The sequence below is a fragment of the Pipistrellus hanaki genome (genome assembly GCF_964339955.1).
Source record: "Pipistrellus hanaki genome assembly, chromosome: 8".
NCBI lineage: Eukaryota > Metazoa > Chordata > Mammalia > Chiroptera > Vespertilionidae > Pipistrellus > Pipistrellus hanaki.
Window position 1 is genome coordinate 86804189 of NC_140510.1, and position 144179 is coordinate 86948367.

A 144179-nucleotide genomic window follows, 5' to 3' on the forward strand; every position below is an offset into this window, starting at 1 on the left:
ATTTAGTCCTTCTTTTAGCGGTTCCTCTTTTCTTGTTTCTTAGGGTGTGTGTCTTTGTGTCTCTCCCCTCCCTCCCCCTCTCCCGCCCCCCCGCCCCCTGCCGTTTTTACTGTCTCTTTCTGGCCTTGGGCATCCTGCTTTGGGTTTGAGAGGTTGAATATCCTATATATCCTATCAGGCCAATGGTCTGTAAATCATTTGCCCAGTGGCTGGGTCTTCCTTGAGTCTCATGCCTTTATTGTCTCTGTTCTGAGTTGTATTGCCTTCTCCCATGGATCTGGTCCCTCAGCTGTCAGCTTCAGATGCTCAAGGTGGCAAGAGCATGTGCATAGTTCCTCTGGTGTGGCTCCCTGTGAAGACCCAGAGTCCTCTGACATGCAATTCGCTGTGTGGCCCCAGTACTCATGTCAGGGTGGCACCCTAAGTCCCTTTGGCAGCACACTTGAAGCGCAGTCCTGTGGCCCCTGGCTGGGCACACCAGATTGCTCTGGATCACCCTGACAGTGCTCTCCTATGGCCCACAGTGGGGATCCAGGGTGGATCAGGTGCAGGTTACTCTGGATTGCACAGTCTGAGTTCTCCTGTGGCCTAGAGTTGAGATGCACTGGGTTAACCTAGGTTGCCCTGGCAGCATGTCCCAAAGCTTGTGGTAGAACAGGCACCAGTTGGTTTCGGTTCAGACTGGCAGCCCAATTCTGGAGCCCAGTGCGGCGGGGGGGGGGGGGGGGGGGGGGGGACTACACACACACACACACACACACACACACACACACACACAACCCTAAGGATTCCCTGGCTTGCACTAAGTGTGGGGTCCTGGAGAGGATCCTGGGACACTGGGTCCCTGCAGGCAGGTGAGGAAGCCTGGTGTGGGAGGACACTCACTGCAGATGTCTGGGAGCTGCCAGGAGGTACTGACACTCACAGCCAGGGCACAGTGTAGTTCCATACAGGTTATGGTGGCAAGTGGTATTCTCTTGGTGTCCTCTGTTCTTCCTTATTGAAAATTGTCTCCCCAGCTATTTCTAATTTGTGAATTCCGGGTGGATGTTCTCCAGTTTAGTTGCATTTACAGCCTGGCCCCAGAAGGAGGTGCACAACACTTCTGCCTATTAGGCCACCATTTTGAAAATCCCTTCACCATAGTTTTTAATCCACTCATCTGCTGATGGGCACTTAGGCTGCTTCCAAATCTTAGCTATGGTAAATTATGCCACTATGAACATAGGGGTGCATATATCCTTCCTGACTGGTTTTTATGGTTTCTTGGGATATATTTCTAGAAGTGAGATTACTGGGTCAAATGGGAGTTCAATCTTTAACTTTTTGAGGAAATTTCATACTGTTCTCCACAGTGGCTGCACCAGTCTGCATTCCCACCAGCAGTGCACGAGGGTTCCTTTTTCTCCGCATCCTCGCCAACACTTGTCGTTTGCTGATTTGTTGATGATAGCCATTCTGCCAGGTGTGAGATGGTACCGCATTGTTGTTTTGATTTTCATCTCTTGGATGATTAGTCACTTTGAGCATGTTTTCATATGTCTCTTGGCCTTCTGTATGTCCTCTTTCAAAAGCATCTATTTAGGTTCTTTATCCATTTTTTTTGATTGGCTTGTTTATCTTCCTTTTGTTAAGTGGTATGAGTTCCCTATACATTTTGGAGTTTAAACCCTCATCTGATGTCACATTGGCAAACATGTTTTCTCATTTGCAGTGGGCTTTCTTGTTGTTTTGTTTATAGTTTCTTTTGCTGTGCAGAAGCTTTTTATTTCAACGTAGTCTCATTTGTTTATTTTCTCCTTAGATTCCATTGTCCTAGGAGCTGTGGCAGTAAGTGGACCCCCTGGCCTTTCCACCCTGGAGATACCATCTAGATCTCAGTGTATTTCAGTTCCAGGGCCAGAAACGCAGCAAAACCAGACCAGCGACCCCATGGCTGACCTCAGGACCAGCTACCGACCCTGGTGCCGACCAATCAATCAGTGGAGACCCCATTTCTTAAAGGACACACTTGGAAATTTGCTGAATATTCTATTGAGACCCTCCCCTGAGACCTCCCTTAAAATCTTTAGGCCAGAGGACCCAGCATTCTTTCCCTCCCTATAGCAGACCCTCACCTTCCCCCTCTTATCCCTCCTTCCCCCCAGGCAGGTCCCCTTTACTTTCCTCACTTCTAAGCTCCAAGGGCCCTTCTTTTGCTGCTATAATTTGTTGCCCATGCCCATTGGTTCTATGAATTACTTCTCCCACCCCTGTGGTTTCCTAAATAAATATTCTCTTACAGTTTGAGTCTTGGCTCTGAATTATTTTCCAGCCAGAATTCAAGTACGGAGGTCGCCGAACCCATGTCTGGTCTGACCCCTGGGGCCTAGTACCTGGCACAACTCTCACAGCTGCCAACGTAAGCACTTAAGACCAGAGCTTCCCGATGAAGACAGTAATGAAGTGAGTACAGCAGCACTCGGCAAATGCACACTCTATATTAACCATGCCTGTTATTTCCTGTGTTGACATCTGGGGCCTTGCTAGCTCTGGCGATACCGTCAATTCCCAGAGATGGTGAATGACTTGTATCTGAGCACAGTTTTCACATGCAAAGCCCACAGCCTCCACAGCCGCCGTCACTGGGCTCTGACACTCAGAGCCACTAACAACCCTCAGGCCAGGGACTGGGCAACCAGGGCAGCCCTTGTCCTCAGGTGCCCATGGGAGTCATACAAACTGGCAGATCCTACCCCGGTTTCCCTGCCTCCTCCGTTCCTTCCTACAGAAGCCGCCGTGAGGGCTCTTGCCCACCTGCTCCCTGTGCTCCTGGAGTGTGAGCTCCTCAGAGCTCGTCATGGCCTGGTCTGTGGGCCTCACCAGGCAAGAATGATAATAAAACCTAGATGCACACTTATACGTAGTGATTTCAGCATTTGTCCCCCATGCACTGAGAGAAAGAATGACCTAAATGACACTATCAACAAACTTGTCTTAACCGACAAGGATAAAATACTCTAGCGGCAACGAATACACATGCTCTTCGAGTGCAAACAGAAGTGTAAAGCAAACCTGAACATGTTTAAGAGAATGAAAATCATACAAGGCCTTTGGCCACAATGAAAAGAAATCAGTAATAGCGATAGAAAGGTACCTGGGAAATCCCCAATGTTTGTCTCACCAGAGAAGCAAACGTCTGCTGTGCACCTGGGAGGGAGGTTCTTGCGATATCATTAGACGATGAATTTCTGAGACCCCCGGGATGAGAATGAGATGTGGAAGGAGGATTTATTTGATGACTTTGCATTTCTGGGTTCCAAAGTCCTGTCCCCCTTGAACCAGTCCTGGGAGAGGTGCAGCCGGGGTTCCGGGAGAGCCAGAGGCAGGGCCTGTCCAGAGTGTTCGTGCCATAGAGCAGCTGAGCTAACTCAGCATCCAGTCCCGGTTCAGTCCACTAATCAACTATGGGTGCCCACGTGGTGTGGCCAGGTGGGCACAGGGCCATGACCCCTGCCCCCTGGACTTGGAGTCCCAGGAGCCCAGCACCTGGGGCCAGAGCAGAATGGGAACCCCTTTATTTGGAGGCTGGTATATTCAGGTTTTGTAGACTTGCCATGGCCACATCTATTCTGGCCAATTACCTGCTTCCAGGTGTGACTGAGGATAAGTACCTTCCCACATCACTCAGACTTTACTGGGCGTGTGTCTGCACTGCCTTTGTCCAGTCCCTCCCCCCATCTAACAGTGCTAATGCGGCTTCAGACAGCTGTACCAATGGCATGCCTGTATCTAGCCTTCCCTGCCCTCCTTTCCTTTACACAATAACCAGGTTATTATACTGGCATCATTTAGAAACTAGATCATACCCCACGAATTAACTCCTGGGCAAATAGTCACAAGGAAAATTGGGAAGCATTTTCACCGATCAATAAAAACAGAACGTCCACATTGTGTGATGCGAGTGAAGCAGTGATTCGGAGAACACTTCATTAAAGCACAGAGAAAAGTGTATCTATCAGGTGCCAGCAGAGCCCAACACTAAACACAGATGGTTACGGTGGAGAAATGTTATTTCATGATATAGGGGACCATCAGGAGAATGGGGCAGTAATGGTCCAGGAGGTGATTGCATGAAGGTTACAGATTATATGAGCCAAAAATCAAAGGGCATTGTGGGTGAGAGCTTCGGGATCATGCTGAGAGCAGGTGGGTCAGATGTGAAGCAACAGCAATGAGTCATTTCTTCAGGTCTTGAGAGCAACTCTGCGGTCAGGTGTGGTGTGGCTCTCGTGGTTGGATGTCCCCCCTGCACAGGAAGGCTAACTAGAGGTTGGGTTCCCGGTCAGGGCACGTGCCCAGGTTGCTGGTCGGGGCCTGCAGGAGGCAGCCAATTGATGTTACACTATGACATCCATGTTTTTCTCTCCTTCTTCCTTCTCTCTAAAAATCAATAATATATATATATATTTAAAAAGAATGAAACAGAAGAGAGGATTAAAGTCAAAATAATTTAAAGAGAGAGCTTTTAAAACATTGATCCCTATAACTCTGGAGGTGCGAGACCAAAAACTTCAGGGGACACTGACTGTCCTGAGAGCCAGGGCCGAGGTGCAGCCCAACTCCAGGCAGAAATCCCTCTCGGACGTTTGGGTCAGACTTTGTTCTATTCAGGCCTTTGACACACTGCAGGGGATAATCTGGGCACCGTTCTTGGTGACAGGAACTGAAGAACCAACTTGGAGAAGTTCTGTTGTAAAAACTCCTTTCTTTAGCAGGTGAGCACACCCCAAAGGTCTTACGCTTCCTGCCTATATTATTCATAAATATACAAAAGAGTAAAATAAAATTAAGTGAAGGAATTAAAATAGACATAATCAATACAAATGTGATATGGAAGAAAACAACACTAAACATGTATGAATAATTCAACTGAAATGAGATTTATTTTTTTTTTAAAATCTACAATATCCTATATAATAAAGAGGTCATTTGCAAATGGTCATCAACCTGTGATGCCTAAGGACCCATGAGCTGGAAGGCTGTGGAGAGCTCAGGGGACGGGGTGGAGAGCTATGAAAGGTGGTGGGCGGGGCGGCCAGCTGAGGCCATTGGCAGCGAGCTACTAGTATAATATAATATTCTAAGTAGAGTGAAGACAATGAATATATAGAAAATAGATTCCATAAAAATGTTAGGAGGCACTCTAACAACTTAATAAAATATTAAAATGCAGCAGTTAACATCAGAATTCTAAATAAAAATATTAGCAGAATCCATATACACATACCCTGTTTCCCCGAAAATAAGACAATGTCTTATATTAATTTTTGCTCCCAAAGATGCGCCAGGTCTTATTTTCAGGGGATGTCTTATTTTTCCATGAAGAAGAATACGGTACACATTTATTGTTAAATGAAAATAAAGGCAATTTATTATCTGTATACGGTACGGTAGTATGGTAGTTGTCAACACAAACCAGACAAACTGTGAATCCTACAGTATCAAGAATTTACTTATTTATTCAATGACAATCATGTCATCTTCTGGAACATCATCATAACAATCCAATTCCTGAATTTCCTGGTGAATTTCTTGTGACTCCATTTCTTTCAGAATCAGTGGACCAAATCTCTCATGTTTAGCAATAGCACTGTCTTTAAATGAGTACTTCTTGTCAAGGTAGCCTGCTCGCAGTGCATTTGCAGTGCTACTGTCAGTGATTTTCTCCCATGAATTCTTCACCCAAGTCACAACTTCTTGCAGTTTAGGTTTCACAAAATTTCTGAGACAGAGCCTGGGGGGAGGGGGCTTATTTTCGGAGGGGATGCCTTATATTTCACTCAGAAGGGAACCTGTAAGTAGGTCTTATTTTCGGAGGATGGCTTATTTTCGGGGAAACACGGTATAACCAAAATATTACTACAAAGATGTCATGAATAAAAAGAATGTGGTTGTTATTAAAAGTAAGATTTAAATGATTGAAAAACTCCCCATTTTCTACCAGGCTCTTCCAGGCTCACGTAGACCCCACAGCTCGTGTCCCCAAGGGCTGAGGCAGGCAGGTGCTCATCTGTAAGATGCTCTGCATTGGTAACCGGGCCCGGCCTGGCATTCGGCCGGTGGCAATGACGGCTGGGTGTGCAGGAGACCTGCGCCCTGTCTCCTAGCAGGCAGCCAGGCTGGGGGGGCGGGGGGCACACCGCAGGCGGGAAGGTGGGGGCGAGATCCGTGCTGCTCGACGCCCCACAACACGGAGGAGCTGTCACCCTGTCTCTAAGCAAGACTGTGAGCCTCAGCGGACGGCAGCAGCGAGCCTCAGCCTTGGTCTAATGCAGTGATGGGCCAACTCCATAGTCCACAAAGCCAAATATCAACAGTACAACGATTGACATTTCTTTGGGGAGCAACATTTTTTAAACTTAAACCTCTTCTAACACCACTTCTTCAACATAGACTCGCCCAGGCCGTCGTGTTTTGTGGAAGAGCCACACTCAAGGGACCAAAGAGCCACATGTGGCTCACGAGCTACAGTTTGCTGACCACTGGTCCAAGGTCCTTGGTGAGAGGAGGTAAATGGTTTGTGGTCAGCATCTCCATGGCCACCTGCCCTCCTGACAGGGGCTCAGCAGGCAGCCAGCAGGGGGGGAAGGAGAAGTAAGAATGGGACAGTGGGCACGGAGGGGGGCAATGGGAATGCAAACTCAACCTATTTGGTAGAATAATAATGAAAGGGCAAGAAAGAGCAACCTTGAGAGAGGTAACTGTGAGACTACACACATGGGGAGGCAGATCCATGCTACTAGGCAGGCGACTCGGTCTCCCCGAGGGCCCAGGACAGGGCAGGTGCATGTGGAGAAAGTCTGGGCAAGAGGGGGGTGGTCCCTATTAAGCAATGGCCATCCCGGGGGTACACAGAGCCCTTAGTGACCCAGTGCAGGGGTCACGAGAAACACAGCGAATCTGGAAGGGCGGTGAGAAGACTTCGAGACTATTCCAGAGATTTGAGAGAGGACACACATGACCACCAGCAAGGCTTGCAGAAGGAAACACTGTTTATTGATGCTCCTTCCTGCCCTCAGATCCCCAATGAAGGCTCTAGCTCCATACAGACCGTGTGGAGGTCATTCCTCCCCAGATGTTACAGAATGGAGAGTGACTTCTGAATGAACGCTATTCCTTATGCCATCCTAAAACCCTTACATCGGTATATTCCCTGCAACGGTGGAAAATAAATATAGTGAATTTGAGGATTTTAACATACAAAAATGTTCTAAGAACTTATTGTTTATGAGTTTGACAGTTCCTGGAAGAACACTGTGTACTTTGCATAGGTTAACTCCATCTCCAGACACAACATTGTCCTCACATGAATTTCCATGGTTTGTTGTCTGGAGAGCCAGTTGTTTGGGAAATTTAGAAAATTGAGTATAACAGCGTTAGCACAAACAGAAAAGTAGGTGGATCTGCTACAAAGAAGGTGTCGAAGTTGAAGAACTGATATAAATCCGAGATACTTTGCGAAACTCCGATGGTCAGAGATGTCTACGGATAGAAGACACTGTCTACGTCTGAAACCAACTGTCAATGTACGTTTCCTACACGGTAAAACCAACTAGAAACAAGAGTTTGTTTTACTTAAATATTTTAACAAAATTTTATTGCAAGATATATTTTTTCACCGCATGTACAGTTTCAAGGAACGTGGTGTACAAAACATAGTGCCAGCAGCTCTGTCTAAACATTGAGGTGCAAATCCACAAAGATTAAAAAAAAGAGAGAGAGCCTATTTTACAACATACATTACAGTCCTATAAATATGTTATGTACATTATACACACTCTTAAGACATCGACTTAGTATACAGCATATATTGTGTTGATTTTGAAACGGTTCAGTGCCTTCATACTAATGTTCTATATCGGAATCTAGGAATCCATGTGCATCCTTAGACTTACAGTAAGGGGGATCCTATCGGAAAAGCATGGTGTGGCTGGCTCCTCCCCACTCTCAAGGGGCAATCACCCCTTCATGGGTGAGCACCCGTGCACACAGCCACCATTTTCATTGCTCTCTCCCCCTCTGAGGGCGTGACTAGAAGAGGGGCTGCAGCGGGATGACTGCAGGGTGGGGGGCCAGCAGGGAGGGGAAGAGGGCGTGGGGCAGCGGGGAGAAGGCCAAGGGGCTGGGATGAAGGACCGAGGCTGGAATGATGGGCATCGGAGGAGGCGGGATTAATGTGGGCGGGCTCCCAGCACAGAGCCTGGCGCCCAGGGGTCCCCTGGAGAGGGGAGTCTGAGGTAAGGATGTCCCGGCGAGAGGGGGGGCCTGGGACAGGAACCGCTGGTGCGGCTGGAGCACTTTGAGGGCTCCCGTCTGGTGGTGCAGGACGGTGTGGTGGATGGTGGTGACAGAGGTAGAGTGTAGGGGCTGCTGCAGGGGCAGAGGCTGCAGGGGCAGGCCGGGCGGGGCCAGGGTGGCGGCGGGGAAGGCGAGCTTGACCTTGTGGGCCAGCAGGCCCGGCGGGAGGAGGTGCTGGTAGACCTCGCAGGGCAGAGCTTTGCATTTGTCTGGGGCGTCCACGGGGATCAGCAAGGCCTGCTCGGGCAGAGACAGCGGGGCCAGGATCGGCTCCGCGGTGACCACGGTGTGGCCGCTGGCCTGGGCCTCTTTGAAGGGCAGCGGGGGGTGAGCGGGGAGGATCCCTGCAGGGAGATGCAGCCACGCGGGGGAGGCCTCGGCCGTGGCTGCCTTCCCCGGGGGGAGGGCCTCGGCCGGCTCCTGGTGGCCCAGGAGTGCCGTGGGTGGGGGCTGCTGGAAGGTCTGGTCCCTAGGGGGCACCTTGGGAGGCACCTGCTTTTCCCTGATAAGCACAGTCTGGCTTCTGTCCTGGCCCCCCCGCCGGCTGCTGGCCATCGCTTCCTCTGCGTGGACACAGGGGGGCTCATTGGGAACCCCGGGCCCTGAGCTGGCCCCAGGCTCAGCTCCCCTGTCACTGCCAGAAGGCAGGGGGCTGCTGGGGCGGGGAGTCGGTGTGGGTGTGGGCTTTACTGGGTCCGATTGCTCTGAGTTCCTGTCCACGTTTGCCCCGTCTTGTGGGCTTAGTTCCTCTCTGCTGTCTGTGTTTATGGACCCGCCCGGGGGGCCCGTGGAGGCAGCTGCTCTCCCGGGGCGGCCTGTCCGCTCCCTGAGCTCCAGGGCTCCGCGTCGGGGGCGGAACCGGCCTCTTTTCCTCCTCCGTCTCCTCCTGGGCGGGAAGGGCCCGGGCGCTCGGGGTGGGGCCCCCGGTCCTCCCAGGAGAGCACACTGCGGGGTCAGACTGTCACCCGAGGAGGAGCGCGGTCTTCGTTTGCGATGACATCTCTCGGACTCGCTGACGAGAGAATGGTAGCCCCGCTTGACGGCCTGGCTCGGGGGCAGGCAGCCCGTGCCCTTCGGAAGAAAGATGTGCCCTTGACCCTGACCCTGACCACAGCGGGGTGCCGCGGCCTTGCAGCCGCAGGACGTGCTGGAGGGTGTCACACGACGGGTCCCAGAGGGCGCCACTGAAGGACCGGCCTGTCCACCTGAAACAGAGGAGCTCTCCGCACAGGGGTTGTGAGCACTGACGTTGTCACTGTGATAGTCTTCGGCGTTCCTCGCTTTACACGTTTCTGCTTCTCTGTTTTCACACAAGAGCAGACACGTGGGCTCCTGGTCAGGCGGTGGATGCGCCTCCAGCGGCGGCTCTCCAACCGAATCCCGCTGCTTGGAGACCGGTTCCGGGCTCTTCCTCCTTGTGCCAGCGCAGCCCTTCTCCATCTCCATCCTGCGGGGGGCTGCTGGCTCCTGGGCATTCTTCCCTCGGTGGTGGTGACAGACCTTCCTCCGTCTCTTCTTCCTCCGGCTCTTATGGGACCGGTGCTCCCGCGCATCTTTCAACCTGGTTCTGTGGCCTTCCTCGTGAGTGTTCCGTTTTATTTGCTTTTGGATAACATGGTACCGTTTTGCTTTTTTGCTCCTACAGGAACGATGTTTATGCCTCTGATCTACGTTCTCATTTTCTCCAGAATCACAACTACCAGAGAGAGACCCTGCAGCCGGAAGAGGGGGGACGGGGGCGGATTCGTGTCTGCTTCCCCCTCCGTCATCGTCCGTGGGGCTGCCCTGGACCCCCCACTCCTGCCTCCTGTAGGTGTCGCCCCCCTTCTGCTGGGAACAAAGGCCATGGAGGGGCGGCTTGCTTTTATGCAGGTGGTGGTTGACTTTCGTGGACTTGAAGTCGAAGCAGAGAGGGTTGCAGCTGTAGGACACGGGTGGCTGAGCTGCTGTGTAGACCAGCATTTCCGACGGCCACTGCAGCACGGCGGAGCCGGCCTTGTTGAGCACGGGGACGAACGGCTCGCAGGGCCTTCTGGGGAAAGCCAGGGTTCGACGTGCAGTCACAGCACCCTCTTCCGAGAGGGAAGGGGCTGGCCTCTCCGGGCCACGGGGTTCCGTCTCAGTGTCGATGGCGGGGGCATCCTCGTCCTCCGGCCGTTCCGCTGGGCTGGCCCCGCCGAGAGCTGCACCCCAACATCCCGGCACCTCGGAGCGGGCACTGCTCTCCGACGTGTCTTCCCTCCCAGCAGCCTCTTCCGGGGGAGACGGATCTGCCTCCGGAGGCACCGGGAGCTGAGGCTGGCCGGGGGAAGGTGGTGAAACTGGGTCTTCTCCTCCAGCGGCTCCTTCCGTGTCCTGCGCTGGAGCTGTGTCCCTGCAGGTGCACGGCCCCTCGGGCGGACACAGAGAGGGAGCCTTCTCCTGGGGGCTCCGGACCTCCTCTACGGGGGAAGGCGGCCGAGGGTGACCGGGCCCGGGGACGAACCGGCTCCTCCTGCCCAGCCCCCGGGCCAGGCCGGCGTCCCCGCTGCCCTCGGAGAAGGCCGCGGCCGAGCTCTCCAGACGCATGGACGCCTTCTTGGGGAACGCGAAGGAGAAGCCAGTCCTGGGCCCGTGGGCGCCCGGGGCCTGCTCCCCCTGCTGAGGGGTCCTGTCGTCAGGAGGTGCCCTTTCGGGGTCCGCGCCCTCAGGCGCAGGCTCCTCACCGGGCATCACAGGACACCTGGTGTCCTCCGGGCGGTGCACCGCGTCCACAGCCACCCCCTTCGAGACGCCATGGCCAGTGTCTCCCACGGTCACCGTCGTGGACTTGAACATGGGACCACTTCCCGGAGCTCTGCAAAGAGGAGCAGACGTGACGGCATGAGATGGGGCGCCTGCGGGAAGACCTCCAGCACATTCCCCTGGGAGACAACGTCTCTGTGACATTTCCCCGCGCCCGGGGTCTCCGGAGGGAGGGCCGCCCGGGGTCAGGTGGCAGCCGGGGTGCAGCTGCTGCAGGGTCACTGTGTGGGGACCGCGGGGGGCGGGCAGGAGGCGGCTGTACAGCTGTTTACCGCAAAGGCGGGGCGGCCCCCTCCTCTCAGCCAGTGCTCTGGACTAGGACTGTATACCCATGTCATCTCTTTTCTAAAATAAAATTACTTTTCACTCACAAATATTTAACATAATACTGTATGGAGATTAGGAAGGGAATTAAAGAAAAACCCTCCATCATATATTTTTATTGATTTTTAGAGAGGAAGGGAGAGGAGAGAGAGAAACATCCATGATGAGAGATAGTCATTGATCAGCTGCCTCCTGCACGCCCCCCACTGGGGATCGAACCTGCAGCCTGGAATGTGCCCTGACCAGGAATGGAACCGAGACCTCCTGGCTCCTAGGTCAACGCTCAACCACTGAGCCACACCGGCTGGGCAAAAAAATAAATAAATAAATAATAATAATAATAATAATAATAATAATAATAATAATAATAATAAAGCCTTTCTTTCCCTGGGCTGGGACGTCCCACAACATATGAGAAGTACCTGGTCATTGAGCCGCGAGGGAACCACGGAGACGTGAGTCTTACTCTGATACAGAATTACTATGTCTCCTTCACGTCTCTGTTTCCTCCCCTTTCTTTGTCATTCCATTAGAGAAGAGGCCCCCCTCCCGCACACTCACCGCGCGGCCTCCTTCCTCAGCTCGGCCAGCCTGTGCAGGCGCTGCAGGGCCTTCGCCTGCTTCCGCTCATCCTTCCTGCCTTTCGAGGCCACGTTCCGCGCAAACTCCCTTTGCTTCAGCTCTTTGAGCCTCTGTGGGAGCAGGGGAAGAGGAACAGTGTGGGTCTGTGGCAATGGTCAAGGTGCTGTTTAACCTCGTTTAAGGAAAACAGAACCTTTTAGACAACCCACTTCAAGCCTATTTCCTCACCCTTTTGGCTTGAGAAAATGCCAAAGCATATTATTACCTCATATGGAAAGACCTACCTAAGCCGCAGAGAGAGGAATTGAAAACTTGTGTTACAGAAAACCGGTGAAGAATCAAACAACGCTTAGAGAGATGAAGCTATGATTATTATTATTATTACCAGTGGGTCCAAAGGAAAATGTCTCTCAAATTCTGGGCCCCAACATGGAGGAACTTTCCCTATTTATATATTTTTACCTTCTTTGTCTCCCAAATATGGGGTGTTTCAGTCCCCTTTGCAGTTCTTAAAGAGCCCGTCTCTGCTGGGGCCTTGAGACCTCAACCAGAGGCCTGGCCTGGTGCCAGCACTGATAACTTTGCCCGGGGAAGGTTTAATGGCCTCTCTGAAGTGGGAGTAGTCTTATTTTCCTTATTATTTAAACAAGCAAGCAGTTATAGAAGTCAAATAGCAGGGCTAACATGTCAAACAGCGGTTTTTACAGAAACTGGATGTTTCACTTGCATTGCTGCTCCTTGACTGTTTCCTGCCAAGGTCTCTCTGCCTGACTCAGGCACACGGTGGGAATCCTGCCAACCCCTAATTTCCACACGAAATCAGCTCCTGCACCTCAGTTACACGTAACATAGGCATCTGGTAGTCTTCGTATGTCCTAAGAAGAGTAAATGCCTTACATTGGTCCACAAGACAAATGGCCTTTGCTAAGGGCATTAAAACAATCCCTCCTCTCCAATATTAGGTATATTTCCCAAATACTTCTAGACATGAGAATACAATGAGTAGTGTTTTGTGTAAACTCTTTTGACACTAGGTGTATTTCTCATTTGTATTAACGGGCTCATTTTGGGGGTTTAAGGCTAAAAAAGGGTGTGCCCACTGGAACAGAATCGATTAACAGCATGTGGCCATATTTAAGAGACACCAATGTGATCCATGTCCCAAATATTGCACTAGTCTTTCCCAGTCTCGTGTATTGTTACTAAAAACGATTAAGGTACCGTATCTCCTCATGAAGCTCACATCGTTATCCAACTGTGAGCCGTAGAGAAAGGCTCTAAGAGAATAAAACATATACTCATCACATTCGGAAGTGATGGAACAAAATTTTAATAAATGCCTTACACATATACACTGATATGTGCCAAGGCTTAGGACATTGCTTGGTGTATAAAATGACGGCTTAATAAGTATTTGTTGATTTATATGTGAATCCTTTTAGATCCTTTAAATTAGGAATTTTCCTCCCTCAAAAATTAAAGTAATACAAATGAAATAATATTAGACTCCTGGGAATCCTGAGTTGTGTTTGCTTAATTCCACCTGCATAGTATCATAGCTTAAGCTTCAAGTAAACTTTAAGATTTAATTGATGGGGTTTCTATAAGATGTGTATAATTATTTAAAAATTATTTTAAAATATTTCTGTTGATCTCAGTCTTCCTCTCTGTACACACAATTCCCTCACCTCAGCGACAGCCTTTCTGATAAAGTGAAGCAGCGTGCCTCGTATTTAGGGAATAACCAGCAACTGAGCTTTTAGGCCTGTTCAAACACGTTGGTTAGTTTTAGGCTAGCATTTACCCATCTTTGTATCCTTTCTTGTATTATTTTCTGCAGCAAAAAAATGAAGTCCTACATCATATTTTATACCTGGGAGAGTAATTTTGGAAAGTAAATAGTAGAAACTGAGTAAGTTCTTTAGAGAGTGCCAAACAGAAAGAAAACTTAAGTAAGACACAAATAAATATACAAGATAATGGCTGTGAGGCTTCGTGGAAATGTCAGTGCTATTTCTGAAGCTTCCGCAACCATTTACTGAGAATCCCTCAGAAGAAATCTGTAGTGATAAATGTCGAGTCAGAACGGCAGTCAGCAAGAATTAGAAAATTAGAACGTTGGAAGGAGTTAGGAGGAGGATGTGGTCTGGCTACTGTATCACAAATCACATTATAATGCACACTGGCATATCATCCAATAGATATGCATGTAGAGAAAGGAAAAACCTAAAGGATCAATATCCTCTGGTCATGATGCCATCTCAGAAGGCCCACTCCACTTTCCCGCTGACTTCTGTCTACTGATCATCTAGGCAGTGGTTCTCAGCCTTCCTCATGCGGCGACCCTTTAATGCAGCTCCTCATGGTGTGGTGATTCCCAATCATAAAACTGTTTTCGTTGCTACTTCATAACTGTAACTTTGCTTCAGTTAATGAATTGCAATGTAAATATCTGTGTTTTCCGATGGTCTTAGGCTCTACAGCAGCAGTTCTCAACCTGTGGGTCGCGTAAGACCATCAGAAAACACAGATATTTACATTACAATTCATTAATAGTAGCAAAGTTACAATTATGAAGTAGCAACGAAAACAATTTTACGGTTGGGGTCACCACACCATGAGGAGCTGTATTAAAGGTCGAGGCATGAGCAGGGTTGAGAACCACTGCGTTAGTGCACCAAATGCCAGAGGGCAGCAGAGATCATCCATCTCACACACGGTCTCAGGAAGTCCACGGTGTTGGATTGTTGGGAAAGACGATGAGCCTGCCTGTAGTTTACCTGGCAAAGGTCTAATCCATGTAAGAAGAGGGAGAGAGGGACAGGGAGAGGGGCACTGACTCATTTCGATAACTCATTAGTTTGTGCTTAAACTTTTAGGTAAAGTACATTGCTTTACAACTGCAAACCAGAATTTTACAAACATTCTCATGCCTATGTTTTGTACATCTATTTATACCCAAAGGGTAGGTGGTTCCTACAAACAGAGTTCCTACACACAAGTGCACTTTTTTGGGTTTTCCACAATGATGTTTATAACTTTACACCATTTAAAACTCTTCCCAGAAGTATGGGTATACTAGAGGTACGGTGCACAGATTTGTGCACTAGTGGGGTCCCTTGGCCTGGCCTGTGGGGATCGGGCTGAATCTGGCTCTCTGACATCCCTGAGGGGTTCCATATTGAGAGGGTGCAGGCCAGGCCAAGAGACCCCACTGGTGCACGACTGAGGCTGGGGAGGGACTGAGGAAGGGCTCCAGGGCATGTCTGGCCCATCACACCCAGTCCTGATCATCCAGACCCCAGCAGCAAGCTTACCTACCGGTCAGAGCAGAACTCTGAAGTCAGCCGTACTTGAGTTTTCCCCTTCCTGGCACCGACTATAATCTTAACTTACAGACCTACTTACGAGATGTGAAACCGGATGATTCACTTCTTAGTCTTAGACCACTTTCTCCCCCTTCGAAGTCTCTGATGAAACCTAAATTCCCACTAATTTCACATTTTTAGAACAGTGTTCCTATTGCCATCTTTTAGGGTGGATTTAGTCGGTGCTGAATAAAACATGCTGGGAGCAATCAGAATGGCCTGGTTAAGTGTTTTTCCTACTCCAAGTAAATTCATTATTCTTTTCAATGGTTCCAATACCTCCGTTTCTAGTTATATGCTTCTTAGTAAGTTAATATATTACCCACTATTACTGTTTTCACAGGCTTAAAATTTCCCTCCAATTCCCAAGAGTTGCTTCTATCAAGAACTATTTTCAATGGCTTTGAAAAAAAAAATCTAAGTATGCTTTCTATCTTGCAGAGAAGTAATATCCTCAAAGAATTACAACTCAATCACCAACTCTATTTCCCGAATCAATTTAGCCTTCTTGGAAGACAGCGTTCGGCGAGTGCTTTAGAATGTCAGCAAATGCATTCCTTCGGAGGAGGCTGAGGTGTGCGAGTGGATGGATCACACTGACTGTGTAATTTCCTCCCAGCCATTATTTAATCAATGCTATTATGCTGAGTGAACCAGCGGAGGGCTCTTTCTACGGTTCTTTCCTTATTACTGCCGCGGACGTGCAGCCTTCGGACTTCTCTGCTGGCAGCTCTAAAGGAATCTAATCTGTTAATGCATATCCAACCCGAACACCGTCTCTCCCCGAGGCCTCTCCTTCTTCAAATTCCATTAACGCCAGTTCCTCTTTGTGGACAGCAATCTCAGGCCGGTTCGGACAGGAACGTATCTGCAGTCAGTATCGTCTAGAACGGATTTCTCGGCCACTCAGCTCATGTTCCCGAGTGCTGAGTCAGAGCCCTCGTGCGTTGTGAGGGCCCCGGATGCTCCCGGGATCGAATGGGCACCGGAGGGCGGTGATGGACTTTCTCATGGGATGGAAGACGTCACACATTTGCTCACAGTACGATCTCTAGGAGTACAGGGGAAGCCGTGCAAGCTCCAGGATAAGAGCATGGACACTTGTATTTTTAAAAAATAGAAAACCACCTGAGTGGCCAGGAAATGAACAGTTAAGAATTATGATTCAGCTCTGACCAGTGTGGCTCAGTGGATAGAGCATCGGCCTGCGGACTGAAAGGTCCTGGGTTCGATTCTGGTCAAGGGCATGTACCTTGGTTGCAGGCACATCCCCAGTAGGGGGTGTGCAGGAGGCAGCTGATTGATGTTTCTCTCTCATCGATGTTTCTGTCTATCTCCCTTCCTCTCTGTAAAAAATCAATAAAATATATTTTAAAGAAAAAAGAATTATGATTCAGTGTCATAAGGAAATATTGGTGTGGCTGTGACCGATAATGCTAACAGTTGTAAAATATAAGAAATATTGTTGTATTATGATAGTAATTTAAAAAATAGCATCTAATAATTCTACATATCAGCTATATCACCATCTATGGCAATAAATGCCACAAATACATCCATCGATGTATCATCAAATATATCTGTATGTATAAAAAAAATGCTAGAATACACAAAATGTCAGTGATATTTTTCTCTGTCAAGTAAATTAGAACAATTATACTTTTATTTTCCACTAGATAGTATTTTTCCATTTTTCATTACTGGTATGTTTCTTTAAGGATTATTCTGGCATCAGAAGAGATGTACTCCCGTGGTGAATGCGTATGTCATCAGAAGGCAATGAGGAGCCACCTCATGACCCTCGCTATCTCCACCCCATTTCCTGGCCTCTAGTCTAACTGAAGACTTACACATCTGCTGTGGGCCACACCAGACTCTGAGGTTACAATTTTTTTTAAAAAACAAATGTATTTTTATTGATCTCAGAGAGGAAGGAGGAAGGGAGAAGAAGAGAGCGAGCGAATCATCCATGATGAAAGAGAGTCATTGATTGGCTGCCTCCTGCACACCCCACCCTGGGGATCGAGCCTGCAACTCAGGCCTGTGCCCTCATTCAAGGTCAACGCTCAACCACTGAGCCACGTCGGCCGAGCAATTCTGTCCAATCTTTTTATCTGAGAGCTGCACTTAGAACACGCGGAACTGAAAATCAAACACAAGTCGATTCTTCCTGGGCGAGCACACAGGCCCTCGCTGTGATGACACTTGCTGATGCAGAGTTCCTGAATCCGAGATCCAGGGAGGCCAACGCAAGTCACCTGTCCAAACCCTCGTTCGTGATGAAGACCCGGCCCCTGGGAAGGCGGAGCTGAGAGACATGGAGAGGAGAGTGGATGGCCGCTCCAGGGAGGCGTGGGCTGGGTGGTGACGGGGTTGAAGGGAGGGAGAAGTGCCGATGGCAGGTACTGAAGAGCTCAGGAATGTGAGGGGCAGCACGGGGTGCACAGTCTCTCCTATCGCTGTGACTGCGGACCGGCCAGCTGGGCACGGGGAACATCGAGGGGAACACTGTGTAAATACATACTTGTTATCCCAAAGCTGTGCACCTAAAACCAGCAGAAACAATACTGAAACACACACTCACACACACTCACACACACTGGAGCTGTGCACCTAAAACCAGCAGAAAACAATACACACACACACTCACACACACTCACACCGGAGCTGTGCACCTAAAACCAGCAGAAACAATACTGAAACACACACACACACACACACACACACACACACACTCACACACTCACACACACTCACACCGGAGCTGTGCACCTAAAACCAGCAGAAACAATACTGAAACACACACACACACACACACTCACACACACTCACACCGGAGCTGTGCACCTAAAACCAGCAGAAACAATACTGAAACACACACACACACACACACACACACACACACACACACTCACACACACACACACACACACTCACACACACTCACACCGGAGCTGTGCACCTAAAACCAGCAGAAATAATACTGACACACACACACACACACACACACTCACTCACTCACACACACACACACACACACACTGCTCCTGCCACAGCAGATGCTCATGATGGGGCAGCCCAGGCACTCAAATGCACTCACACACACACATATGAATGCACGCTTATACAGCTTCCAAACGGATGTGCTAAGTGTGCATTGTGAAGTGTTTCCAGCTTCCACAGTGTCGCCTCCTGTTAAATTAGTGAACGGCGCCTCTGCTCCCCACCACAGGTGATTTACATGGTGTGTCTCCCTCTAGGGCCCAAGGCCCCTGGGCGTTATCAAAAGTGACCAGCCTGTGTTGCTAAGTGGTGAGCATTGACCTATGAACCAGAAGGTCACAGTTCTATTCCGGTCAAGGAACCTGCCTGGGTTGTAGGCTCGATTCCTAGTGTGGGGTGTGCAGGAGTGAATTCTTTCTCATCATTGATGTTTCTCTCCCTCCCTTCCTCTCTAAAATCAATAAAAACATACAAATTTTATTTAATTTAAAGTGAGCCTCTGGGCTTCAGAATCGTAGCCTAGATCCTGCCTTATGCCGCAGCTCCTCTCTAGACAGTCTACAGTCCCCCAACCTCACTAAACACTGAACAGAAAGGTCCTGTGATCTTGGGGCACCACGGCTGACTGGAGCAGAGGGCAGCAACAGCTGGTAAGTATTCTCCAAACACGCACATCAAGGCACACATACTTCCAAGTGCCCAGTTTACACGGTGAAACATGCGTGTAATCATATGTCATAGGTTTTTGGGAGGAGGAGCAATTTTCTCAGATGTATCAGCTCATGGGGAATGGCATTCCATAATCATTTCGTAAAGCAAACGCCAGGGGATGCAGAATGAGATCAGCACTGTTTCCTTATGCATGTTAATGTTCAAACCAAGCAGTGACGTAGGCATGTGCATGCCTTTTTAAGGAAGACAAAGAGTGTTACTTCCACCAAAACTTTCCCCTCCGCTGGTGTGCCACGGAGCTGCCACCAGAGGAGAAAGGCCAGGCCACCCTTCACGTCTCAGCCAGCAATGCCCACGGAGGAAGCTAACCTGTCCCTGCCTGGCCAACGGTGGAGATGAGCGAATGGAAGGAACCACAGAAAACACATACAGCAGGTCCATAAGCACTGAGTGATCATTTCTCCCCTCTTCTCACTTATGCTCAACAACACTGAACTGACATTCAGGGGACACTGGTGAATGATGGCCATAAAGGAACAGATCCTTAGCAGGTGATCATTGAGCTGCTAGATGCTAGCTCACCAGGGCACTGGTCTGCATAGGGGCACTGATAAAGGCAAAGGGGACGGGAGAATGCAATCTGCATCAGTAATTTAACTGCTGACCTCCTCATGCCCTTGAACTCATGCTAGCAGAGCGTTGAAAAAAGTCCACTTTGGATTTACAATTGATAGGGAAATAAAGCAACATTAAAATAAACTTAATTACTGGTCTGATCGATGTTTCTCTGTCTCTGGATCTAAACCTCAGAAGGAAGGTAGGGGAGGGTGGGGGGATGGGGGAGAGATCACCCAAAGGACTTGTATGCATGCATATGAACCTAACCAATGGACACAGACAACAGGGGGGTGAGGGGAGGAGGGGGGGAAAAGGGGGTCATGGGGAATAAGGACACATATATAATATAACACCGTAATCAATGAAGAAATTTAAAAAATAAAAAATAAAAATAAATAAGTAAATAAAATAAATTGGGCACATGTTAAGCACCCTGGTTATTTTTAGCATCATCTCATTCTTTTTTCATGATTTATAGTAAATGCTTTATATAAAGAACTAGAAGTAAATTAACTTATATTTGATAAATATCATTAGCCGATTAAAATATTTAAACATTTATACATTTCAATATATTTAATAGATCCCTACCTGCTGAATATAAGTTTTGAAAATACTGCCAATCACTCAAAGGCAACTGAATGGTGTCTCTGTATTAACTGTCTGTTTCAGACTGCACATTTGGTGCTTTTTTAGAAGTCTTACTATGTCATTAAATTATCACCCCAGACTGTCTCTAAACATCCTATAACAAAGGAAAATAAATAGAAAATGTCCTTCCCTAACTGGTTTGGCTCAGTGGATAGAGTCAGCTTGCAGACTGGGGGTCCCGGGTTCGATTCTGGTCATGGGCATGTACCTTGGTTGTGGGCACATCCCCAGTGGGAGGTGTGCAGGAGACAGCTGGTCGATGTTTCTCTCTCATTGATGTTTCTGACTTTCTATCCCTCTCCCTTCCTCTCTGTAAAAAATCAATAAAACATATTAAATAAATAGATGATAGATAGATAGATAGATAGATAGATAGATAGATAGATAGATGATAGAAAACGTCCCGTCCACAGAGGCCACATGATTCAGACTGTCAGAGGAGAGCCCAGCAGAGGCCCCTCCGCCCTCACCTGCTTGTGTGCGTGGTCGTAGGAGTTGATGTGGTTGTCGAACTCCTGGTGCTTGTGGTACTGCTTGTCGCAGAGCTCGCAGTAGAAGTTGGCCTTCAGGTCCCCCAGCGCGTTGGCGATGGCGTTCTCCTTCTCCGCGTAACCCTGGAAAACAAGTTCCCAAAAGGATGGTCAGCTCTCCCTGAGCTAGCCGAGGAGAGAAAGAATCATAACCTCCAGGCAGCCGGAACAAGACAGCCAACTCCAACCGATGAGATGAGAAGGAATTGTGAGTTAAAAACAGTGAAAGGGCCCTGACCGGTTTGGCTCAGTGGATGGAGCACCGGGCCTGTGGACTAAAGGGTCCCAGGTTCGATTCCGGTTAAGGGCATGTACCTTGGTTTAGGGCACATCCCCCAGTAGAGGGTGTGTAGGAGGCAGCTGATCGATGTTTCTAACTCCATCCCTCTCCTTTCCTCTCTGTGGAAAATCAATATATATATATAAAGAAAAAGAAGTGAAAGGTTAACAGAAGCAGCCACGATAGTGATGGGAAGAACAGAAGAAACACCAAGAAGAAAAGTGAACCACAGAGAGAAATGGAAGCCCTGCTCAAACTAGCTGCCATATGAGAGCTTAGAAATAAGTGACAATTAGAGAGCTGAGCTGATTCAATAGTCAGGTAACAGAAAACATTTCACTGAATTCTGAACAAATCCAAAAATGTGTTTTTTATCAAGTCCATTTGGATTACATCAACATTCAAGATTCTTTATTTGTATTTGCTTATTTGATTCCCTAAATTTACCTATAGAGTAACATATCCATCACTGCTAGATTCATTCCACTAATCTGTTCAGGTCAATCCTAGGTTGAACATTCAAATATTCTCTAGTCTTCCGGAAGTCAGATCCTTTTCTGCCAGTTCTTTACCCAAACTGGAGAGGATCAAGCTGTCTTCGCAGAATGCGCTCATCACAATAAAGAGGGCTCTACCACCAAGCCCGGGATGATGGAAAATGCACCCAGTTATCATCTGCGTTCATTCACAAGCTCAAGACAGCACATGTCTGACTGTGGCTCTAGGGTTTCTTAAATCTACATGTGCTTGCTGCATCATGCCTCCTCAAACGCCAACATGAGTACATTTTACGTGTGGAAACCCGGTCCAAGTCTTTCACTGAAGTGCTGATTCGGAGACCTAAATGTCAATCCTTGCACAGATGGTACTGATCTTCTATTTACAGATCCTCTCCGACTCAACTCCTTTAAAAGCCCAAACACCACATCCCCGGGCCTGACAGGCTGCTCTGGACACGAGCTGGCACTGGAACGTGGAGGTTCAATGGCTCACTCCTCCTGGTGGCCATGGCAATTGTCCTTTTCACCGAATACAGAGACTGGGACAGTCACACGGTGTGAATGTTTAAATTATTGTACTTCTACAAGCCCGGCTGGCGGGGCTCAGTGGCTGAGGAAGTGTCGAGCTATGAACCAGGAGGTTAGGTTTGATTCCTGGTCAGGGCATATGCCCAGGTTGGGGGCTCGATCCCCAGTAGGGGGCGTGCAGAAGGCAGCCAATCGATGATTCTCTCTCATCACTGATGTTTCTATCTCTCTCTGCCTCCTCTTTTCTCCCTGAAATCAATAAAAATATATTAAAAATAGGTAAATTACTTCTACAAAATTTAAAGGAGGTATATTAACTGTAATTCAGCGGAATGGCAAATTCTTGCCTTACATTATTGTACTAAGTGTTTGGGTCCACATCCTATATCATAATTTAACATAATCTGTCTGTACATCTTTTGGTACCAGATAAATACATCTGCCATAATCTATAAATACACTGCCCACTTTCTCTCTTTAAAAACAATAATCATTGTTATATTTTATTAGTTTCATCAACTGAATAGTAAGAGGTGATAAAATATAAAATCAAATTGTTACATAATTATACCAATTTCAAGAATTAATTTACCATTTCTTGGCAGATTTGTGGTGACTATTTTTTGATGACTTCCCCAATATGTTAAAAATGTTAGCTTAAAAAAATATGAAAATAATTCATATACATGTATACTGCTTACTGAATTTTATAAAATCTTCGAAGTATTATTTTGTGGATTAGCCAATTTAAATGAAACAGAAATTAGCACCATGATTTCATGGCTCACATGTGCAAAGCAGAGATAAAATTCCCATCAACGTAAGTAATAACAGCAACACGTTTGGGTTCAAAGCTGAACTACTTCTCCAAACAATAGTCTCTCGAAGAGCAGCTTCTTTGCAAACCAGTTGATTCCCCCCATTAATTATACTTTAAGTCAAGCTATTTCCTCACTTTAAACATTTGGTTGTTGCTTTTCGGGGTGTAGTTTATTTTCCTTCCTAATGTTGACATCCCTCCAGAGAAGCAATCATTGTTCCTTCTATTTTGTACGAAAGCCTGTGATCTCTGAATAAAGCAAACCTCTGCTCTCAGGCAAAGCGCATCCTTCAGAAACGCTCGCCTCCCTGAGGTGTGTCAGCAGAGACGCCGGTTTCCCATCAGTGATGGGGATGGAAGGGTCCGGGAGGAAGGTCACTAAGGGCAGCGAGAGGCCACGCCACTAGCTCCCTCTCCGAGGGCCATCCTCCGTTTTTCAGAGTTCCCAGCTCACCTGCCCCGCTCTCCTGAGCCCCCAACTCCGATTTCTTAGGAGGGAGAGGAAGAGGGAGGAAGGGAAGAAGGGAGGAAGAAGCGGATCCCACAGGTCCTCTGGATCAGACTGTGGATCCCAAAAACGTGGCTGACGTATAAGGTGGTGCTGACAGAGAAAGAACCAACGCCGCCGGAAGGAACTGGACGTAAACCGAGGCCAACACTGGCAGAGCGCCCCATGGGAAAGAACTTTCTACGAGCAAAGGCGGGGATGAGCACGTCCCGTGTCAACCTCAACTCTCCGGTGGCCGACCTGCAACGAGTCCATCAGCAATCAGCTCCAAGGACACCAGGCAGTTCAAAGTCAAGCGAGGAACAGGGGCAATTAATCTCATCAACACAGCTGGCGCCTCCACGAAGCCCAAACAGAGAAGGCAGCACCTTGCTGGCATGAGAAATCAACCCGGGGCGGCAGCTTCCCCAGCCCCAGGTGCTTCGGATTAGCCGAGAAATACTTATATTCCATGTCACTGCGCTCGGGGGAGGGCGCACCTGAGCAGCTTTGCACATTGACTAGCAGATCCCTCCCTCAGCAGGACGGCCCTGTGGACAGGGTGACAGATGAGCCCCTCAGAAGGTACTTTACATGTATGAGAGGAGAAGGCGGGTTCCTGGCTAACTTCAGAGGAGTTCTACTACTTCCCAAAGCCATACATGCCCGACTTTATTTCCTGGCTACACAATGAAACTGTCTTGCTGAGAAGAAAATAAAGTGAAATAACAGTCCTTCAAACTTCTACCTCCGTGCCTTTTTAGAAAACACTTTCTCCGAGAGGCAAGCCTGGCTCTGGAGGTGTCCCAGGCAGGGGTTCCGGCACCGGCAACAATGGAAGTGCAGCCCCGCTTCCCTGCGGGAGCAGCTCTGTGCGGCGGGGGGGTGGGGGGGGGTGGGGGCCCTCTCTTCCCTCCCCCCCAGGCCAGCAGGCACTCCCGCTAACTCTGCTTTGTCTTCAGCTCCAGTGGGCCGCTGGGCTGTGCATCTGGCTGTGCTGAGCCCAGCAGGGAGGCCCATGGGGAAATAATCATAGGTTCCAAGTTCCCCAAAGGAAAGGGGTATTTTGCAAAGAGGAACTTTTAACTTGAAAAATGCAGGACCAGGACTGGGGCTGTGCAGACAGCCTGAAAGAGGAGGGAGCACTCACGTGCTGACGCCTCCAGTGAGCACTGCCCTCGGCCCTCTCAGCCCCAACACCACTGTCTTCCCTGAACATGGTCAGCCTCCTGGTGACGGGGCGGGGATACAAAGTTGGGGACCAGAATGTTTTGATCTGCAAAACATTCAAACCTGTCTTTTAATTTAAATGTATGACTGTTGGTCAGCCTGTATGTTTCAGGAAGTTGCCATTTATTTTTAAAAAATATTTTTTATTATAGCAGAGAGGAAGGAAGAGGGAGAGGGAGAAAGAGAGAAGCATCGATGATGAGAGAGAATCATTGATCTGCTGCCTCCTACTGAGGATCCAGCCCGCAACCCGGGCATGTGGCCTGAGGGGGAACCGAACTCTGACCTCCAGGTTCATAGGCCAACGCTCAGCCCCTGAGCCACACCGGCCGGCAGGAAGATGCATTGTCAGTAATGCTGACAGAAGGCAACACAGAGGCTGCAGAGAGGACACTGAGCTGAGGGCAGAGAGGATGGGAGGGGCTCCCCCAGTGCCTGCTGCACCCCGAGGTGGACCCGCTTCCGGCAGCGACCTGTGCCTTTGACACGTAATGATGGGGCGGCGCTCAGACACAGAGAGGGCACAGGTCCATGCTGACAGAAATGTACATTAACAAAAAGCATTTAAGCAACATGGCGTAACAACAACTTCTGTAAAGAATTGGACGTTTCTGTAAACGACTCTCTAATGGTAGTTTTCCTAGTGATCTTTGGTGCTAGACAGACTTAACGAGGGCTGCGTGCTTGGGAGCCACACAGCTGCGGTGGTTAAGCACAAGGCAAAGTCTGGCTGGGCCAGTGATTCCCCGGAAGGGAGATGCTAGATACCACAGCCACCTGCTGGCCAAGGGACCACATGGCGACAGGCCCTCCATAAAGCCCTGGGCTGAGGGGTGGCTGCAGGATGATAATGTGGATCAGGAGAGGGGTAACCAGCACAGCTGCCTAAGAGCTCGCACCCTCTGTTGGGTTCATAGGTCATGGGGTGAGAGAAAGGGCATGAAGGCTCTTCGGAGGATAATGAGTCCTTGAATGGCTTTGTGTCCTGGAAATTGCTTATTTTCCTCACGTGGTGCGATTGGGGGACGAGGTTTCTCTTTCGACAAGAGAAGCTTCTGTGAAAAGTTTGGAGAGGCCCGGCCGATGTGGCTCAGTGGTTGAGCAAAGACCTATGAACCAGGAGGTCACAGTTCCATTCCTGATCAGGGTACAAGCCCAGGTTGCCGATCAATGATTCCCTCTCCTCATTGATGTTTCTCTCTCTCTTTCTCCCTCTCCCTTTCTCTCTGAAATCAATAAAAATAGGTTTTCTAAAATAGTGGAAAGAAGGACAGACTTCTACAACAGGAAATCTGGGCTCCGGGTTTGTGCACAGCATGCTGGGTGAACCAAGTCTGATGGGAAGTTTCCCAGGTCCTATCCTTCCTCTTCTTCCTCTTCCCCTCCTCCTCCTTTTTCTCCTTCTTCCTCTTCTTCTTTCTCTTCTTCTTCCTCTTCCTCTTCTTCTTTTTTAAAAAAATATACTTTATTGATTTTAGAGAAGGAAGAGGGAGAAAGAGATAGAAACATCAATGATGACAGAGAATCATTGATTGGCTGCCTCCTGCATGCCCCCTATTGGGGACCGAGCCCACAACTCAGGCATGTGCCCTTGACCGGAATCGAACCGGGACATTTCAGTCCGCAGGCTGACGCTCTATTCCGAGCCATACCGGCAAGGTCCCAGGGCCTGTTCTTCCCACCCCCTCAGGGCTGTCCGCTGCCCTGGTGGCCCTGTTGTTTCGTGTTTAAGGAGCCAACCTCACACACAGGAGGTTCCTCCTCTCAGATCTGAGCCTATTAAGCCGCCTGGAGGCTGCTGAAGTCAGCTGTTTCCTTCGAGTTTGCATTCCAATCAGCTGCCCTGAGCAGAGTCTGAGGCAGGAGGTCTGGGCCGGGGCCCAAGACACTGAATTTCTCTCAAGTTCTCCAGGAACACGAATGCCACCAAAATGCTATTTTAGTGAGATATTTATATCCCTCCAACACCCAAAGTTTTAAATATTTTTATTTATTTATTTATTTATTTTATTGATTATAGTATCAAATAATTGTCCTTATCCCCCCATTCCCATCCCAAACCCCTCCCTACATATGCCTCCACCCCTCCCTGTTATCCATAGCCACTGGCTAGGCCCATATGCATGCACACAAGTCCTTTGGTTGATCTCTTCCCCTTACCCCCAAAAATGGCTTTGAAAGAAGATAAAAATGCCAATTTCCCCTTAGGTGAAAAATTCTGATAGCATAGCCCTGTGGTTGGCAAACTGGGGCTTGCAAGCCACATGAGGCTCTTTGGCCCCTTGAGTATGGCTCTTCCACAAAATACCTCCACTTGAGTGAGTCTATGTTGAAGAAGTGGCGTTAGAAGAAGTTTAAGTTTAAAAAATTGGCTCTCCAAAGAAATTTCAGTCGTTGTACTGTTGATATTTGGCTGTTGACTAATGAATTTGCCGACCACTGGCCTCGCCAATAATCAGCTCCACTCAGAGAAAGAGGAATTAAATTATCAGGTGATTTTTTTTATACAAAATTTTTTTTAAGTATAGCACAGTAAAAAGAAATGAAAAAAAAAAAATCAGTCTCAGCATCCACAGCCAGGAGTTCCTATCCAACATGGACCTTTCAACTGAATGAGGTCTGCGGGTAAGGGCACCCCTACGAGCAGGTGAGTAATGGGCCGGTGTCTTCCGCGGGAAACCTGGCTCGTCTCCGCTCAACGTTTAGCACAAAACCCTCGCTCGTCCCTCTCACCTGGGAGCAGCCTCCAAAAATGCCTGGAATACACGTTTTCGCTCGCAGTGTCCTCGGGAGACGAAGAAGCGCCCTCCGTGGCAGCGCTCTGGTCTGCAGGAGGACTATATTTCTGCCTCTGCCCCTACCGCACGCCCGCGCGTGGAGGCCACCGTAAAGGAGAATTTATATTTCGTCATTCAGGTGAGTTTCCAGGCGTATCGGGAACACTCACAGCCGTCTGAGTGCTATTCCCTCACCTGGAAAACGCTTTCCTGACTGAATGTCTGTACGGGGCTGACGTGTACATCACTGGCACGGGGAGGGGGCTGCTGGGTGTAAAGATGCCTCATTCCACCAATATCTGTATTCTGCTTTTACCTTTATGAATTGTTATGCCTTAAGGAGGGCAGAGGATCACAGCACTGCCTGCCTCTTCTGGAGAATGGGAGGGACGGCACCACAGCCACTAAACAGCCTCAGAGCAGGGACACAGCCTCATGATCAGCTATAATTTATATTCACATTTTGCAAAGGTTTCGGGCATTTGAAGGGTTTATATAGTACTCCTGCTGCTTCTAGAGCAAAAGACGTGAATGTATCAAAGCACTGAATAGTTTAAACTGTATGTATAAATAGAGTCAAAGAGAGGGAGAGGGGCGGGGGAGGGGGAGGGGGAGGAGGAGGAGGAGGGAGAGGGGGAAATGAAAATCAAACCCGGGACGTTCTGGTGCTCAACCACAGAGCCATGCAGGCCAGGGCACACACGGCTTCTTGCTCCACACACCTGTGCATTCACTGGTGTGTGCCCTCACCTGGGACGGAACCCACCACCTCAACGGTATGGGGCCAACGCTCCAGCCGACTGTGCTGCCAGCCAGGGCTAAAGCAAGTTCTTTACTAACAAAGTGACTTCACACTCCACCTGATCATGACCTAATGCTCCAAGTGTTAAGTGTTTAATCCCTCTTCATCATAAAAGTGTGCTTATCGCCAAATTAAGAATTTTTAGAGATATAATCTACTTAAATAACTTAAAAACACATACAACGTGTGCTTTAGCTCTAAAACATACCCCATGATTCCGTACCTATATTATCCTAAAACCGAATATATATTTCAAGATGATATCTTGCTTTAAATATATGGGCTTCACATTTATTTCTGAACATAATTTCTCTTCAAATTTTTATTTTTTAGAATCACTTCTGATAAAAAATGTATTTTTCAAAGAAACAACAGTTTTAGCTTTTCATAAGAAGGGAAAATATGTATTTAAATGATTATAAAGCATAGTAGAACATAAAAATATAATCTATATTATAAACATGGCAAAAAATAAAAGACTGTATATGTATATATCTTACATAGTTTTTCAATTTATTGACTCTATGATACCTAAGTAAGTTACTAGTAAAGGTAAAGAAACCTACACTGAACTATCGATAGCCTCATACAATCAGAGAACATTAATATTGATTTAAACTCTTCCCATGCAATTTAGGTATGTCACATTTTAATTGACAATTCTGCACGTTAAAGGAAATGCAGTTTTTATATAACTACCAATGTATACATATATGCATATAATTACAGAATTCCATTTTAAGTAAAAATATACAATGAAATGTGATTAAAAACAGAGTACACTAATAACTCCACATTCACCCTGCATTCTAAATCTGCCCTAAGACCGGATGCGTGTCTATTTTCTGCTGTTGCTCATTATGCAGTATTGATCCCGGCACAGATCTGCAAGGCGAGCAGAGCAGCCGGAGCGGAGCGACTGAATCGGTGCTTTTCCTGGCCACGCCGCTCCATTGCACTCAATCACGGACCACACGGCTCTGCGCCAGCGAGCGTGTCACCCCCGCGGCCCACAGGCCGCACACACCGACAATCCTCCTCATCCGTCCATTGTAGCCACAGATTAAAAAACCTGTGGGATTTTCCTATCACGTTGGCTGTTCTGCATTTTGTATTTAGCATTGCCAAGCCTCCCATCAAGCTGTGCAGGTAAGCAGGGGCTTTTTAAATTCCTGGTTGTAAAGACAAAGAACTCTCAACTCAGCACACATGTCTTCTTATACACACTGTTCACACTGAGAATTACTGCATTTTAAAAATATATGTCTTCGCGCCGAAACCAGTTTGGCTCAGTGGTAGAGTGTCGGCCTGTGAACTGAAAGGTCCCAGGTTCGATTCCGTTGAAGGGCATGTACCTTGGTTGTGGGCACATCCCCAATAGGAGGTGTGCAGGAGGCAGCTGATCCATGTTTCTCTCTCATCCATGTTTCTAACTCTCTCTCCCTCTCCCTTCCTCTCTGTAAAAAAATAAATAAATCAGGAACATATATTTTTTAAAAACAAACGTGCATAATGGCATAAAGAGCATTTGACAAAATACAACATTCTTATGAAAACTCTCAACAAATTAGGTCTAAAAGGAACGCACCTCAACGTAATCAAGGCCGGATATGACCGGTAAAGAGCGAGCATCAGCTCCACTGTGAGATGCTGAAAGCTTTGTTCTAGGACCAGGAGCCACACAAGGTCCCACTCCCAGCACCTTCTTCCCAGACGGTGCTGACGTCCTGCCCAGAGCGTGAGCTGGCGTCAGGCTGGGTGGTGAGGAAATGGCGATGTTGGTCCAGGGCCACCGTCCATGGCAAGGTGAGTAAGGTCAGGGGATGCCCAGTTCACCATGGTAACCGCAGTTAACAGTGCTGCCATGCACTCTGACATGGCTAGGAGAGACCATCTCCTATGTTCCCACCACACACACGTGACTCCAGGAGGCAATAGAGGGGCAGTCCTTAATGATCCTGCACATTAAATGGTCAGGTGTTACCCTTTCAAAGAACCAGGATCTAAACACACACAACTTTGACTTGTCAAGTAACACCTCACATGGCTGAAAATATGGTTAAAGCTAAAGTACTGACTCCTATCAACTTTTAAAGGAGATAGTTTCTTTTAATATCTTTAGAGTTAGACATTTTGGGGGGGGATCACAAAACGTTTTTTCTCCTCTTTTCATTTTTTTTTAATATGTTTTTCTTGATTTGAGAGAGAGAGAGAGGAGGGGAGAGGAAGAGAGAGATGAACACATCAATGATGAGAGAGAATCACTGATAGAACCCAACCCGGTCAGGATTCGAACCGTGACCTCCCGGTTCATAGGTCGACGCTCAACCACGGAGCCACGTTGGCTGGACTCCTCTTTTCTTAATTTACTACCTCACTGTTTTACTGATATTCATTCATTTTCAATCCAAGACACTATCTCTAACCTCAATCAGATCCTCACAGACGAAGTATTTATTCTTCAATTCTGCTTTCTTTGCACTTACACATGCATGTCTAAGCCTATCTCTGCAGCTTACATATGTCTCATATGTCTTTTACAACCTTTGTTTTTTAGTCAAGTTCAGACAGGTTTACATTAAATTTACATATTTATGATTAATAGCTTCCATGCGGTCTGACCATTGAAAGGTTCACAGAGAACTTAAAAAGAGGAGGCTTTCTTCACTTGATATTTCATAAAATATTAATCTATTTCTCTCCTTCACAATAACATCACGGGATCCAACGATGGGAATGATAAATGTGGTTTTAACAGATGAAAAGCCGTTCTTACCAGGGGCACGTGACACTATCCACACGCGGCGGCTGTTTGAATAGTGCTCAGTTACATGATCGGCACTTAGGCGCACTTAAAATAATGAGCATTCAGACTTGAAAAGCTCTTTTGATTTTTAAAATAAATTGCTATTAAATCATGCAGATTGGTACACAAAGCACTCTGTGACATCGTACTTGTTTGGGAATGGTTTTCCTGGTGAACTTAGACACATACACGGGCAAAGTGAAGACAAGGAAGCTGGGGCCACTTGCTGGTGTGTGGGGGTGCTGTGGTCTGAATGGTGATGCCCCCTCTCCCCCAAGCTCACAGCTGCAGCTCTGACCCCCAGTGTGCTGGTGGTGGGAGACACAGCCTTCAGGGGTGACTGGTGAGATCAGACTGTGACCATGGGCCCTCATGACGGGACTAATGTCTTTGTGAAAACAGGAGGTGACCCTAGACCCTGTCACCCTGAGGGCAGCGAGGTGGGGCCAGGAAGAGGGCCCCCACGTGACCCGGGCCCTGCTGGCCCTGCCTGTGGACTTGGCTGTGAAAAGTAAACTCTGTGGGTGAAGCCACACAGTCCGTGGCGTTGGTTACGGCAAAAACCCAACCATGCATGGGCTTCTATGAACAACAGCAATTTAAAAAATATGTATATATATTGTATTGACTTTTTACAGAGAGGAAGGGAGAGGGAGAGTTAGAAACATCGATGAGAGAGAAACATTGATCAGCCGCCTCCTCCACACCTGCCACTTGGGGATGTGCCCACAACCAAGGCACATGCCCTTGACCAGACTTGAACCTGAGACCCTTCAGTCAGCAGGCTGATGCTCTATCCACTGAGCCAAACCAGTTTCAGCAACAGCAATCTTTAAGGAGAACCAACGTCTACACAGGGGCGCCCTCACACGGGAGGAGGAGGAAAAGGAGGGGGAGGGCAGGCCGGGAGCCCACTCTCCAGGGACCCGGTGAGTAGACTTTGACTCACCATCCGGGTCTGGCTCACCTCCCACCGGCGGGGTGCCAGGCCCACCTCTCAGAACTTCCCATGTGGCTGTTGTGAACAGCAAACCGCCCTGATATGGATCACAATTAAGCAGCCACTTCTGTCCTGTGGAGCATGAAGAAACTGGAAGTGAATTTCAGCCATTTCAGAGGAAACGTGTACTGACAACCCTTCTCCCAGGAAGGCAGAACTTACACAAAAGGCATTCGCTTGCATAAATGGTAAACATGGGGCAGGAGAGACGGGCTCACTCTAGGGCTGTGTGAGTCCAAACTTAGCATCAAACACCTGCTTCCACGTTGGGGAGCAGAGTCCCTGCAGCCATTTCCGTGGCTGAGAGTAACCCTATGGCCTTAGAGGTTGAAAGGGGAGGAGCGTGTCAGAGGTCACAAGCAGGCCTTTAACGGATTACTCCCATCTGTGTTGGGATGTATGACAGAGTACAGAACACGCATTCCTAGAAATGCCAGATTCACCAATCTACCGTCTATCTATATATCTCTGTATCTATGTATCCACCCATACAATCACCTATTTTTCTATCTACCTATCTCTATCTATCTATCTATCTATCTATCATATCTATCTGTCATCTATAATATCTATCATATCTATCTATATCTATCATCTATCATATCTGTCTTGTATCATCTATCATATCTATCATCTATCATATCTATCTATACCTATCTATTTGTCACCCATCTATCTATCATATCTATTATCGATCATATTCATCTATCTATCATCTATCTACCTATACCTATCAACTATCTATCATATCTATCAATCATCTATATCTATCTATCTATCCACCTACTTAACATTTTATGCAGCAAAAATGTCTTGCTGCTAGAAGTAAGCTTGAGACGTAACATTCTAGAACTGCCACTTTAGGCATTCAGATTAAGATTGCTCCCAATGCTTAGAAAACAATGCAGCTTGTCTTACCAAAGTGCACGGAGCCAACGTGAGGCAGTAAGCAAGGTGATGTTTAACGCTCATTTGTATGTCTTTGGGAACCTTTGTAATCCTAAGTCTCTAATAGCCAAAATTAGAGACTTAGGATTTTATGATAAAAAACCTCAGTAGAAAGCAACACTTTAAAAGAGAACTGGAAAAATGATGCTCCAGTTCTGGCAACATTGCAAAACAGGCGAAACCTTATTCTACCCACAAAAGGCAATTGTTTTAAAATGACTCCTTTAAGAGAGGAAGAGAGAGGGAGAGAGAAACATCAATGATGAGAGAAAATCAGGGATCGGCTGCCTCCTGCACACCCCACACTGGGGATGGAGCTCACATCCCGGGCCTGTGCCCTCCTGGGAATCGAACATTGATCTCCTGGTTATAGGTCAATGCTCACCCTCCCAGCCATGTGGCCGGGCTGAGAATGAGGGATCCAGGCATCCAGCAGCGCCGAGGAGGAAGCTGCTGATTCGGAAACACAGGAGCCACCCTGCAGCCCGTGGGCAGCTCCGAGCGCACACAGAGGGGCCGTGGCAGTGCCGTCTGTGGAGAAACCACTGGACCAGAGCCAAGACGTGCTGCCACCACCAGGTGGTGGGAGTGGGTCCTTGTCCGAGGGAGAGAGACGCTAATGTTTAGGCTTGAGCTTACGGACTTACAGGAAAAGCTGGAGGAGGGTTCCCAGGCAGAGTTCAACCCCAAAGTCACAGGGAGAGAGAACAGAAGAGGAAAAACAGGAAGATGGGAAGGCAGAGAAACAGGTCATTGCATTGACGGGCTTTTAGACAACGTTTCATCTCCTTCCCTTTTGTCCTAAAGGGAGGGATATAAAGATAACAAAATGCGTACTTCATTTTATAATGGTTACTCTGTGCATTGTAAGACTTCTTCTTTTTCCAAAATATTCCCTAGAAACACATTATCTTTCATTTCCCTGATTGTTCTATTTTGAAAGGTACTTAAGATTGAGTAGAATAAAGAAGCGCCTATTTTGTATTAAAATAGAAGCCACCTTATATATTTAAAACACATTTGAACACAAATTCGAAGTGACACTTCGGGGAAAAGGCAGCCATATATATCCTAGCATGAGCTGGAGGGACCGGCGGGAAGCTTGCTGGGATGGGGACACGGTGATCAACGCAAACAATACGTTCATGCTCTCTGAGCGTCAGAGAACAGAAACAGAGAGGAGGAGGAGAGTCGGGGGGGGGGGGGATCTTTTATTGGAAACAATGTCTAAGGCCAGTTGTAGGCGGGCTCTGTGATGAGCTATTGTGGCCCCATTCATATGCTCACTTGAAAAACATAACAGTAAATTGAGCTACAGGCAGAAGTGAGAAATAGAATTTCTTTTCATTTTGCTAGCCAATAAAGATAATCATGAAGAGAAATAAAAGGAGTAGCATCAAGTAATAATTTTATATTTTTCTCACTTTTATTTGCCACTAGAGGCCCGGTGCATGGATTCGTGCACCAGTGGGGTCTCTCGACTTGGCCTGTGGGGATCAGGCTGAAACCGGCTCTCTGACATCCCCCCATGGGCCCTGATCGTGAGCGGGTGCAGACATAGCCTAGGGACTCCACCAGTGCATGATTGGGGCCGGGGAGGGACTGTGGGAGAGCCCTAGGGCACGTCTGGCCCGACCAGCCCAGTCCTGATTGGCTGGACCCCAGCAGCAAGCTAACCCAGTGATTCAAGAGCCACTGTTTGCCAACCACTGAGCTAACCTACTGGTTGGAGCATCTGCCCCTGATGATCAGTGCGCGTCATAGCAACTGATTGAATGGTTGAATACTTAGCATATTAGGCTTTTATTAGCTATCTATCTATAAAAGCCTAAGTGACTGAACAACCTTACGACCGAACGACCAGTTGACCGGTTGCAATGGCATGCACTGACCACCAGCAGGCAGACACTCAACACAGGAATTGCCCCCTGGTGGTCAGAGCACTCCCACAGCGGGAGCGCCACTCAGCTGACCAACCAGCATCAGATGCCGGGCTCACCACCAGCAGCACCGCTGTGGCAGCACAAGCCTCTCCCGCCTCAGTGGCAGTGCTTCCACGCGGCAGTGGTGGCAGGTGCAGCGGGGTCAGGGGGAGCAGGAGTGGTGTGCCTGCGCACGGGTTTGGGCTCCTCCCGGTCGCCTGCCGCTTCACACACTACTACATCCCTCGGGGGAAGTTGGGCTGCCAGGGATTGGGCTGAATCCGCCACTCCGATATCCCCCAATGGGTCCCGGATTGTGAGAGGGTGCAGGCCAGGCTGAGGGACCCCACCAGTGCATGAATGCATGCACCGGGCCTCTAGCATAGGATACTACCTGGTCTGGGTCTTTTGGTTGTGTGAGTGTGTGTGTGTGTGTGTGTACTGTGCAATGCATTTTGCTGGATAAACTCAGTATTTCCCAAGTACTCACATAAAATGTTAAGGAATCACTTTAAAATGGAAGCTTCGATTAGTCTGTTCATCAATATTTACTAGTATACGTTTCCTAATAAAAAATAACCTCAGAAACCTTTTAGCTATCTGTATGGTTGTTTATGTTTGGTTCTGGATCCTCAGAAGGATCATCTAAGCGATGGAATGATCCTATATAAAGGCCTCAGGATGTTACATCTATTACCTACAAAGATCCAATACCTCTGATGGGCCATTTTATCTCCAAAAGATGACTTGATATTTAAGTATAACAACAATGATTAACCAATGGATTATTTGATTTGGTTATCAATGTTGGTTTCAAGTAAAGCAAGCTTAACAAACTAATAAGCAAGTATAAACATTAAATCCTCTTTCAGTGATTATATATATATATATACACACACACACACACACACACATATATATGACATATAGAGGTATATATAAATATCCATGAAAGCATGGCTCACTGTTCTTTACGTTACAAAGGTGCTGGCATTTCATTTCTAGAGGAAGGTTCTGCTTTGCAGCTGTAGGTAAACAACGTGGTCTATTGATTTTTCTAAGTGAAGCCCAGTAGGGAATGCGATGGGCGTATAACTGCGTGAACCGGGCACGCTCACAAAGACCTGCAGCGAGACCCGTGGTGGGAACGGGTCTCGTCCGCATGGGGGGCGGTCCCGTTAGGAGCACTGGCCATTCTCCAGTGCCGGCTCCGACGCCAGCCTCACGTGCCCGCTGACCCTGCACCCTGTTCCACCAGCAGAGTCTGCCCATGCTCCTGAGCTGAGAGACCACGTCAGCTAACTCCCAAGCGTTTCAGAATTCTCTGCAAACATTTCCAGAAAGCAATGGTATTCACAAAACTATATGGTTACATATATGTTAAGACAATTCTGAAATGACTGAAAACCACTAACTTTCAACATGCAATTTAAGGTATTTTCTTAAGGCAAGACCATATTTAAAAATATATATATATATATTTGTGTTGATTTCAGAGAGGAAGGGAGAGGGAGAGAAATAGAAATTTCGATGATGAGAGAGAATCATTGGTTGGCTGCCTCCTACGGCCCCCACACTGGAGACTGAGCCCTCAACACGGGTATGTGCCCTTAACTGTAATCGAACCCTTCAGTCCGCCGGCTGACTCTATCCACTTAGCCACACCAGCCAGGGAAACATCATACCTTTTTTGCTAGTTTTATTTTTCCTAAATAAAAACTTTACCAATGTGTCCTCAGCTTTGAAACATCCTTGGGGCAGTCCGATGAAAAGTGACCATAATAAATTATGTGAATTCTACAACTCAGCAATTGGAAACAGCATAATTACACACACATCATTTTTTTTTGTAAACGATGGCATTGATTCAACTGTCATATTTGCCATTGACAAATGTCAAGAGGAAGATGTGGTATGAGGAACAGCAGCATCAGCCTGTGCTGTGAGTGTGCACAGAGCTGTTTATAGAAGTGACAGGTCTGAGGGCGCCGGGGCTGTGGCTCAGTGAGCTTCGCTGTGGGCCTCTTCGGGAGCGAGGAGCCGTGACTGCGGCCCACGTGGCTCCCACGGCCGGCCCACGTGGCTCCCACGGCCAGCCCACGTGGCTCCCACGGCCGGCCCACGTGGCCCGCGCTCACCAGGCGCCGCACGCGCTGTCCCAGCAGGTGTGTGTGCGGCTCAGGCGCTGGCCAGGCGCTGACGTCCAGTGTGAACCCAAAAGTCAGGACCTAATGTCCCCGAAGAGCATGTCTGATGGCTGGTTAATGTCTCAGGACAATGCAAGCTGTAGGTTCCTAACGGGAAAATGAGTCACAAAAGGCAAAACGCTAACCTGCCCTTTGGTGAGTTCGAGGAGTCTTTAGTTCGAATCACCCACCTCCACGGGCCCGTGGCCGTGGGGCATGAGCCCTCCACGCGCGCTCATGGAACCTCGATGAAGGAGGGGTAATGACCCTGTTAGGGGGATACACTCAGTGTCCAGACCTAACAGATGAAAAGAAAAATCACAGGGCTATTAGGTGTGCATTTACTCAAAAGTTGTTTTGATTTTTAACAAAAGTCGCCTGCATTTAATTGGGCTTTACACCTCGGGTTCAGCGACGTGAGCCCTTTAAAAATAATTGGGCGCCGATGATGTGTTTCCAGGGTACAGACTCAGAGCCGTGAACAAGGCCCTCTCTCCGAGGGGCAGGCGGGGGCTGGCGGGTGACACTATCCGGGCAGGAGACCCGGGAAGAGAAAGGGAAGTGACCGTTCGAAAGTGGCCGTGTTAGGACAGGGGATGATGGGTCCGAACACGTGGTCGGTTTGGCTGCGGAGATGGATGTGAGAGGGACTGGCAGGAGTGAGAGCGCGGGAAGTCACAGGCTGACGTTAAGAGAAGACGCATTTTCTGTGAGAGCAGCACACAGAACACATGAGCTACAGACCCAGGGGCGAACTCTGGGTTTTCGGATTTTCACTCATCAACAGTCCAGCCCTGGTTCGAATGCAGGCTTAAACAACAACCATAACCCATAACCCAAGAATGGAATACACTTGGAAGCATGTATTAGGAACTTGCCTTTTTTTTATACTCCACTTGAAAGTTGTTTAACTTGGTTATATGTTGTTTTATAATCTACCCGTTCTATATATTGTTAACTTCTACTTTGGTTATGAACAATAGCTTTATGTTTATAGATTAAATTGTTATTAGATATACTATTTTTGGATAGTTAACATACACAGCTATATTACTGAAGTAAAAAATGACCATAACCATAAAAAGAAACTCTATTATTAAAGTTTTAAAACTTTTAAAATTGCGAGTTCTTCATTTTACCACGTTTTCTGCTTCATAAAGACCTTCAGTTATGGGAAGTGACTTGCCAGCTATACACCGGCAAGCATTGTTGCTGTGATGACCAGGAGTGTTACTCCCATCGGCCTTTTTCTCCGGATTGAGACCCTGTACTCTGACTCTTGGTGCATCCTACATCCCACTTCTCATACTAACTGCATGCAGTGTTTCTTGTTCCAGCGCCCGGAGACTATTGCGGTAAGTGAAACATGCCAGCCAGAGAAAGACAAACACCATAAGCCCTCACTCACATGTGGGATTTAATGAACAAACTAAACTGATGAACGAAGCGGAACCGGAGGAAGGAGACATGACGCAGAGAGTAGGGGATGGGAGGACCGGATGGCAGAAGGTAATGGGATCAGCCAAGAACCGTGGTCGGCAAACTGTGGCTCGCGAGCCACATGCGGCTCTTTGGCCCCTTGAGTGTGGCTCTTCCACAAAATACCACAGCCTGGGTGAGTCTATTTGGAAGAAGTGGCGTTAGGAGAAGTTTAAGTTCAAAGAAATTTCAAATTGCACATTCTCTCCGTAACCGCCTTCTGCCGTGACTCCAAGAAACAGAACTCCCAAGTTTTTGCACATTTCTGGTGACGTGAGAGCTTGTTTTTGTTTTGCTTTGTTATTTTTTTTTTATTATTTCCTTCTTGTCTTCCAAGCCTCTGGCACAGTGATGAGCACATAAGGATTCAAAGCACTGGAGATGGATTCTTCATTTACATTTAAAAACATGTACCTGAAGCCCGGCCACATAGTTCAGGGGCTGAGTGTCCACCTACGAACCAGGAGGTCAGGGCACAGGCCCGGGTGGCAGGCTCCGTCCCCAGTGCGGGGCGTTCAGAGGGCGGCTGATCAATGATTCTCTCTCATCATTGATGTTTCTCTCTCTCCCCCTTCCTCTCTGACATCAATAAAAACGTGTTTAAAAAATAAAAATATGTACCTGAATCTACTTAGGAGCAAACTGGGCTCCCAGTGTTGCTGGGACACGTGCCCTGCTGCTATATCCGCTCTCTGCCCACCAAGCTAACCCACGCAGGCACCTCACCCCCACCCTTCACCACAGCCTCCCGCTGCTGGGCTAAGCGCTCTCTGGCTGAGCACAATTTGATTTACAAATGTTCCCTAGCATTCAAAGATAGAGACCACAGAATTGGGGGAAGCAGAAACTTTTTATCATAAAGCCTTTCGACATTTGTAAAATGCTAACGAGACAGACTGAAAAAAATATCCCAACTGAGCGTGCTCCATGCATCACGGCTTGGTGCCCCCTTCACGTTTGGAGAAACCACAGGCCAGCTTTGTCTCCTGACCTTCACACACCTTCAGTGAAGCATGCTGAAGCAGGGAGCTAATTTAACGTCTCCAGAACGTGTCTCCCACAAGGCCTCAGAACACAAAACATCCTTCACTTCTCTAACTGGTCTGATAGCTACTCTGTGTGTGTGTATATATGTATACATTATATATATATATATTGGAAGTCCAGTGAAGTGAATTCATGCATGGGTGGGGTCCTGCCAGCCTGGCCAGGGAGAGGGGACATGGGCGGTTGGCAAGCCTGCCTGCTGGTCAAACTCATGGTGGAGGGGACAATTTTCATATTAGCTTTTTATTATATAGTATATGCACTGAGTGGGCAGATTATTATGTGTTCAGAGATAATAATAATCTGACCACTCAGTGTGTATAATTTATATCTTATATGTTATATGTACTGTACTTTTTGTATAGATGCAGCACAAACAAGCATCAATATGAAAGCTTAGATGCTAAATAATAAATGCATGTTTGTAACTTTGTGAAATTCGTAGTTTATTTTACATAAATTCTATTTTGAAAGTTGCAAATATAAACACTTAGTTTGTGGTCCATAAAATGTAGATATATTCTATTTTAGTACTATATCATATAATATCACTGTTTAATGTCATAATGTAAGAGACACGTGAATGAGTATCAAGCCGTTTTTAATTTTCACAATCACTTTAAGCGAATGAGAGCATTACTTAAAGGTGTTCTTCATAAACCATTAGGTTAGGTTAAAATAATTAGTTGCAACTCTGTGGTCAAGTTTATGGACACAAAAGCAGACAGTCTGCTTGGAATCCCAGCATTTTATTTACAGGGAGCCTTAGAGAATCAGTTAATCTCCTTTAGCCCTTGTCTCCTAACCTGTAAAACTGAGGTATAGTACCTACTTTATAGGGTTATTGGAGAGATTAAGTAGTTAACTCATATAAAACACTTAAATAGTGACTTGTGAATAAGTACTACTAGTTAGCATTTTGTGATCAATTATATATAAACTAGAGGCCCAGTGCACAAAATTCATGCACAGGGATATTTCCCTCAGTGCAGCCTGCACCCTCTCCAAACCTGGACTGCTGGATCCTAACTGCTCGCCAGCCTGCCTTCCTGATTGCCCCTAACTGCTTCTGCCTGCCAGCCTGATCACCCCCTAACCAGCCTGATTGATGCCTAACTGCTCCCCTGCCAGCCTGTTTGCCCCTAACTGCCCTTCCCTGTAGGCCTGGTCACCTCTAACTGCCCTTCCCTGCAAGCCTGGTCCCTCCCAACTGCTCTACCCTTCAGGCCTGGGTCCCTCCCAACTGCCATCCCCTGCTGGCCATCTTGTGGCAGCCATCTTTGACCACATGGAGGCAGCAATCTTCTGTATTGGAGTGATGGTCAATCTGCATATTACTCTTTTATTAGATAGGATGCTATTAGTGATCAATCTGTTGTATCATCAGAATACTTTCACATTATCTTATTTGCTCTCCCAAATAGGTTATTTTTCAGTCCTATGTCAAACACTAAGGCAAATTAAACTGACATATTTAACTGAAGCTTAATATTTACATTCATGACATTTAATCGTCTGAAATATGTACCAATATGCAAAAATTGATTTCAAATTTCTGTGCAGTAGTGTTTAAAAGGACTCATTAAAATGCTTTCTTTTAAAATTCCCAATTATAACTTTTCCTGAATAATGCTACATAGTATTATATTTTAGGATTTGTAATATTTAAAATAAAGTCAATAAAGTAAAAGAAAACCAAAACAAAACTACACGGTAAAGAGGATCTTTAAAATGTTTTGAAGTTCTATAATTTCCTTCAAGAAAAGCATGTAAATCCCAAACAGGAGGAGACGGGTTGTTTATTCAGGCTGTGGAGAGATCAGCAAATTCATTCTGCTTACCTAAGCCTTTTTGTGTGTGTTTATATTTTGTTCTTTTTCCACTTTTACAAATACTGTCTGAAATGCATGGCGTGGCAAGAATAAAAGAGTAAGTAGGGCAACTTCTGGAGAACATTTTTCTTATAAAAATTCAATATAATTTCAGAATAGACTGATTTATTTTTGTTGTTGTTTCGTGTTCCACTCTTCAAATTATAACAAATGTCCTACTGCAGTGGTCGGCAAACTCCTCAATCAACAGAGCCAAATACCAACAGGACAACGATTGAAATTTCTTTTGAGAGCCAAATGTTTTAAACTTAAACTTCCTCTAAAGCCACTTCTTGAAAATAGACTCGCCCAGGCCATGGTATTTTGTGGAAGAGTCATAGTCAAGGGGCCAAAGAGCCGCATGTGGCTCTCAAGCCGCAATTTGCCGACCACGGCCCTAGGTCATCGAGGAGGAATTGGGGTGTTTACTGCTCAGCCTGAGAGTCGGCCCCCTCGGAAGCTGAGAGCTCTGACTACACTCTGGACCACTGGGTCTATTCTGATCAATAAATGTTATAACTCTATTGATCAGTTAGTTACCAAACAGGGTCAGAGGCAGTTAAACTCAATGTGAAAAAAACAAAACAAAACAAAACAAAACAACAAACCCACCACAAAATAAAGCTGAGGAAGTCGGTAGCTGTACTGCATGGTGCTATTTTACTGAAGTGCCGAGCAGCACACAGGACACCGCGTTCTCTCTGCTCGCCGATGGGCGTCAGCGCAGCGTGGCCCGGCTTTTGTTCAGCCTCCCTGGCACCCTTTCCCATGCCCACGGCGCCAAGGCGGCTGTCAGGCACTGCGGTGAGAATACAGAGCCGCGGAGCGGAGCACAAGGAAGCGAGGGTGTGACTTAGGATCTAAGCCGTGAAATGTGTTCAAAATTATGGTAATTGAAATGGCACAGGTGGCACAATGCAGACTCACAAAGAGAACAGCTTTTCTCTTTAGGCTTATTATCCCAGTGATTACCACGAGCCCACAAACATACCTGTGGTACAGCTATACACGCGATCAAAAAGAAAGGTTACTTCTCTTGAAAGGATATGCAAATTAGGACTTTGCATTTATGCCAACAGCGCTGTTTCTTTATATTATTTTTTAAAATATATTTTATTGATTTTCCACAGAGAGGAAAGGAGAGAAATAGAGAGTTAGAAACAACGATGAGAGAAAAACATCGACCAGCTGCTTCCTGCAAACCCCCCACCGGGGATGTGCCCAAAACAAGGTACATGCCCTTGACCGGAATCGAACCCGGGACCCTTCAGTCTGTAGACCGACGCTCTATCTACTGAGCCAAACCGGTTTTGGCTATTTTGTTTTGTTTTGTTTTGTTTAAAATAGCTTTTTATTTTTCAGCTACAGTCAGCATATGATATTAGATTAGTGTCAGGCTTTAGCCCAGCGATTCGACATCATATAACTCACTAACGGGTCTTCCCGTAACGTCTCAGACCCATCGGGCACCACGTGTCCTTGTCAGGATGTTACTGGTGATGTTCCCTGGGCTGTGCTCACATCCCGGGACTCTCTGTACTTCTTAACCCTCTCACCCTCCCACCGTCTCCCCCGACGCCTGCCCCTGGCAAAGGCAGTGTCCCCTGCACCGGAGTCTGTTCCTGTTCTGTGTGTTCGGTTCCTTTGTTTTCTGGGTTCTAACAGATGAGTATTTATTGTCCTGTTATCGCTCATAGCACTTAGTGATGTCACCTAACGCTGCGCATAATAAACATTCCTTTCTGCTGTTGTTAACCTCACCCGAGGATATTCCCCACTGATTTCTAGGGAGAGTGGAGAGAGGGGGAAAGACAGAGAGAAGCATCGATGCCAGAGAAACACATCCATTGAAGTAGAATGTAACCCATGAAGTACCGTATTTTCCGGCGTATAAGACGACCCCCCTAATTTTACAGTTAAAACATAGGGTTAGGCCTATATTTGCTGTATAAGACTACCCCCCACTTCCGAGGCAACACCAGTTCTTTTTCTAATATCGTAGACCGCCTCTCTGACTCTGGCCAGTCTGAGCAGGCTTTTTTTCGTTTCAAAAGTCGTCTCATAAGTCGGAAAATACGGTATTACAGAATTTTTACATTTACAAACAAAAACAGGAAGTCTCTGATAGGGAACCGCTTCCCTTGCGTAACCAACCAAGGAGCACGTGCCTCCCTGCAGGCCCTCCTGTCAGGGCACAGAGCTGGCCTGTGCGGGAAGCAAACGCTCTGGCCCCGAGCTACTCCGCATGCAGAGCCCTGCCCTCCGCAGCGGACGGTCCAGGAGACTGTGTGTGGAAGCAGGGAGCACGCTGTCAGCACAGGAAGCTGCAGGGCTGGCATTTGGCACCCCTCCCAGGGCCCTCGCTGGGGACCTCAGGGAGCCACTGGGTATGGCCAGCCACCCCGGCTCTCAGCACCGGCGTCCGCAGCTGCCGGGCCTGATCGGAAAGAAGTGACCGCACCCAGGCACCTCCTGGCCGCCTGCTGCGGGCCCCGATCACAGCACCGACACAGCGCAGGGCGAGAGGAGCCGGGAGAAACTGAGGCTAAGCGACGTTGGCTTCGATACAGAAGAAAAGCAAGTGGCACGTCCAGAGGAGAACTGCCTCCACCTCCCATTCCGCTCCCTCAAAGCCCAGGTAACTGAGTGAGGACACTGCACTGGCAGCGGCCCTGTGCTAGAGAAGCCGTGACCGAGGCTCCCTCCGCTCAGAGGTGAGCATCTGGGCAGCGGGACTAATGGACCGGGGACACCCAGGCGGACACCTGCCCTCCGGTAAGCAGGTGAGCAAGAAGATGGACGTTCCGGACGCTCGACGAAGGGGTCCGCTGTGCTATTTCCTTTTGGGCAGTTCGGGTAGAAGGAACACTCACACAACAGGCCATGCGGGAGTCACACAATAAGGCAGTTAATAGCGAATGTGCTCAGTGTCCGGGACTTTCAAATCAGCATGTAACCACCGCACAGAGGAAACGGTGATTCATTTTTGGTGAGAGAATAAATTCTCTCTGAGTGTACAATGGATTATACTGTGTAACAGCATATATAATCAAGAATGATACTCATCTCATTTAAGTGATACAAACACCTTCATTTTTTGTTCATGCATCTATATTTCATGTCAATTGTGTTAGCTAAAATAAAATATCAAGCTTTGACCTTTGCACAATAATAAGTTTACTGGATCAAAATACTTATTGTCTATACATCAATCAAATTGAATAATCATGTGTAGAACTTCAGACATATTTATTGGCAAATGTTAATTAGTGTAAACATTTAATATTTATCCAAATTAAAGATAAATAAATGGAATGCTTTCATAACACAAGTTAACTGAATTTTAATTAATAATTGTTTCATGTCCTCTCTCCAGGTCTCTTTATGTTATGTCTGCAAAACACACATAAAATTAAAACAAAGGCAGCTCTCCTGCCCAGTGATTGTTTTAAAGTGCTGCTTCCACTTCTTTTTAACTTCTACTACCCTGCTCTAGACATTGTGTTTGCTACATTTTTTCACACACAAAAAAATGACTTTCCAAGTACATTGGAGCCTGAGACTGAATCCATTTTTGAACTTCACATGTTATGTGAGAGTTCTTTGGGGTACCTGCCAAAGATGGGGTCCTAGGAATCACGGGTCCTTCAGACACACAGAGGTAAATGGAACCCATGGGGTAATTTGCAACCATGGATTCATTCCATGTTGAATGTCCTGTTTTTACAGACAACTTCATGGTTGACCTAAACTCATCCATCTGTATTCCCCTCGAGGCTGAGATCCTGTGTATAATAATAAAAGCGTAATATGCTAATTAGACCGGACACACAAATGACCTTTCGGACAAAGCCATGGTGGAGTGCTGAGGCAGCCGGAGCCATGAGGGCCGAGCCCCTTGCACGGATTTAGTGCACTGGGCCTCTAGTCATTCCATAAAATAATGCCCTACTGGAGGGACAAAGGGGTTCACAAGGAGATGAACACATTGGGGTTCTTTCCTAGTGTTTCTCAGCGAGCTAAGCAGGAGCTGAGTGCCTTCCAGCTGGACGCCGAGGGGACACCCACGCCGTCCTGCACGGACCATCGCCATCCCTTAGTGACCCCTGTCCCTGTCACTGTCACAGACCCACCCACAGCCCCAATGTTCACAGCCCCAATGTTGACAGCCTATCACAGATGCCGGCTCACACTCGGTATTAGAAACGTTCGCTGACTTTTATTCTGGTGACTTCATGCATCATGTACTTCCTGTCCACGAGAAGAGCGTATTTAAATACTTCCTAATTTCATCTCTTTAATAAAGGCAGCAACTACTCAGCATTTCTTTTTAGCATTCCATTCAAACGTGTTCCTTAGCCAGCACACATGTGGCAGGGGGAGGCTGACCACGGTGTACTATGCATTCTTCATGTCACAGCATGTTTATCCACAGCTGATGACCAACCCACATTATTTTTAAAATGTTCTCAGTTCACAGACTGTGTTTTCCATTTACTACCTTCATGCTTTCAGGCAGGTTATTTTCTGAGTTTCATTTGCAAATGCCGATAATAACAACACCAAACGAGATTGTGAATATAAAGCATCTAGTGTGAGCTATGACACATTGTAGATGACCATAAACTGATAACTCTTCTCATCATATTTGGCTATAAGTAAAAGTCTTCAGTGTAATTATATAGACAGCATGTGGTTTTCAAATATCCATTACGAAGTCATAAAGCATTGCATGAAGGTTTTTTTCCTCCTGATAATGATTAATGTTATGGTATATGAAATCATTTCTATTTATGTTTAAAATATTTCCTCAGGTATATTATTATAGTCCATCTATAAAGTAGTATCAAATAGTGATTAGAAATAATTTATCAACTATACACACTACAGAAGAAGAATATAAAACAGTATCTTATGCACAAGCACTTAGAATAAATTCAGCACCATGGATTAGTCCAAAAATTATGAGACATAATAAAAATTCAGATGAATACCTAAAGTAGGAGTCTATTTCATTCCTGAAGGGAAAGTCCAATGATTTTTAATGACTAATATGTCTAGCAATATATTAACACCTTTGACTTTAATGGCTTTGATTAAATTTTAGCACTGAGACAATTCTTTCATACTGCTTCTATTATTTACTTAATGAATGTTACATTCTCCTGGAAAAATACATCTTCTGTGTCATGCCGCACTCCTTTGGAAAGGTTAATGCACTATTTTATGATGCTTGAGATGTGCGAGGTGGCAGTCAAGATCTATTCAGACAAAGCAGAAATGCCAGGGCGTTTTTACCAAGACCCTGGCTGAAATGCTAACATATGTTCTAAAAAAGAAAAAAAAATAAAGTTCCTTTTAAGAAAATGCAAAGAAAATGTTATGTTTTTCTGTGCTATTTCAGTTACAGATAAGATTGGAAATTACCAAGGAAACAATTTTCTAGTTCCACGTAATTCCTCAATGTTAGTAATGCCACGGGATCTAAATTGTGAATTCCATTTTATGTCTGCCATTATGTTATATGAACACATTTTATACAAACGCCATTGTTCTTTTAATACATTTTCCCCAAGGCCCCACTATGAGTGGAATTATTCCCTATTCATATTTGTAGGATCTGTACGGGGTTTGTATTTAGCACGAGCTTATTGAATCACATACTGACCAATTTCAGCATCAGTATGCGTGTGTGTGTGTGTGTGTGTGTGTGTGTGTGGTGTATCTTACCTAATAAAAGAGAAACATGCAAATTAACCATCACTCTGCTATACCCACAGCCAATCAGAGTGAGTATGCAAACTAACCCAAAAGAGATGGAGGTTAATTTGCATATGCAGGCACAGTGCGGTGTGAAGCCTGCATGAGGGGAAGGGGGCATTGGAGTCGTGCTCCCACAAGAAGCTAGGAGTGAATCCCGGGTAAGGAAGGCCTATTCTTGCATGAATGTCATGCATCAGGCCTCTAGGATATACATATATGTGTATATGGACTTGAGCTGTTTCCCAGTAAGTTTTCTTTAACTCCATCTTCCTGTTTTTGTTTTTCCCTCTGGCCTCTGTGCAGCATGCACTGGGAATCCTCTGATGAGTCACCTGGTTTCTGTGATTATCTAACCCCCACATATCCTATGCCCTCCTCTTCTTTCTGGGGGAAGTACCATGATTTCGGACTCATACACACACTTTTAAGTTGCAGCCACTACGATTTGCTCTCCATGTAAAACTCAAATTAATGCACATGGCACGTTCCGTGTACATGTCCTGTAGACCTCACTTATACGTGTTAGAGCGTGTACATCTAAGTCTTTCTGGTTCCATCTTTTAAGAATTTATGCAGTTTTATTGACGTGTTTCTTTCACTACCAGCAGCTCAGGGAAATATCCTAACAGTCCTTCCTGGTCCACAGCTTAGTGCAAATTTACTGTCCACGCCATTGAGAGATTCTGAGAAAGAGGAAAAGTAGAGCTAAAACCAGAAGCATAAACATAAAATCCTGAGGGACATCATACAACGACCAAAGCTATGTTGATCCTCACATGATCAACATTACAAAGGATTCTGTGAGTTTCTAATACTGATCTAATACTGAGGACACAGAAGGAAGCTAGGCAGTCAGGGAGGGACCACAGGGACGAGACGGGGACTAGAACCGGGGAACCACCACTAAGTGGAGCAGGGCGGGGAAGAAGGGCGAGGAGGGAGCCCTGAGCTTGAAAATGGATGGATGTTGCTAAGACAGGCAGCTTGCAGATAACCAATCCCAAGGATGTTGCTAAGGTAGGATTCTTTGAAAGAACCAATCAGGAGCCAGCAAAGCACATATCTACCCCTAGACAAAGCAGCGCACTGTCTCCTCTCCTCTTGGCCACTGGGCTCCTGGCCTTCCTGGGCCGCCTCCCCTCCCTGCACCCACGTGTCTTCCGGCCACGGGACTCCACACGTGGACTAATGGACTGTAACGAGCTCAGATGCTGGGGACACCAGCTGCTACGTGGGGCGGGAGCTCTGGATGCTCCTGCCTTGGGACCCCCTGGGACCAGCCCCTCTCCTGGGGCCCAGGATGGGCCAAGGGGGGGCAGGGGTGTTAACACCTGAGACACAGCTGGCAACCTGATGACGCCCCCTGCCTGCTCTCCCCGCTGCAGGGAGTCCCCTCTCTCTCAGTAAACGTCAAGTCCACTAAGCGCTTTTGTCCACGAACTCATTTTTCAATTTTGTGCACAAGGAACTCAGCCCCGACCAGAAATATTGGCATCGATACTAAGCAATGGCTTATGTTCATTTTCAAAAGCGTGCCTATGGTAAGTCTTTGCTGAATATGAGAACTATCTATCTACCCTTCCATCCCTCCAACCTGTCACTAAAAATCGTTGGGGGGGAAAAAGCAAAGCAAGTAATTCTGTTTTGACCATTGGGATTTCTAGACCTTTACAAGCCAAGCCTGGGCTGGGTCACACTCCGCATTATTGCTCATCTTGCATTTTGCAATGCACTGCAGAGTGCCGCCCCTTACCCGGACGGGAGGCGGTGTCCATAGCGATCCAAGTGTCCATTTAACAGAGCAAAGCGAACGGAGGGCCAGTTATGGGAAGGTGTAAATAGCTTACTTATAGACGAATCCTCATTATAGCTTATCAGGAATTTCAGAATTTCACATGAAAATACTAAGCTTAATGTTGGGAGGTGTATTACTGGTGTGTCAATAAACTAATGAAACTCATCTCCCTACACAAAAGTTAGTATTAGTGTTTGTCAATATATTATGCCTAAATTAACTTTTAAAAAATATATATTATTGATTTTTTACAGAGAGGAAGGGAGAGGGATAGAGTTAGAAACATCGATGAGACAGAAACATCCATCAGCTGTCTCCTGCACACCTCCTACTGGGGATGTACCCACAACCATGGTACATGCCCTTGACCGGAATTGAACCTGGGGCCCTTCAGTCCACAGGTCAACGCTATATCCACAGAGCCAAACCGGTTTTGGCTAAATTAACTTTTATCATCTGTGTAGGATGAAGTTTTTTTTTCTTATTCCATAAAGTTAACTTTTATGATCTATGTAAAATAAAAAGCATTTTTAATCAAAGTATACCTGTTTTAACTTCTTTATAGAAAAGTTTCATTTTTAATCGTTTTTGGATAATATTGAGCTACAAAATAACTATTTGATCTGTAGGAGAGGAAATGTAATTTTTAAAAATATATTTTATTGATTTTTTACAGAGGGGAGGAGAGAGGGATAGAGAGTTAAAAACATCAATGAGAGAGAAACATCGACCAGCTGCCTCCTGCACACCCCCTACTAGGGATGTGCCTGCAACCAAGGTACATGCCCTTGACCGGAATTGAACCTGGGACCCTTCAGTCTGCAGGCCGATTCTCTATCCACTGAGCCAAACCGGTTATGGCGGAAATATAATTTTTCTTAACGCAGGCATAATAAAAGGCAGATTAACAGGAAACACACACACACAGAAATTTATCCACAGGTATACCTCCGGCACACTCCCATCACCTTAAATACTACCTCCAGGGGAGGGCAGAGATTCTGTGGGGGAATGAGAACCAGTTATGGGAGGTATCAGGAAAGTAATATGTGAACTGAAACTACATAAACAAAGTTATGGCTGTTATGCTGATTTACTTTAGTTTTAAAAATGTTTGTTAGGATTTTAGAGAGGAAAGGAAAGGAAGAGAGGGAAAGAAATATCCACCATTAGAGAGAATCATGGATCAGCTGCCTCCTGCACAACCCCTAGTGGGAATCCAGCCCACAACCAGGACCTGTGCCCTGACCAGGAATTGAACCAAGATCTCCTGGTTCATAGGCTGACACTAAGCCACTGGGTTAAGCCCAATTCTTCTCCACTGATGAGCGTTTCTAGACATTTACACTCTCTTCCTGTCCAGAAGAGGAGCCGCCCTCGCAAATAGAGGTTTTCTTCATAGTAAATGCAGATTTCTCCTGCAGAAGGGAAACACCCACTGGGTTTTCAGAGCTTCCCCTGCATTTGCCGTTTCTTAAAAAAATCTCCACCTCAAGATGATCCTTCCGGCAAGTAAATGCCTCCTCTCCATGCGAGAGCTTCCTCCAACGCCAGCCGCAGTGAAGGAACTACGTGGGCACGTTGCTCAGTGTCTGACAGGTGTCAGAAAAGGCACTTTTTCCAAATGCATTTTATGCAGACCTTTGCCACTTAGACGTATGATTTCCTCACACTCTGCTGTAGAGTGAGCTTCTGTTCACAAAGAAGAGGTTTTCTTTAATGTGCCGATGCTCCTCCCTTACCTCCTGGGCGTACGGTGATCTCTGCAGATTGAGCCACACATCCGACATAACACGGCTCCTACTTGCACATGATCCTTCTGTCAATACATCTCACGCAACGAGATTTTAATTCCGATGACTTTCCTCTGTGCTGCGTATGTGCGCTAACGTAAATATTTTATGTAACGGTGTTCAGGAACGCATCGTCTGTGGCTGTTTGTTTGCTGAAATCAGACATTAACATGCTCACATCCCACTCCCACCAGCCACCTTCCCACAGCAAACAAAACACTAACGTCTTATCCACGGCGGTTATGTTCTAGGAAAATATACATGTGACACTCAGACTCCAACAGCGAACAGACTTCTCCCATGAAAATGGCTTCTGCGGCAAATTCTCCGTGAACAGAGAAGGACAAGTAAGCTGTCACTCCACGCCGCCGTGTCACCTGGCAGGCTCATGGGCACGTGGTCACGTGGGAACCGCAGGAGGAGGAGGGGCCAATGGGACCCTTGGCAGCGCCCGGTGTGACCTACGCCCGAGGCCCCGGAGAGTCACCAGCATCCACGGAGCGTTAGGTGCCAACAAGCTGAGAAGGGGAAGAGCCACATCACTCCAAAAAGTTCCTTTTTAAAAAGTATCTGCCTTGACCGGTGTGGCTCAGTGGATAGAGCTTCGGCCTGCAGACTTAAGGGTCCCAGGTTCGATCCCGGTCAAGGGCATGTACCTTGGTTGCGGGCACATCCTCAGTGGGAGGTGTGCAGGAGGCGGCTGATGGATGCTTCTCTCTCATCGATGTTTCTAACTCTCTATCCTTCTCCCTTCCTGTGAAAAATCAGTAAGATATATATTTTTAAGAAGTCTGTCTGCACAGCTGTCCACTCAGATGTAAACAGGGGTCCCTGGAAGAGCCACAGCCCCTGTTTCTCATTCTCTATTTCCTGTCTCCATCGCTCTGCTCGCTCTGCTCAGGGGGTGGCTCTGCAGGGTGATCAGGCCACTGTCACATGGCTTCCAGGACACGTTCCTGGTTGACTTGGGACCAGGGAATCGGCACAGCTGTGGTCTCCTCTGGACCAGTTCCCCTCGGGCCTCTGATGCCTGGTTCAGCCATCACTTCCTCTCTGAGGAAGGCGGCGTTAGCATCGTAATCCGAACTCCTGCCTCCCAGACAGCACTCCGGAGAGCACAGCAGGGCCTGCTCTGTTCGTGCCAGCCGTTCCAGCGAAGGGGAGAGGCCCGGGTGCGTGGCAGGGCCACCCAGAACGGTGTTTGAAGACTGCATGCCAACGCCGATGCTGCTGCTTTGTCTGACCTCGGTGCCATGCAGATTGCTGATGACAAACACAACCCTGTGGTGAGCACTGAGGAGCGGACACAGCTGTTTGCTCAATGACCGCCCACTCCTCTTCCCAGCTGTGTCCAGAGGTCACCCACATGCCCATGGTCATGTGTTTCACGGAGAGTGAACCTCTGTCTAGGCCCAATGGCAGGCAACTGGGTTCCGCTCACCCTCCTGGCTCCTGACAGGGGTGAGAACTGAACACGAGCCCACTCCAATCTACCGGATCTGACCCCCAGCCCGCTGAATGGCTTCTACAAAGACATTCTCATCTTTTCTTAGGAAGTCATAAGAACATCTATCTTTCAATTTATCTGTGGGCATTATTGGGTCTGAATGTGACACACTGAACTTCTCCAAACATCTCACCACCAGCAGACGATGGTGCCAACCACGACAGACACACTGGGGTCATACGTGACAGACCTGAGCTGCTCAGTCAACAAACCTCAGGCTCTACCATAGCTTTGCAATTTCTGTCACGTCTAGTAATAAGCCCGGCCACTGTGGCTCAGTGGGTGAGCACCGACTTATGAACCAGGAGGTCTTGGATTGATTCCTGGTCAGGGCACATGCTCAGGTTGTGGGCTCGACCCCCCAGTGTGGGGCATGCAGGAGGCAGCCGGTCAATGTTCCTCTCTCATCATGGATGTTTCCATCTCTGCCTTTCTCCCTCTCCCTTCCTCTCTGAAATCAATAAAATTATTTTTAAAAGAAGGAAAAAGGCATAGATGGAAACTATTTTTTTTTAAGTATATTTAAAATTAAACATATGTCAGAGCTAAGGCACAAACCCACTGGAAGTCAATATGAAGCAATTCGAGTTGAGTTTTCCTCCTGGGAATATAAGTAACAGGAGTCTATTGTAGCAAACCCTGATTGTGTGAATAATTATTGTGAAACCAGGTTTCAGAGAAAACAGCATGTGAGTGCAACATAACCCATGGGTAAATTATGAGTGTGGGATTATAAACACGGTATAAGTAGGAATACCCCTGGACTAAGACAAAAGATGTGAAAGGTAGCTGTCATATTATTAACATTAGATTACCTTGGAAAAGCTATTATGGGCATTCACTTATTTATATCTAATATGTATGTATAAGTATAAATAATATATGGTTTCCAAAGACCCTCCAACTCATAAATTCTATGACCTTTTAAAAAAATAGTTGAGGATGCCTTATTCTAATAAATTATTTTAAACCTGGATTTTCCACTGGCAACAAAAGAAATATAATACTGTGAGGAAATAAGAAGCCTACATTTTAGTAAACACATCTGCCAGAGAAGCAGAAATAATATATGTGTTCTGATTCCACAGTGAATTATTATTGTACTTTCTCTATTAATCTTTTATGATCATGCTTTTTAAAAGACATGTTACATCACATCCGAAGACTTCTGCTCCCATTGGAACATTTTCATTTATGAATATTAACATGGACGTCAGAAAGGCACACATCTTTACAATCCCTTGGTGAGTAAACAGTTCACCCCTTTAGGTAACTATAAGGAGACAGGTATGTGTATACTTCATTATTTATCCCCAGCACACTCACTTGGGGTTTTTATGTCCACAATAGGACACAGTCTCAGGACGGGTACTCGCTGGCCGAGAGCCACAGCACATCCTATTATTGGGATGGCGTTGGCGTTGGTAAATCTTTAATGGGAGCCTAATTGGTTAAAAATAGATGGCTTGTTAAATGGGTCCTGCGCTGAATAATTAAACACACTTATGGGAAAATCAATAAAAAGGCAGATCTATGTCCCAGCATCCTCCGCTTTCTTAGAGACTGTAAAGCTCAGCCTCGACCGACAGCATCTGTGGTCTCACTCACAAACCCCGAGGCTGCCGCAGAGCGTGTGTGCGCGTGTGTGTGAGTGTGTGTGTGTGTGTGTGTGCATGCGTGCATGTGTGTGCAACCCAGGTGGCACCCAGCACCTGGCAGGAGCCACGCTGCTCCGTCTGATGCCCCGAGTTCTCTCCATGCGTCATGCCCGTGCTCACGAGGAGGCCACACCGACCGCAGGGCGGCTGGCAGTTAATCCACGTCTGTGAACTCACTCTCCTGGGACCAGGTGGGACCGGAATGCATTCGGCACGGGTGCGGGTCCTAAGGGGGCACCTCACCCAGCAGGGCGAGTTAGGGTCCCCTACAGATGCCGGCTGGGTCAGGGTGTAGGAGGTCTCGCTGCCATTAAGTGCTGGGCCCTGGATTCACACACACACACACACACACACATACACACACGTACACACACGTACACATATATACATACATGCACACTAACATATAAATACACACACCTTCCTCACATACACAAACACATATACACATACACACACACACCACTCATACACAGAGACATATACACATACACACCACACACACTCACATGTACACACACACACACACACCTCACACTCACATACACACACACACACACCAGTCAATGGGTATGAGACGACGTATTGAACAACTGCTACTTGTCAGCTTTGCCTCCTAAAATATATTTGTGTCCTGTTTTTCTAACAAAGACACCTTTAGTTGAACATAACACCTGTGGTAGGCATAGAGTTTGATGGCCTTTTCGAGGAAGTCACGTCTAATGCGCACCGTTACACACCACCTTTAACTTAGAACCGGACCTGTTCTCCATGAGGGGAGCGGCTCAGAGGCTGGAGGCATGTCCAGGGACAGCCTTCAGGGCAGGACTGACACGTGAGTGCCACCGCCAATTCCGAGTCCGTGTTTATGTCACCGGGAGAACACTCAGCGGAATGTCCTGTGAACACAGGCTCCTGGATGCCATGACGGGGGCGTCACACTGGAGTCCGGGTCAGGCGTGAGGATCTGGAGTGAGAGCTGCCCGGACCTCCCAGGATCTCACGGATGAAGCAGCGGCGGTCACAGCGGACAGGAAGGCCCTCCCGTGGGGGCCGTTCCCAGGTGTCCCGGGGATACCGGCTCAGGTGATGCCGGTAATCCTTAGCGACAGAACCAGCGGACGCCACGCGTGTGCTGGTACTGGGATAAAGGTCTGGATCTGGGTCATAAGAATGAGGACCGTGTTAACGGCATCAGCTGTACACTTTGGTCTACACGCCATTTCTCCTTTTTCCTTAGAACAGGTAGGTATGTAGTGCCCTTCAAGGTGAGATTTCTGAAAACAGGATAAAAAATACTGCTACGTGCATTTTACCGTTAACTTTTTAAAATGTTCCTTTTAGCACAGAAGGATCATTATTTAACTTTTCATGATGCGTTATCCATTAAAATGAGTTTTTTCCCAGAGAACAAAAACAGTTTTATACCCCTAGGCAAGGAAGCATTAAAAACAGTTTTGAAGCATTATGTATTTAAGAAAATTCAAAGCATGGCATTATGTCAAAAAATTGAAATACTGAAATAAATGAGAAAGCAAAGTAATCCTAGCTTCCAGCCTGAGTTTTGCTGGTGAGTTAGGAGAAGTCTGCTTGGCAGGAATTTATTCTCTTAAAAATCATGTTTTTTAAAACATATACCAGATATCAAAAAATGTTTTGAATTTACTGTGGGGGAGACTGAGAAATAGCAAGACAGACAGACAGACAGACACAGGACTATCACATCAGCACATAATCTTTACCTACAAGCCCTGCCCAGCATCTTGGACAGAGAATAAGCACATGATTCGTCCTATTACATTAAAACTAGAGGCACAGCGCACGGAATTCATGCACGGGTAGGGTCCTTAGGCCTGGCCTGGGTTCAGGGCTTTCTTCCCAGCTGCTGGTAGTCAGCCCCAACCCTGCCACCACCCCCAGTTCCCCATTCACCATTGGGTGATCGGAGTTGGCCGGCCGGGGGAAGGAACCCGATTGGGGCCTGCGGGCTAGGGGCAGCTCCTGCGTTGAGTGTCTGCCCCCTAGTGGTCAGTGCATATCATAGCGACCGGTCGATCTGCTGTCCGGTCGATTTGCATATTACCCTTTTATTATATAGGGTATTTTACACTTATTAGATTTATGCTTATTGGATATATATTTATGAAGGTGTCTTCACATTTGGTATATCTGTTATTGTGGTATATTTGGTATATTTGTTATTGTGGTAAAGTCTGCATGACATTAAAATATACCATGTTAACTGTTTTTACATGTATTGTTCCGGGGTATTAATTACATTCACAATGTTATAAAACCACCACTACTCTCTATTTTCAGAACTGTTTTATAACGGGTAATAGCAGAAACCCTTAACCGTTAAGTACATCCCAGTTCACTAAGTCCCCGACAATCTCTCCTATACTGAATTTTACAATTATACCTTACCCACAAAGTAGTGGGCTTCAGTCCTTGTAATAATTCCTTTAAAAAACAACTTTGAATCACAATATTTATTTTCCTTTCCTCAAAGATTACAACATATTGACAACTTTCAACATTCACTATTGCCATACCTGCTCTCCTGACCTGACTCTCCACAAGTCTTCAAAGGTATCAAATGCTGAATAAATTAGACACAGCAAGGTACTGACCCTCAACAACTTCCAGCAACTTATGCAGTAACCATTTACCTTGTCATGCAAATACACAACAGTCCCTAAAGAAAGAAATAACGGACTTCCCATGTACGTGGGCTGCGGACTTTACAGGCCATGAGCAAAGGTCCCAGTAAAACAGGACGTAGTCTCACTCATCCTGCCACAGAATAGGTTTAGTTTCACCATTCCCGTTTTCTCACAAGTGACCAATGGCACAGTTTGTAGCCATAACCTATTCCTTCACATAAACCCAGTTCCCTATCCATGGGATGTACCCACGCTTTCAGAAAATGCAGAATTCGCACAGAAATGCAGGCTCCTCATTCTCACACATCAGTGATTTTTCTACCTTTAAGGGCCTAACCGGCATCCTGTACAAGCTCACAAAGCACAGCCCGTCTGCAGAGGAAGCTGCTTCCTTATCAGAGAAAATCTTGAGCGCCATCTGCCCGGGTTCGGCTACCTCTGGCCAGACTCACGCTGTACGGAACAGCTAACCCCGCGAGGAAGAGGCGATCATGCTAAGACCTCCTGGCAGCCGACGAAAGGTTACCGAGGAAATCATCCCACATGCACCCAGCCGACAAGAACAGGATGTTATCTGGAGCACAGGACAGCTACGAGGTGAGATATCGGCGAAGGCAGAGATGACACACACAGTGTGAGCAACGACAACATGACAGAGGAAGTGAACTCGTCTTTGCCATATTAAAGAAAAACCATAGGATAATTTACCTAATAGAATTATTATTTATCGAGGCCCTGCTGGTGGGGCGCAGTGGGTTGAGCATCAACCTATGAACGAGGAGGTCATTGTTCGAGTCCCAATCAGGGCACATGCCCAGGTTGCAGTTTGATTCCCAGTGGGAGGGTGTGCAGGAGGCAGCCCATCCATGATTCTCTCTCATTGATGTTTCTCTCTCTCTCTCTCTCTCCCTCTCTCTCTCTCTCTCTCTCTCTCTCTCTCTCTCTCTCTTTCTCTCTTCCTCTTTCTAAAATCAGTAATAAAACAAAAAATAATAAGGGCCTGAAAATCTTAAAATTCGACAATGTAGTGTTTACTACATTTTTATCTTTAAACCATTGATCTGAGATGCAACAATATAAGGAAATTAAGGGAATAACCATAAACAATAATACAAATATATTAAGTCTTCACACTTATAACAAACATGTTTAAGATAGTGGCAGTTAAAACTAAACTTTTCTCATTAGCATTTACACATAACATCTCAGATCTGAATAAAACTACAACCCTGACATCAGCAGGTAAGATGTTTTGAGTTGTTTTAAGTAATATGTCAAAGTAAAACCATTGATTGTAGAGGAGAGTTCAAGCCATTCTACTACCGATTTTTCTGAGATGGTTCAATACAGTCCTTTTAAGCTATTTTCTTTGCAGCCCGTCCTTGGAGGTGGTGGCAGAGATTCCGTTTTACCCAATAAAGCCATTTATTTCCCTCCTGGTGGTGGGAAATAAAGTTTCCCTGTACTCGTTTTTCTTTGGCAATCTATTGTGCAGGTAGCAAAGCATAAAGCCGTACAGAAGCAATAATGAAGGAAGAGACACCCCCAGTAATCCTTAATGGATTGTCAGCTCATGAAGGCGACTCACAGGCTGCAGCTAATGAGTTCCATGCACAAAAGGAATCGATCCATCGGGGAGCGGAGTCTGGCCACACCGTCCGGGCCGAGAAAACCAGCTGCTTTCCCCAACAATATCCATTCCTTCAGGCCTCATCACAGCTGAATCCGGTTTCAGCAAAGAACTTTCACATTAAAAATATTTCATTTATTCCTCACAAGAATTCTCTGATGTGTGACTTAACTTATGTATCACCATACTAGTAGTAGCACTTATGAAAATGCTGAAATTTATGTGGATCTGCTAACTGGCTTCCCTTCCATTTAAAACCAAATGAAGAAGCGATCCAGCTCAAGTGAACTGTTGAGTTTAACCCCTGAGTGGCTTCTCTTCCTCTACTTCCTGCAGGAATGCCCACAGGTGCTCTGCCCGAGGCAACCCTCCAGGCAGGGAACCCTCCTCCACAGCTTCCTGCTCCCTGTGTGCCAGGACAGCGCCCGCACCTAAGACCATCAGACACAATCTCAGATGAGACAAGTCATTCTATCACATGATGTGGGGGGTGAGATAAATCATTCTATCACATGATGTGGAGGATAAGTCATTCTATCACATGATGTGGGGGGATGAGATAAGTCACTCTATCATATAATGTGGGGATGAGATAAATCATTCTATCACATGACTTGGGTCATGAGATAAATCATTCTATCACATGATGTGGGGGGACAAGCTTTCCCTAATATGAAATCTTACACTGGCTAATTGGGTCAAAGGAAGACTGGAGACCTAAAAAATAATTAATTAGTCACTGGCGTTCACAAATGCTGAATGTTCACTGAGTTAAAGAAATAATGTTAAAAAAAATAATAATAATGTTAACCTCAGTACTGTAGATCTCAATCTTGAGGTGACATTTCACTTCAACAACTGAAGATACTAATCTATAATAATAAAAGGGTGATATGCTAATTAGACCAATGTCTTCCCATGCCCTTCCTGATGAAGCTGGGGCTGAAGGAAGCCAGCTCGGGTCCCCGGTGCTTACAGGCGGATGGAGGAGGAAAGCCTGGACCTCAGGTGCCGGAGGGAAGCTGGTGCTGACAGTCGAGGGAAGGAAGGCCTACTCTTGCATGAATTTTCGTGCACTGGGCCTCTAGTTGGTGAATAATATAAAATAAATTAATGAGATACACTTAAAAGGCGCATTTCTTGGAAATATAGTATACAGCCCTGCTGGTGTGTCTCCGTGTTAGAGCATCAACCCATGAACTAGGAGGTCATGGTTCAATCCCCGTTCAGGGCACAGGCCCCGGTTGTGAGCTCGAACCCCAGTAGGGGGGAATGCAGGAGGCAGACAGTCAATGTTTCTCTCTCGTCGATGTTTCTGTCTCTCTATCCCTCTTCCTTCCTCTCTCTAAAATCAATGGAAAAAATTTAAAAAGAAAATATAACACACAGTGCTATAATTCAAATTATAGCCACACTCTTAGATTCCCTCCCTCAAACTTTGCATTTTAAGGTAAGCACATTTCACAAAAGATTTTACTTTGGGTTAGCTGCCTTCCTAGACCTTCAGTGTGATAAACTTTTGAAAGTTAAATGCATCATCCTTAGGATCAAAACCAAAACGTACACACAGCTGACAGTCTAAGTTCCATGCATCTCCCGGAACCACTTTCTGGATGGCCTGTTTCCTGCAATTTGACTTTACCGGCAAGGCCCTTTGAAAACAAGGCCTTTCTTCCAGACAAAATACCGGAGAAGCAAATTCTGATACAGACGTAAAGAGAATCAGTAATACACTCCCCCAGCACATCACATTGCAAGACCACTCTAAATGCAAAATCGATGTGTCGAGTTAATTTCCCTCCTTTGCCTCAGGCTAATTAGCACAAATTAAGTTTTATGCTAATCTGCGGGACACAACAGCATACAATTTGAAAATGTTGAATTTCAGCTGATCATGAAAACACATTCATACAACTGCTGCAATGCAACATTACATACACCACACGATCATTTTACCACAGTTTTTCATTGTTTTGCAACAAAACTAAAATTAGTAGTGAATGGTTATAATTTTTCATCTTAGGTATTAAAGAAGTGTTCGTTTTGACATTTGTACTTTTCATTGAATTTGATTGGTAAGAAAGAAGGGGACAGGTATTTGAATCTGGTGTGGTAGATGACAATATTGTAATTTTGGATTTAGCGCGCTCCTCGGTATTTCTGTGTATGCCTTGGAATGAATCTGTTGGCCTAATTTCTGTAAGAAACATGTTTTATATTAATTTAAAAGACTTCTGGAAAATATCAATTAGTGATATAAATATTAAGATTTGCAATAAATAAAATGTACACATACATTGATTATACTCCTCTATTCACTGAAATTGCTCTACACCTGTTTATTATCGGTAAAGGAAACAGGAAACTAAACATTCTGTGTCATGTACAAACCTCCTTTGGAAAGTGACTGTGGGAGGCAGAATTCTGGCCTCAGTCATCTCCAACTCAGGTGGTACGCCCAGGCTTACGTTTTAGGTTTTATGGCAAAACAGACTTTGCAGGTGTAACTACATATACTAACCAGTGGATCTTAGAACACCAAGACCATCCTGGACCGCCTGATGGGTAAGCACATGAGCCCCTATTGGTGCAACAGGAAGCAGGAAAGAAAGCGAGAGAGAGAGAGAGAGAGAGAGAGAGAGAGAGAGAGAGAGAGAGAGAGAGGGGGGGGGGGGGTGGCAGACAGGGAGTCACTAACCCCCAAAGGATAAGAAAGAACAGGATGTGCCTTTTTCTGAACGGAGACAGAGACTGCCCCATGGGGAAGCGCAGGTAGCGCAGGAGCAGCGGGCCCCTGGCTGAGGGTCACAAGGACGGGGCCTGAGTCCTGCAAGGCAAGGTGCAGGCGGAATGCAGCCAGCAGCCTGTGGGACCGAGGACAGGGCACCCACAGGTCCTGCAAGAGAGCCCAGCAGCGTGGGGCCTGGCGGTGCCCTGTGCAGTGAATGTAGCCACGCAGGCCGGCGTCCCACCCACGAGTGCCAGCTGACTGTTTTAAGCTGCTGAGTATAGGAACCTGTCACAGCACGGGAACACAGACATGTTACTCAGTATCTCCAGGTCAACTTTCCATCTGTATGTGCTTTCTTTTAGGTAGACGATGATAGATATAGATGATAGATAGATAGATAGATAGATAGATAGATAGATATAGATATAGATAGATGATATATAGATAGATAGATAAATAGATAGATGATAGGTATTTCAGAGAGAAAGAGAGATAGAAACATTAATTATGAGAGAAAGTCACTGATTGGCTGCCTCCTGCACACCACACTCTGGGGATGGAGCCCACACCTGGGCATGTGCTCATTCAAAGCAGTTTTGAACCACTGCAAACATATGCATGTCTATAGGCACTGACACATGTGGTGATATGTGTGGGGCATCTACAGGCACTGACACATGTGGTGACATGTCTTGAGCGTGTTGCTTTATAGTTATCTGGGTGCCTGCCTGTCTTCTGTGAGAGCACTGCTGAGAATACAGAAGTGAAATATGATGTCTCAAATATTTCTCCAGATTCTGTCTCTGCACATGCAGACACACATACAAACGTAAGGGGAAACAAAGCAAAGGTTACAGATTGGAGAATCTAAGTTATGTGAATGTTCACTGCATTACTTATGTAGTTCAAATTTCTTCCCCCAAAAAGTTTGGAAAATTAATAAAATGTCTATTAGATAGATTTTCTACAAATGGCTTTCTAAACTCTTTTCCGGAAATTTTCAAGTATTATAAGGTTAAAAAAGAAATTGAGCCCAGCTGGTACGACCCGGTAGTTGAATGTCGACCTAGGAACCAGGAGGTCACGGTTTAATTCCGTCAGGGCACATGTCCAGGTTGTGGGCTCCATCCCCAGTGGGGGGCGTGCAGGAGGCAGCCGCTCAATGATTCTCTTTCATCATTGAAGTTTGTCTCTCTCCTCTCCCTTTCTCTCTGAAATCAATAAAAATACATTTAAGGCAAAATGAAACAAAAACACTAAGACAAGTAAAAGGAAATTCTGCTTCTCTTAGTAAGTAATGAAGTTAGAAAGCCCATGAAAACAATTTAATATTATAGAACACAGAAGTGAGAAAAGTAACACCAAGAATGGAATTATATAACGGATCTCAGTATCAAGAAGAAACCACCATGGCTCATAACACTTGAATTTGTAGGTTGTCTGAGGCCCTTTGGCATTGGACAAGAGATATATGAGAGGGGGCAGGGTGTGTGCATGTGCATGTGTGAGTGTTGAGAAGACAGGCAGACGTTAACAGTTAAGAGAGATGGCACCTCAAATTCTGAGGGCACTCGGAGAGAACGGTGACTGATTTATTTTGTCAGTGCCCGGCATGTCTGCTGGGGTAAAAGACCTACTTACATTCATACAGAATACTTGATGTCTGGTCCTAGCCCCGTGGTTGACAAACTGCAGCTCAGGAGCCACATGCGGTGCTTTGGCCCCTTGAGTGTGGCTCTTCCACAAAATACATGGCCTGGGCGAGTCTGTGTTGAAGAAGTTTAAAAAATTTGGCTCTCAAAAGAAATTTCAATCATTGTCCTGTTGGTATTTGGCTCTGCTGACTAATGAGTTTGCCGACCACGGCGCTAAGCAATCAGCAGACACAGAAACCCTCCCATACAGAGCTCATCTCGATGATGAGGGAGGATATTCTCAGACTGCATGGGTTGCAGCCACAATCTAGGAAGTGTGACACACGTAGGACAAGCCCCACGCTGGAAGCTCTCATGGTGCTGACAGTCCCTTCATGTGGAAGAAACAGTTGGGAATCTCTTTCAGAAATGATCACATGCGGCCATCCCCATGTGCATGTGTATTTCCTACACCACAATGAAGCCACACGCTTTCTTTCTAAAGATGAACATGTGAGGCATCATGTACATGTAATGAAATGCACTCGTTCTAAGTGCATGTCTGAGTTTTAACAAGCGTGTGCCCTGCTTACTGATGAGCACGGACAGCACAGGAGGCGTCTCCATGATGCTGACGGCCCCTCATGGTCATTTCTCTTCCTGCTCAGACAAGGGTGGTCCTCCCAGGCTCTCTCCCACCGCACTAGCCTCAGGGCCGGGCACCATGGCATCGCTGGAGGTGGGGGCGAGCAGGCACCTGTCCCTGGCTCCCAGGGTCCAGCACCAAATTCACGCAGGAGCGGGAGGAGTAAGGTTCTAAGCTCTGGGCGAGCACCAGGTCAGAAAATGGGCAGGATTCCTGCTTTTAGGGTTCGGCTGCGAACTCGCTGTGTCCCCGAGAAATATGGCCACAGCTTTTTAACGATCCTATTAAATAGTTCAGAGGAAAGGGCCTATTATTGGTAAGCACAGCAATGCTGACATCCAGTAAATAAATCCGTTATCTTCCAAAAACAGAGGAATGGAGGGTGCCTGCAGAGTGTTATGAGATGTGACTGCTGGGTGGGCATGCACACAATGTAAGTCTGTTACCGTCCTGCTTTCAGAGTCACTGGCACAGTAGAAGCCTGACCAAGCTCATTTCAAGAGATGATACTGTATTATTCCTTTTCTTAAATATTCGGTAATAGAATGCTAACTAGTTACCAAAATAAACCATCTTTGTTCAGCCAGTATGGAAATATTTTGAATCTCAGTATTCAGACTTTATTAAAAATGTCCTCCTTGCCGAAACAGGTTTGACTCAGTGGATAGAGCGTGGGCCTGTGGACTGAAGAGTCCCAGGTTCGATTCCGGTCAAAGGCATGTACCTTGGTTGCGGGCACATCCCCAATGGGAGGTGTGCAGGAGGCAGATCGATGTTTCTCTCTCTCATCGATGTTTCTAGCTCTCTATCCCCCTCCCTTCCTCTCTGTAAAAAATCAATAAAATATATATTTTTTTAAAATGTCCTCCTGAGCCCCCACCCCCCAGGAGCACCTGTGGTCACTGCAAGCATTCCACATCTTTCCGTTCAGTCCCTCCTCAAACCCTTCTCCTGAAATGTCTTCCGAAGCTGAGAAAACAGTTTATGCAATAACTCCCATCTTTTCTTCTCCTCATTTACCACATAATTACCATGAGTTCCAGGAGAACCACCTACAGTAGATTAAAATCGGTCTCCTAAGTGAAGAATGCTCCTCATTCCAAATGTAGATTTTCGTGGTAAAAGCCATCCACAGCAATTAAAATGAAACAGGACACACCGAAATAACCTGCAGGTGAGGACACTGATATTAGTTCAGAAGCTATGGATAGGACAGGGCTACAGCCACACAAAACAGCTTCCAAACGCCTCACGTTCTGTTAAAATGCCATTGCATTCCGAAAGCAACAGCATACATTGGAAGGAAGGGACTCTGACCTGAGGGACAGTAACTTCTAGAAAAGTAATACCCTCGGAGATAAACCCCATTTTTTATGTCCCTGTTTCCTTCTGGCCCAATAGCCCAAATAATTTAAGGATTTAATTTGGAAAGAGGTGGGAAATACAGACTTTTATTATTAAAATGCCTTCATAACTGGAAGCATTAGATAAATTGAATACAGAAAAGGGTACTGAAAAAAATAGACAAAGGACAGGTGAAGCAGAAAAACTGCTTTGAACAGTGCGCACTGAGGTGGGCGCGGGCGCGCGCACACACATACACACACACACACACACACACACACACACACACACACACACGGGTTCGATTCCCGGTCAGGGCACATGTAGAATGGCTGCTAATATTTTATAAAATCTATAAACAACATAGTAACGTATATCCTAGCAGTATGTGTTTAAGAGTTAACTAAAGTTACACCAAATCTGAATATGCTTTAATTCAACAGACAGTTATTAGGAAAGTTTTAATAGATTAAAAACAGATTTCCTTAACACTGTATCACATATTCTTTAAGTCTAATCTGTCAGAAATACCATTGAATACTTCTCTTTCATCAATTTTAATCATCAGTAGTTTTAAATTTTATTTTAAATAGCTATTTCATTTGTGTATTGGATATCTAGTGCTTTTATAAGTACTTCATGAGCTCTTGATAATTTACAAAAATGTTCTTTCCCACTGCACGACTCTGAAGCACTTTATTCTCATCTCAGACCCCACCTCGAATCCCCGATCTTCAGGATTTGGCAGCCTGATTCGCCAAAACCAGATTTTCAAAATGATGAATGGGTCATCAGCTGCACAGTCTCCATTACAAATGATAAATGAGTAGGCTGAACCTGGGGGCTTTCTATATTTCCAATTTCATTTTAATATTTCTTTTGTGTAGGAGAGCATCTAAAGCAGCTCTTTGATAAATGGAGACGTGATGGGTAACTTTGTTGTTTAAACGTGTCACCACGTCGCACGCCGAGCATTGTGTTAGACCTTCTTGCATTTCTGTGCGATGTTCTCTGAGGAAGTGAGGAGGAAAGAGCACCAATAGGCTCTCGGAATGTGTGTGCGAGGGGAGACAGGTATCTCCCCGGTTCCCATGGGGACGGAGGAGTCCTTGGACCACGACCTCATGGCTGATGACCTCGGAATGGTCACGGCCGATGGACCTGAGCACTCACATTCTGAACCAGGTTGCCTCTGGTTCCTGTCGCTGTGAAGGACTGTACATCCCGGAAAGCAGAGCCTCCTTGAGGGACGGACAGACCAGCCAGCGCCCCCCCACCCCCCTATGTCTTACTCTCATCACGAGCTCCCGGGCCAGCTGCAGGGCAGAGCCTGGCAGTTACTGTCAGAGACAGAAAGTACTGCTTGCCAACAGAGAAGTGACTCAAACAGGACGAAATGGGGTCCTGACGTCCCACACTGCCTTCCAGCCATTATTTCAGCCAGAGATGGCTTGAAAACACAGTACTGTAATACACTCACTTCAAGTCAAAGGCATGGCTTATTCCCATTCTGTGACTAATTTTAAAAAATATATATTTTATTAATTTTTTTTACAGAGAGGGAGAGGGATAGTTAGAAACATTGATGAGAAAGAAACATCGATCAGCTGCCTCCTACACACCCCCTATTGGGGATGTGCCTGAAACCAAGGTACATGCCCTTGACTGGAATCGAACCTGGGACCCTTCAGTCAGCAGGCTGATGCTCTATCCACTGAGCCAAACCGGTTTCGGCTCTGTGATTAATTTTTATTCGCCGTTCCCTTAAGAGATCATTTATTTTTTGAAATATGTTTCTATTTTTTTTTTTTAAGAGAGGGAGAGGGAGAGATAGAAACATCAACCAGCTGCCTCTGGGGATGGAGCCCCCAATCCTAACCAGGAATCGAACCAGCGACCTCTTGGCTCATGAGTCAACACTCAAAGCACCGGGCTCTCATTATACCCACAGCATCCAGGGGCATCACAAATACTCAGTAAACTGGAAAGAGTGATTACACAATACCCCCTTCCTCAGATGACTTCCTCCCGTGCCTAAAACAACATGCACATTCAGTGTAGGCACGTAGCATTCAGTCCAACAGGCAGCGTCTACATACTAACATGCCTTTGCTACCAATAAACAGATTAGAAATGCATTCTCTGAACGTATTGTATCTAATATCGGACCTCTGACTAATCTGGTATTATTTTATAGCCACTATGATTAACATCAATAGGTTTCCATTTCAATGGTGTAGGAAATGGAAGCTCATTTTTCTTTAAAAAAATATATTTTATTGATTTTGTACAGAGAGGAAGGGAGATAATTAGAAACATCGATGAGAGAGAGTCATCAATCAGCTGCCTCTTGCACACCCCCTACTGGGGATATACCCACAACCAAGGTACATGCCCTTGACCAGAATCAAACCCGGGACCCTTCAGTCCCCAAGCTGATGCTCTATCCATTGAGCCAAACCGGTTTCGGCAGAAGCTCATTTTTCATCCCTCCTAGTTACTTACGCAGTTTAAAGGATCTTAGTAATCAGGGGACATTCTGAAGTAACAAAACTTAAGACAAATGATTTCAAGAGCATATTTCCCCTTCTTCATACAAGTAAAACTTATGACATATTTGCTTACATGTTTAATAATATCCAACAGAATGCCTAGCTCATATAATTATTACACTGGTTTATGTGGGCACATTGTAGATACAACTGACAGGAAATAGTACAATTAGGATAGGGAAGAACGGAACAAAAAAACTTGAACGTTTTCTGTAAAACATGTAAAGCTTAAGTAATAAAATATTTGTGCATAATAAAACAGCTTCTCCAAAGCAAATTAGAAAGACATGTAATTAAAATAAAATATAAATTCATTTCATCCTAGATAACAATACAGGACACATTTATGCTTCTTGGAAAAAGTACAAATGTGAAATTTTGATATACTGATTGATTTCTCTGCCATTATGATTCCCTTTCTTGTACTAATGAGACTAGTCAAGACAGATCATCTTAATCATCGGCGGTGACAATTAAATGGTAAACAGAGCATAACTAATGAATTCCTTATTTAGCCTCTTCTGCCACTGGCCTTACACCAGGCTCAGTTGCTAGCATTCAGCACCATCTTAAAACTTGTGTTCTTCTAAAACTGGTTTGGCTCAGTGGCTACAGCGCCGGTCTGTGGACTGAAAGGTCCCAAGCTCGATTCTGGTCAAGGGCATGTACCTTGGTTGCAGGCACATCCCTGGTGGGGGTGTGCAGGAGGCAGCTGGTAGATATTTCTCTTTCATCAATGTTTCTAACTCTCTATCCCTCTCCCGTTCTCTCTGTAAAAAATCAATAAAATATATTAAAACAAACAAAAAACGTGTGTTCTGCTCCACAGTATGTCGTTGGGGCTAAATTAGACTTTAGGATACATTACAGGTAGAGATGTGACTGAGATCCTATTGTTTTACCCACAAAGAAGACATGGATTGCGAATGAGTTTTCAGTCTTCTTTGCAGATGTGATCTAACACATGTACGAATGTCTTTGGATGTCATTTTTTTCCTGCTGCTATTCATCTTCTTGTTTACACATCCAACAGTTCCGTTACCCAAAGGGCCATTTTGGGTGTTATAATGTCATTCTACCGAAGCATCTGAAGGCACGCCAGCTGCCTATGTCACACTGTGAACTTGTTTAAAATGCGGCCTCTCGGGAACTGGACGGAGAGGCTGGGGCTGAGGGTAGTCGCTCTGACTGACCGAGCACTGTGTGCACACCGTAAGGATATGACTTCTGGGTAATTCGATGCAGAAATAGTTACGATAAAATGTGCGTCTTCCTTGAACAGCGAAGGTAAAACTGTTTTCCAAGCTCATCGAGTGTAGGATGCAATGGTGGGTTTTCACTTCGATCGGGGAGTGATTTTAAAATTCTCTCAGTGGTTCTGGATAGAACTTAGAACAGGACGTAGAGGTTAAGTGAACACTCTGACTCCATCCACAGTGCTGGCGACAGCTGACTCAGGATGCACTGCATGACACAACGTAGTCACAGCTGCCAGACCAGGAGGTTATAAGCAAAACACTGAAAAATCACTCTGCCCTCCAAGTATCCGATGTTACGATATCCTCGTGGTCTGTTAATCTTTCATTTTCTGAATTTTCAAGTAAAACAAATTGTCTTTTTAAGTTTTTAAAATATATCTTTACCGATTTTAAAGAGGGAGAGGGATCCGAATTCCAGGGGGTAGGTACGAGGAGGGAGGAGTGAGTGAGGGAGAGGGACAGATCAGCTGCCTCCCATATGCAATGAGTCCCGACTGGAATGGAACCACCGCCTGGGCATGCGCTCTGACCGGATCGAACTGCTGACCGTCTCACACGTGTCACTCGGTGCCAGGGAAACAGTGACTCGCCACCCCCCACTGCCCTCCCCAAGCAGCAGCCTGTTCACACTTCATAACTTAATTATGGGCCTTACTTATCAGTAATTAACCCACCGCTCTGCTCCCTGGCGATAAAGGACAGCACTGCGCAGAAGTCAATGCCAAGCAAGAGGGACAGCAAAGTGGGGTCCCATGGGGGGCCCCCTAAAGGAAGGAATCTGCAGTGACCAAGTCACTAGAACAGAGGAGCCACGTTGTCTTAGTTACAATCTGCCACCTACGTGATGAGTAACTCAGAACTCTCCAACATGACAGAGTGTCTTCTCCAGACGGTCAGGAGTCCACGTGGCACAGGCACGCAGCCTTCCCTGTTCACTGAGGGCCTCTGAGGAAAGAGCAGACACACCGCGCCCTCCACACAGACGCACGACCGTCCCCTCCCACCAGACACACTGCACCCCTCCCAGGCAGACGTGCTTGTACATGTTCATGGAAAAAGTGGAATGAGGTAGTTAAGGTCACATGTGCACCAAAGTGAGATGAGAAACTTCCACAGGACAGAGGAGCTGTGTTTACAGCAACACTGTAAATGTACAGAACATGCTTGTAGGACTATTTTTTATTGCGGTTAAATATGCATAATATAAAAAGTACCCATTTAATCATTCTGAAGCACATTAACATTGTTGTGCTCCCATTGTTACATTATTTTTAATCAACAACTGAATAAAATGGGGGCCAAAAACTCTACTGACGATTTAAAAGGGATCAATGGGCCGGCACCATTTCAACGGCTCTTACCAATCAACGAGAGGAAACCCTGATGTGTCTGTCAGACTGGAAACAGCGAGACGTATGGAATAATCACCACCGGGCTGACTGTCCAAATAAATATTGATTTCTTGACGCTGTTCTATAAGTGCCTCTAGGTAATGCCTTTTATTTAAAATCAGAACATTCACTTACATTTTGGTACCTAGCGAAATGTTATAATTTTATTTAATAAAATTATTTTAATGTAACTTCCCCACAAGATGTCACTCAGCATCTTACCATTGACATTTGCCATGCACTATAAAAACGTAATATGGTTTTGATAACTTATTTATTCCACTAACTCTTTACTGAGGTATGATATGTGTTTCTGTAAAGGGTCTTAAAGGTCGCTCTCAGGGACAGCATTAAGTAATATGCTACATCTAAAGTTTTATTAACATCATTATAGCTGCAAAAAAGCCTTTGAGTTTTTATCATAATAATACCATACTAATCATGCAGCATGTATCATATTATCAATTCCTCTAAGTCTTGACCCATAAAAACTGCATCTTTCTTGTTGCATCCATAATGTCACAGTAATCAGTAACACAAATAGAACAGTTTACATTATTTTATTCAATCTGCACGTTTCCCTAAGAAATCTAATCCCAACGTCTATGGAAAAATTTTCACCAAGTTTCAATAAAACTGGGAAGTTGAGCCTCAGATATTGGACAGCTACTTTTCTGTACTATCACTTGTGGCAATCATAGATTTCAAAAATTTAACATGCTTTATTTTGTTTAGCTATTATTGTTTCAACAAATATTGTCATCACAGTCAACCTTTTTTTTCCTTAATGATATAGACCAGTGGTTTGAGAACTCATTAGTCAACAGAGCCAAATACCAACAGCACAGCAGAGGCCTAATTCAGGCCCAAGCTCATCTGCCTCCTGCCACACAGCCTGGCCACGCTCACTCTGTCTGCAGGAAGCGCCAGGAAGCAGCTGTCGACCCACCTAGTTACATAAACAACTCCTAATTGTCGGAAACCCACCTGCACATCATCCATACTACGGCTGGCTGACTGAGAAAGGGAAACGTGAATCGGATTATAACCCATTTGAGTTCCGAATTGATTAAAGCTTGGGTCCTGGGAATTTCTACTTCGGGGGATTTGTCAATACTTGGTCCTGGTTCTCCTTAGAGTCCTGCTATTCGCCTCTCTCCTGGGCTGTGCTCTCCCGGGGTTTAAATGCTTGTTGGTAAGCCCTCACACCATCACGGTCGGACAATCAGAAAGAATATGTGCACAGCAGCACAATTCACCATTGCTAAGATGTGGAAACGGCACAGTGCCCTCAGCAGACGAGGGGATAAAAAGCTGTGGGACATCCACACCGCGGAATACGATGCAGCTGTGAACAAAGAAGGAACCCTGACCCTTTGAGTCAGCACGGAGGGGCCTGGAGAGCACTGTGCTGAGTGAAATAAGCCAGGCAGAGAAGGACAAGTGTCCCGTGATCTCCCTCCTGTGTGGAATCTAATGAACAAAATAAACTGATGAACAAAATAGATCCAGAGACAGGAAAGCATGGAACAAAATGTGGAATTTCTGGTGGGGTGGAAGGGGGAATGGGACGAGACTAAAGAACTTGTATGCATCACCCAGGGACACAGACAATAGTGGGGTGAAGGCCTGGGGTGGGGAAGAGTGGGAAGAGAGGGGTTAATTGGGATACAAGGGCCATCTGTAACACTTTCATCAATAAAGATCCAAATTAAAAAAAAAAAAATCAGACAAGGGAATGAAAGTGACAACCACATACACGCTGACGACGCTGAGGCCGTGTCCCTTCCATTGCCTGCACAGCTAACGGAGACAGCAGGTGTGTGACTCTTTAGCCCCATGAGCAGCAAACTGCGTCTCTCGAGCCACATGCAGCTCTTTGGCCCCTTGAGTGTGGCTTTTCCACAAAATGCCACGGCCTGGACGAGTCTATTTTGAAGAAGTGGCGTTAGAAGAAGTTTAAGTTTAAAAAATTTGGCTCTCCAAAGAAATGTCAATCGTCGTACTGTTGGTATTTGGCTCTGTGGACTGATGACTTTGCAGACCACTGACCCATCCTCACCCCTTGAGATATTAACCTAACAATGACACTTCCTCATCCGCACTGATTCAGCAGTTGGTAAATTTAACATACAGTCTGCAATGCACCACTTACCAGAGAGTCAGTGAGTAGAGGAACCTTTCAAATTACATCCCCGAGGAGACACAGAAGCATGAGGGAATTGCATGAACCACAACGCCGTGTTCGATAACAATAACCAGAACCAAAGGCCATGCAGCCTGTTCCAAAGACCCACCTCCTTTCGGGAGTTCTCATATTCCCACAGGGAAGTCCCAGGGTTTTTTCAGACTTTTCAAAATAAATGCATATGGAAATATTCTGAGTGACAAGAACACCTGTGGATATGTCAAAGTATGTGCGTCCTTTCCAACACGTAGAAAATGAACGTGAGCAGCACACACCACTTCACATGTGATGCCACACACACAGCCTGCGAGGCCTGGGATAGTGGTTTGTGGGGAAGGGGATAGGAGGTGGCTAAAGGGTGATGGAAGGTGGTCTGACTTTGGGTGGCGGGCACACTGTGCACTATACAAAGCATGTGTCATAGAAATATACACTTGAGGACTATTCTATCTAATAAAAGAGTAATATGCAAATTGACCATCACTCCAACACACAAGATGGCTGCCACAAGATGGCCAGCAGAGGAGGGCAGTTAGGAGGGACCAGGCCTGCAGGGAAGGGCAGTTGGGGGTGATCAAGCCTGCAGGGGAGGGCAGCTGGGGGCCATCAGGCCTACAGGGGAGGGCAGTGGTAGGGGGGAACCAGACCAGCAGGGGAGAACACTTAGAGGCGATAAGGCTGGCAGGGGAGGGCAGTTATGGGTGATCAGGCTGGAAGGGGAGGACTATTGGGGGTTACAGGCCTGTAGGTAAAGGCAGTTGTGAGCAACCAGGCGAGCAGGGGAAGGCAATTAGGGCAATCGGCCTGGCAGGGGAACAGTTAGGCATCAATCAGGCTGTCAGGGGAGTGGGTGATCAGGCTGGCAGGCAAAAGTGGTTAGGGGCAATCAGGAAGGCAGGCAGGTGAGCAGTTAAACCATGTAATTCATTCATGATATTCTGGAACACTAACAAAATAGTAGCTTATTTCTTATTCCATGGAGTTAAAACTGTATCACAGATTGGATGCTATTTATACCACAATTCATGACCGGCATCGTGACCTTTCTGCTTGCTTTGAAGACAGTGCCAAATAGAATTTGTATGTTTTCAGTTAAAATTGTCAAGAGAAACAGATTTAAAAGCTCAGGAATAGGTTCAAGATTGACAACAGACTTAATATGTACAAACCTTTCCAAATCTGATGTGTGCATGGCAAACTGTGACCTATGGAATGAACTGTACGTTCGGGTGACGTGCTCAATATGAGTGGCAGGATTCCATTCTGGATTTCGGACCACAAACAATTCACCAATGACACTGAAGCCCAAGTTTTATTCTATAAGCAATTTTGTTCTCCAAGTTAACTTCTAACGCAGAAAGTATCACTGCATTAACAGTTACGGGCTAACTTACCCCAATTCAATTATTTTGTTTGAAGATTTTAAGTCATCTTATTTAATTGTGAATTTTTTTTAATGTTCAGAATATCCATTAGTTATCCAGTGATTGAAAATAACTGCAAATTCTTTGCAAAAATCAAAATACATTTTCTCTAAATGGTTTTGGGATGTAATTTGTACTTTTCCTGCGCACACACACACACACACACACACACACACAGGACCACTGGAGATATTGTTAAAAATCCTTTTAAGTTAGTGCACATTTTGAAATGTAAGAATATGATCATTTTTTAAAGAGAAAATTAAAAATATATCAGCATCAAATAGACCAAAAAAAATGAAAATGATCCCATAAATATTATTCTCTGAAACTGGGATTAAAAACATGATAATCATAAATTCTTACTTGAAAATGTTCAAAACGTAGCATATACACATTTTTGAGTTAGTATTTGTGTTTCTTACAAGGTCATTAATTCTGAGAAGTTAGGTTCAGTTTTCTGGTTAGAGCTTATAGTAAGTTTTCCCTTAGAGAAAGTCCTCATGGCATCCTATGAGCTGTAAGTAACACACCTTAGGCAACTGTAAATGTTGGCAAGGAAGGTTTGTAAAGTACAAATGCTCTTTAACATACATGCACCTGTGACTATATTTAGCACCTCTTCTGTTATACTTTAAAATAGGCATAAATCTAAAATGTCAAATATAGTTGGACCATACATTAAAACCTATATCACTTCTGTCCACGTAACTCTCACACAGGAAATAGAGACTGGAGCAGTTTACGGAAATAACCTGGAGGGACTGGCTATAAAGTCCCTTTAAGTCCTTTCACTGTAACGAGAAGAAATATGGTAGCAGCTATTTCTAAACCTTTTGTTTGTTTGTTGCTTGTGACGTGTTTATATCTTGACTTATTTATCTCACAAAGGTTCAAAGTTACACTGGAAAGTCTAGCATTTAACCGCTTCCTGGCTAATATGAGTGATACAGAACTAACCGATTTCAAACTCACAAACAAATCAGCAAAAGCAAGGCCAATCCTTGTTAGAAACCCAAGGTTGATTCACACATCAAGATTATCATACTATGAACAAGCTGAGGTGTTTCCAAGTAAAATTTTGTCTACAGATTCTGTTTGAGGTTTAAGCACCAACAAAATGAGATCTTGTTCAATAGGTTTGCTTTTTCCTATAAGTGAAACTTGAGTTTTAGAAGCCAGAACATACTTTCTTTAAAATGAAGGTTTCCCTTCCAAAAACAATTTACTTACGTGGCTAGTCCTCTAAATCGAACTAGAGTAACCATAGCGATTCCCTAGTCTTTGCTCTAAGGAAAGCCACAGAAGGTATTTTACTTTCTTTTGTTCAAAAACCACCACCAACAACCTTATCCAGAACCGTAATAAAAACAACAAACTGCCCTGCCTCTTTGATTCTTAAATGAGCTGAAAGAAGTGGCCCCAGAGACTCATGGGAAACAGAAAAGAAAAAGCTGCGTCAAAATTCTCTTAAAACTTCCAATGAGAACTTTTTTTTTTTTTGAAAACACATCACAGCACATTTAATGTGCAGAATCATCTTTCTCAGACACACAAAGAAAAGTAGATGAACAACACTGTACTTGCATTTGGACTAACCCAGTGGTCGGCAAACTCCTTAGTCCACAGAGCCAAATATCAACAGTACAATGACTAAAATTTCTCTTGAGAGCCGAATATTTTAAATTTAAACTATATTGGTAGGTACTCTGTTATTAACTTAACGAGGGTCCTCCTAAGCTGGCCTAAGGGCCACACTCAAAGGGCTCATGCGCCACCGTTTGCTGACCACAAAACTAATGGAATTTGCCCATAAACTACTGCTCTCCTGAGGCTAGGTAATCACTTTGTTAAACAAAACAAAACAAACAAAAAACAAAAACAACAGGGGGGGGTGCTGCTTGCTAATGTCATAGTCCTAGACTCAGGGATCTCACATTTGCATCTGCCCACTTCTGGCTCCACTGCCTAAGGAGCCTTCCCGCTACTTTATTTTTATTTTTGTTTGTTGTGGATAGAATGAAGTGCATACTTCTGAGGAGATCCCAACACCTGGGAGTCGTTCTGCCTAAGGCTGTGTTGCTAAGAGGGTTTGGGAAGAAAGAGTAACCTGGATTATCACACTGCACCATCCCAATGCTCAGCATCTCCACCACCAATCAGGGGTGACTTCCCTGCCAGGAGGGGAAGGATGGGGCTCCGTGGTCCAGAGAGGACCTCCCGAGCCTGCAGGGTCCTATCCATCCAGCCGGTTTCCTAGGGGCTCTGAGCGCAGCACCTGCCAGCACTCACCTGGTCCCCGGCCCCCTCCCCTGGTCTCCGGCCCCCTCCCTTGGTCTCCAACGCCCTCACCTGGTCTCCAGCCCCCTCACCTGGTCTCCAGCCCCCTCACCTGGTCTCCAGCCCCCTCCCCTGGTCTCCAACACCCTCACCTGGTCTCCAATGCCCTCACCTGGTCCCCGGCCCCCTCCCCTGGTCTCCAGCCCCTTCCTGGGAACCAATAGCTGAAAGTCGCTGCGGGGTGAGCAGAACTACTCTCCGGAGAAGTTTGCTCCCTGTCGCAGGCATCCGAAATCCTGAGACCGTTCAGCACCCTGGCCAGCTCCATCCACAGCCCATCCCGCACCCCGCCCGCTCCATCCACAGACATTCAGCACCCTGGCCAGCTCCATCCACAGACCACCCCGCACTCCGCCCACTCCAACCAGGCCACCGGCGCCCGCCCGCCTCCATCAGGGACCCCGCAGGCTCAGTCCCCTGAGCTTCCCAAGCCCAAACACGCTGCGGGGTTTGATTTTTTTATTTTTTATTTTTATTTTTCTTCCTTAAAAGGAGTCCTGCGGACACAGTTTGCTTCCGATCAGGAGACACGGGTCATCTCAGCTCAGCGCTATGCGGTCCGGAGCGCGGCCAGCTGGGGTCAGCCCAGCCCGGTCCCGGCTGCCCGCTCCCGGCGCCTGCAATCCCACACAATCCCACACAATCTCACCCCTAATTCCCCCCAATCCCACCCCAATTACCCCCCAATTCTCCCCAATCCCAGCCCAGTCCCCACCGCGCGCGGACACACACCACGCGTTAGGAGCCCGTGGGATCGCCTTCACAGCCTCCCGGGACCCACCGGCACCTGCCCTGTGGGCCGGAGGCGGGAGGGAGAGAGAGAGAGAGAGAGAGAGAGAGAGAGAGAGAGAGAGAGAACACCAAAGCCTCACCAGAGTCCGGCCCCCCGTCCTGCTCAGCGGGCCCCGGAAGACCCCCTTGATGTTGCGAAAGTGCCCGTTGCTGAGCCGCGTGGAGCTGATGACGATGTAGTAGCACTCCATGGGCGGCCGCCGCCGGGCGGACTGGGCCGGCCGGGGCCGGGGCCGGGGCCGGGGCTGGAGCCGCAGCCGCCGCCGCCGCCGCCGCCGCTGGAGCCGCGCCTGAGCCTCAGCCAAAGCGGAGCCGCAGCTGCAGCAGGAGCCTCAGCCACAGCCGGGCTGGGGACGGGGAGGCGCCGGGAGGGGCACCGCCTCCCCGCGCCCCGCGCCTCCTCGGGACCGGCTCCTGCTCCGGGGCCCTGCGCGCCCGGCCGCCCCCGCCCGCCCCGCGCTCCGCCGCGGCTTCCCGGGAGCGGCGGGCGGGAGGCGGTTATGTGCGGGGAGCCCGGACCAGGAGCCAATGGCAGGAGCCGGGCCGAGCGGAGGCGGAGGCGTCCGTCACGCCCCCATCTCCCCGGCCTCCCCGCCCCGGCCTCCCCGTCCCCCAGGCCTCCCCGTCCCCCCCCCCCCCCCCCCGCCTCCCCGGCCTCCCCGCCCCCCGGCCTCCCCCCCCCCCGGCCTCCCCGCCCTCCCCCCGGCCTCCCCGCCCCCCCCCCGGCCTCCCCGCCCTCCCCCCGGCCTCCCCTCCCCCCCCCCGGCCTCCCCTCCCCCCCGGCCTCCCCTCCCCCCCGGCCTCCCCTCCCCCCCGGCCTCCCCTCCCCCCCGGCCTCCCCTCCCCCCCCCCCGGCCTCTCTTCCCCCCCCCCCCCCCGGCCTCTCTTTTCCCCCCTCTCCGGCCTCCCCTCCCCTCCGCCTCCCCGCCCCGCGCCGGGCAGACGCGGGAGGAGCGCGGGGCGCAGAGGGTCCCACTGGCCTCCGGGGAGGGGCCGGGCCGCCCAGAGGGGGACCCCCGGTGGGGCAGGGACGTGCACAGACGGGAGGGGGTCCCCCGTGCGGCGGGGACAGGCAGAGGGAGGTCGGGCCGCAGTCGGGGGCGGGGAGGGGGAAATAGATGAACAATCCGGCGCCGGGCCGCCTGCCCTCCGCCACGCAGGTGCCGAGCCCCCCTCTCCGGCGGCGGCTCCCCCGTGGCCTTCCTGGCTGTACGGCTGGTTTGTGTGCCTGTTTTAATGCGTTTCTGTGTTTTTTCAGTGGGAGGCTGGGTCCTGCCCGGAATATCCCGGAGAGAAAACGCCCCCCCACCCCACCCGGTCCCGGCGCGGGCCCCAGGCTCCGTGGATGGGGACTGGGAAGGGGTCCTGGCGATGCCGGCGGGTGGAGGATGAGGACGCGGCCCTGGTTTGTGGGCTCCGCCACCCAGGGGCGCCCGCACCCACCTTCCCCAGAACCGGTGCCCTGAGCGCCGGAGCGGAGGGAGCGGCGGGGGCGCGGGGCTGCGGTGGGGCCCCGCTCTCCTCCCGCCGCGGACGGAGAGGGCACGGCGGCGCCCGGCGACCTGCGGGCCCGGCGGGAGCTCAGCCGCCTCCCGGGGGGGAACGGAGCTCAGCAGCCTCCCGGAGGGGAATGGGAACGGGGTCTGGTCCTCGCCTGCTGTTCTGGGGCTGAGACCACAGCCCTGGCCCTCACCCGCTGGTCGGCAAGTCTCCGTCCTCCGGGAGCGGGTGCGCCCCCAGGTGCGGACACAGGGCTCGGCGGCAGAGAGATCCACCTGGGAGGGGGCCTCGGGGTTTGCTGGAGGCTTTCTCCTGGGAGGATTTAATGGCTAAAAGCAGAGTCTACACCTTCCCATGCGTCCCGCTCAGAGCAAACTGCACTTGGATAGAATTTATCTCTTCCACGTGGGTCATCCACAGGGTCCCTTATACAAGACTGTACACAGCAGCGACTCTGAAAACCTAAATATGGTCCTCAAACCGATCTGCCGATTCGATTTGACTCCTTTTAAAAAACATATTTGTATTGATTTTAGAGAGGAAGGGAGAGAGAGAAAAACATCAGAGATGAGAGAAGCATGAATCTGCAGCCTCCTGCACGCCCCCTGCCGGGGATGGAGCCTGCAACCTGGGCCTGTGTCCTGATGGGACTCAAACCTTGACCTCCTGGTTCCTAAATGCTCGCTCAACCACTGAGCCGCACCAGCTGTGCTGATGTTACTCTTTGAAAGAAGAGAATGGGAGACAGAGGTATTATGAGAGAGAGAATCTTGTGTGTGGACCTCATAATCCTCTAAGGTAGGTGTTGGGGAGAGAGGTGGTAGTGTTTTTTTTTTGCAATATTTTTCTCTAAAGATACTTCTGGAAAAATGTTCAGATATTTATCCACATGGAAAAGCTCACGTTCTGGCTCATGAACCAGGACCCCAATCCCATGACGTGTCCCATGGAACAGTGCCACCCACATGGAAAGTGCTGGCGAAGTTTATGCGTCACATGCCTTATGGCACAAATGCCATAAAAATAAGCGTCAGGGGAATGTCTGTCCGTTCTCTGAAAAAAGTCACAGTTCTGGTAGAACAGTCTACCTTTGCTACGTGCATGCTGATGATCCCGAGGAACCAGGGAAGCTAGGTGGTCAGGCACGGGGACCCCGGGGGGAGAGGAACTAAAACCCGGGACCCAACGAGGTAGAGTTACTCAAGCACCCCAACTGAGCGGGAAGGCAGGGCACCCGCCAGAGGCATGAACTTGAAAATGTACAATATTGCTAACACAAGCAGCTTGCTAACAGCCAATCACAAGGCAGGGAGGCATGTAAACCAATCGCAAGGAAGTTGCTAACGCAGAATTATTTGAAAAGACCAATCAGGAGCTAGCAAGGCTGTATGCACCCTCCCACAGCCCCACCCCCACCCCCAGATTACAAAGCAGGGCTCCTCCGTCTCTCTCCCTTGGGCTGGAGGTCAGACACTGTTCCCTGAGCCGGGCGAACGGCCACGGGGCCTCCCCACGCGGACTCATCACAAGCTTCCGTGCCCTTGAGTGCTGAGCAGCACCTGATGCTACATGGACACCCCCACAGTGGTCGGCAAACTCATCAGTCCACAGAGCCAAATACCAACAAGACAACGATGGACGTTTCTTTGGAGAGCCACATTGTTTAAACTTAAACTTCTTCTAACGCCACTTCAACATAGACCCGCCCAGGCCGTGGTGTTTTGTGGAAGAGCCACACTCAAGGGGCCAAAGAGCAGCATGTGGCTCGAGAGCCGCGGTTTGCCGACCACGGCCCCAACATCTTTTCCAGGACCAGCTTCTCCCAACAAACTTCCTCCGTGAACCCCTCCTTTCCCCCGGGAACCCCTTCTCCGTTTGGTGAGACGAGGTGCTCACACACACCTGTGGCTGAGCGGGGGCCTGGTTTCTGCCAAGCACCGTCACCTGTTGTGTAAATGAAAATCGCACATTTGATGTTTTGTCTGCTGTATCTCCATTTGTTTTCTATTGGGTCGGCAGCTAAGTAATTGCGGATTTTTTAAAGAAAATCAAAGACAATTTTTTCATGGAACTAAATAACTTTATTCTGTAATGTATTGCCCATTTTGATCAATGACCTTTTGCCATCTTTCAGGCAGCATCATAATCCCACGTTCAAAAAACTTCTGGTTTTTATTAGCAAAAAACTGCATCAGGTACGATTTGACATCATCATCATTATTGAAATTTTTACCATTCAAGGAGTTTTGTAAAGATCGAAACAAAAAGTAATCAGATGATGCAAGGTCAGGACTATATGGTGGATGTGGCAAAACATCCCAACCAAGCTCCATTAATTTTTGCCGAGTGACCAAAGATGTGTGTGGCCTTGCATTGTCATGATGGAATACAACACCTTTTCGATTTGTCAATTCGGGCCGCTTTTCTTCAACTGCATTGTTTAATTTCGTTAGTTGTTCAATGTAGACATCAGAATTGATCGTTCGGTTGGGTGGTAAGAGTTCAAAGTAGACAATTCCTTTGTAATCCCACCAAACTGATAACAAAACCTTCTTTTGATGAATATCAGCTTTTGATGTTGTTTGAGTTGGTTCACCTGGCCTGCTCCACGATCTTTTCCGCTTGATATTGTTGTAAACAACCCATTTTTCATCGCCAGTTATCAGTCGTTTTAAAAATGGATCATTTTCATTACGTTTCTTTAGCAAATCGCAGCTGCTAATGCATTGCGTTAACTGTGATTCTTTCAGTTCGTGAGGAACCCATGTATCGAGTTTTTGAACATAGCCAAGTTGTTTTAAGTGATTTTCAATGCATGTATGTGATACATGAAGCTTCTCTGCAATCTCACGTGTTGTACTGTGACAGTCCAAATTGATTATTGCTTTGATTAGGGCGTCATCAACTTCAACTGGACGACCAGAGAGTTTTTCATCTTTGAGTGAAAAATCTCCAGAACAAAATTTGGCAAACCAATTTTGACACTGCCGTTCTTTTAAGGCTTCGTCACCATAAACAGCACATAACTTTTTATGAGCTTGCGATGCGTTTTTCCCTTTGCGGAAATAAAAAAGCAAAATATGACGAAAATGTTCCTTTTGATTTTCCATTTTTCAACGAACGCCAAACGAAAACTACAAAACAGATCAAAAAACTTTTTTTACTGATTAACAGCTGAATAGCCAACTATCAAATAACAAAATGTGTTTTACATTTGTACTACGTCTGCAAACCTAAAAATTCAACTGAAGCCATATATGTGTGAAACCCGCAATTACTTAGTTGCCGACCCAATATTTCTGTTTGTTTTTTGTTTACATCAGAGCTGAAAGCATACGAGTTTCTATAACTAGTTTGATGTTGGTATGTTTAAGTAAACACCACAAATGAACCTAACCAGTGCAGGGAGTCTGGAGAAGAGATTCAGATCTGAGGAACAGCAGTCCCTGCCAGTCGTGGGATACACACTGAATAAGCATTATTAGCCTCGTCGGCTTCAGGGTTTGTTACTGTGTAATTTGAAAAGAGATGGTCACTTTTTAAGGTAATTATTAACTAATACCTACGAGCAGGTCTACCCTCCATATTTCTCCTTCTGTATTTCAATTCTGCTGAGTTTACTTTTATTATTATTATTTTTTAATCCTCGCTGAGGATATTTTTTCATTGATTTTTAGAGAGAGAGGAAGAGAGAGGGAAAGACAGACACATCGATGTGAGAGAAACATATCAAATGGCCGCCTCCTGGGGAGCCCCAACCAGGGCTGGGCCGGGGAGGAGCCTGCCACTGAGGTCCATGCCCTTGATCGGAATTGACCCTGGACCCTTCGTTCCACAGGCTGATGCCCTATCCACTGAGCAAAACTGGCCAGGACAATTCTGCTGAGTTTAAATGGAGGAGGGGTGGGGTGGGGAAGGAAGTTCCAAACAAAGACTGTACTTTATAAATAACTAATATCTCATCAGTTATAAGGTTGACCCTTTTTATCTCCACTATTAAAAACCCACACTGCTAGTGAACTGTAAGAAGCCACTGATTACACAACATCTTAATTATAGAGACATAAAAACAGGAAGATACAGGCCTAGATGTGGGCAGACCCCGCCACAATCCACAATGTGCGAGGAGCCACGGTAAGACGCGTCCAGCAGAAGCAGCGTGGAAACCTGGGAAAACGATGGCACACCCCTCCCTCCGGTCATTTCGCCTCTGAAGGAACGGGAATAAGCGGACACCATCCATGTGCCTTCAGGCCTGAATGACTCCAAGGCTCTGGCAACTTCCCCAAACGGACAGTGGTCAGGCCTGGTCGAATAGAAACCCAGTTTATTTTCTCTCAAGGATGTGTGCCTTGAATCGATGGTGAAAATGCAGAAATGTGGAATTTAATGCAAATGTAAGAAGGGCCAGTGAGACATCTCACACTGTTGCTTGGGTTCAGCCCTAAGAAGAGAATTAAACAGTTTGTGCTCTGAAGTTCTTTAACAAGTTAGTTTTGAAAAAAATGGAAAGTTACCTACTGACCAATACAACCTGTTTATTCGATACTGGGTTTGTATCTTTTTTATCTCCTTACTTTTCAATTCTATTAAGTAGCATTGGGAGAGCTGCCAGAACACTGCTGATTTAAGAGCCAAAGCTACATTTCTGATATGTTGCCAAAGAAATTAATGTAATTGGACACTATCTACCTCATTTACCAAAAGAAATAAAGTGAAGATATATTATTATAAGTCAAGAGAAGAGATGAACTATTATTACATTCCTCCGTTTTATAGTTCTTTTGGAAAGCAATCTGGCAACATCCATTAACATAAAAACTGCATATAACTGTTGAGCTAGCCTGGGATTCTCTAAATAGATTAAAAGGATATTCATGAGAATACTTAATGCTGTCCTGTGTAACTGTTCACAGTTAAAGAAACAGAAATAAAAAAAGAAATATATTTTACCTCAAGAAAATTATCATCAATAAAGAAATGGTTACATAAGTTGCTACATATTCCACAGGCTTTGCATCCAATAAAATAAGGAAGTGTACCTATACCCATTTATTGGGTAGGATTGACTAGTTATTTTATTGTATAAGAAATGCACTGGACAAACCAAAGAAGAATACAAATTGGATCTGGTTTTGTGTAAAAAATACGAATATGTATATCTATTGGTAAAAGAACAAGCAGGCATGAGTACAGGTAAGGGTCTATGTAGTTTGTAACATGCCTTAATGTCAGGGGTAAGGGAGAAGAAAAAAAATGAATAAAGAAGGAAAAAGCTAGGGAGATGGGAAAAGTGACCAGGCCAGCAGAAGAGGGAAGTTGGGGGCAACCAGGCTGGCAGGGGAGCAGTTAGGCATCGATCAGACTGACGTGGGAGTGGTTAGGGGGCAATCAGGCTGGCAGGGGAGTGGTTAGAGGGCAATCAGGCTAGCAGGCAGAGGCTGTTAGGGGCACTCAGGAAGGCAGGCAGGCAAGCAGTTGGGATCCCGCAGTCCTGGATTGTGAGAGGGATGTCCGACTGCCCGTTTAGGCCCGATCCCAGTACAGGCAGTTGGACATCCCTCGAGGAGTCCCAGATTGGAGAGGGTGCAGGCTGGGCTGAGGGACACCATCACCCCCTCACCCCCTGTGCACAAATTTTGTGCACTGGGCCTCTAGTTTTATATATAATCTAATTGCTGTTACACAATTCAGGACATATAACCTACCATATAGGGAAGAAGTAATTTACCTGCCATCATTAGGGACTTATGTGTTCTAGTTTAGTGAGGTTTCAATATTTTTAAAAATTTAAAAACTCATTAATTTTAACCATGTTACATACTTCACTGACTTAGAAAACAGAGTATTCTAATAAAATTTGCTAGGTGAATCGCTTTAGAGTCATCATTATGAGTAACAATTGCTGTTCTCTATTACAATGGCTAGCCAGGGCGGCTCTGTCAGGACTTCATGGTGAATTGCTCTGTAATACATGCAGTTTATTGGAAGGCTGAAAAACGTATTTTTGAGGTGAGATCAAACCACATTTTGTTTGGTGCACAGTTTTTGTATATGTATATACACTAGTGTCTCTGAATCATTCTAGATGTAACCATTAGTATACACTGAGAGGCCAGATTATGATGATCTCTAAACACATAATAATCTGGCCACTCAGTGTGTGTGTGTGTGTGTGTGTGTGTGTGTGTATTAGTGCATGAATTCGTGCATGGGTGGGGTCCAGCCAGCCTGGCCAGGGGGAGGGGACATGGGCAGTTGGCCGGCCTGCCTGCTGATTGAACTCCTGGTTGAGTTCACAGGTAGCTCACCAATTGCTCCAGGCACATGCTTTTTCTAGCTGGGCCTCAGGGGAGAATTTTAGTCACAAAAGAAACTCACATTCCAAAGTGCCTACATCATCAGCAAATCCCCCAATAATCCCTCTACTGATATATCACAATTCTATTAAAAGAATGCCCATGCAAAATTTAAAATTAAGTATGGATATTGTAACTTCTGGATATAATACATTGAAATTAAAAGGTATTTTAAGTTAATATGCATGATTAATCTATATTTAAAAAATAACTTAAACATGTATAGACAATTAAAATGTATTTTCTAGACTGAAAATCTATAGTGCACTTTAGGCAACATTTTAGTTCCTTTTTAATTAAAACCCTCCAGGTTTTAACTGTAATTTTCCTCTCAACTTCTTTTTTTATTGACTGTGTTTAAAAGTTCACACTTTTAAAAAATATATTTTTATTGATTTCAGAGAAGAAGGGAGGGGGAGAGAGAGAAACATCAGTGATGAGAGAGAATCATTGATGGGCTGCCTCCTACACTCCCCACATGGAGATCGAGGCCATAATCCGGGCATGTGTTCTAACCAGGAATTGAACCCTGACCTCCTGGTTCACAGGTTAACACTGACCCATGCCCGTCAGGAGCCCTTAGGAACTTTTAAATATGCAATACAATATATTAACAGTAGCCAATATGTATGTATTCTATCCCTGAGACCTATTTTATAGTTTGACCACCTTCACCCTTTTCAAAACTCCCTCCCCACCCCAGACGCCCTGGGCAGCCACCCACCTGTTCCCTGTACCTGTGAGTCTGGTTGGGGGTTGTGTTCAATGCCACGTACAAGTGAGATCACCCGGTATTTGTCTTTCTCAGTCTAATTTTTTCCACTTAGCATAAAGCCCTCAACATCGGATATGTTGTTGCAAATGGCAAGATTTTCTTCTTTTTTTTTTTAATTCTTTAAAAAATATTTATTGTTGGAATTATTACATTTGTCCCCCTTCTCCCTCCAAAACTGGTTTCTGTCTTGTTTTAAGTGCCAATCAGTTATGTGACATCGTAAAGCATGCTTTAATTCCCATTCGTACCGAGCCAAGTCTGCTCAGATACTGACGCTCGCTCTCAGAGCATCCTGACAATGTTTAACCTATATCTCCTCTCGGGTCCATATGCTGGGGAAGCACTGTGTAAATCGGGAGAGAACTTATACAACAAACATACGCACTTAAAAAAACTCCTCAATGCAATGCTAAAAACACACACAAATAGCTTGCAATGGACTTTCTGTTCTCTCTTCATTCTGAAATTTGGTGTTACTATATTTTACTACCCTGAGACTTAATGTCCTTGAAATCCAAATGTGCTGGTTACCACTAAAAACCAAGAGTCAGAGACTATTGATAGGAAGTTCCTGACGTAAAATATCAAGTCATTTGGTTTAAACAGCTGTCATTTTATAATTTCATTTCTTTTTTCTTTTTTTTCTTTTTTTTAGAAAAAAGATGTTTTAGAGATCATGCTTACAGAACATACTCATAATTTCAAGCCCACGCAGTATTTTAATTCCATAAGGTGTGTGGGTGGCTATTTCAAATTGACATCATTTTGTGTTATTTTTTTACACTCAAAATTATTATCAGATGGAGGGAAATTAAATATTCTGAATGCGACTAAAAAAAAAAAACAGCCTCAGTGTTCTTGACTTATATTACCAACTGCTAACTGCTATGACATTTACCCATTTTTGGAGGATGAACCACCTTGACAACATCAGCAGTCTTAACAAAAATTAAAAATAGAACTTTGTCAAAATAGAATTTTGACTGCACAAAAATGTTGTCCGAAATTGCTCAATGTATAAAGATGAGAAAATTTGATAAATGATCCACAGTTTTAGCAAATATCTAGTGATATTGATTAAAATAACTTTATAAAATGTACTCACTGATTTTGGTGAGTTGATTGTATGATTTATTTTTTTGATTTACACTTAATTAACCACATATGTATAGCATTTTATAGGAAAGTTTATCTTTACCTCTCAATCATTGAATGTCTCAAATGACAGGGACTGAAGCCCTTTTTCAAACAAAAACATCACGATATGCTCACAGACAGCCCAATCCTATCTGATACAGGGCCAATATGCTAATTACACTGGATGGCAGAAGGCCAGTGGGCGGGGCCGAGAGGCAGCCAGGACTGAGAGGCAGCTGGGCTGCAGGGCCAAGCTCCTTGCAGGGATTCCGTGCATCAGGCCTCTAATATACCATAACACAGAGCAAATTCAATAACTCTCAGCAATTAGTATATCAACTTCTATGTCTCCTAGTCTATCAGATTTCTCTTAGGTTATCACAGACAGACAGATTGGATTTTTTAATATTAGTGAATTATAAAATGAAGGGATTTATAAATAACATTGTATCATAATGATGGAAGAATTTATTTGCTGGCATAGGCAGAAACAGTAACTTCATGTTCTCTGTGCTCCTTCATGCTAGAGATGTTTACTTTAAAAAATCTGACAAAGGACAATATAGCACGTCAGCAGTGTTTTACTTCTCATTTTTCCTGAATTCTAAGGAAGAGAACGGGTTTCTGGGTTTCTAGCATTATGGAAAGTATTTGCAAAAGCCTACCTGTGTTCTCTCTTCTGTAGGCAGTCTTTTTGTATCACATGTGTTTTTTTCCATTGTTTTATCTTTATCATCACGCTAGAGGCCTGGTGCACAGAATTAGTGCACGGGTAGGGTCCTTAGGTCTGGCCTGTGATCAGGGCTGATCTGTGGGGCACCTGGTGGGGTGATCGGGCCCCCCACTCACACCTGCCGTGGCCAGCCTGGCGCTGCCCGCTCACTGGCCCCCCTTTCCACTGCCACCATCAGTCTCCTCCCTGTGGGGTGACCAGTGGGGCAATCAGGGGCCCCCCCACTTGAACCCACCTTGGCTGACCTGGGGCCTGTGGGCTGGAGGCAGCTCCTTTGTTGAGCTGAGAATCTGCCCCCTGGTGATCAGTGCTTGTCATGGGGACTGGTTCCACTGGTCCTTCCGCAGTTTGGGTGATTTGCATATTAGGCTTTTATTATATAGGATTGGGGTTTTCCTACAGTACTGATATTAACTCTAGTCTATCAACAGGATCCAACAATTGATTAATCTAAAACTAATATCACAATAGGATTCCTTTTCCTTACGCCCACTTTTGAAGGTTGCACGGAGAGAAACTTCATACCGTGCAGTAATGCTGACTAACATATTTCTCACCGGAATCGGTGGCACTCATTCATCAGCTCCTCCACACGCTGTCTTCCCTTGTCTAAGACCGACACGTTTTCTGATAGTCAACCTTAAAGATGAGGCAAAAGAACTAACTGAAAAATGTCCCATTCTGCTGCTGCCAAAACTCACTCCCCAGCGAGCTTTATATTTACTGTAGAAATGACAGGAATAGCAATTTCCTTTTAAATGAGTACATTTCCATCGGGCACATTACAATGTATGAGTATATTGAGATCATTTTTAAAAAATTAAAAGGATATAAACACACTTTTCTTTTCATATGAAAATGCAGTTACAGTTGATGAGCTAAAATAAATTCTCACAAAGAAAGAGCATTATAAGCCTTTTATCTGCTCTTCATTACATCCTGTTAAAATCATGCTTCATTCCTGCCTCTCTAACATAGATAACTATATGTTTTTGTAATTTTAAAAAATATATTCTTATTGATTTCAGAAAGGAATGAAGAGGGAGAGATAGAAATGTCAGTGATGAGAGAGAATCATGGACCCGCTGCCTCCTGCACACCCCACACTGGGGATCGAGCTGGTAGCCCAGGCGTGTGCCCTGACCAGGATCGAACCCTGACCTCATGGTTCATAGGTTGACCCTCAACCACTGAGCAACTGTGGCCGGGCCAGATAATTATATTTGTTCCTGACTCTGTATCCCTGGACTTCAATGATTCATACTGTCTGTACCCTGTGAAAGAGGCTGTCCTTTTTGGGGAAAGCATAATACCATAGTTTATATTGAGCTGGTGCTTTAATTAAAAGTCAAATTCTGATATTTACGTATTGAAATGCAGTCCCCACTAAGTTACTTTCATTCCAATTAACCTTGACCAGGGAAATCAATTCCTCTAGGACTCAGTCTCCTCTGCGTTGCCCTGATCAGATATGGATGTGGCCAGCCACCCTCCTCTCCCCATCACATGGCAGTTCCGCCCACTGAAATCATTAGTGGATTTGATTGTAAAAGGAGGTGTTTCCAAAAGCCTTAAAACCATGCTTACGTGCAAGCGCGCGCGCGCACACACACACACACGCACACACACGCACACACACCACACGCCTTTTGGAGAAACACAATGCATTTGTTATGTATGGAGCCAGAGGCATTAATTTGAATCCTGGCTTTAACCTCCATTAACTTGGACAAATTAATAAACATTTCTTAGCCTTAAGCTATTGCCTTGGAATGGGAAATACACTAACAATAGCAACGTGTAGCAGGCACTTTCTCCCTCTCAGGCCATCTCCCAAACAATGTATATGCTCGTGTCACTGAAGCACACAGTGGACACCTACAGGACATCAATCCCCACTTTCTAGATAAGTGAACCAGAGACAACAATACCCATGTCTCCTATTTCTTAGGGCTGTGGGGAAGGTGCATTTATAAAATGCAAATACAAATGCCTCTTCAAGACCAAGGATCACCACCTGAGAAACGTGACTGTTCTTTCCCCTCCTGCCGTTCCCTGCTCGGCCACTTGTCTGCTCATGAAAGTGAGACGTACGTGTTTGTCTGCTGAACCTGTGGAACAGCGTTAGCCTTCCGAGAGAATCACAGGGTTTAAGTTTTCCAAAACAATCCAGGAACCGGAGAAGAAGTGGACGGGAGGGAAGAAGAGTGTGAGCACTTCAAGAGGGAAAACATGGGGTGTCCAGGGTTCTCCAGGTTTGGGGAGTGAAGGGGGCAGAGATGCATGTGAGTTCCCTTCTTCTCGGAGACACCCCATCCAGCAGAACCCTAAGCGGTGGAATCTGATGCCATCACCTGTAGATAGTCAGAACTGAGTTAAATTGTAGGACACTCAGTTGGTGTCAGAGACCTGATTGGTGGTGTGGGGGAATACCCTCAGTAGAAGTGGGTTCATAACCCTTTTAATACCATTGTGAGCAGACAGAAATTACAGCCAACAAGGTATATTGGAATTCCTTCCAAGTAAATATATTGAGCACGACCCCAAATAATGATGTTTTTATTCCATCATCTCAATCCTCAGTTAAACTCTTTACAGCACACACACACTGCAGATACGAACAATAAATCCACTTCAATAGTCTAAGGGACACATCGCTTTTCAAAAACAAGGATTGATAAAGTGCTTATTACACAACAGAAAGCATCCCCAGCAGCAACTTTCAAGAATTCAGCTTCCAAGAGAAACACAATTTGCTTTCATTGATGCTAAAGGGATTCGGTATTAGCGTCAGAGAACAGTTTCATCACTGTGCCCACTGGTGTGCTTAAAGCAGAATAACATTTAAAAGTTAGGAAGTAAGATCCCATTCTTCTCCTCAGAAATCTTGAAGCTCCTGACAGATTGGTACAATAATGGGATGTGTTAGAACTAGACTCACAAAGTAAAATAAATCTATATGGCCAATAGTAATTCATGGGTTCCTTCCGTGAGTATTTATTGAATCATTGTGTGTGCCAACCGTCTTGCTGAGTGCTCAGGAAATAAATTTAAGTTATATTTCCGGTTTTAAGAGGCTCAGTCCCATAGAGGAGGCACATATGAAAACAAAAATGTAAAATAATGAGAAAAGCACCAAAGCAGAAGCATGTACCATTTAGGACATTTTTATAATCATGACTAAGGGAGTGTAGCTGATGTCAGGGAAGACACTGTAAAGGTTCTACATGTGCTGAGTGAAAGAAAGGGTGTGTTGCCTGTCCAGCATGGCTCAGTGATTGAGCGTCCACCTATGAACCAGGAGGTCATGGTTCAATTTCCGGTCAGGGCACATGGCCAGGTTGTGAGCGCCATCCCCAGTGTTGGGCTTGCAGGAGGCAGCCGATCCATGATTGTCTCTCTCTCTCTCCATCTCCCTTCCTCTCTGAAATCAATAAAAACACATTTTAAAATAAAGGTTGTGGTTTACACAGGGGAGGTCTGCAGACGGGAGGTGGGCAGAGCCTGAAGGGGCTGAGGAGCGAGCACAGGCAGTGCAGGGGACGTGGAAGCAGGAAAAGCTCTGTGTGTGAGGGGGAGGGAGGGTGAAAGTGCCTCATAGTGAGCTATGGGTGGGGCCCTCCATGCTCAGATGTGACTGTACAATCCCTTCCACTGATGACAAGGTTTTTCATGGTCTAAAATCCACCACACACCCGCCTTCTTCTGCTTCCCTTAACCCTGTACCTGCGATCTCGGCAGTTACATACAATCTCTCCAAAGTTGCACAGCTAAGAAAAGACAGCAACCTGCCTTCAGTGCCGTGGTGTGACCGGCTTCATGTATGGTTGAGCATGTTGTATGTACTGAACCACCTCTCAGGTTGTTCTGGGAGAACCTCAGGCTATCCCTAAGGAAGGCTTGGAGGAGAGCTGGCACTGGCTCTCGGGGAGGTTAGCTGTTGTCACCCCGTGTCCTCTCTGATCTTCCTCACCTGACCTTCCTATAAGCCATATAGAACCTACTGTCCTTTCTGTAGAATGCATGCTGCCCCTTATTCGTGGGTTCTTGCAAACATCATTCCTCCATTACCTCATCTTTAGATGGGCAAATGTTAATCTTTCCTGGTAAATGTTCTAGATCTGAAACTCCTAAACCCACTGAGAAAGCACATGAGATCATTCTGTCACGCAGCAATTGAGGCCCATAGACTCTGTTTAGCATACTATTCACCACGTTTATTTAAACATTATAATTGTTTGATTCTGCACTATTTGTAAGTTTTCCTCTGGGGAAAAAGGCAGTAATGACCTGTGGGTGTAAGCAATTGTGAATGTGTTTTAGACACCTCATGCGAATGGCATCAGATAATTAATTCTTCTTCAAATAATAAAAGGGCTTATGGTGAAATTATTTCCATATTAAGAAGTTAATATTAGAATTAAATTCAGATTTATGTATTTACTAGAGGCCCAGTGCACAAAATTCATGCAGTGGGGTGTGTCCCCCTCAGCCCAGCCTGCACCCTCTCCAATCTGGACCCCTTGAGGGATGTCCGACTGCCTGTTTAGGGGATCGGGCCTACATGGGCAGTTGGACATCCCTCTCACAATCCAGGACTGCTGGCTCCCAACTGTTCGCCTGCCTGTCTTCCCGATTGCCCCTAACTTCCCTCCCCTGCAGACCTAGTCACCCCTAACTTCACTCCCCTTTAAGCTTGGTCCCTCCTAATTGCTTTCTCCTGTAGGCCAGGGTCCCCTCCCCAACAGCGCTTCCCTGCAGATCCGGTTGCCCCCAACTTCCCTCCTCTGCTGGCCTGGTCATCCCTAACTGCCTTCCCCTGCAGGCTGGGTCACCCCCAACTGCCCTCCCCTGCTGGTCATCTTGTGGCAGCCATCTTGTGTCAACATGGGAGCAGCCATCTTGTGTGTTGAAACGATGGTCAATTTGCATATTAATCCTCTTTTAGATAGGATATGTTTACTTCCATATGTTTTCTCTAAGAAATTCAATCAAAAGGAGAAAATTTTCAAAACTTTTACAGAAATTATGTAATAATACATTTATAAAACATAAAAATTAGCAATTTTTATCTCAGTTTTCTGAACAAAGACACACAATTAGAATAAGAGAATCAGCTTGATGTAAAAATATGTAACTAAACTTTAATTAATCAGCATTGAAATCATTATATTGTCATTTATCTTTCACAAGTCACTTAATTATCCTTAGCCAGTTTTATTTAAATAAACCTACCTCTTTTGACCACCACTGCCATCTTTCACATCATATTCTGTGCAAATCTGACTGTAATGTGATTTATGTGCCTTCACATGTAAGCAAATGTCCATTCTCACACAGACTAAGTGCATAATTACATGTTTCGCCTCTCAGAATGACCATTATAACCAAAGAGAAACACATACATATATAATGTGCAACTTAGAAATCCCAACATGCACCACATTTATCTGCAAGATACGTCTGTATCTCCCCGAGAGGGACACTTTCTGAAGCTGAGATGATCGCTGGTGATCACTTTATTGCATTTGCATTGGGTGCCATTTGCCCCTTTAACACTCACTGCGTTCAATGTGCGTGCTCTCCTGGCCTGCTGCAGGCTACACGTCCGAGGGAGCATGTCAGAGCTGTGCTAGCATGGTACAGAGTGCCTGGCTCCACATAGGTCCTTAGCGAATGCACAAATGAAAGCAGATGCCATTGTTATGCATTACTATTTAATCAGAACTTTGGCTATTTGAATCCAATGCAAGTGAATGAGCCAGGCCTCCTGTGTTCTGTGTTGTTTGTGAACTCTAGTTTGATTTTATTTCTTTCTGAACTGTAAAGCACCACAAACAAAAAGGCAGTGATATTGTCTAAAACTGGACTACAATACTATATATATATACCATCTACTCTAAAATCCCAAGAGACCCACAGATAAGAGGAACAATTTTCACATACTAAAATTGGAAGTGGCATGAAACAACGCAAAATTATGCACCAACTATCAATTACCTTCTATTTTTTAAAGTACATTTCTCATTTGAATAACAACCCCCCAGTAATCATGGTAGTTAAGCAAAACGTTGCTTTTGAACAATGAAGTAATCTCAGCATGAGTTTAGGCCAAAGGCCTCTGAGTCATATTTATTGCTCTAGGGATACAAAAGCAATATTAGTATTTCATTCCACTGTATAGAAAGGCTGTTTCCTATTGAAATATCTGCCAGGGCTGTCAGAGCTGGGAAATGTTATTTCTATTTTTTCCTGAGAAAAAAATCAACCGAATTAACAGCCTATTTTATGTTTACCAAGTAGATTACCAAAATTGAACTTTAAACTTTAACGGCCAGTGATTGTAAGAATATATTTTATTTGGATGAATTTTATTCTAGAGCTATGAAGCCCAATGTCCCTTGAAACAAAACCACATTTAAAGTGTGTGTGTGTGTGTGTTTAAGACCCTTTCCATTATTAAAAAAAAAAAAAGCAAAAACAACTTTATTATTTAACTATAAAATTATTATTGGTTATGGAATGTATGTTCTTTAATGTTGAGTGAGTGACATAAAGTGCCCATTTTATGTATGTTCTGTTACATACCAAATAAATTTGAGGCAATTTACAAATATCATAAAAAATAACTGAAAATGTGTAGAAAAAGAATTATCCTCATTTCACACCGAAAGCCACAGGGATAATTTTCTCAGGCTGCAAACCTACTTAGCAGCAGAGCTGAGACCTCAATCTATGTTTTAGCTCACCCTGAGTGATGGCCACGTGAGAGTAAACATTATCTCATTGCCTCACATTTCACCTGAAGATTTATCCTCATGATCAGCACAGAAAGACCTCCCACAATTTCTTCAGAATGAAAGAATTTCATTTACTTAATTTAAAAAATAGCACCTGCCTCATAAGCTACTCCTAAGAGATACACGCATTTTTATCATTTTTAAAGTCCTTCCTCTAATTCTGGTTTGACACACACACAAAGATAAGTGCACTACTTCCTTTTAACTTTCAGATATATGTTTATTATTTTACTACATAAAGTCATACATTATTTTGTGCATTTACCGATTACAACTGAGTATAAATTCAGTAAAAAAAAAAATATATATTTACAGAACTTTAATCAAAAAGATGAGTTGGGTAAAATGCCCAAAACTGGTTCAATAAGTAAACAGAATTAGGATTTTTCTTTCTCGTGAACTATTCCCCTCGATGCTTTGACATTATTAAGCACTACCTAGATCATGGAAAGATGTGAAGTGTTTAGATATTGCAATAGATGAGGACATATTTGGGAAATTCTCTTTGTTTTAATAAATTCTTCCATTTTTAAATTTCTAGGGTATTTTGGTCTCCGATTTTTTCTGCTTCTCAATAGACTTAGAATGTACTATAAGTGACAACAAACTATGAGTTGATTAAATGATGAAAATGTATTTTTTTAAAAATTACATATTTCCTGGTCTTCAAAGAAAACTTGGCTGATTGTATTAAACTCAAACTTCTTGGCGATTCTTTAGCTATGTAATCTATAGCCAAGTATTTTCTTCCATGAAACTGCCTCAATTTATCTTTGTTGTTGTGTGTGTGTACTTGTGCATATGCATGCAATGGTGTGATGTAAATATTTATTTTTATGTTAATTTAAAATTGTATGATTTAATATAACTTATTCTTATAGGCCCTGTTTTATTAGTAGTGATAATCATAAGGAATATGCTCTAAAGATTAACCTAATGGAAATGCACAGAAGTCTTGAATTTCCCTACTCTGACTATTCAACTTTTGGACAGGTAGCCATGTCCACTGAGCAACATGCCTCCTCTCAATGAGCAGGAGCTGGGCGAGGAGGCAGCCTCAGTGACTGTCCTGGGAAAGACAGATCACACACACACACACACACACACACACACACACACACACACACACCCCTCCCCGGAGAACACACCATGAGAGACACCTGTGGCCGCCCCCGCGTGGCCCTGAATCCATGCACCAGGCCCAGTGCTTCCATTCAGAAACAGGCCGGGCTGGCCTGGCGCTGACAACATGAATGGACACAGGAGTGTCCCTGTCCATGACTGCGGAAGCCTAAGGCCGCCTGGAGCCGGGCCTGGCTGAACACAGACAGTCTGAAAGGGTCCCCTGGGGCTGTATCTCCTTGTGCTTCTGGGAGCGCCAGGTCCTGACCCCTTCCAGCCCTGTGCCACCTCCCACCCCGGCTCACCCCCTTCCTCCCTCCAGCTCCTCAGCCCAGCCCCGTGCCCCCTCCACCCCCTGGCTCAGCCTCCTTCCTCCCTCCAGCTCCTCAGCCCAGCCCCGGCAGCAGCTTCACAGCTCCCCACTCAGACACCATCCCTCTGTCCCCCTTCTTCCCTCTCAGCCCCCCTGTGATTACACGGGTCCTCCTGGCTAACCCAGGCAATCCCCCCTTGGTAAGCTCAGCTACTCAGTGACACAAACACCACTGGCTGCCTAATGCCCTTTTGCCCCGTGACCTGCCGAGGCCCCAGGCCCTGGGTTAGAAGGTGAGCATCCTTAGAGATGGCTATTGTTCCTGTCAAATACAGGGACCATTGGATCCCAAATGAATCGCTCCTATGAATTCTGTGTAGGGGTGCATCAGCTATCTATCATTGGTCTCGTGTGTGCTAGTTGTATGACAGATGATAAAGCCAGTTACTTGTTTGCTGTCCTGCCTCGGAGGTGCGTTCCACATGGAGCAAGAAAGGAAGCGAGATCTGATCTTGAAGGATTCGTGGCCCAAACAAGCAAAACCGTTTTCAAAATGAATATAAACAAAATCCACCGGTCATTTATAGAGGATTTAAAAAAATATTTTAAAAGCTTGTCAACACACTTTGGTTTATTTAGTCCTTGAAATAGGTAAAATGGACTAGCAAAGTAAGTATTTCTACCTCATTCTACAGCAAACGAAGCAGACACCCAGAGAGTAAGGGGCTGATGCTAATGTAAAAACGTAGGATGTGATCTTCCCGACCTTCCACAAAACTCATTCTATTAAAAGCTGGGGTTGGCAAACACCGGGCTGGCCTGACTGTCAATTTAATCTCTGAGCGGCTGGAGAGAAGGACGAGAGAAATTGCCATTCTGTCCTTAATTCCAGCCAATGAGAAGCAACTGGTGGGCAGGTAAGTAGAATGACAGGAACTCTGGAGGCTATTTCGTTTGAATGCTTAGAATTTGTTACTGTCCATGCTGGTCACTGGCATCAAGTCCATGTACTCCCTTCAAAAGGCAAGCTATACTCTTAATGAGAAGAGAAAGGTAACAGCACAGTTACTGGAGTTTCAGCATTATTTATAGGGCAATGTAGGTTCATTAAAGGGAAAATAATAATGGTAATAATGGATTCCTTTCAAGAATTAATTATGGAGATATACCCACAAATTATTCTAAGAGATAAGAAAATATTAAGGGCATCTGAAGGGTTCAGTTATTGAAATGAAATGTATAAAGGGCAAGGACAGACTATAGTACAATGATCAAAGGTAATTATAACAAATAGACATTGACTTGTAAATCAATTTTTAAAGCAAAATTAGCATTAATGTCCATGTGGGAAAGTACTAAATGGCTGTAAAACACTAGTATGATTATATATACCATAAAACAAAAATATTGAACACAAAGCCCAGTTTACTTTAGGATAATAGTATACTGCTTATAAATGAGCAGAGTCACACAGGTTTTCAGCTTTTTCTGCTCAGACGATGGCTGCCTGGGCAGCAAAAGGTGGAATGGACTTTGGTAAAAGTGATGTGAAGCCTAGGGCAGCAAAGGTGGTTTTAAGAAAGGGTATTTTTAGAGAAGTAGGTGCTTATAAAAGTGCCAATGTCTCGGCCTGGATGTCTCCCACGGAAGGAAGCCAAGAAAGAGATTGAAGGTGAAATCTCTGAGGAGCCGTCCATCTTCTTAGGAATAGTCGGAGGGGAGGAGAAGGCCCGGGAGACAGAAGGAAATGACGTCACAGGTTTCACAACAGACACAAGCCGACTTTTTCCACATCGCAGAATGTGATGGCAGTTAAGGCCAGATACGAAAGCACTGACTACTTAATGTTTTAACCTTTAAAAAACTATGTTTGATTAAAAGAATGTTTTTCCTTTGCATTAGTGTGGAGAAAAAAGGTGGTAAAAAGATACCATGAAATAGCTAATGAAAATAATGCACACCAGTGTACCAGTATGATTTTTGAATAAAATAGAATGCACATCAGAAAAACATCCTATGGGGGGGAAATATAGAGAGTACTCTTCAAATATACCAGTCTATACTTTTCCACTTTATATGCTTCTGTATAGTTGAATTGTGATACTGGACATTTATTCATATTTCAATAGAGTAATTTAAAATTAAGTGAAAAAGAGCAGAAATTGTCTTAAATCATTTCATAAAACTACAATGATTAATTCTGTATAATACTGGCACTAGAACAGGGAAGCAAATAAGTTTTGTATCATGCCACTCTATTTATTTATTTTTATCATGCCACTTTAAATACAATAAAAGTATTATTTGAAATCAATAGCGATGTATTGTGTTTTTCCAAGAAGTAGTGCTAGAAATCCTGGTTATGTTTTTGGAGAAAAAACCCCACCATTGGTTCCTTTCACTGCTGACTAGAGATATACAGGGTGTCCCCCCAAAATGTATACACACTTTGAATACCCACTAATTCCAATGGGTTTAAGCTTGAAAAGAGAGAAACAACAATGGAGCTGGCATCTGTTAAAAGTGCGGGCACAAACTGGTAGTCGGACATCCCCCAAGGGGTCCCAGACTGGAGAGGGTGCAGGTTGGGCTGAGTGACCTCCCTCCCCCCACAAATTTCATGCACTGGGCCTCTAGAATTTTTATTAAGTTAGAATACGGATGGTTTATCTGAAATGACAGAGAAGGTGGGAGTACTGCTTGTATATATAGAATCTTATTAAGTCTTTAATACATATTTATTAGGCACTTCCTAGGTCTCAGGCAGGAGCTCATAGGGATGTAATGATAAGCAAAATAGACATAATCCCGACTCATTACCTTTCACAGGTTTCCTGGAGCTGAGGATTAAGGGGCGTGCAGGACTCAGAGGTGGTAATCCAGTAATATTTCCAAACTTGCTGGGAGCACCCTGCCCAAATCTATAATACTATTGATTGTCTTCAAGGTCATTTCATTTCCAAGCGTGTTAAGAATAGATTATTTACAACTGTGTGACTCTACGTTTGTCTATGACACAGGCATATTGTTTCTGTAAAAAATTTTAAAAAATTATATAATTGGCCGATGGAGATCATTCTCTGAGGAAATGATAAAATCACGCCCTATGCTGTAATTCATGTGACACAGCAGATTTAAAATAAACAATGTACGTAATGTTTGAACCTCTATGAAAAAAAGTATGGGAGTTTCTCAAAAAATTACAAATGGAATTATCTGACGATCCAGCAACCCCGCCTCTAGGTGTACACTCAATGGAGCTGAGAGCCGGCACAGGAAGTGTTTGCACACCAGGCTCAGAGCTGCCTGACTCCCAGGAGCCAGGAGGCAAAGGCAGCGACCCAGTGCCCATCCCCACACAAACCAAAGACAGACAGCACGAGGGATTTACATAAAATGGAATATGACTCAGCATTGAAACAAAAGGAAATCCGTCATCTGTTATAACATGGCTGAACCTTAATAAATGAGTCACAAGCCGAAACCGGTTTGGCTCAGTGGATAGGGCGTCGGCCTGCGGACTGAAAGATCCCAGGTTCGATTCCAGTCAAGGGTCAAGGGTATGTACCTTGGTTGCAGGTGGATCCCCAGTAGGGGGTGTGCAAGAGGCAGCTGGTCGATGATTCTCTCTCATTGATGTTTCTAACTCTCTATCCCTCTCTGATCCTCTCTGTAAAAAATCAATAAAATATATTTTAAAAATAATAATAAATAAATAGAGTCACAATTAGATACATTCATAGAAACAGGATCCAGAGTGGCGGTGACGAGGGGCTTAAGGAAAGGAGGGAATGAGCTACTGTCTGGTGGTCACACAAGGTTAGTTTTTCGAGATATGAGCAATTTGCATAGTAACACTACTGAATGGCACAGTTAATGGATAAAATAGAACAGTACGTTATGTACTTTTAATTGTATTGTAATTAAAAGTAAGCCGAAACTGGTTTGGCTCAATGGATAGAGCGTCGGCTTGGGGACTGAAGGACCCGGGTTCGATTCCAGTCAAGGGCATGTACCTTGGTTGCGGGCATATCCCCAGTAGGGGGTGTGCAAGAGGCAGCTGATCGATGACTCTCTCTCATCGATGTTTCTAACTCTCTATCTCTCTCCCTTCCTCTCTGTACAAAATCAATAAAATATATTTTTTAAAAAATAAATAAAAATAAAAGTAAAATATATCATATACGCACCTACATATAAAACATACAAAAGACTCCACAAATTATAAAATGTTAGAAAGAATAGAATCTCAAGTGTCACTTAACCCAACATGTGTCTTCATCACACATGTCTTAACAAACACAGAGGAGGTGATATGCCTGACAGAAGAGTCTGGGGTTCTTTTTTAAAAATGTAGATTTTTATAGATTTAACAGGGGAAGGGATAGGGAGAGAGAGAGAGAGAGAGAGACATCAATGATGAGAGAGAATCATGGATCAGCTGCCTCCTGCACGCCCCACACTGGGGATGGAGCCCACAACCTGGTCATGACTAGGAATTGAACTGTGACTTCTTGGGTCTAGGCCGGCTCTCAGCCACTAACCCATGCTGGCCAGGCAAGAGTCTATGATTCTCACTGGATAAATTAGATCCAAAATCAGATTTCTTGCACTGGTATAGAGTTCTTTACATCTAAGATAAAATTCCTTTTGGGGGAGTATCTTTTATATTAAGACTGAACAAGCCTGGGGTAGATTTCTATTCTTTTTTTTTTTTTTTCATGCAAGCGAGCAATAATGTATTCTATTGAATGCTTTGGTCTCTTATGTGGAAATGGTTCCCTTTTGACTACTTAATTGGTGCCTTTTTCTACCCAATTAGTTGGTCAAATCATGCATGGGAGGCACCATGGACTCTAGGAAGTCAGAATGGATGGGATGGGGAAGGATAAAGGTGGTGTTACCATTTATTCTTGCATTGAATTCCAAAGACCTTTTTAAATACATATCTCAATGAAGCATTTTACAGCTGTTAAGATATCTTTTCTCAATGAGAATTTTTTCTTTCTTCCCCTCCTTTCATTTCTTCCTTTCTTCTTCCTCTCTCCCTTCCTTTCTCCCTTCTCATTACGAGAATAAGAAAAGATAGTATTGGCCCAGCTGGTGTGGCTCAGTGGTTGAGCATCAACCTATGAACCAGGAGGTCACAATTCAATTCCTGCTCAGGGAACATGCCCGGGTTGTGGGCTTGATCCCCAGTGTGGGGTGTGCAGGAGGCAGTGAATCAATGGGTCTCTCTCATCATTGATGTTTCTCTCTCCTTCTCTCTCACCTTTCCTCTCTAAAATCAACAAAAGTATATGTTTTATAAAAGACAGTGTTGAAATATGAAGCCACATAGAGACACTTCTGTTGCTGGGAAAACCGCCCTCGTCACTGGGCATCCCCACAGAGAGCAGAGACACGGGTTCGGGTGGAGGCGGTGCTGTTGCATTGAGGCTGCCCCTAAGAAGCCAGAGGAAGAAGAACGATTTATTACTGTGAAACGTGGCCTTTCGTAACTCAGTCCTTATGGAAACTAGCATGGCCCCATTTGTACTCGGAATTTCATAATTAAGTTTTAAGTGTGATTTTATGAAAAGAATACTCATCGAATTATGCTGTTGGTTGCATAGTATAATGAGAGGTTTGATTAGTATTTTAATAAAATGGGAAGATCCACAAAGCATTGTCTTTTTTTTCATATAGATCTGGGCAGGGGTGAGAACGGTTGGGGTGACAGAGGGTGAATCCAAATAAAAATAAGTACTGGAGCAGAGAGAAAAGAGAAAATGATTAAAAAGTAGTAAGAATATACAATTTTTGTTGAAAGACTCCGCATTCTTTAGTAACTTTTTTTTTATTTATTCTGAGATCCAAACAAAAATGATCTCAGAATCTACCCACCTTTACTACTTTGCACCTCAGAGCTCAGGCACTGCCTTGATTTATTCTCTATAGTTTACCTATTTAATTTAAAAGTTATTATAATTTTCTATTTAATTATTAAAGCATAATATAATTTACAAATATTTGATTGCCTGGCTCACAATAACCATGGCAAGCACCAGTCACAGGAATGTTCTAATTTTGTGTCTGTCTTTATAAATCAGTTGCGCACTGCTTGGCTGGTGTTGCTCAGTGGTTGAGCATTGACCTATGAACCAGGAGGTCGTGGTTGATTCCCGGTCAGGGCATATGCCCAGGTTGTGGGCTTGATCCCCAGTGTGGGGTGTGCAGGAGGCAGCCAGTTGATGATTCTCTCTTATCATTGATGTTTCTATCTCTTCCTCTCCCTTCTTCACTGAAATCAATAAAAATATATTTAAAATCAATCAATCAATAAATAAATCAGTCATGTGTCAATGGAGCTGAAGAAAGAGAAGCCCTTGAGTCATAAGTCCAGATGCGTGAGGCATCTAGGCAGTCTGAGTCCACAGGGTCCCTCTTACTACCCCTGCTTCTGCTCTTGACCTTTACACTAGCAAGAGCTGGTCCCACCCAAACTTGCCTAAAAGAGACCAAGAACCAAGTCCCTGCAAGGAGGATTACGTCCAAAACTACACACCAGAGTTTAAGGCAATTAGAAATCTTAATTAATTTTTATTATTTAAATCTTTATTGTTGAACATATTACATGTCCTCCTTTCCCCCCAGGTACCCCTTCCAGCCTGCTCCCATCCAACTCCCAGGCCCTCTCCTATCTATTATAATAAGGAGGGAATAGGCTAATTGACCCTCACGCTGTCATAAAGATGGCGGCTCCCATAGCCAATAAGGAAGGAATATGCTAATGATGCCCCGCCCTCAAAGATGGCAGCACCCACAGCCACAAATGGCCATGCCCAGTTCCCTCAGCCCCTGCACCCTCAGTGCACCTGCCTCCAGAGTCCCCCAGTCCTCCCAGCCGCCCAGGGCCACCCAAGGCTCAATTAACCAGGGCCAGCTGAGGCTTATGCTGTGGCGGTGGCAGCAGCAGAGGTGTGATGGAGGCGTCGCCATCCCCTGATCCCTGGGTCAATTCCTGCCCCTGAGGGATTTCAGACTGTGAGAGGGGGCAGGCCGGGCTGAGAGGCCCCCTCCAGTGCATGAATTTTCATGCACCAACCCTCTAGTCTATGTCCATGGGTTGTGCATATATGCACACAAGTTCATTGGCTGATCTCTTCCCACCCACCCTCTGGGGTTCAACAGTCTATTCATGTTTCTATGTCTCTGAGTCAACAGTCTATCCATGTTTCGATGTCTCTGGGTCTATTTTTGATCATCAGTGTATCTGGTTCATTAGATTCCACAGCTGAGTGAAATCATGTGACACTTGTCTTTATGACCTATTTTAACAACACATACGTGCAGACACTTAGAACACCTGTTGCATTCCCCAACAGTGCAGTCCCGTTTTTGGTTTGTATTAATGGTCTTATCGCTTTTTAATCCTGCTCCATGCACTTTGAACTGGATCCCAGAACCTGTGCACTCAGAGGACATGCTTTAGAAACAATTATATGACGCTCTGGTGACGCTCTCGTCTTCCCAGTGGCTATCTTCTCGGCCTGAACAGTTTGTTTTCCAGACAAGTTCCTATTCTTAATGCGCATCTAAGTACACGTGGCCCTTGTCCCACGTGGACAGGTGCTCCTGCAGCCAGGCCTGTCTCCACAGTGACTGCCAGGGTCCCGGGCGGAAAAAGTTCCAGGGAAATTTTATAGATTAAAACCACTAACAACAACCAAGTCATAGCGAACCTGAAAGTACTTGTCACTGCTGAATGTCTGTGACAGAAATAAACATGCTAAGAATGTGGAGTTTTGTGAAACTGCCTTAGAAGGAGACGTTGCTTTTGGCAACTCAGGTAAGCAATTACCTTGAAAATAAAACTGTACAGTGACATTTAACGGGCTCTCTGAGTCAGACTCCCTCACACGGGCTGATTGTCGCTTCCCATGGACAAGTTAGCATTTAAAACTGAAGGCGCGTAAGTTTATGAAACCAATTACACCCATGGCTGTTTTTTTAATGTACAGTTTTACTCCCGTGAGCAACTTAGAGGCTATCATGTGCTTGGAAACAACAAATAAAAATAAAAGTTATAATGAAGCAAGGTTTCCTGTGGCCCCAGGCCTTTCATCCATCCCGCTTGCTAAAACATGAGGTATTTTCCTCTTTTTCCACCTTGACAATATATGTAAATGTGTAGCTATTTCTTACTCTCTACCATGATCTTAACATCTCTGGGAACTAACATATTTCCTTCCTTCTGGCAGGTACTCAATAAAGATTGATTATATTAGTACAAATTGAAAAATTAAATCATCTACACACCCATCGTATGGATACCCTATATAATAAAAGCCTAATATGCTAAGTGTCAGGTCCTCCTGTCATCTCTTCAAACAATCAAAGCATAATATGCTAATGATATGCTAAGGCCACTCAACCACTCCCTATGATGTGCACTGACCACCAGGGAGCAGATGTTCTGACTAGTAGGTTAGCTTGTTGCTGGGGTCCAGCCGATCTGGACTGAGCCCGAGCGAGATGGGCCAGATATGCCCTGGAGCCCTCCCGTGGCCCCTCCCCAGCAGGCCAATCTTCCACATCCCTCCCAGGCCCCGATCTTACACTGGTGGGGTCCCTCAGCCTGGCTTGAGCCCTCTTGCAATCTGGGACCCCTTAGGGGATATCAGAGAGCTGATTTCAGCCCAATACCACAGGCCAGGCGAGAGACCCCACTGGTGCACAAATCCATGCACCGGGCCTCTATTTTTACATAAGTGTACTTTACTTAATAGGAAACCAATGCAGAATATAGAATATGTATTATAGAATTGTACACCCAAAGTGTACATAACTTATTTTTTAAAAATATATTTTATTGATTTTTTACAGAGAGGAAGGGAGAGGGAGAGAGAGTTAGAAACATCGATGAGAGAGAAACATCGACCAGCTGCCTCTTGCACAACCCCCACCAGGGATGTGCCTGCAATCAAGGTACATGCCCCTGACCGGAATCAAACCTGGGACCCTTCAGTCCGCAGACTGATGCTCTACCACTGAGCCAAACCGGTTTCGGCTGTACATAACTTATTAACCATTGTCACCCCAATACATTCAATAAAAAATAAAAAAATAGGATGCAAATACAAAAATGGAAATAAAAGTCATACTTAATTTGTTAAATGAGAGAAGAGTTGAAAGAGAGATATCCGGAAAAGAGGGACCCACGATTGTATTGGTAGGAACCTAAACACCTGTTTCCTTCAGCATTTGCTCACTGCACACTCACTGTGCCGGGGTCATGAAGATGGAAGAGGTGGATAAGGCACAGGTAGCCCCTGGGCTTATGTTAAAGAGACCGATCATGTGCTTTCCAGTCAAAGAGAGAGAGAGAAAAAATAAAAAAATGCACACATGCCAGAAAGTAAGTACAACAAGCTATATCCACTCTCCCTCACTCTAAATAACGGGGAAGCCAAATTCAGTGTTTCCTTGGCCTCCATCCACTCAGGCTTTGAGACCGGTGGTTCGTTCTGCCTGTCATGGCCCCCTCATGAGCAGCTCCCCACTCTATCCTCTCCCCCACACCTCAGGCAGTCTTAGATGATGCACAAGTTCCCGATGCACATTGCACATCCTGCCCTTTTGGGAGCTATTTCTAAGCCTGTCTGATGCCTGGATACATGGATTGAGTGTGCTCACCCTGTATGTCCTCTACACTCAGTGGGAAGCTAAAAATGATGTGAATAACTTCCCCATGTAAAGACCTACCCTTCTAATAAAATAATTTCCTACACTCTAAATTAACGATCAGATTAAAATTAATACTTATTTGGATAAAGGGATTTCTGCAAGTGTAAGATTTAAGGCAGATTTGACTTTATACAATTTAATAAAAACCAGCCTGTACTAACCGACAGAAATCCCTGGGTTCAAAAGAAGAACTGGATTCCAGGTTCAGATCCCCACCTTACGCTCTGTCTGTTCTTGGAAAATCTCTTAATCTCTATAAATATTCATTTCCTAACTGGTAAAGGGAATACTGCCTGCCCTAGTTATAACTGAATTACTGCGATAAAAAGAGAGGAATGCGGTGAAGTCACTGGGCAAGCGGAGAGAATGAAGCAAATGGAGGGTCTGAATAAATGATGAAGGAGGAAATTTAATACAGCATGAATATATAAAACAAAACAAAGGCCTGGCGTTTCAGATTTTCTTAAAGAAGAAAGAGGTGGAAAAAATAAGTTGAATGCATGGAGACAATAGGAAAGTATGGATGCATTTTAACTACATATTGATAATATGAAATTTCCCTAAACATTAGATTTGTGGGTACAATGAATGTTGTATAAGTCATGTGCTGAAATTATTGCTTTGCAGAATTACAGAAGTATTTCTAGCTTTTGTAGTGTTGAAATTATTTGAAAAACTGGACAATTCTCCCCAATATTTAGCTCATCAGCCAGTGGAACACAGAGGTCTCCTACGCACTCTAGTTTGCTCAAAGTCACTTCTATTCTTCAAATGAGCCTTTCCTCCATAGGTAACAGTTTCCCTGAAACAATCACACCTCCACAAATATTTATTTTTTTGAGACCTAGTCATTATACACTATACATTAACATTTAATAAATACCTTTTCAGGATCAAACTTGAAATACATTAGAACCCATATTAATAAAGATATAAAACAATCAGGAACAGAATAACCACATATGGAATTATGCATGGAATTAAAACTTAGCTAGCAGACATCAACATTTATTTTTTATTTAGCCTCTGGAATCTAACATTTTCCAATTTAAAATAATGTTCAGTTTGAATTCAGAAAACAAAATTATTTAAAAATATCATCTGATGTTAATGATAATATGTGAACCAAATATCACTGGTGATATGTCATGGAAGCAGCTGTTAACATAATGTCACTTGTGTGACAACCGTAAATGTGACTTATTTTTAAAGTTATTTTTATCACTTTCACATTTCCTTTTGAAACCAAAGTGAAAGATCAGTCACGCTTCCCTTGGCAGGGTCAGAGAGGAGAAATAAGGTGTAATTTAAGCCACAAATTCTCATTAAAAATCCCACATGTAATGTGCTATCAACACATTATCTGAGCTCAGTTGCTGATGCACTGTGTTTACCCAGCACCTGATACCTGTATTATGGAGACCGGGGCTGAGCCTTTGCTGAATGAATAGCATATTGTGATTAGGGGTAAATGTTTCCAGGATTCTGAACCAGAAATTTCTCATCTCAAAAGCTAGAGCTTTGGTAACAAAAGACGGCTTTGTAGGAACCTTTTTAAAACTTCTGTGTTTCTGGCTGGTCCTTTTAAGCGGTGCCACGCTTGACTCCTTAAACGTATTATTATCCCGGACACTGAGTCCTGGCCCAGAAAAGCCACTGGGACTCCTTCAGCCCTGATTTCCTGGATGCTTTTCCTGGCTCTGCCTCACCAGCTTTTATTGATTTCCACCTTCAGCATCCCCGCACGGCTTTGTTCAAATAACCACTAATTAGAATATACTGTGGGCCAGGCATTATCCTACTCCCATGGTCGGCAAACCACGGCTCGACAGCCACATGCGGCTCTTTGGCCCCTTGAGTGTGGCTCTTCCACAAAACACCATGGCCTGGGCCAGTCTGTGTTGAAGAAGTGGTATTAGAAGAAGTTTAAGTTTAAAAAAATGTGGCTCTCCAAAGAAATTTCAGTCGTTGTCCTGTTGATATTTGGCTCTGTGGACTAATGAGTTTGCCGACCACTGCCCTTGCTCATAGAGAAAACTGAGGAAGTGGAAGAAGAAAAAAACACAGCACACAAAACAAACTGTGCCTGACCCCCTGGAACTTGTAGGCTAGAGAGGGAGGCCACCACTAATGTAGGAATCGCGCAAACTAATGTTAAATTGCGGCTGTATTCAGTACGTGGCCTCCACTGTGAAATAAAACCTTACTTCAGTGGAACCTGACGTGGCCAGGGAGATGAGAGCTCCAAGAGAGACTCTTAGAGCTGATACTTCAATCCCCTCTGGCAGCCCCAGGTGAGAAGGGGCGGGCGCCAAAGGAAGACGGTTCACAGAGAAGGGCAGGTGAGGCCGGCCGGGCGGCCTCTAAGGAGCTGGAAGGAGATGCTGTGGCCGGAGTGGGCCGCGCACAGGGAAGAACAGGCAGAGCTGTGGAAGAAGGAACGCCCGCCACCTGCAGCCGCTCGCAGGGGTCTGGAGAGCACTGTGCTGAGCGAAATAAGCCGTTGAGAAAGACAAGCATCACCTGATCTCACTCCTAGGTGGAATCTAATGAACCAAGTAAACCGGTGAACAAAAATAGACCCAGAGACATGGATGCACCGCACAGACTGTCAGAGCTCAGAGGGAGGGCGGGAGGGTGGGGAGGGGGTAAGAGATCAACGAATGAGCTCCTGTGCGTCTGTGCATCGCCACGGTCACAGGCGACGGGGTGGTGAAGGCGGGGGGGGGGTGTCAGTGGGAGAAGAAAGGGGACATCTGTAATCCTTTCCACAACAAAGATTAAAAAATCATATAAGAGAAGGCCTGAGCCGAAAAGGAAAAGATAGAAGTTCCTCGCAGAACACGGCCTGAGAGAAAGCACCTCACTCACAGACATGCGCACACCACACTCCTTGGTCCTGTGTTTTCATTTCACATACTTTTCCATTTGCCTCAAGACCTAATGAGGGTCACACGTAAAATCAAAACCATCTAAAAAGGGGAAAACCGTACGAAAGAGGAAAGTTTCCCTGCTGACCCTCCTTTCCATCCTCACTCCCACCAGCCCTGCCCCTGGCCAGCCTCTCCCCCCTGCTCGCCTGGCCAGTCCAGAGCTGACCGTCTGGACCAGGTGCCAGCACACCTCCGGATGGAGGGGGGAAACCACGGCCTGGTCACATCTCCCCCCACCCCCATCCACCCCTCCTCCCCCCGTCCCCGGCCCCCACACAGGCCCGAGGGCACTGCTTAGCCTCCCATCACACCACACACTTAGACACACAGAACTCACGTCTTCCAGTGCGGAGCTTCTCTGCCTCTCCCGAGGGCTGAGGGCAGACACAGCCACCTGCCCTCCAGGAAAGACAGGCGTTCAAAGGTGTCTCTGTTCTGTGTGGACACCGTCCGCCTCCCACAAACCCGTGTCCCACCGGCCGCTCCGGGTCAGCTCATCAGAGTTCAGGGCCAGCGAGTTCCAGGGAGGCCGAGGGCTTCTCCGTGGAAGTGCCCTGCTCACAGGGGTAGAATGAGGCTGTGCTGTGGGCTGGTGTTATGGGGTGCACCTGCGATCACCCCACCAGCTAGGGAGCCTGAGGCGGGTCTGGGAGTTGAGGAGTGTGAGGTCCTGCTCATTGGAAAAGAGCAAGGACAACATCCACGGCTTCCCACCAAGTCCGCCCTCCGCCCTCCTGGTTACCGCCCTCCTGCGTGAAGTTTACACGTAGTCTAAGGTCAAACCATTCCAGCATGGCCCTTCAACTTTGACCGACACCTAGCACAGAATTCATCTTAGGAAAACTGAGAAATACTGGGAATCGAACCCGGGACCCTGTAGTCCACAAGCCAATGCTCTACCCACTGGGCCAAACTGCTAAGGCTGTTTGTTTGTTTGATTTTTCTTTACATAAGTAACAATCCTAAAGTTAGGTAGTCATTAATTTACTATTTTTATAATACTATTGATCATTGTAACTCATTTAACTTTCAAATCTTTATAGTTGGGATAATATTGGAATTTCAGGGAGATTCTTTTTTCAAAAAGGAATTTTCACAAACTTAGAAAATAAAATAATTGGATTAGGTGACAAGTTTAAAAACTAACAAAAAAGAGATGGGATTGTTTCTGATTTGGGCCTCGCTGACAGCAGGAGGAGGAGCTCCCAGGAGCCTTTGCTGTTAACTCTTCGCAGCCTAACCTGGAGGACTTAAAAAGAACCCAGATCAGCTGACACCAGGTCCTCTTTCTTCCTCCTCCACAGGAGCCACAGGCCAGCTCTGCTCCTCTTACTATTTTTAAAATATTTTTATTGATTTTTAGAAAGAGAGGAAGGAAGAGGGAGAGATCAAAACATCGAAAATTATAGATCGGCTGCCTCCTGCACGCCCCCTACTGGAGGTGGAACCTACAACCCGGGCCTGTGCCATTGACCGGAATAGAAGCCTGGACCCTTCAGTCCACAGGCCGACGCTCTGTCCACTGAGCCGCACCGGCGAGGGCTCCTCTTCTTACGGATGTAGACGTGGTCGGATCCCCCAAATCGTTCACTAAGGAAGTTAAGTCCTAGCTCTTCCCACGGAGCTGAGGACAAGATTAAGGAGCAATTATACAACAACAGGAAACACACTCAGCTGAGTCCTCACCTTTTCTTTTATTTTCCCAAAAAGAACAAGTGCCTGGCAGACGCTCGATTGAGAAAAGCTTAATATAATTATGTGCGTGTGAAACTGTCACGGGCACTGGCAGACGCCGGAGGAACTGAACAGCTCAGTTAGCGCGACGGGAGGCGCCTCCTTCTGTACGCGGGACAGCAGGTGAAGGCTGTGCGCAGCTTTTATATTTAAATACACTGTCATGCCTCCCCCTACCCTGGGAGACTACACAGGATGGCACATACGTACACAGAGAGCTCATGGTGAAGGCCTCGTTTTAATAAATTATAGAAAAGGCAGGGAAGTAAGAGCCGGTGCTGGGAAGGCTCCGGAAGGCAGGCCATCGCTGTGCTCCTCCTCTGGGGACTTCCTGTGAGTGTCAGCACGGCTCACGGAGAGAGAGGAGAGTGACTGTCATCTTCTCCTTTTGGTCTTTCCACCCGGGGCGGCCACATCCAATGTCACCGCACTGCACAGCCTCGGCTGTGAGAGGATACAGAGACTGTCCGGGAGGGCGGCGGTGGGTGCACACAGTGTCCAACCTATTTATATGGTGATTCCATTTCAAAACATTTTCATTGTTACTATGAATGCTGGTATATGTTACCTAAAACTGACATATGTTGCTTGTAGCATTATAAATACAAAGACATTTCAGAAAATAATTTCAGAATATGTAAAAAGATATGTTCCATGTGCCTTGGTAAACCATTATATTATATACCTATAGTTTTATATATTTGATTTATATATGTTTCATATATATCAAAGAGTTGTATCTATATAATTATATTTAATTATTTTCCTTGATTTTGTATATGTTATATATACAAAAATTACATGTTATGCATACATTGTGTATATATGTATATAGACATAAAATGACACATATGCAAAAATTCAAATTATTTATAATATAAACAAAAATAATCCATACATTCTCAAAATAGTTAAACTTTGTAAATCCATTGAGGAGTACATAAAAAAACTATTTTTAATTAAATATAGTGATTTGGAAAATAGACACACTACATATTAAAAATGTGTAAACTACATGTATAAATTTATAAATTGATGTCAAATATATAATTTCATCAAAGTGTGTATGATCTGTGGAAGAGAAAATCCTGAAATGATAAGAAAAGATGGAGCACCAACAGATCTAAGTATCAGAGAGTGAGCACCAGAACATATATATATATATGTGTGTGTGTGTGTATATATATATATAGAGAGAGACTATATATACATATATATTAAATATATGTAGCATATTATACGTATACATATACATTAAAGGGAAAAGTATGGAAATCAGGAGCAGATCTATAGAGAGAACTTGGTATGTAATATAATTGCATTGCTGATACACAGGAATACAAGGCCCAGTCAACATACACTGCTAGGGTATTTGCTATCCTGGGAGAGATCATAGGTCAGAGGAGGTCAATGAGGGGGAAATAGAGGGACATCTATAATACTTTCAACCACAAAGGTAAATTTTAAAATATGAGTTTTTAAAAATTTTCTTTATTGATTAAGGTATTACTACATGTGTCCCTATCCTTCTCCCGCTCCACCCCCTGCCCATTCCCTCACCCCCTGGTGTCTGTGACCCTGGTTAAGCTCATATGCATGCATACAAGTCCTTTGATGGATCTCTCCCTCTTCCCCCCACCCTCCCCTGCCTTCCCTCTAAGGTTTGATGGTCTGATTGATGCTTCTCTGTCTCTGGATCTGTTTTTGTTCATCAGTTTTTTGTTCATTATATTCCACAAATTAGTGAGATCATGTGATAATAAATATCTTTCTCCAACTGACTTATTTCGCTTAGCATAATGTTCTCCAGGTCCATCCATGTTTTTCTGTCCTCCAAAGCATCCAGTGGTGGGCACTATATAAATATCCTCGATGTGATGCTGGAAAATCAGATGAAATTTAGATGCCTATTATGCCATGCACATAAACAGAATGCAGGTGGCTGGAAGAGCTAAAGGAGAAAAACAAACTTAAAAATATGGTCAATGCATTTGTGCTATCAACGTAAGAAAGAGGAGATGGTCGGGTCTCAAAATATCACACCAGAAGAGGGTAGGCTGTACACTTAGCTGCATGAAAATTCAAGAAAAATCTCAGACTTGTGAACACATTTTGCTCTAATATTTTATAGCTAAACGGCTGCAAACAGAATAAAGGCTTAGACCTGAGCTGGGCATCCAACCGGGGGAAGAGGTATCTAATATTCTACATCATCTCAGAAAGGCACACATCGTTTGGTTAGAAATATTCACTGCCAGAAAGCAACGCTCACTGTTCTTTGTTTATTTAATATATTTTTACTGATTTCAGAGAGGAAGGCAGAGGAGAGAGAGAGCGAAACATCCATGACGAGAATCATGGATCTGCTGCCTCCTGCATGTCCCCTACTGGGGACTGAGCCCACACTCAAGGCACGTGCCCTGCCTGGGAACCGAACCCTGACCTCCTGGTTCAGAGGTCGACACTGAACCACTGAACCACACCGACCGTCCGCTCTGACTGTTCTTTTATAAAGACAATATTCAGAATCAATAGTCCCAATATCCCATGGGTGTTATTACAACGTAAAAGTGCCAACTGTGGAGAGGAGGGAGCGGTGTGGCCCTCTAATCAGGGAACAAACAAGAGAAAGGCAGAGAAGCGGGCAGACAGGACATGGAGAGAGTGCCTCAGGATGGCGGGTTCGCTTCGTGGGCCCGCCATGATTGCTTCCACATGAATGTGGGTTTGTTCCCAAGCCCCGGCTGGGAAGCTCCTTCCCCGTGACCCTGCGGAGGCCGTCACATGCCTGACAAGTCTCTGAGTCACCGTGGAAATGGCTTTGACCTTTCGCGGTATGAGAAGTGGTTATTTCGGGTTGCATACATTACCTCTTTTTTGGGACACAGCAGCAGAAAGGAGACAGTGACTTATTATCCGGTTTAAAAATAAGGGCACAGGAGAACGGATGGGAGACAATCAGGACAGACGGAGGCCGATCGAGTATTTTTAAACCGGAGCCTCGGTAACCCAGGCTAGCGGTCCTGGCCGTTCCCTCTCACGTCTCTCACAGAAGGAGCAGGTCGTGAGCACAGTCTGCCTGGGTTTTATGTCATCGCTACTGGTAAGCTGTTGAAAAGTCAGCGCATCACATGTAGACTTCTAAACCGTGTTAGTATAAAGTCAGAAAGTCAGAGTGGGTCTTTAATCTGTACTAGTTAGTAACTGTCACTAACATGCTACTACTCCCTAACTATGCACAGGGTGTCCCCTAAAGGCATACACCCTTTTGAAAATGAAATGTATTTTAATAAACACTGCCTTTCAAATTATTCAATGTGTGTGTGTATACATTTTTGGAATTCTATTTGCTTGCAGTTAATGTGGTGTGTGTGTGTGTGTGCGCGCACTTCCAGCTAGCTGGGAAGGGAGAATTCACTTTTGACAAGAAAGAACAGCAGCTACACTTTGCTAAATTCTGTTTCTATAAAAAGCCTACCTGCTAGCCTGCTGACACCAGGCAGACTAAACTGCAATGTGGAAAGATTAGGGCCAGCTGGTGTTTTTCCAGTTGATTTGCATTTTTGTAGCTCAAGGTTACCCCCTTTATTTTTAACGGATGCTCGACTCAGAAAGTTGGCATCCTGTGAGGACAGGGAAGGTGGGTTTGTGCAGGCAGAGAGATGGAGTCTGAGAGACAGACGGGAAGATTAACTTGGACGTGCTAATTGGTGGTAATTGCTGCACAGTGTTTACCTGGTGGGTGACATCTCCTATTTATAAATGGCCCAGAGCCTCCTCTCCTGCAGGATGCGGAGGGAGCAGAAGCAGAGGGAGAACATGAACCCTTGAGTTGGAAAGAAACTTTTCAAACAAATAAAAATGGCGTTTTCAATAAAAATAGGATTGGACTCAAGGAAAAACTAAAACTCTACAATCTATTAGGCACACATTACTTATTCTTAAGATATGAAATACGTACAATACAGGTAATAATTTCCCACTGCCTTCATAGTACTCCTCCAACGCCAACCCCGCCACAAACACCACCACTCTTACCACCACCACTGTGTTTATGCCTTAATTTTTCTTTTAATATTGCCAGATCTTAACTTCACAATTCCAGGCTAATGTCTTCTGAGAGGTAGGTATGATTTCTCAATACTTCATATATTTTAGAAGCTAATTGTTTTATGGTTAGCCTATGCTTACCATATTTGCTTACAGTTTATTGACATAGGAAATTAATTCCAGTAAATCTTTGTAAAATTTTAATGACGTTTATTTTACTCAAGTATGAGTCTTACATCTTCACATAAAATTTACAAAGCATTGAAAACATTTCTGTCTTGCCCTATCTGGTTTGGTTCAATGGATAGAGCGTGGGCCTGAGGACTGAAAGGTCCCAGGTTAGATTCTGGTCAAGGGCATGTACCTTGGTTGTGGGTACATCCCCAATAGGAGGTGTGCAGAAGGCAGCTGATGGATGTTTCTCTCTTAACAGTGTTTCTAACTCTCTATCCCTCTCCCTTCCTTTCTGTAAAAAAAAAAAAAATCTATCTATCTAACATTTATCTACCCTGTTTCCCTGAAAATAAGACAGTGTCTTATATTAATTTTTGCTCCCAAAGATGCGCTAAGTCTTATTTTCAGGGGATGTCTTATTTTTCCATGAAGAAGAATACGGTACACATTTATTGTTAAATGAAAATAAAGGAAATTTATTATCTGTATACGGTACTGTAGTACGGTAGTTGTCAACACAAACCAGACAAAATGTGAATCCTACAGTATCAAGAATTTACTCATTTATTCAATGACAATCATGTCATCATCTTCTGGAACATCATCATAACAATCCAATTCCTGAATTTCCTGGTGAATTTCTTGTGGCTCCATTTCTTTCAGAATCAGTGGACCAAATCTCTCATGTTTAGCCTAAGGGGGCCTTATTTTCGGGGGATGCCTTATATTTCACTCAGAAGGAAACCTGTAAGTAGGTCTTATTTTCTGAGAATGTCTTATTTTCGTGGAAACACGGTATCTATCTATAAAATTGATTATATATATAAATCATTAATATATATATATATATATATATATATATATATATATATACACACACACACACACACACACACACACACACACACTCACACACATTTCTATCTTAGCTTCAGGTTGAAACACTTAACTTAGATCAAGAGTAACAATATTCTCTTTAAAATAAAATTGATGCTCAAAAATATATTTAAAGAAAAACCATCCCTACAAATTGTGCAGAAAATCTTACAGTAAACCTAACAATTCATAGACTTAAGATCACTATTCATAAACTAATTCATATATGCCTATTTGAGGTAATGTACATTTTTAAGGATATAGCTACCTACCTAATGTTTTGTGATCACTAGTTGGGAAAACAAAAAGTGTATTTTGTATTTACCATGGACATGTTTAATCACGTAACTGAAGAGTGGAAGAATATGTAGAGGCTATTTACCTGGGAGACAAAGGCATGTGTGAAATTCTGTTCCTTCCTGTCATACTTCCAGTTATGTGGTCTTATCCAGTAATACCCGTTGGCTGATGCTGTAAGAGTTAAAGGTAGAGTGAGTCACCTGAGAGTTAGGTTTGAGCTGCAGCAGATTGTTGGACTATCAATGCACCTGTTTCTTGTGCAGAGAACAATAATTTTTTTGCATGCAGCCGGCGAATTTACTAACCCTTTCCTTTGTCAGTCATCCTATCTATACATGGGAGTTCTTTTGTCTCTTCGATGCAAAGTCTTAAGATGTTATAAAATCCCATCAAATCTATAAATGCCTTCTACTTAACATCAGCTCATTGAACATGCTATAGAAACACTTGGTCAACCTCCCATCCCCATAAGTATAGGTACCTTCAAGTTGTGATGTTTAAGCCCAAATGCTAGAGAAACATTCCCAAGGGCAGTGTAGTGAACTTAGAAACATTTTTTAAAGATATACAACTTTGGTGGGTAAAACAATTGTAAATAGAATGATACTCTGAAAACAACATGTCTGAATAGATAGAATGGGTATAGATCTTTGAAAGCAGTATTTCAAATACAAAAAAAATATGATAAATTCAAGAAATGATGAGTACACTATACACGTGACTCAGTAGATATGATAAAGAATGAAACTAGAAGCTGTACTTAAAATTTATGGTTCTAAAGAATTAAAGTCACTTTAAGAAATATATTGGTTAAAACAGCTTTCTAATAACAGAGCAAACTTATTATCAGACACCAGATTAATTCATCTAGTTTTGAGCAAAGATCATGTCTTCACAGATAAAATTTGCATCTACCTGCTTTAAGTAAATTAAATGAAAAATGAAAAAGTTTCTTGGTTCTAATAATTTTTTGGTAGGTATAAAATTTCATTGAGTACATATTAATATGTGTTGTAGAGCCATATACTGAAAACTTAAATCTCATCTCTAAAAAAACGCCCAGCTTCTCACACACGGCACCACCTCGCCGGGGCTGACCAGCGGCCCCTGAACCACGGATGAACAGATTATTCCAACAAGTCTCACTGTGAAAGAGAAGGCTAAGGGACGGCCCGGCTGAAGGAGCCAGGCTGCCTCGACTGCCCGCCTCCTTAGCTTTTACTGGGATTTTTATCTTCAGATACAGTCAGCAGGGTGAGTAGTCGTGGGAGGACACACATGTTTACATTGTCTTCTAGGCAAAGGCACCCAGGGGTTGAGCCTCAGGATTCCAGTAAACCCTCAGGGTCTGCATGTGCACAGCCTTGTTTGGAAAGGCCAAGGAATAATCAGGATCGCTGCCTTAGACACTCCCCTTAGTCGCCCCAAGTCGGAATTCCGAAAAACAGGGCAAGGGGCCTTCCACACACTTCCCTTTTCTCCCAGTGTCCTCCTGACAAGCTTTCCAACCAGGCCCCGTGCTCCCCCAAAAAACAAGATGGGATTAATTTAATTAACATCATAGCAATAAAGATGCAACATACATTTATTCAGGATGCGTTGTGTGTTTTAGCTTTGAATAACCACATATTTGGTGGACTCATACAATGTTTATTTGAAATATTAATAAGATATGTTAAGTCTCTTTAAACGTTGCACAGTGCTAACCTCAACATAAAATTATTTGAAGATCTGGGACCATTTGCTCTGAAGGAAGCCATTTCAAAATGCAACGTCGGGTCTACGATGCGCCTCGGTGATAACTTGAAACCATTAAGCACACACAAAACCGTGACTTTCCACAGGACAGAAATCTGGCCAAACAAACATGTATTATTTACTGGACTAATGAGCCATTCAAAATCAAATGCATGCAAATGTGCGTTAAGGGATGTATAAAACTGAAAAGGTTGCTGAGAAGAGAGATTGTAATGGTTATCAAGGAACCATTTTGTTTATTAGATAAACATAAATATTAAAAATACCACTGCTGTGGGCAGGATGAGAAAGGAAATATTTTGCTGGCCCGGCGTGTGGTGAAGTGGGGGAGGGCCTTCCTCGCGTGGCCTCGGGGTCAGCCCCTCGGACCTCCGGCTGGGCTGGGGGCGCTCAGCAGCCACCCTCCCAGTCACAGCTTCGTGGTCCATAATGTGGGACCAAAGGAGCATCGCATACGTCCTGTGAGGACACAATTCAATGAAATTAGAAAGCTTTACCACCGTTTTAGCAAAGCCAGACTCTTGATAAATATCAGTTCCTATACTGTTTAAAAAGGTTACTATGGCACTTTATTTTTACATGTTGGACACTGTGAGGAAGAACCTAGATACAATCCTATGGCGGGTCCAGAGATGGAGAGGGAGACAGACGGAGACACGAAAATGGCGTTTGTCCTGCTGGAGCCCACGCCCAGAGCACGTACACGGCAAAGGAGAATGGGCCACTCTCCGAAACTCAAGAATTCACACAATCCCCTTCTTTGAATCTAAATGATTAAGTTATTCCACTCTGAGAATACAGGTAGCAATGGAATGCTGATGACATTATTATGTCTGACAACACAATTATTTTTTCTTCAAATTCATGTCATCAAAATTTAGAAAATCTGAAATGTAGTTGCACCTTTTCCAAACATTTGAGAGGTAGCTGTGCCTCTACTTTCCAAACTGGGAGGTGTGACTGGGAGGTAAGACACATGCCGGCTTAGCTGTTTGTTCATCGTTGCCCTCCAGGCACACTGAGAGGAACACGCTCTCCTGAGCCACTGCACGCTGAGGTGAGATGTGGGGGAATGGCCCTTGCTCCTCTCTAAGGCCAACCTCCTACTTTCACACCCTCCTTCCCTTCCTGAGTACACTGATCAAACAGCTGTCCCCTCCGTCTGGGGCATCAGCACCTCCTGCCTTCCCATTCCCCATCTCCTGCCGCGATGTGCCATCCGTCTGCAAACAGCCACCTCCTGCCTTTCTTAGGGAAGTCCTCCCCTGGGCCACGTCTCCTTTGGCGACCGTCTCCCCGCTCCGGTCCCTCACAGCAACGCGGCTGAGTGGCATCCCCTCCTCCCCCTCTGAGCCCCCGAGGGGCGTGTGATCCCTCCGGACCCCGGGAGGCTCAGCGCCCCCCCGGCCGGACGGTCTCGGAAAAGCACCGATGTCGGCCACATTGCCACGTCACGGGCTCCGTCTACAGCTCATCTTACACCACCAACGTGACGGGAAATACGTTAACTACTCACTTCCCGACGCCCTTTCCTGCGTGCCACTTTGACATCACTGTGTCTTTGGCTGATTATGATCTGATGTTTCCTCCTAGTAGCAAATAAAAGGTGTCTGATTATTATGTTTCCCGTCTGTCGGAAACAAGCTCAAAGCCAAATTTATAGTGATGATGTTGAAACGGTGATAGTAATACTATTTATATACACTTTTAATGACTTAATCATGTGATTATATGAACAATTTTTAAAATGCATCATTATGCAATTCTGTTTGAAATTATAATACATAAAAATTAAAATTACTAAAGATATTTCATGATTTTTAAATAACATCATTAATGATCCTATTTTTATTTTAGATCACAATACATAATTATTATTTGATGAATTCTGTGGGTTTTTAAAAAGTTTTTGTTTGAGAAACATATTTCTTGTATTTTTGTCAAATTTTTATATACATCTATATATGTATAGTTTATGTCTAGCCAAATAAATATTTACCATTTAAAAAAATAACATAGGATTACCTATAGCTGGCAGATATATTAAGTATTTTAGAATAAAGATTAAAAAAGCACAACACAGAATTTTAATACAAGGGACGAAAGTATCGATTTTGAGCACACGTTGAAGAAATGTTTGTATTAACTGTAGGTCACTCTTAGAAAAGAAAGTGTTCTATTTCCCATGATTCAGTTATGGCTCAATGGTTAAAAATGAAAACTATTTGCCTTAAGCCATTTCTCCTTTTAAAAAACCTGAATTTTAATTTCTTAAAACCTTCAATTAGTTTAATGTTAAATAATTTCTCTTGAGGCCCTGAGTCTCTCAGCTACTGTCAGACATGTCAAACTTGTACAAATACAGGGGTTTTTTTCTTCTTCCCAAAGTATAGTTTTTATATCCCTGGAAATATATTGATAGTATAAATTCTGAATCTGAAAATTTGCAAAGTTATATAACACTCATTCACACAAAGAGACAAAGAATATTTATTGCTTTGCTAAAATCCACAAGAGCCTCCCAAAAATGATTTATTAAAGTTATGGTTTATGTAGGTGACACTGACTTTAAGACACTCTGATCCAGAGAAATGCCATATCGTGGCACCTGCATGGACAGTACAGCAATAGACACAGAATGGATGTGCCAGGCTGCCCAGAGTGGCCCGGAATGGTGGCTCATTAATTGCTTGTTTCCAGACCAGCGTGATTTCATAACCAGGACACTACCCGGAACTTGGTAAGTGCTGATTCACTGGAAACTGATTGCTTTATTGTTTGACTGGTCAAACTTTCCTATGCAAATCAAAATATGCCATCCAAAACACAGGTCTTCTAAGCACCTTCTTCCTGAAACATCTCCTGCTTGCTTCATGGGAGTGTGGCCTGTTTGGCGATAGCAGAAACCAGGATTCGTCTGTCTGGCTACTGGCAAAATGCACCCATGAGTTATGTCTAATCGCTTCCCGCTTGCACTGGAAACACCATAAAACATATAAACCTCCATCCAGAGCCAGACTCTCGCTTTCTGGGCACTTCAAAGAAAACAATACACGATTCCACAAAATCCTATTTGGGGAAATGCGATTTTAGCCCATTTGTTTTAAACAAACTCTATCATTAGCTGATATAGAACTTGGCTAATTTACAAAAGCTACCCTGAATGGATGCAGGTCGCCAACAAGGAGCTAAAAACTACAGGGGATCTTTAGCTCCATGTACATGAAAGCTGTAGCCAACATCCACCATCTCCATTCTAGTCAAACAGCAGGTATTTGTGTCAAGTAGTTACACTGAAATCCTGGTTTCCATAACTTGATGACAGGCTTACTCTCACGTCCTGGTCACCAATCTTCAACAGCGACTCAGTTGCTTTTGAGTCCTTCAGCATGCCTTAGATTAAGTTCAGCTCCCACTATATACATGTTTTCTAAGATACACACACACACACACACACACACACACACACACATACACACACACACACAAATATGTGTACAAATATAAGGTGTCCCCCCAAATTTATACACACATACTTTGAATAATTATAAAGGTAGTGTTTATTAAAATACATTTCTTTTTCAAAATTGAGCTGTCAGCTCTTAAAGTGTGTACACATTTTTGGGATACTCTGTATATACATATGTACACACACAAATAAGTACATTCTTACTCACACACGTGAGTGTTTATTTTAATGTATTCAAAGAAGCTATTCATATAAATAGTGTTGGGAAAATTGGACAGATACATGCAAAAAAATGAAACTAGACCACCAACTTACACCATACACACACACAAAAACAACAACAAACAAACAAACAAACAAACAAACAAACAAAAAAACTTCAAAATGGATAAAGGACTTAGACATAAGACGGGAAACCATAAAAATATTGGAGGAATCCACAGGCAGCAAAATCTCAGACATATGCCGAAGCAATTTCTTCACCTACCCAGTTCCTAGAGCAATGGAAGCTAAAGAGAAAATAAACAAATGGGACTACATCAGATAAAAAGCTTTTTTTGCACAGCAAAAGAAACCATCAACAAAACAACAAGAAAGCCCACTGCATGGGAGAACATATATGCCAATGTCATCACTGATAAGGGTTTGATCTCCAACATTTATAGGGAACTCATAGAACTTAACAGAAGGAAGTTAAACAACCCAATGAAAAAATGGGCAAAGGACCTAAATAGATCCTTTTCAAAAGAGGACACACAGAAGGCCAAGAGACATATAAAAACACGCTCAAAGTCACTAATCATCAGAGAAATGAAAATCAAAACAACAACAAAGTACAATCTCACACTGGTGAGAATGGCTATCATCAACAAATCAACAAACGCCAAGTGCTGGAGAGGATGTGGAGAAAAAGGAACCCTCCTGCACTGCTGGTGGGAATGCAGACTGGTGCAGCCACTGTGGAGAACAGAATGGAGTTCCCTCAAAAAACTAAAAATGGAACTCCCATTTGACTCAGTGATCCCATTTCTAGGAATATACCCTAAGAAACTAGAAACACCAATCAGAAAGGATATATGAACCCCTATGTTCATAGCAGCACAATTTAAAATAGCTAAGATTTGGAAATAACCTAAGTGCCCATTAGCAGACGAATGGATTAAAAAATTGTGGTACATCTACAAAATGGAATACTACACTGCAGTAAAAATAATAATAATAATTCTTACCATTTGCAACAGCATGGATGGACCTGGAGAGCATTATGCTAAGCGAAATAAGACAGTCAGAGAAAGATAAACATCACATGATCTCAATCTTTTGTGGAATGTAATGAACAACAAAAAACTAATGAACAAAAACAGATCCAGAGACAGAGAAGCATTGATCAGACTGCCAAACCTCAGGGGGAAGGGTGGGGGGAAGAGGAGAGATGAACCAAAGGCCTTGTATGCATGCATATAAGCCTAACCAATGGACACAGACAACAGGGGTGGGGGCATGAATGGGGGTGGGAGGCAAAAGGGGAATAAGGATACATAGATGCTGGAAACTGATCATTGTCAACAAGCTCCATTGCTCTGAAAGGTCAGAGTTAGGTCGCTCACTGCCAGGTTGAAACATTAGCTGAAGCAGCCTCCACCTCTGATGTCTTATGTGAATTTCTGGTATTGCAGTTTCCTGCCCACCTATGGGTTTTTCCCGTATTCTCAACAAAAGGGATAGCAAGGCCAGAGCAGTGTGTAATCTTCCCCCTAGAGGTGGGCTCCCGCCTGGCCCCCAATATCGCCAAATTAACACTTTACTAGTCTCCTTTCATTTGTGTGCGGCCTTCTTTTCTTTTCCGTGGCTCTCCATTTTATTAAAAGAACACAATGAATGGCTGGTGCACGCACTGGGCCTGGTTTCTGCTCTGCCTGCATCCCGCACTCGGTGACAGAAAAGCTCTCACCCCAGTTCTGGGCACCCTGTCACCACACCTTTACTTGTTCTCTGACGCAAACATTAATGAGAACTATTTCCCTCCAATGGTGTCATCAGCTGACTAATTACCAGGCAGCTTGTTCTGACTTACGTACAGGTTTATGACCGTGTCTGTAATGTGTATATCTGAGCCAGTGAAGCGACTCCCTGGATTTTCCCATTTTGTGTTTACAGACCCATCCTGAGGTCTAGGCCGCCATCACTGCTGCATGTTTCCCGGACACTGAGCAGACACCAGCTCCTCCATCCCCATGTGGCTGAGCCGTTGTCCGGCGGGAAGGGGTGGCCGCTGACCGAGGAGCCCGATGGGGAGGCCAAGGGCACCAGTGAACCGGAGGGAAATGCGGTTCTTCTCTGGTTGCCGACGTGGTTTGGCAGCACCCCGTGCCAGACCGGCTTGGCTGGCGTTCTGACACCAGAGGGGTTTTCTCCATCTCCTCTCCCGGCTGCCGACGCAGAGCCAGGACAGGATGGACGCTCCGGGGCCTGGTGCCAGGCACGGCTCGGCCTTCGGTTTGCAGCGTTTGGCCTGAGGAGCCGCAGACATGCTCAGTGCCTGTTCAGAGGTCCATGCTCAACCACTGCGCCATCCTGTCTGGGCAAACACCCCATCTTTAAATATTTCCTAATTCTCCTTTATTCTGCTAAATACGTGTCAAACACACACACACACACACACACACACACACACACACACACACACACACAGGAACAACAATACTATGCCCTAAATGTACGATAAAGGTGAAGTAAAAAGAAGAATTTATAACAAAATAGCACATTTTTTTAGACATAAAACCTGGAGGATGCCTGCACCAGTAGAACTATGGAAGGAGTCAGACGCTCTTATCTGCATGGAGAGCCATGGGAAATGCGATGGCCATACATGTGGGCGGAACAGTTCGAAGTACAGATACCCAGATATCACAAGAAATAATTCTCCGAAACAAAAAATGGCTCATTTTCCCCCCTGAACAATAGACTCTTAAAAAAAAAAATCTATATGCTAAGAACATTACTGGAAAATGCATTGAGCATTGAAATTATTCAGCAAGACTTTGTACTTATGAGTAAAGTTCTAGCCTTCGCGATTCATAATCCCGTTTCCCAACACGAACGACCCATGGAACATGCCATGTGTGGGAAGGCGGCTGTGGGGCGGCTGTGTCAGCAAGGCAGGGCTTCTAGCATCCCGGCACAAACCCTGGGCCCTGGGGCCTTTCGGTCAGTAAAGCCTGCACAGAACCCTGTGCAGAACCACTGGAACAAAAGAACCTTAACCAGATGACCGTCCTCCTGTTAGCCCTACCCCCGTTACCCACCCACCCCACCCCCGGGCCTCCCCTGGCCCCTGTCGCCCCCATCATATGAGAAGAGGATGCATCAGCCGCCCTAGAACTGCACCGACCCGGTTGGCAGCTACATCCCTCACGGTGTCTGTCACTTGGAGAATGATCTACCTTCGTGCCCATGGACGGCACAGGGAACCCTCTGCCACGGGCCCTCCTGGCTTAGGGTATGAAGCTGGAAAGGAAATATTCCATCGTGAACTCAGGCCAACACATTTCTGGGAAGCTCTAACTATCTAATTCCGCAAACGGGAACATTCATTTCATAAAGATCTTGTTATCCTGATCCAACAGCACTTCCTTCAGGAGACCGCCTTCTCCGCATGCTCTGAGAGCATCATCGTTTCCTGCCTTTCTCCAATCTGATTACAGAAACAGCAAAAAACGGTCAGAACTCGGGCATTACACTTAGAGGGCAGCCGCTCTGTCTCCGGTCCATGGCGTCCCCGGAATTTAATGAACGGACCAGGCGGGGGCGGCCGGGGACCAGACCGACAACAGACACTCCTCCCGTCCCCCCTTGTCGGTGACTGTGCGTGTGGAGCTAAGTGAGACGTCTCCCTCCTCTCTGCCCCCTCTCTCCATCTGCGAAGTTACCAGGTTGGAAAGCCCTTGTCTCCAAGGGCCCTTTAAGCTCAAAAACCCACTGGCTGTGTTTATGATTACCTTGCCTACATTTTTCAGATGTTCAATTGGCAGGGAATTGGGCTTGGAGGAATTTTTTGGAAAGCTTTCAGCTCCACTCTGCAAATGCAGATGTTTGGTTACACACAGTCTCCCCGATGCCGGGTGATGTATGGCCCAGCTGCCTGCAGCACATTACCCATCTGTGCGTGTAAGAGTGAGTGTGTGTGTGTGTGTGTGTGTGTGTGTGTGTGTGCTCGCTGACTCTGAGAAGACATGAACGGGGAGACAGGCACCCTCTTCCTAAAACTGGAACTCCACATGACACAGAGAGAAGGCAGCACAGGCAGAGGGACAGAAGGATCTCCCGTCACTGTCCCCTGTGTCTGAGCTGGTGACGAGATGGGAATGAGGGTTACACACCTTTTCTTCCCAACAACTGCATAACCTGCAGTGACACAGCATCTTTCCTTTCCTGCCTCTGTGATGTGTGCTGGTGGCCCCTTTCTCTTTTCTGATTGGGGTAATTATTGTGTCTTTCTCTCCGTAGCATCAGTTTACCTACAGGTTTGCTTTTTAATTTGATCTTATTGTGGTGGTAACACCGGACATGAGATCTCTTTTCTCAGCAGGTGTCACGTGCACAGCTCAGTGTGGCTGAGTGTAGGCACCGTGTGCACAGCGGGTCTCTACACCGTACTCATTGGGCATCACTGGAACCTGTGCTCATCGATGGGCAACTCCCATCCGCCCTCACACCTCCAGCCCGTGGGGCTGCCATTCCTGCTGCCTCATGTCAGTGACCTGCTGTGTGTGTTCTCCTGTGACGGACACTTCCTATCGCCTACTGTCTTCTGGCTTCGTTCATGCTTTTGCAGTTCCATGGAATGTGACTCATCTTGAGACACAACCAGACACAACCCACCTCAGTGTAGACAGGAGGGTCGGGACCCTGGCCCGCGTGGTGGGGTGGGGCTCGCACTGAGGGTGACCTGTAGGCGGCGGTGTCCTTGAGGGGCACCCACCTTGGCAGGCAGAGCACAGCACCTGCGAGTCCCCCACAGGTGGGAAGTGGTAACTGCAGTCACACTGCTGGTTTAGAGACCTGCCAGAAACCCATCATTGTCTCCCTAATAGAAAGATGTGGAAGGCTGGTCAACCTGGAAGCTCTGGAAGGTCAGAGCCAACCACGCCCTATCTAACTGAGACAATGGTAACAGGCTACTTCCCCACCAAATAATCAGGCAAATCCTCACTGATGTGATAGTCTGCCTATTACCTGCCTAAGAGCTATGGGTCTATCCCAGTCTCAATAAAAGGGACCCCAAGGCCAGAGCAGGGTGTAAGTCCTCCCACGAAATCTCTGGGATTTGAGTTTGCCTCGGTTTATCTATTTAAGTTGAAAAGTGAAAAGAGAAAATAATAAAGAAACAATGCTGCGCTCTGCACCTGGTACAGTTCCTAAACACCATCATGGGGCGAAGAGCCTCAAAGTCACGCCCAGCTGGTGTGGCTCAGTGGGTGAGCATTGACCTATGAACCAGGAGGTCGCAGTTTAAATCCCAGTGGGGCCATATGCCCAGGTTGTGGGCTCAATCCCCAGAGGAGGGTGTGCAGGAGGCAGCCAATCAATGATTCACTCTCATCATTGAGGTTTCTCTCCCCCCCCTCTCTCCCCCTTTATTCCTCTCTGAAACAAAAAATAAAAAATAAAAATAAAAAGCAAGCACCAAAGCCACGAAGTGGATGTTAACCTGGGATGGCAGCGGAGGAAGGAGAGCTGAAGGTGACCTCTCTCTCATTCCTGGGAAAGGAAGTAAAACAGGTTTAAATGATGAGCTTTGCTTTTAAGGGAGGGGGGGGGGGGGAGCACATTGCTGTCCAAAGCTTTGATTTTGATTTTAGGAATTTCATTTGTTTGCTTTGCCACCAATTCTAAAATTTGCCCTTTACTTTTTCCTCCTCAACTTATGTTTTCAAAATCATAGTTAACTGAAGTGTGAGATAAGGTGGCTTCTAGCTAATCAAGGCTTTTATCGATGTTGTTTCCTCACTGACAGATTAATTACCTAAATTGCCTTTCTATTTTTAAGTAGTCCTGAGAAGGAAATTTAGCAATTAAAATGATTTAGGCTCTGCAGCTTCTGTGGCAGTTCAAATGACATTTGAAAGGTAGTGGGGGGAATTAATAAATGATTGTGCAGAAAAATATGTAGCAGGAACGTGTTTGTTGCTATAATTAAAAGGCTTTGACTTAGTGATCCAGGTCAGTTTTTACAAAGAGTCAACCAAAAGGGCTTTTAAAATTGCATTAAAAATTGATTGCTTCTCATAAGTCATATTGCAACTCGAGACATGGATTTGAATATTTAATTAGATGATTTTAAACTAATTTGTTATTCACTTTATTTTATGTAGTTGATAGGTAACTTTTTTTTTGTAGGGATATAGTATTTTAAAAGTTTAATTAACTAGAAATAAGCAAAACTTCAAAATCATTAAGAGATTTTCATGTTTTTAAATTATTAAAGATGTGCCAATACAGATTTATATTTTAATACTTCTTTGTACACATTGGCCTATATGTTCACTCTAGAAAAATAATATGGGAAATAAAGTATTTTAAACACTTAATTATCAGTAATTATACCAACAAATAGAATACTGCTAAAATTTGGAAGCATAGATTCCTACACTTGGCCCCTAAATCATGCACAGACATGTAGACATGTGATTATACAAAATGGAATCATTATTATCTACGCAACTGTATCTTTTCCTTTAATATTTGTTTCATATATCTTCATGCCAACAAATGTCAATTTGCTTACATATACATTTAGGTGTATAGAATTTTACTGTGTGTGTGTATTTTTGTAATCAACATAAGTTATATTGCTCTGTTTTCCCTCAGAACAAAAACCTGAAACTAAATTTTGCGTATTAAAAAAAGGCAAATAGAAAGCTTGAAGTTTGGCTAATTTTCCTGCAGAAAGAACATAGAATATAAGTTTATATTAAGTTAGTTTAGTGAGGTCAGTGCCAGCAAACTCGGTCCCTAGCCCACCTGGCCCCACCCCTGTTGTAAAGAACTGGCTTCTGGAACCAGCGACACCCCTCTGCTGGAATATTGCTTCTGCTCCTGTCACAGCAGGTGTGGCAGGACTGTGTTACCAGCCTTAGGTTACGATGTCCCAGGTATTTCCCATTTTCTTTGTAGAAAAAGTTTGCCAGCCCCTGCGCTAGAGTTTTGTCCCCTCAGCCTTATAAACATCTGACAAAACAGCATATATTAAAGTAAAATACAATAAACTGTGTCTGTTTTAGTTTCCTTAACTGAGATTTAATATTTTATATGCATATTGGCAGAATCCATGTAACATTGGCTATATGCAGGTAATATTTCATTCACTCTGACTGCCACATTTCCCAGTACGGCATTCATGTCTGAGAAAGCTATCGGTATGTTGAAGATGTGAATTTTTAAAACCATCTTACTAAGGTATAATTACATGCCATAAACTCCCTCTGTTGTAAGGGTGTAAGTTAAGGTTTTCAGTAAATTTAAAGTTACGCAACGATCATCACAATCCAGTTTTAGTTCATGTCATCGTTCAGAAAGGCCCCCATGCCCCAGCAGCCCACCCCTCGAACCCGGGGATTGTGGGACTGTGACGGCTCTCAGGCTACTTTCCGTCAGGAAGTCCTGGTCCTTGCTGGACCTTGCCTGGAAGGAAATCACACTTACGTGGTCCTCAGGGTAACATTTGCCCGTGTAAAGTGGGAAACATTTCCATTGTGCTCACCATTTTGAATAACTGCTGTTATAGACATTTGCATGCGGATCTTAATGCAGAGTTGTGTTTATAGTTTTTTTTTGGGGGGGGAGATAATTTCTGGGTCATAGTGTACATTTTTGTGTAACTGATTTAAAAAGTTGCCAGATTATATCTAGTGAGGTGGCACTGTTTTACACACCCGCCAGTGGTGTATGAAGGGTTGGGTTCTCTGTATAACCCTTGTTATTTTCTGTTTTGTTTTTGTTTGTTTTTTGATTATAGGATAAACATGCTATCAGGTTTGAAGTAATATCTCATTGTGGTTTTAATTTGATTTTTAAAAAATAACTAATGATGTTGAGCATCTTTTCAAGTGCTTTCTGACCATTTCTGTATGTTCTTTGCAGAAATATTTATTCCAAGCCTTTGTCCATTTTTAATTGGTATTTTTATTATTCTTTTTTAAAATATATATATTTTATTGATTTTTTACAGAGAGGAAAGGAAAGGAATAGAGAGTTAGAAACATCGATGAGAGAGAAATACCAATCAGCTGTCTCCTGCACACTCCCCACCGGGGATGTGCCCGCAACCAAAGTACATGCCCTTGGCCAGAATCAAACCCAGGATGTTTCAGTCTGCAGGGCCGACACTTGAGCCAAACCGGTTTTGGCTTATTATTCTTTATACAGCTCCAATTCAAGTCCTTTATCAGATCTATTCCATATAGATTTTTCTCCCCTTTTATGTGTTACCTTTTCACATTTTTATAGTTATTTTTGAAGGACAAAGCTTTTTAATTCCTGTGAAATCCAGTTTATCTGTTTTTGTTTTTATCTCTTCCATTTTTGTGTTCTACTTAGAAAGGCATTGCCGAAAACCCATGTCATGAACATCTACACCCATTTCTTCTAAAAATGTCACATTTTAGCTCTTACAGTGAGGTCTTGAACATCTGTTGAGGTCATTTTGTAGTGTGATGTGACTTCTAATCAAACAGATAAAGGAAATCTGAGTTTCTGCAGAGATGAAGTGTATCCGCTCCGTATGCTCTCCCTCGCTTCTTAATTTTTACACCTCAGGGTTTGATGACAGCCCAGGGAGAACGCGCTCTAAGGTTCTGGGCTCTCCGAGGCCAGCAGTAGGCCCGGCACAGACAGATTCTGAAAGCCGGGAACTGAACTGTGACCGTGGCTCCTAATACACATCACAGCTCCGTGCACGTCACCCCGGGCCCATGGCCTCGGGTAAATTATCCGCCTTAAGGAGGTGAGCACTTCTACAGGCTCTGTTCTTGGAGAACTTTCTCTACCCGCCCCCTACTTAGTAAGGCAATGCATCTAAGGCCGTGTTTGCTGTTCCTCACTGTGGTGCAGGAAAGCAGCAAGGATGTTATAACGTGTTCCCTGAATGACTGGAGGTAAGCGGCCTGGCATTTGTTTATCCATCGGAGAAAACAAAGGTGGACATTTCCTTTGTTTCGAGGACCGATGGCCAAGATAAGACGCGGAAAGCAAGGGCGGAGGGAACACCGAGCCACGCTGCCTGGGCGGGGAGCTTCCCCAGCGGCTGAGCGATGGGAGACGTGGTTAGATCCGAACCCCGCACTTCAGTCATCTTAGTATTCTCTGTGACCTCCCGTTTGCTCATCTGCTATGTATATAAATGTTTATGTACGCAAGTATACATTTTGGCAAAGTCTCCGATGGCATTAGAACACAGTTTCTGGAAACAAAAAAATGATCTAATTACATGGGGACCTGGTATGAGTGAGGCATAACTATACCAAAAATACCTGCCTTGTCAAAATGTATTAATATCCATTTCAGAGGAATTCAGCTTACGGAATGAGTCCAACTGCACTCTTGCTCACCACGGCCTTGGAGGACAGTTGGGGTTGACTAGCATGCATGGGGAGGTAGACAGATGCTGACATAATTATGATGACTCTCAAAACATGTTGTCTCTATACATTTTTTAGAAAGGTATTGCTGAAGTCTTTCCTTAGTCTCATCCAGTTAAAATAAAAAATCTGAATCAATTGCTTAGATGGAACAGAAGTGATATGCTGGAAAAAAGAAAAGATAAGAAGCGTACCACAAACGCGGATCAACCAGAGCAGATGGGGTTTACAGACCAGGATGACTGTGCGAGATTATATCCACTAAGCAGGAGCCCAGAAACTCACTCTTTTAGAGGCATTTTTACTTAAATGACGAATCACTCAGAATTGGAAGCTAGCTAGAAAGCCACTGTGTGACTCAGCAGAATCAGGGATCTGAAGGATGGATCGTGCTTACACTTGGGAGCTGGATCCACGTGGTAAGCTGCCGTTTGAGGTTAACGAGGACAGCTGTGGGCTGTTTACTCAGAGCAACACCCACAAAGCCAGAAGCTAGGACAGACGACTATTCATAGGAAGCACAACCACCAAAAGGGGAATGTTTTGGCGGTATTTGACTTTGAAAATGGTATGTGCTTGTGAAAACTAAACCTGACTCAGTAAGAAGCAGGATCTGAAGAGTCATTAGCTCCACAGTTCTCTTCTGTGGCCCAATTAAATGAGGAACGGCTCCTTTGTATGACCTCGCCATCGTTTTAAAGGATGCTACGCACACGTATCCATAAAACATAAGATTGGCCTGGAGAGAGGAAGGCCCAGAAGCCCTGTGACAGGAGGGAACACAGAGAAGGATGAGATGCTTCAATGATTTAAGGAAGACTTAGGAATACAGAGGTGCATTCAAATATCAGGAGGATTGGAGTCCAGTGTGTGTGTTAGAAGACCAACAAAATTCCCGTGGATGGTAACTACCCAGAAGCCGATCCCAGTGAAAAACCAAGGCCTGGGCCTCGCTAACCATTAGAGCTCCCACTCCTGCCTCAGAGCAGGAGCCCCGGACCCGGAAAGGCACTCCCTGCCCGCCTCGTGGTGCCGTGGGATGTAGTGCCTTCTTGTTGTTGTTAATCCACCTCAGGAGTTGGAAACTCAAACATCTTTCAGAAAGGACCTTGTGAAATGCAGCGAGTATAAGACCTTCCGAAGTAAAAACTGGGAAGAATTCATACGTGTTCACATTTTTAAAATAAAAATAACTAAACACAACAGTTTACTACCAAAGAGAAACAAAACCCACATGTCACACCCACATGTCACAGGAGACCACCCTCGTAGACTTTGTCATGCTCTTTACAGACAGCAAGAAAGCATGATGTTTTTAGCTCTTGCTTTGGGGCTTGTACATCTCCTGGGCAAGGAACCAAACCTCATGGGCATCTTTTTAGATGGGAAGGAGGACACAGAACAAATAAAAATAATACAGTCATAAATCATGCTGCCATGTCACACACACATTCCTATTTCACATGTGAAAACATTTCATTGACTATGTAATTTTATATTCACTATTTAATTTCATGGGCTTATATATGTCAAAACTAATAAAATCATATAATCTAAATATGTCAGCTTATTGCATATCAATTACATGACCTTAACCAAGGGCTTAACTATTGGGAAACAACAATCTTTCAGAGTGTCAGAGGCCCTGTAACGGGGATGGTGAGTAGGTAAACTGTTACGTTTCAGGAAAACACTTTAGAGCCCACATTATAATCTTTAAAACGTTCACACGGTATGAATCAGTCATTTCAAAGCCAACTTGACCCTGAGATTCACCTAAACTGGAGCCTAAGTTGTAAGCTATCATTTTTTACTTTTATTTTTTATTCATTACAGAGAGGAAAGGAGAGAGAAAGAGAGAGAGAGAAACATCAGTGATGAGAGATAATCATTGATCGGCCCCCACTGGGGATGGAATCCACAATCCTGGCCTGTGCCCTGACCGGAATCAAACCCGTGACTTCTGGTTCATAGGTTGATGCTCAACCACTGAGCCACACCGGCCGGCTAAGACGTAAGGTCTCTTGCTACCATAGGCCTGGCGTCCCGAGGAGGAACTGGAGACAGACAGACAGACAGACACATGGGGATTGAGGCAGGAAGATAAAGGCAAAGGCCAGAGTGAGGAAACCCCAAGATGCCCAAGGCCGCTGGCAGCCGCCAGAAGCCAGAACAGTGTCCCCAACAGAGCCTCCCTCTCACACACAGGTAGGAGAGCGTCTGAGACAGCCATCGGGACTCCTGGCCTGAGAAAGGAACTGCAGGCTGTTCGGTAAGCTGCTTGTGGCACTTTTTCTTTAACAGCCTCACCAGCAAACCAGTGCACCTGCTAACTGTCCCAAGGAGCACTGGGGGGAAGCATGAATACGATGCCCTATAGCTAGAAGTGGGCCCGGTGATGGATGGTGTGTTTACTGGCTGTCAGATACCTGTCCATCTCTGGGTCCATGACATGCCCACGGAGGCTGCGGAAGACGCCAGTGACAGGAGCGCCTTTATTCGTGTTTCCTGCAGTTATGCCCATGTGGGCGGACACTCTTTGTTGGGCACGTGCACTGAGGACTGTGGAATCGTCTTGGAAAATGGCTCCTTTTGGTTAAGCAATGCCCTGATTATCTCTCCGGCTCCGAAGTGAGATCCGTATGAAAGGACTAGAGCTGTCCTGACTCCTTTATGAATAGTATTCGCCCAGTACTTCCTCTCCCTCCTTTTTAATCCGTCTGCGTCTTGGCACATAAAGTGGGTTTCTTATACAAAACCTAGCTTTGCATCTTATTATTTTTTTAAAATATAATTTATTGTTTTTTTTACAGAGAGAAAGAGAGAGGGATAGAGAGTTAGAAACATTGATGAGAGAGAAACATCTATCAGCTGCCTCCTGCATGCCCCCTACTGGAGATGTGCCCGCAACCAAGGTACATGCCCTTGACCAGAATCGAACCTGGGGCCTTTCAGTCTGCAGGTCAACGCTCTATCCACTGAGCCAAACCGGTTTCGGCGCACCATGTTATTTTTTAATTTGCTTTGAGAATCCCTGTCTTTTAATCAATCTATTTAGACCATTGATGTATAAAATGATTATCAATATAGTTGGACTAATATCGACCATTTTGCAATTATTTCCTCTTCATTGCCTTTGTTCTTTGTTTCTTTTCTTCCTTTTTTATTTTAGTGTGTGTGTGTGTGTGTGTGTGTGTGTGTGTGTGTGTGTATTCTCTTCAACTCTCTCTCTTTCACACACAAACACACCAGGTCTGTATACATGTTGAGTTCATTTTTGTGCAATGCATGAGAAGACAATCAAGGCTCATGTTCTGTACACGAAAATCTAATTGCTTTAGCACTATTTGTTGAAAATACTGCCCTTTCTCCATTAAATTGCCTTTGTGCCTTTGTTAAAATCACTTGACTATTTTATGTGAGTCTATTTCAAGTCTCTGTATTCTGTCCCATTCCACTGATTTATGTGCCTACTCTTTGCCAATATTGTGCTGCTTTTATTACTATGGCTCTTGAGTAAGTCTTAAAATTGTGTATGTGAGTCCTTGAACTTTGTTCTTCCCCAGTAGTGTCTTGCTATTCTAGTACCTTTGTTTCATTTTGTCTTGTTTCCCCCAAAAATAAATGTTAGGATCAGTTTGTCAACATCTCCATAATACCTTTTTGGGGTTTTCATTGGAATTGAATTAAATATATTGTGCAAACTCAAATTTTTTAGTAAATTTATATCTAAGCATTTTACTTGTCCAACTGCTGTTGACAAAGAAGCAAAAGTAATTTAATAAAGAAATAACAATATTCTCAGCAAATAGTTCTGGAGCAACTGGACATTCATTAGCTAAAGAATGAACCTCAATCTAAACCAAACATCTTATACCAAAAAACATCTTAATTAGATCACAGACATGAAGTGTAAAATTATAAAACTTCTAAGACAACAACAAGAAGGATATTCAGGATCTACAGCTAGGCAAGGGATTCTTAGGCTCAATGTTGACGAAATCCAATTTATTAATTATCCTTTCAGGAACTATGTTTATGTGTGCATGCACACACAAACATTTACATTCACACACACACATATAGTCTCACAAACACACATACATACACATTTATCCAGCTACTGCAGGGGCCCATCAGCCAGAAAGTATCAAATCAACTATTGGCATGTTTTATATACACAGATTGATATCAACAGTAGTTCTCTTTGGGCAATAAAGTTATACAGGGCTTATTTTCTCTTTTTAAATTTATTTTCCAAAATATTCACTATGAGCTTCAGTTAACTTTATGTAGATTAAAAATTATTGTTGCCATGTTAGCTTTCCTTTTATGGATGATGCACTACAGGTTCAGCGGCGCCCCCCCCCACACACACACTCCCAGGTTGTAGACCTGAGCCCCCAGAGATGGCACTGGGCAGCGGGGCCTCCGGAGGTCACTGACTGAGCTGAGTCCCTGCAGGACGGGCCCCAGCCCTCAGTGCCCTCAGGATAGACACCAGGGAGCCAGCTTTTTCTCTTCCTCCCCAGAGAGACCGGCCTGAGGGAGTTCTCACCAGAAACCCACAGCGCTGCACCTGGTGCTGAGTCTCAGCCTGCAGAACATGAGAAAATGTATTTCCATTATTGTCACTGGGTCTATGGCTTTTGTTACAACATACACTCCATAGTCCATTTATCTATCTTTAAACCAAGAACGCTTCCTTGTTTAAAGTTTCCTATCACAGTGGAGAAACTGCTGATATCTTTTAGGGACTATTTATGTCTTGTAGAGACTAGAAATATTAATATGAGAGGCCACAGTAAGACATATTTTCAGAACAAACACTTTTGGAGAGAGTTCTACTGGCGGCTCATTCTACCATTTGCTTTTCGAATTCACCTGCATTCTTTTTTTTATTCCCCTCGTTTTTAAAATTAGAGCACTTTCAGATTACTATGAGGCCCTCGCAGATTAAAAGAATGCTCCAATTATCTTTTGGGAATGAGTTTTTATCCTACACGCACATCAATTCTTCTCAAGAGGAGACATACCGACTGTAAGATGTCTTTTGAAATTACAATTTAAGTAGCTCTTATTTGTGTCAAAGTTGTTTCGTCTGCCTGAACTGCCCCCCCAAAAAAATATGCTAAAGAGGCTTTATAAAAGGAAAACGTCTCCTTATTCAACTCGTGTTCCTCTGAAGAATTTTTTAAACACATCTATTTTAAGAACCTGTAGAAAAATTTACATTCCATCCAGAGTTGCTGTAAACAACAAATATAAAAAAGACTCAAATAAAATTGCTGAAGTAGGAATGCACTGAACTACTCCAGCAATTCTTTAATGCCTCTCTCTCTCTCTCTCTCTCTCTCTCTCTCTCTCTCTCTCATATATATATATATATATATATATATATACTCACATTTCTAATATTTTCCTCTGAAACATTTATGGAGAAAGAAATAAGATGTTATAAGCAAGGACCTAGTAGTCCATGCATACAAAATGTTCCAGCAGATAAATGATTGTAACACAAACAGTAATAGAAATAGAAATATATCTCAATATTATAGACCTGCATCTGCACAAATAGGAATGGTGAAATAATCCATTAATTAGACATTAATCACACTTGTAATAAAGATGCATTTAACAACGAGGTCCCAGCCCATAGTAGATACTAATCTATATTGTCAATTAAAGAAATGATGATATATTATTGCTATAAAAAGGGAGTCTGAGGACTGTGTAAGAACATTACCTATGATTATATATACATATACATATACTTATATATAATACATATATATATAAAACACAACTAATGCACTTAGTAAATATTTATGAGTACATATGTGTGTACATTACATTCATATATAGTAGTAGACATACATACAAGCGCATATACATGTAAATATATATGTGTTACTATAATTTCGTGACTATTAACGGGTCCCTTGTAACATGAGAGGATAGTTTCCAGCTAAGGAAAGTCACCTCCCGGGCAATCGATCTGCCTTAAATTCCCACGGGCAGGGCCTGGCGGGAGTCATGTCCCATGACCTTCGTGTGGGTGAGAGGACAGAAGGTCACAGGCCTCCGGAGTGTGCTGGCCACAGGGAAGCCACACCTGTTCTCCAAAAAGACTGAGAAACCTGTACTTCCAAGTTTCAGACTGTTCTTTATATGGTAAACATTTTTGTCAAATTTAATAACTTTTTCTAAACCTCAAAAAAGAAACATTATTTTAATGATTCCAGGGGAGTCTGAATCTCGCACCTGCAGTATGTATAATGTATGCGTTCAAATATAACTACATTTTTCATAATTATCCATCCATCATTTGATGTATTTTTAAATCTTATTTTAAATGTGTGTATTCCAGTTCTCCAAATAAGAAGTCTTTCTCCTGATTATTACATTAAAATTCCCTCTAATTATTACTTTTGGCATTGAAATATTATTGATTTAGTGACTACACTCGAATTATATTTATCTCATGTTCTAGTTAATCTTTATTAAAAGTTTAGTTTAAAAGATATTTTACTATGCATAACCTGATTCCAATTTTACTTTTTTTTCCCCCTGAGGACAAAAAACAGCCATGAAATTTAGTTTGAAAGTTATGTGTTTATTATAAAAAAAAAAGACATAATGCACCATATGTTATATTTAATAAAACAATAAATATTTTGCTACCAAATCCAAGCAAGGATTAGAAATAACTACGTAATTTATATTTTCTACCTTAAGTAGAAATCAGTGACTCTAGACATTACTCATCTTCCAAAGCAAATGGTCTTCACTGAAGGTTTTGGATTTCGGAGGGGACGACTCAAAAACAACTCTGTCTGTGCAGAATATGTCACTAAAAATATTGTCTTTCTACATGATAAAATATTCTCAAATTGTAAGTATGCTTAAAATACTTTTTTCCAACTAGAATAATTTAAAATAGTAAGTATTAGCATCGGGCAGCATGAGACTATGATCAGTCACAGTCCTCATCCGACCTTCTAACCAGCATCCCACACGGGTCACTTGCTTGCCTTCACATTCAGTTCTCTCTTGTCTCCTAAAAACCTCCCAACCACACTGACTTGTCTCCTTACCTCCCTCCACACACCCAACCTATCAAACATCCTGTTTGCTTGCCTTTGAAACATATCCAGTTTCTGATCACACCCTCTCTTCTCCTCTCACCTGCATTAGTTCAAGCATTCAAACACATTTCTCTTTTTCCCTCTGTCTACCCTCACCCCGTCCACACAAACAATCCAGCCTCCATAGTGGGCAGAGTGATCCTTTTAAATCTAAATTTATCTTGCTACCTCTCTGCTTACAACCCTGAAATGACTTCCAATTCCATTCACTATAGAAAGTGAATGTTCTGCCTTAGCTGGTTTGTCTCAGTGGATAGAGCGTCAGCCTGCGAAGTGAAAAGTCCCAGGTTGGATTCAGGTCAAGGGCACATGCCCGGATTGTGGGCTCTATCCCCAGTGGGGGGCCTGCAGAAGGCAGCTGATCAATGATTCTCTCTCATCATTGATGTTTCTATCTCTCTCTCCCTCCCTCTTCCTTCCTCTCTGAAATTTATATATATATATAATTTTTTTAAGTGAATGTTCTTAAAATGCCCTACGAGGTCCTACATAATCTGGTTTTCCATGGATCTGCTGTTCTATCTACATTGGACTCTGCTTTCCCTGCTCCAAGCATATTAACCTGCTTGTTGTATCTCCTAAAGCAGGTACATGGCCACTTGTAGACATTGCCTTTTCTGTTCCCTCTTTCAGGACTGTTCTTAGACAACTGCTTGGCTACTGTCTAAGTCCATTTGTGCTGCTGTAACAAAAGTATCATGGATTGCATGGCTTACAAACAATACACATTTATTTACACTACAAATCAATAACAGGGAAATGGCTGCAAAAATCCCCAAACACTGCAAGAGTAAACAGACTCTCCTAACCAGTCACAGGTCAGAGACGCATGGAGGAAAAGGGTTTCCTCAGAGATTGACCTCACAGGGTGGCCTGATCATAAATCCCTGGCTGGTGGGTGGTCACGTGCCTGGATATCACTTCTTAAAACGCCTCTTTTCAGAACCCTCCGAATTGAAATCATCCACCCCACCTTGTTTTCTCCCCATGCACGCCATCTTTCCTCCATCACCTCCTCCATTTCAAGTATATAAAGCAAGCTGCAAAACCTCTGTCTAAGACGTATTTTTCTCAGCTGTGAGAACTTGCTTCCTGTGATACTATAGTGTTTTGTTTTTATTTTGGTTGTTTTGTTTTTTATAAAATAAAATTGAAATAAAAATTTTAAATAGAAATTTGATACAGGTTTGAACAGTCTTACAATGACAGAAGAACAAACCATCTGCTGGGGCATGTTGATAACTGGGGAGGTTGTACATTTGAAGTAGACAGAAACTCTGTATTTTGCTCATTTTTGCTTTGGACCTAAAACTGCTCTAAAAATATTTTTTTTTAAGTTTAAAAAAGGGAATGGGTTATTGACTTAGGCAGTGACTTGATTAATTTGATCGGAATTACTCAGTGCAAAAAATCTATCTCCAAAGGTCACATACTGCATGAATCCATTTATACGCCATTCTTATTATGACAAATTACAGAGATGAAACTAGATCACTGTTGCCAGTGATGGTGGGGAGGAAGGGTCAGATGTGGCTACAAACGGGCAACCTGACATGGAGCCTCGTGAGAGTCCTTCTGAATTTTCTTTTTTGCCGTAGTTACATGGATCTACATGTAATAAAATGGCAGAGAACTAACTGTACATACAATATGCTCACGCCCATTTTCTTCCTCTATAGCTATTGGAGGAAACCATGGAGCTCTCTATTTTTTTTCATTTCTATAAATCTACAATTTAAAATAATAGAAAGAAAAGTTAGTTTTTGATTATGTAGCTTCCGTCTAAAGACCAAAAAAATTGCAACTAGCTTTTGTTTGTCGTTGCTGTTGTTAATCTTTACCAGAGGATATTTTCCCATTGATTTTTAGAGAATGGAAGGGAGAGAGAGAGAAACATGGATGTGAGAGAGACATTGATGGGTTGCCTCTCACAGACACCCAGATCTGAGCTGGTGATCGGACCTGGATAAAACCCTTGACCCTTTGGTGCTCTTATCACTGAATAACACTGGCTGGGCAAGAATTGTAATTATTTCTCTTTACTTAGAGGTTCCCAGCTTGTAAGTATATTGGAGGTCCCCAATTCTATTTCTAGGCTTAATGATCTCCTAGTGGGACTCACAGCATTCAGCACATAGTTGTACTCAGGGCTACAATTTAACAGCAAAAGAAAACAGAGAAAAATCAGCGAAGAGAAAAAGAGAATGGGGCAAAGACTGGGAGACCAAGAGCAGCCTCCCAAGGCTCCTCTCCCCGTGCAATCACGCAGGACACGCTCACGTCCCAAGCAAGGAGCTGTGACAGCCCGTGTGAAGTGGGGAAACCCAGACATAGTCATCGCCCATGACGGCATTGGGCCTGCTCACACAGGCGCCATGTGCCTGGCATGCACCGAGATCCCAGACTCTGAGAAAGGGCGTCCATGTTCAGTATGGATAATGTTTTTGCACAAACACGTCAGGTACAGTGAGCATTCTTATCAGCCGGCGGTGTGGGAACTCCTAAGCCCACATTCCCAGATGCCATGGGCGAGCCTTGTGAGCTGGTCTTTTCGAGGCTGGCAGTAAGAGCCTGCATTTGGCTTTTTCCTGCACAGGAGGGTCATGCATATTGTGGAATTAAGCAAATAAGTAAATATTATATATTGACATTAAGAAGAGCAATGTTCATATTATGGTAAGAGAGTGATATAAATACCGAACAGAATGAATAAGATGAGGATGAAACATATGGTGTTGGTTTTGAATTAGATATATCAGTATAAACTCATTATTGCATAAAAACTATCATCTATCTATAATATATCATCAATCTATAATCTATCTATCTATCTATCTATCATCTATCTATCATTTATCTATACCTATCTATCTATCTATCTATATCTATCATCTGTCTATTATCATCTACCTATCATCTCTATCTATCCTGCCTATCTTCCTACAAACCTGCATGCCCATAGTTCTCTTTATTAAAGGAATCCAAGTGCAATGCCAACCAATAGGAATGAACACATCCAGCAATCGTATCTTACTTTTTAAAACTCATTCTCCACTTAATGAAACTGGGAACTTGAAAGAAATGTTGATTCTAAGGCTGGCACAAGGAAAGTAACAGAATAAGCCTGGAACTTAAAGAAATATATTATTTTATGCCAGAAAGTAAGAAAATAGTAAAAAAAAAAAAAAAAAAAATACAGGGGAGAAAGGGAGATAAGTCAGCTTAAAGTTGTTCCCACTGGCCAATTTTGGCACAATTTCAAGTTAAAATAGTATAGCTAATATTGAGGATTGTATCCTCTGAATATAAATTTATAGCAATTATTTAAATATGTTAATAAACTGAAGCATGTGTGTGAATAACAGATTTTAAAACCTCATTGCAACCATTTTCATATTTTTGATTCAGGTAAGACTTCTCTATCACTGTGGAAATATCAGTTATACTTTTATGGGGAAGAGGATATTTACATCACCTCAAAATAGCTCCAAACATGCTATTTATTAATGTATTTGTCTGAGAGATGCCACCTTGAATGAATATGTCCAATTAACACATAAAGCATGGAAGTCATTGACATGATCTCCCCCTAATGTGTTGTATTTGGGAGGACAAAATATTATTTATGTAGAATTCTAGCCAAAAATACAGTCTAGACTAATTATGCTAAAGCAGTAAGATAAATCCATATACTCTACTAAAATTATAGATGTCATGAGATACAAAGAAAAGCTGAGGAATTATTCACGGATAAAGGCTGCTAAAAGACATGCAAGAAATAAAATGCATTATCCTGCATTGGGTTCTCACTTGAAAAGCAATTTAAAAGACACTATTGGGACAATTGGCCAAATTAGAGAATGTTCAGTGTATTAGATATAATTACTAGATCAATGTTAAAGTTCCTGAGTCTGTTAATTGCACTAAGGACATGTCAGAAAATTTCCTTGTTCTTAGGAGATTCACGCTGAATTATTAAGGAACTAGAGTCCCAAAGTATGAAATTCATGCAAGAGCAGGCCTTCCTTCCCCCGCTGCCAGCACCGCTTCCCTCTGGCACCCGGACCCGGGCTTCCCTCGCAGCCCCAGGTTCATCCGGGAGGTTGTCCGGAAGGACATCCAGCCTAATTAGCATATCACCCTTTTATTATTATAGATGATGGATCATGATGTCTGTACTTTACTCTTAAACATTCAGCCAAAAGGAAAAAATATCAGAGATAAGTGCAAGGAGATAGATGATATACTAAATGTGGCAAAATGATGAAAATTGGTAAATATACAGAGAGATATACAGATGCTCAATGGACTACTGCTACAGATTCTGTATAAATTTGAGTATTTTTTTATCAACAAGCTTTTAAATAAAATGAATTTAAGAAATAGTTTTCATGTGGATGGTAAATTAATCAAAATAAAGCTATACTCTTTTGAAATGGTAATAAAAAATGAAATATGTTGACTGATCCTAACTCATAGAAGTGGGAAAGAAGCCATGTGGGGTGTTCATGCCATTTTGGAATTATTTAAATGGCATTAGCATTGAAAACATCATGTTCCTCCCTAGCACATTCACTTGCAAACCCTACTCCCAGCTGCTTAGCTCTGCAGTTCTCTCTTAAGTCACTCTGCTGCTGTTAGATAGTGATTCTGCTGTCTCCACGTGAAAAGCTCATTATAGAGAAAGCCTTACCTAGTAGGCACACTGTTTACGAGAGAGGAAACCCATTAGAGCACCTTTAGAGGCGAGGCCTCGGCCATTCCCTTGGCATTCCTGGCATCTCGGTGTGGACAAGGCTGATGTCTGGGTGAGCACAGATGGACTGCGGAGCACAGATGCTTCCTTTCCTCACCGTACAGTAAGTCTCTTCCTGTTAGCTTCCCTGAGGGACATTATAATGGGAGACTCGTCCACATGGAAGGGGTTTCTCAGGCAACACAGAGAATTTTAGAAGCCAGCTTTACTCTACGTTATAAATCTTTTTTAAATTGACTTCAGAGAGGAAAGGAGAGGGAGAGAGAGACAGAAACATCCATGATGGGAGAGAATCATGGATCAGATGACTCCTGCATGCTCCCCACTGGGGATGGAGCCCACAACCAAGGCCTGTGTCCTGACTGGGAATCAAACTGTGACCTCTTGGCTTACAGGTCAATGCTCAACCACTGAGCCATGTCAGCTGGGCATATTTTATAAATCTGGATAGAAATGTGAAGACAAACATTTCAACATTCTTAAAAGTATTTGACTCACATTCTCTAAGTTTCCTCACCCAGACAAAAGTGTTTCCTGTTTCCTGTGATAGAAAACCAACTATACAGAGACATCAGTGGGAAAGGGATTTGCCAGAACTGGCAGGATGGGGGCAGGGGCAGAGGTCCTGGGAGGGAGACCCCCATCCACATTCCTGTGAACTGGGTCTGAGAGCCCAGATGCTGGTCTCTGGTCTTAAAAAGGATGGAGTTCTCAGGCCACCGCACTCCTTGACGGGCTCAGCAGCTCTCCTTACAAATCCTCCAGCTCAGACTTTGGATGTCACCAGCAGCTAACAGCACTTACACTCCATGCTTCACTAATACCTGCTATAGACAGACTGTGTGTCCCCTCCACATTTACATGTTAATAATCCTACCTCAGCTGGTCTGGAGTGGCACAGTGGTGGAGCATCAACCTATGAACCAGGAGGTCAGGGTTCAATTCCTGGTCAGGGCACATGCCCAGGTTTCTGGCTCCATCCCCAGTAGGTGGTGTGCAGGTGCACCTGATCAATGATTCTCTCTCACCATCGATGTTTCTCTCTCTCTCTCTCCCTCTCGTGTCTTCTCTGAAATAATTATATTTTAAAAGAGAGCTAGTTTGTCCTTCCCACCTTGTGAAGTTACAGTGGCAACTGTTGTCTAGCGAGCAGGTTCTCATCAGACACCAAACCTAACCTTGAACTGCCAGGACCCCCATTATGAGAGAGGTTTTGTTACTTATAAGGGGCACAGTCCACAATTTCTGTTAAAGCAGCTGAGTGGGTTGAGACAGTGGACTGGGACTATCCCTGGAGGCAAAGTGAGTGAATGGTGTGGGAGTGTCTCAGCACCCAGCACATCCCCTCCATCCCCACTCCAAGTTCACATCTGACTGGGAGAGCACTACATCACCGTCCTCAGTCCTCAGGGTACAAACCAAAGACAAACCCAACAGCCTAGTGCCTTGATCGGCAAACTGCGGCTCGTGAGCCACATGTGGCTCTTTGGCCCCTTGAGTGTGGCTCTTCCACAAAATACCACAGCCTGGGCCAGTCTATTTTGAAGAAGTGGCATTAGAAGTTTAAGTTTAAAAAGTTTGGCTCTCAAAAGGAATTTCAATGGTTGTACTGTTGATATTTGGCTCTGTTGACTAATGAGTTTGCCGACCACTTTTACTGCCAGAGCCAGTGCCCTGTCAGGAGACAGAAACCCACCTCTGTCTTCACATATAACAGAGGGAGCATCAGGGCAGCCTGTAGCTGCACAACCGGACACAGGGTTAGAGCGCTATTTTGACAACACGCCTCCATGTGTGTCCTAAAATGGCTCTATTTGCAGAATACGCATCTCGAATATGAACATGTTAACTAGTAGAAAAGGCAGGTATAATCCCGTTTCCTCTTGAGATACTCACCACAGGTAAATGTATGTCTAACGCACAGGCCGTAAGGCCCCTTCAGGTGGATGTTCAAACAAATGCACTCAAAGCTAGAGGAGATACTAATGTTGCTCATGGCTCTCAGCAATTTATTATAAAAATGCACTTGGTTCTATTTTGTGCTTAAGAGCTGCTAACACTAAATCTTAAAAGAATATTTCAATGAATCAGAAAAAAATTTATAATTTTTAATGAAATAATTCATTTGAAGATATTAAAGCCTATAAATTTGTTCAAATTATAAAAGTTTGATAAAACAATAAATTAGCAAACATTTTTTTCTTTAG

The 144179-nt window shown here is 44.7% G+C and overlaps 1 protein-coding gene across 1 annotated transcript; it reads right to left on the bottom strand.

Moving 5' to 3' along the window:
- Nucleotides 1-7624: 7624 nt before the first annotated feature.
- On the bottom strand, nt 7625-76920 carry ZNF804A (zinc finger protein 804A). Its single transcript, XM_084892195.1, has 4 exons — nt 76749-76920; nt 20813-20956; nt 12010-12140; nt 7625-11176 (listed from the first exon to the last, which is right to left on the bottom strand). The coding sequence occupies exons 1-4, from the start codon at nt 76857-76859 to the stop codon at nt 8074-8076; spliced, it is 3489 nt and encodes a 1162-aa protein (XP_084748321.1). The 5' UTR covers nt 76860-76920; the 3' UTR covers nt 7625-8073.
- Nucleotides 76921-144179: the final 67259 nt, after the last annotated feature.

Bases quoted from the DNA above. Each gene is read 5' to 3' on its own strand.
- ZNF804A (XM_084892195.1), bottom strand. From the start codon at position 76,859: ATGGAGTGCTACTACATCGTCATCAGCTCCACGCGGCTCAGCAACGGG. The intron at 12,141-20,812 runs GTGAGGGCGGAG...CTGCTCCCACAG, and splicing joins ACGACCACGCACACAAGCAG to AGGCTCAAAGAGCTGAAGCA. The intron at 11,177-12,009 runs GTGAGTGTGCGG...TCCTCTTTGCAG, and splicing joins CTGAGGAAGGAGGCCGCGCG to AGCTCCGGGAAGTGGTCCCA.